This window comes from Leopardus geoffroyi, chromosome A3 (genome assembly GCF_018350155.1).
Source record: "Leopardus geoffroyi isolate Oge1 chromosome A3, O.geoffroyi_Oge1_pat1.0, whole genome shotgun sequence".
Classification (NCBI taxonomy): Eukaryota; Metazoa; Chordata; class Mammalia; order Carnivora; family Felidae; genus Leopardus; species Leopardus geoffroyi.
In genome coordinates, this window is record NC_059336.1 from 26931011 (window position 1) to 27074370 (window position 143360).

The window sequence follows — 143360 nt, forward strand, 5'->3', positions numbered from 1 at the left end:
GCACAGGACTGTCTGAAGGCATAATAACAAACATGAGTGCCTTCCAGAGTGGTTCCTGGGAGGCAGTTAACAAAATATGGAAGGACAGAAAAAAGTTACAAAGCCTTTTCCTCTAAGAACAGAGCCTGTGCTTTTCAAAGTTCCAAAGTTCCTGGACCTTCTTCCTCTCAAAGTACTCATTTCCCCAGTAAGGTGTGACCTCCAAAGGGGCTTGACAGAATTAAAAACATCCAGTGACAAAATCAGGGAAGGGAAGACAAACATATTTATTCTACTCCAGTTTATTGGAGGACTTCAAACGTGTCCTGCACAGCACTCCCTGCTATTATCAGCACTGATGAGGGAAGAACGTGCCTTAACAGCAGTCCTGTCCCAAAGCTTGCCGATGGCTGCCACGAGGTTCCCTGTCAGTCCATGCAGTCTTCTTCATGGTTGTGTTATTGAGGCTTCTACCCTCGTAGTGACGGGTTCTGTAACACTAGATTCATTTTGTGCAGAGAAGAGGAAAGAACCTGATATACTCATTGTTCCTCAGGTAAGCCATGACTTAAATCCTACCTTAATATTTAACTATCTTTATTTTCTGATTAAAATAGAAAAAAGGGGGAGGGGGGCAAAGAAGCAATAGAAATTATACTGTGCTGATACAGAGACTTTAAAGTCTAGTCAGAGTTAAGACTCCTATTAAAGGTCTACTGATGGTTCACAGGTAATAACTACATGGGGTCAGAGCGTGACATACATGAGTTGAGTCTCATTATTAGTTTCAATAATGTAGGAAAACAATTCTCAACAAAACTGGAGTCCACACTTGTCAGGTATGCTCTGTTTGGTATGGGCAGGTAAAAGTCTGGAGAAATGGATTCTCTTCATGCCCTGTGGCAAGGAAAGAAGGCTCCTGGTTTGATGAAAAGAGCAGCTTCTGTTCCCAGGTGGTGTCTGCAGCTCACAGCTGAAGTTAGCAGTGGAATCGAGTGGAGAACTTGGGAGAAACGGGCACAGTCAGAGGCTGGTCACTTGACTTTACTTCCACACCCTGGTACTTGCGTATTGGATTTGCCTTGTGCACCTGCAGAGTGAGGAAAGATAAAGTTACCAGTGATAAGGATGTTACAGAACTATGCTTATAGTTGTTTTTATTTTTCCTTCTTGAGAAAATGCTTGTATAATCTTACAGATGCAAGTCAAAGAGGGGAAAAAAGAAGGCAACACAGCATAATGGAAAAGCACATGTGCTTTGGAGCCCAAGCAAGTTTTGTTCAGGTCCTGCTGGGTCTCTCAGCTTGCACTAAAGAATATCAAGTCTATCTCCAGCTCGGTTGTCTATTACTCAGGTGTTAACAGGGCTGCACACAATTGCAGCAGAGAAGAGATACCTGTTAAGAACCTGCCAGGGTACAATCTTAAGCTTACTCAGTCTTAATATTCACCAAAACCATGGACAAAAAACAAACAAACCAATAACCAGGAAGCGTTGCTGGGAGAAGGCCATCTCCCCTCCTGGGTAGTCTAAAATCAATCCTGAATTAAGTCAGGTTAGTCGAGAGAACATTGACTGAACTGTGCTTTAGGATGCTGACATCAGCCTATACTGAGAATCGCTGTAACACCTCTATGATAGGCATAAACACAAGAGGCAGTACCAAGTGTTGAGAAAAAAACCAAAGAACTGGAAAAAAGGGCTGGTTTTGTGTGTATTTCTAGAGCAGGGACTGTATGGTTTTTCATCCAATCAGCAAATGGCAGCTTAAATTTTGCCACAGAGCTGGTCCCTTTAATAACTTGTCCCTAGAGACTTCCTGAAGCCAAAGTCCTCTCTGCCAACAGTTGTATCAGCAGCTGGCCTAGCATTTTTAGGCAAAACCTCAACAACTTATATATTTCTATATTCTTCCTTTTATTAATCATATGAAGTTCCATCTGAAACTCTTCTTCCTCATTAATGCAGTGAATGCCGCTTGCTGCCCCTCCTAGTGAAAAAGTCCTGTGAATTAAGCTTTCTTTCTGAATAACTTAATATTTAAATCATTATGTTAGTGTTAGCATGGAGGGTCACATGGACCAACATGTGCTATGACCCCAAGGAATTTGAGTCCAGTATTAATTGGAAAATGAAAATACAGTTGCCACATTATTCCCGTCCTTCCCTACCTATGTATTCTTGTCTAATTATAAAACCACATTGATTTTCTTAAGTCTAAAGGGAATAATAAAAATAAATAAATAAACAGTCCTAGAAATGCATCACTGTGCATGTTACACTACACGATATCCTCCTTAGGAAGACACTTGGAGGAAATTCTGTCTGAATTCAGTATCAAGAATAAATGTATTTTTTTTAACAACTAGCACATTATATCTCATGAACAGTGAGTTTTGTAACCAACAAGTTGGTTCCTAAAAAGGGCCAAAATTATGGCTCAAACTTCGATATATGGATCACAATGTGCACACCTTTAGCACTATTCACATCACAACTTAGTCACCATTCTTGGTTTGTGTGATTTCCTGCTTTCACTCTTCTTTTATGTGTCCTTGTAGGCCACCCTAGATTCTTCCTGGAACAAGGCAAGGTACAGATAACACAAAACAGAGACAACTGTGGGTCAGTGAGTGCTCGTGCTGCTCAATTACCAGTTCTTTCCGTAGCCTGGCCAGCTCCTCCCTCTGCTGCTCTTCCTCCTGGTGCCTGGCTTCCTCCAACTGCTGGACTTTCTGAGCTTCTACCTCAGCCATTCTCTTCTCCAGCTCCTGCCGCTCCTTGGCTCTCTTCTCGGTGGCCAGCTGAAAAGGTTCCTGAACTAGAGAACCAGAAAGGCCCTCTGAGTACAGAAACAGAGAGAATATTGGTGCACAAGCAGAACCTGCATAAACTTAGCCTGCAAGGACACAGCAAGTGGTACTGACATGCAAGGCAACAGAAAGGCTAAGCTCAAGGGAAGCCCTGTTAGCAGGAAGGTGGAGTAAACCACATATAAAAAGTCCTAGAATCTGGAAAAAAGTCCTAACAGTTGGAAAACCTCTTGGAAACCACCTATTAGGAGAAAAGCAAGACTTATACAGATGAAACAGCTTGCTCAAAACTATATAGCGATTCTGAGACAGATGTAGGAGGAGAATCCAATTTTCTGACACCCTACCCAGTGCAAAGGAATTAAATGTTTTATATCTAAGGCTTGCTTCATGGTGAACTCCAGAAAGAAATCCTGGACCTTCCTCCCTCACTTACGACTCTTTGGATGAGTAAAACCTATTGTAAAACAGTAGAGCTGCTGTTGAAAATGCCAGCTGCCTCTTCCCAGGCTCTTGTTCTATGAATTTGACCCCAATACATTCTGCAAACTCAACACAGCTGATGTGTTCAACAAAGACAAAAAAACGACTCTAAAAGGAGAACAACTAGATCCTCTACTAGGCAAAGGCTTCTGGTTGACACAGCTGATACTGACATAACTGAATCCCAACATCCTCCCTGGGAAGTCTGACAATTCTACCCCGATCCCCCAAGAGTACATATACTACTACCAGCAATGGATTTCTTCTCTTTCTTGGGAACAAAGGGCTCCTGGGAGATGACGGTGTTTGGACGAGCCTTGAAGCATGCTGCTTCTTTCTGCTGTTTCAGTTCTTCCTCCAGCTACAAGAAACAGAGTCTATTAGATAAGCAACAACACAACTCTCCATGACTACCTCCTCAATGATTCAAGCATTAATGTTTCTAAACTGCTTCATCTAAATGAAGATAGCAGATGGCTTCATCCAAACCCGTTAAAACCCTCTTTATAGGGGTGCCTGGGTGGCTCAGTCAGTTGAGTGTCTCTTGATTTCGGCTCAGGTTATGATCTCACACTTCGTGAGATCAAGCCCTGTGTTGCGTTCTGCACTGGCAATGCGGAGCCCGCTTGGGATTCTCGCTCTCCCTCTCAAAATAAATAAATAAACTTTAAAAACCAAAAACAACCCTTTACAATGAGTTGATCAGACTAACAACCTCTGAATCCAATGAGAACTACAAAGTATCTTTAAGGTACTTTTAAGGCCTATCTAAACATCACAAAAATAAACATGTAGATATTATATACCCTTGGATGTGATCACCTATAAAGTATTCTTCCTTTCAACCCCCCAAAGAATCTAACTAGAATTTAATCAAGCCTCTAGATCTAACTACTCATTTATAGGAAATACAGAAGAGGTGACTGTCCGGCTAGCTCAGTCGGTAGAGCATGAGACTCTTAATCTCAGAAGAGGGGCACTTGCGTGGCTCAGTCAGTTGAGTATCTGGCTCTTGATATCAGCTGAGGTCATGATCTCACAGTTCGTGGGATCGAGCCCTGAGTCAGGCTCTGCACTGACAGTATGGAGCCTACTTGGGATTCTCTCTCCCTCTCTGCCCCTACTCCCCCCCACAACATAAATAAACTAAACAACAACAACAACAAAAGAAACATAGAAGATACAGGAACGTATTAAAGACCACCATGGGAATGCAATGACCAAAATCTGGATTGTGGAAAACTTATAAGACAAATCCAGTTTATTCCACAAGTAATATATAAGTAGAGAAGCCTATAGAGAAAAAGGGATTTAGAGATTCATCAAACAAATCCATTATGTAGACCTTATTTGGACCCTGATATGAACAATTCGACTGTCTAAAACAATTATGAGAGATGTGGGGTTATAAGAACACTATTTGTCACTATTAAGGGATTACTGTTAATCTTTTTAAAAATATACTTATGTTTGTAAAGATACACACTGAAGTATATTTACTTGCTGTTTGTGAATGAAATGCGGTGATACCTAGAATTGGCTTCAAATTAATCTTTTGTTGGTAGAAATACCCAGTGTAGAGGTAAGTAGGTAGAAATATAGATGAAATAAGATTTTCCATGTTTTGATCATTATAGAACCACACGACAGGTTCATGGAAGATCATTATGCTATTCTCTCTACTTCTGTGTATGTCTGAAAAACTTAAAAAAAAATTTTTTTTTTTATTATAGTAAATGCCACACACAGACATTTTGTGTCGTGGTCCTTGAAAGAGAGATTCACTACTACTTCCAAAACAACAGTCCTAAGTTTTCCTAGGGAACAACACCGACAAGGGACGTATGTGCAGTCATATAAGCAATCACATCTCTTGAGCTTCAAGAGGGGTGACTTCCTAAAAAGATTAGCCCAGGGATCCTTTTGGACAGAGTCCAGGATAAATCATGATATAAAAACAGTGACAAACTTAGGGATTCAGGGAATTGTTTTCTAATAGGGCAGCAATAGATCCCAATTATAACAGCCAACAATCAATTAATTGTTTTTAATCACCTGCCATCTACAAAGAGCAAATAGCACACTATGTTGAGGAAACAGCATATCATATTAAGGATCTATTTTCACCATACCAATTCTTATCAAAGCACCAACAGAAAGGAGTGAACAAGTAGTGAACAAGTCTAATAGATGGAATAGAGGAGATCTTAAAGAAACTCCTGATGCAAAAAAAGCCTGACGGTTCTCACATTCTCCAGATGATCACTTGGAGCAGAGATCAGCAAACTTCAGCCTACAGGCTAAATCTAGTTTGTAACCGCTTTTTGTACAGCCCTTGAGCTAAGACTGGTTTTTACATTTTCAGAGGGTTGAGACAGACAGACAGACAGACACACACACACACACACACACACACACACACACACCATATGCAACCTACAACATCTAAAATATTCACTATCCGAATTTGGGGCACTTGGGTGGCTCAGCTGGTTCAAAGTCCAACTTTGGCTCAGGGAATGATCTCACGGTTCATGGGTTCAAGCCCTGCACCAGGTTCTGTGCTGACAGCTCAGACCCTAGAGCCTGCTTTGGATTCTGTGTCTCCCTCTCTTTCTGCCCCTCTGTCTCTCGCACTCTATCTCTCTCTCACTCTCAAATATAAAGACACATTAAAAAAAAATAATAATAATACTAAAAATAAAAAAGTATTTACTATCTGGTCTTTTACAGTAAAAGGCTACTGACCGCTGATTTAGAGTGAGAGCCCCTGAAATAATTCAGGATGTTAGCTCCCAAAGAAATTTCAATGTAGTGGGTCTATGTATTCTAACCAACCAACAACGAAGCAATGAACATTTTGGCTGCTCTTCCCATCCCCCACCTGGTGCTTCCAAGTCTGTGCCTTCAGAGCACCTCTTCTGTCAGTCTCCAAGCAGAAAGGCTCAATCTGAGTTGTGTTCTTCACCTTCTTCTCTGGCAGGTTAATAGTGTCAAAATGAGGCAAAGGAAGTGCTTTGAACTTGGGCACCTAATAGAAAGGAAAACATAAGATTTAAAATCCTAAGGTCTCTCTAGCTAGAAAGCAAGAACTGCTCCAGAATATTTGAATGAATCTGAAAAATAGGAAAGGACGGTTTTCAAAGCAGTATGGTATGAACAGCAGAAAGAGTAATGGGCTCAAAAGAGCCCATTAGGGCTCTAGGTTATTCTAGAATAACCTAGGAGAATCTAGGTTATTCTCCTAATATTCTCCCAATAACTGGTAGCACAATCATGGGCAAATCACTTAATCTCCTTGTGGCAGAAGGGTTATTAAAAACTTGCCCTATTTATACTTCATAAGGTTCTTAGAGGGATCAAAGGAAGTCAGTGATTTTGTAGTTAAAAGTGCAACATAAAAGATTATCTTTGACAGATGAAAGGAGAGTATTATGTTACTTGCAGAAAACGGAAACACCTACCTCCCCTTTCTGCAGTTCTTTTATTTTCTTCTCCTTCTGTAACTGACGTTCTTTGTCTCGAGAATCAAAAGAGAAAGGGCATATTTCCACAGTTCTTGCTTCTGGGATTTGGGGCTTAAAAGGTACCCCATAATGTGGCACAGGTTGAGCTCTTATCACCACCGGCTCCTCCTCTTCCTAAGGGAAAAACTAGTTTAGACACAAGCTCTCTCTCACCTCCTCAGAATACAGAGTCAGAAAACACTACATGAGAGAAGAGGCATTAATTAAGGCAAGTCACTCAACCCCCTAGGTTACCTCACTTCTTTTTTTTCTTCCTTTTTTTTTTTTTTTTTTTTAACATTTATTTATTTTTGAGAGACAGAGAGAGGCAGAGCATGAGCAGGGAGGGGGAGAGAGAGAGAGAGAGACAGAATCCAAAGGAGGCTCCAGGCTCTGAGCTGTTTGTTAGCACAGAGCCCGACACAGGGCCCAAACTCACGAACCGCAAGACCATGACCTGAGCCGAAGTCGGACACTCAACCGAATGAGCCACCCAGTTGCCCCACCTCGCTTCCTTTTCTATCAAAGAGGGATAATACCTAAGTTACCTACCACTTCTCAGGGGTGAGACCGGTGTGGAAACATTTGATGAAGGACTAACACAATTACTACTCTTAAAGGATCTCACGTTTTTACAAAGGAAGGTTGTAAAAATGAAATGAGATCAAACAGCGTGAACAAAATGGAGAACAGAAGAGAGGTACTAACCAAGCATATACCTTGGCCTCTTCTTTGACCCAGCCTCCAGACTCCACTAAAACATGTGACTGGGAGTTAATGGTTGCCAAACCCAGAATAGGACCAAGTAAGTTGTTTGGGTTCAAGCTGGTAACATAAGATTACTGTGTATTTTAGTTTCAAATGAACCTATAAAAAGGCTTATGCTTGAGATCTGCTATAAAATTACCCTAACTCTGGATATTTATAGATAAAATGGGAGATGTAACAAGAAACTAGCCTGATCAATGACAGTTCACGTATTCCAATTTCATGAACCATCATCACCACACAGTAAGTAACCTTAACAACCCTTGGGTTGGTGGAGATTGGATAGGGCGGATGTAACTGCTTAGTGTGAATTTTAAAAGTCCCTCGCTGAATGGTGACAATAGCTCAGGCAAAATAAAATACAAGGCTTGGCAAATTTTGATTCAAGTTATGACAGGCTGATTTTCAATGCTACAGAAAAGGACAAGCCTCCAATAAGTTGCAACCAGTTACTACTGAAAGCCAGAAGATTCATACCCTTACCAACTACTTTGCTCTAGAGGGGGAGCAAAAAAGATGATCTGCCACTGTTAAAGACAACTCCAGATAAGAGTGACTGCCTTTGAATTCTATTAAGTTTAAGAAAGAGGAATGCTTAGATGGATGGTGCAGAAGGAAGAAAAACCCTCCATCCCAGGAGTCACCTCATCTTCTTTGGTGGGCATTCGGATCCTGTTCTTCAATGCAAAGGCTGGTGACTTGGGGACAGTGATTGGAAGTACTTTCTTTTCAGGAACACCCTGCAAGGAGTAAGCAATTCAATTAGACATCCCAGAATAATATCTACTAGGCTGTGTGAGAAGATTAAATCCCTTTCTTAAAGGGGAATTCATAGACCAGGAATCAAACAAAGGCTAGTATGATGTTGCTGTCTACCCAAGTAAGACAAAAGCATACTGGAACACAGTGGCACTCCAAAGGTGGCCTAAAATAATATTAAAAACATATTATATGTTATATAAAAAATATAATAACAATAAAAAAAATTTTTTTCCTTTTTGAATTGCAGTAAAGCCACACAAAAGTATATCATACAGCCATGAAAAAGAAATAAATCTGTTTCTGACATATTACAGTGTTCATAATGTTGAGAAGAGAGGAGGGACAGGTTGCTGAAATAGAGAATATTATTTTTTTTAATATATTATTTTTTCTTTTAAAAATATATATAAGTTAAGCATAAAAAACAAAATCTGGGAAGAACAACTGTTAACTCACACATCTCTTTGAGAGTGGATTAAGAGAGGCAATGAATTTTCTATATTGCATAATTCTTTTTTTTAAATCTTTATTTATTTTCAAGACAGAGAGACAGAGCATGAGCAGAGGAGCAACAGAGAGAGAGGGAGACACAGAATCTGAAGCAGACTCCAAGCTCTGAGCTGTCAGCACAGAGCCCAACACAGGACTGGAACTCACGGACTGCAAGATCATGACCTGAGCTGAAATCGGACGCTAAACCGACTATAAACCCCAATATTCCGTAATTCTAATATATTCAACTACTTTGAGGATTTTTCCCTTCAAGATTCCAAAACACTGCCAACATTTCAAGTCTTTGCACACTGAATTATATGTACCACACTTTGCACATCATTCAAAACTAACATGTTTTAGAAAGTTGTTTCATAAGCATTTTCTAATTCTCACAGAATTTATACTCTATCGCAAATCTGGCAATTAATCCTAACTACAAAATGGTATCTCTTGGTCTTTTTAATGTTTATTATTTTTTGAGAGAAAGAGAGAGAGAGAAAGCGAGTGCATGAGTGGGGAAGGGGCAGAGAGAAATCGGGACAGAGGATTTCTCCAAGCTGCAGAGAGCCAATGTGGGTCTCAAACTCATGAATCTTAATATCATGACCCACGCTTCTCTCTTGGTCTTTTTTTTAATGAAGTTGTCTTTTAATGAAGACCAGATCAATTGAAAAAATAATCAAGGGGTGCCTGGGTAGCTCAACTGGTTAAGTGTCTGACTCTTGATTTTGGCTCAGGTTATGATCTCACGGTTGTGGGACTGAGCTCCATGTCAGGCTCTGCACTGAGCATGATGCCTATTTGGGATTCTCTCTCTCTCTCTGCACACACCCTCACCCCCTACCCGCTGCTCACATGTGCCCATGTGTGCGCACTCTCTCTCTCTCAAAATAAACTTTAACAAAAAGAAAAAGCAAAACCATATTCTTTAAAAAAAAAAAAAAAAGATCAAAACTGCAGCATTATATACAATAGCCAAACCATGGAAGCAGCCCAAGTGTCCACTGATAGTTAAATGGATAAAAAAGATGTGGCACACACACACAAATATTACTCAGCCATAAAAAAGAATGATATCTTGCCATTTCCAACAACATGTATGGAGCTAGAGAGTATAACGCTAAGTGAAATAAGTCAGTCAGAGAAAGACAGATACCATATGATTTCACTCACATGTAGAATTTAAAAAATAAAACAAACAAGCAAAGGAAAAAAAAGAGAGAGAGGGACAAACCAAGAAAAAGACTTAACTATAGAGAACACACTGATGGTTACCAGAGGGAAAGAAAGTGGGGGAATGGGGGCTAAAGAGTACACTTACAATGATGAAAAAATGAAATGATTAAAAAAAATCAAAACCCTAAGCCATCCTCAATCACTCCTTGTGACATTCACATGTGTATGTTGCCCACCCCCACCCCCCGCCCTCTACTCTGCTTCCTCTCCACCAGCCACACCACCTACTGCCTGTGCCACCCTACTAGCCTTGTAAGTCTTTCACCTTCTCATCTCACTCCTCTAATCCATCTTCTATATACAGTCAGAATTATTTGTCTAAGACACATTGGATCAAGTAACTTCCTGACTTAAATTTCTTTAATGGCTCCTATGCTGCCTATAACAGTATAACAAGTTCCTTGCCATGAAGTACAAGGCGCTTCACAATATGGTTGCTCTGACTCCCCAGCCTTATCTCTCACCCTTCCCTACAGATTGCCCTCCAACCACTACGGGCGATTGCCAAAATGTTAATGCTGGTTCTCTCAACACCTTTGTGTTCTCTCTGAAATGCCCCAACTGCTTGGAAACACCTAAGCTTTCTTTTCAAGCCTCCATGGAAGCACCTCCTCTTTTATAAAGGCTTTCAATTGATCTCTCCACTCCCAGAACCTATGAACTGACCTCTCTCTTTCCCTGTGTATGGTTCTATGACAATACACACGAAACTTCATAGCACTTGTGTGTTTAGATGTTCATCTGCTAGCCTTTGAGAGTGGGGACTATTATGCCATCAATCTCTAGTACCTAACAAAGATCATAGCAAATATAAAGCAGTCAGTAAATGTTGAATAAATACAGTAAAAATGAAAACGGAATTTATACCTTGGACTCTACAACTCTTGGACTCAAAAAAATAAAATAAAATAAAATGAAACTCTTGGACTCTAATTTATAACTTGGGAAAGAGACTTCTTCTTAATCTCAACAATGCTGTAACTGCTCAAACCATGTTTGGAATGTCTTTCTTAGAATGGCCTTCACAGTCAGTTTTTAGGCAATGCGAGGTATACACCCAATCTTTTAAGCAAAACTTTCCACTCTATTATCTTGGACTATTCAGTTTTAGTTCCAAATTATTTAATACGCTCCTAAAAGCAAATTAATCTTTAAAATAAAAACACCTGCCATTGCTAAAGAGATCCAAAAGACTATGAGCCACAAGCTTCAAGCTTTCCCAAAAAAGCTTTGCACAGTATCAATCACTGGAAAGAATGTATACCCTGCCAAGGTGACTATTGTAAAGAGAATGCTCATTCTGCTGTGGAAGTTCTGTTTTCTAAAGAAAGCCGGGATCACTAGCACAGTGAAATCTCATTTAGCAGAACTTGTAATCATAGTGACAAAAGTCTGCGAAATGGGTTTTCAAATAATGCTTACTGTAAAACAACAGCAAAAGCCTATTGTTCTATACTGCCCTGGACAGGTGGCCACCAGCCTCTCTTACTTGAGCACACCCAGGGTATGTGGGAGCGGGAAGAATGTGAAGGAAGGAGCCAGAGGTTGGTTCTAGCCCAGTTCTGATTCCAACTGCATAACCCGGGGCACACGAGATAGCCTTCTAGGCCTTGGGTTGCTTTTTTTTTCTTTTCATAACATAAAGTAATAGAAATAAATACCTGAGAATTCATTTAGTTCTAAAATAATCCCTACAGGAGTACTGATGCATAGGGGCACTTGTACCCCAATGTTTATAGCAGCACTCTCAACAATAGCCAAATTGTGGAAAGAGCCTAAATGTCCATCAACTGATGAATGGATAAAGAAATTGTGGTTTATATACACAATGGAATACTATGTGGCAATGAGAAAGAATGAAATCTGGCCCTTTGTAGCAACGTGGATGGAACTGGAGAGTGTGATGCTAAGTGACATAAGCCATACAGAGAAAGACAGATACCATATGGTTTCACTCTTATGTGGATCTTGAGAAACTTAACAGAAACCCATGGGGGAGGGGAAGGAAAAAAAAAAAAAAAGAGGTTAGAGTGGGAGAGAGCCAAAGCATAAGAGACTATTAAAAACTGAGAACAAACTGAGGGTTGATGGGGGGTGGGTGATGGGTATTGAGGAGGGCACCTTTTGGGATGAGCACTGGGTGTTGCATGGAAACCAATTTGACAATAAATTTCATATACTGAAAAATAAATAAATAAATAAAATAAAATAATCCCTTTTTTCCTTCCCCCCACCCTTTCCATCCACCCAGCAGAGATGTGCATTTTATTTTCTTTTTAAAATTTTTTTAACATTTATTTATTATTGAGAGACAGAGAGGCACAGAGCATGAGCAGGGGAGGGGTAGAGAGAGGGGGAGACACAGAATCCGAAGCAGGCTCCAGGCTCTGAGCTGTCAGCACAGGGGCTCGAACTCACAAACTGCGAGATCATGACCTGAGCCGAAGTTGGTCGCTTAACCAACTGAGCCACCCAGGTGCCCCCAAAGATGTGCATTTTAAAAGAAGAGCAATGGAAATCTCTAACAAATAAGCTTCGAAAGAGGTATTTATGAGTGGGCTCAATCCTCATTAATTGGGGGAGAGGAAAGGGTGATTTGTGGATATCAACTGTGCAGCAAATACCCACCCACACCCCATCTCTACTGCAATCAATGCCAACCAACTGGGGGCTCAATCAGAAATAAACATATATTGGGTTTCTAAAAACAACAGTCATCTTACTGTGCTATTTAAAAAAAATTTTTTTAATGTTTATTTATTTTGAGAGAAAGGGAGAGAGAGAATGCATGCAAGCATGGGAGAGGCAGAGAGACAGGGAGAGAGAGAATCCCAAGCAGGTTCTGTGCTGTTAGCACAGAGCCCGATGCAGGGCTCAAACTCACAAAGCATGAGATCATGACCTGAGCCAAAATCAAGAGTCAGAGGCTTAACTGACTGAGCCACCCAGGCACCCCTTGTTTTACTATTTTAAGTTTTCCTAGTTGTAAGCTCCTTGAAGGCAGGGATGTCCTCATTTACATCCCTTTGCATTCTCCACAGTACCTACGAGAAGTAGTAATTGTTCGATGAACATATGTTGATTGAACTGTGAAAGCTTTGAGGATGTGTGCTCTGTTTTTCCCATCTTTGAATTCCCAGAATATAGACTGGTGCATTTCAGCTCTTACTCTTACTCAGTTATCCAACATTGGATGCTATGTGCAGGGGATACAAAAATGAACAAGACAGACATACAGTCCCTGTTCTCAGGGAGCTCACGTTCTCATGGAGGAAAGAGACAATGAAAAAGTAACAAATCAGGTATTCCCTGATTTTCACAAGTGCTCTGAGGAAATCTGGCAGAATGTGGAGCTAAAGGATAACAGGAGAAGCTCCTAACAGGAAGCTCTGGGAAGGTACTGTAAAGTGGTATGTGTTAGAAGTACGCAATGTGAGTAGGCAGAAGGCGCATTTAGGAAAAGCAGCCCAGGATAGGGGAGCAGGTATTAGGGGTGAGCACTTCTCCCTATGGCAGGATATGGCCCCAAATGCCCTGCCACAAGAGCAGTTAGGAAATTACTATGAAGCAATATTATCTCAGGGAGTATGGTGGGGGGGGGGGGGGGGTAAAAAAAAAAAAAAAGCCTGCTGGTCTCCCCAAGTCATCCCTAAAATATCACTGCTAAAATTATTCCCTGGCCTCACCGACACCACATCCACCTCTGTGGTGCCCCGGTTCCCCACTAGATGTCGGCACCAAGTTCACATTTCACACCCTTGAGCTCAAGGTTTTCATCACTCCACCTCTGCCCCAAGAGCCCTTTTTTCATCTCTGCCTCACAGCCCACTGCTGCCCAAGCCCATCTCTCATCAGCCCCACTGTCTCCTTGCCACCTATCAACCACAAGTTTAAGAGCACAAGAAACACCATAAGGACACACAAAAAGAGCTTCAGCACTAGAGGGGCAAGGATGAAGAACAGTGGTGAACAGACCAGATGAATTTGGGCTCTGGGAAGCAGGCTCTTCTGTTCTGAGAGTCCAGAAGTAGAAGTTAAGGGACCTAATCTCATTTCTACCAGCAACTTTTAAAAATGATCCTATGGGCAAGCTACATTCCCCTTTCAAAGCCTCTCTTTGTAAAAAATGAAGAGGGTGAAAGAATACACCTAATGTTTCCTATGCTTTGCTTCTCTAGAAACCAAGAGTTGAAGTGCAATCACTGGAACTTTTAGAAGGGAGAGTTGCAAATGGCCAGTATCAAACTCAAAAACTGAGTTTGCCAAAATAAATGATGGTAAGTTAGCACTGTGCGGTAGAATAAGAAAGTATTCAAGGAGATGGCGGGTTCAGATCCTGGCTCTGCATACTAGATACCTCCTATTGTCTCTTCCTCATCTGAAAAACAGGAATAAAGATAAAACCTGACTCTTAAGAATTGTTGCAAGAAGACAACAATCTACACAAAACTCTCGGCATGAGGAGAGCATGTGAGAAAATGACAGTTATTACTATTAACAACATAACTGCTTACTGTGTGTCAGACACTAATTTCTCACTGGGGCTCTCTCTAATCTATGCTGCACATAACAAATCAAAACTCCAGGGGTGGGGCCCAGGAATCTGTTTATGTAATAAGATCCCTAGAGGATTCTGAGAACCAGCTGGATTTGGCAAACACTTCCCTGGAGCGTACCACATCAATTCAGTTGCATCTTACTTACCTAGTGCTTTGCTGATAATGTTTATCCAGAATTCTCAACAAGGCATAAACTAGTACAAGGCTACTCTAAGATCTCACTTAACTAAATCTTACCGAACTCTAGGCACCCTTCCCCACATACAAGTTCACCCTAGCATGTCCAAAGTACAACAAACTGCCAGCCCAATTTCCTAAATCAGGGTTTCTAAAATCAAAGTTCAGGTAAGACAGATATCATGGAAGAGGATGTTAAGTGGGATGCAGACTATTTTTTTTTTTTAATAGTCACATATTTCCCAAGACCTTTCTATTTAAAAAGGTACCTTCTATTTTAATACAAGAGTACAGACCCTGAAACCATATACCTAGAATCTATCCAGCTCTGCCACTGGCTAGTTAGTGATCTTGGGAAAGTTATTTAACTATTATATTTCCTAACTATAAAACAGACTGATAATAGGACCTAGAGTGTTTACCTCAAGAGTTATTATGAGAATTAAGTTACTATATAAATTGTGAGAATTAAGTAAGTTATTATATAAATTGAGGAGCGCAGAATAAAACTTGGCACATAATAAGCTTCATATATTAGCTGTTAGTATTATTATTCATGGCAAAAGTACTGGTTTTCCATTTACACAATGATTTATATGCTCCCTTTAAAATTACTTTAGGGGCGTCTGGGTAGCTCAGTCGGTTAAGTATCTGACTCTTGATTTCAGCTCAGGTCATGATCTCATGGTCCGTGAGATTGAGCCCTGGTCGATCTGCTGACAGCACAGAGCCTGCTTGGGATTTTCTCTCTCTCCAAAACAAATAAACATTGAAAAAAAAATAAAATTACTTTAAAAATTAGTCAATTTTGGGGCACCTGGGTGGCGCAGTCGGTTAAGCGTCCGACTTCAGCCAGGTCACGATCTCGCGGTCCGTGAGTTCGAGCCCCACGTCGGGCTATGGGCTGATGGCTCAGAGCCTGGAGCCTGTTTCCGATTCTGTGTCTCCCTCTCTCTCTGCCCCTCCCCCGTTCATGCTCTCTCTCTGTCCCAAAAATAAATAAACGTTGAAAAAAAAAAATTAAAAAAAAATAAAAATTAAAAAAAAATTAGTCAATTTTAAGAATATATAAAGTCAATACTGGTAATATGAGATACAAGGATATAGTAAAAATCAAAAGGGTAAAAGTGAATTAAATAAAAACCAAAGCTTTGTAGCAGGGGGGAAAGCCAGGAGCTTAGAGAAAAAGATGTTACTAAAAGCAAGGTACTAAATGCATGTTACAAAAGCCTTGAAGAAGTAACTTCTCTTCTCTGGGCCTTGATTTTCTAGTGTGTAAAATGAAAACATTGAACCCTTCTGCTAGGCTCTAGGATTCTGAAGTTTGCATATAACCTACATTTCCCTTGTTACATTCACAGCATTTTCCTCAGTGGGTAATGACAAAGGGCAAATGACAGCATAGGACTTGGAGAATGATCACTTGTGTGGGAAGAGGTTTCTTAGAAGTTTGTGCAACAGAGTTTGGCCTATAGTACTTGTGCATCAAGGAAAGAAAAGGAAAAAGCATTGTGAATAGAAAAAAGGTCTCATATGCAGTAAGCCATAAAGGTGGGAAGAGGGGAAGAACTATTTCTAAGCATTACTGTGCTTTCTTAAAGCCTGGAAAATATAACTTTGGATTGCTTCTGACTTAGTGCTAAGAAAATAGAATAAACAGAAGTGCCTGGCTAGCTCAGTCAGAGCATCATGTGACTCTTGATCTTGGGGTTGTGCGTTTAAGCACTATGATGGGTGTAGAGATTACTAAGAAATAAAATCTTAAAAAAAAAAAAACAACAAAACTAAATACACAGACCAAGGTAATAATATATTTTGATGCAGTTTCACTTAAAACCATGGTGACTCAAAAGGGCAAGCAAAAAGAAAGAAAACAGAAAAAGAGAGTTCTTAGTACCTTGATATGTCAGTCCAATACAGGAAGAAGGTGTTTCCCTACCTGCACAGAAATATATCTAAAAACCATCTTTGCACTTATGTAGATGAACCCTATTATTGATTCTTTGTGGCATCTCTTCCTAATTGTATGTTTTCCCTAAATTCCTGACTATATGCCCACCATCACATTATAACCCACTTCTCTAATCTCATTTCCAGTTGCTCCTCTTGATATACTGTACTTCTTTTCTGTAGCTTAAATGAGCCACCCACCTGCTTCCCAGTAGCTACCCTGTGTTTTCTACCTTTAGGCTTTTACGTTACTTCCACTGCCTGGAATGCTCTGCCAGTCCATTTCACTTGTATTTCTACGAGTCCAAAATCTACCATACAATGGAGAGGCAATATAACGAAGTATTAAGATCATGAACTCTGGAGCAGAGTGCCTGAGTTCTTATCTTTGCTCCACCATTCACTAGCTGAATGGCCTAGGAATGCCACTTAACCTCTCTGTGCCTCAACTGCCTCATCTGAAACCAGTGATAATTACAGTAAATCACCTGAAGGCATTGTGGTTAAAATGAATGGGTTAAGGGGCGCCTGGGTGGCGCAGTTGGTTAAGCGTCCGACTTCAGCCAGGTCACGATCTCGCGGTCCGTGAGTTCGAGCCCTGCGTCGGGCTCTGGGCTGATGGCTCAAAGCCTGGAGCCTGTTTCCGATTCTGTGTCTCCCTCTCTCTCTGCCCCTCCCCCGTTCATGCTCTGTCTCTCTCTGTCCCAAAAATAAATAAACGTTGAAAAAAAAAAAATTAAAATGAATGGGTTAATACACAGAAGGGGCTTAGAGGAGCGTTTAGCACATAGTGAAAGCGTCAGCTATTATGATAGTGACAACACATGATGAGGACGATGTGAAGACTCAGGTCATATGCTCTGTCCTCCACAGAGCATTCCCTGAACCTCCTGTCTGGAAGAAATCATTATCTCCTTTGAGTTCCTACAGTACTATTAACTGTTACCGCTCTTAGAATACTTCTAATTTTATATTATTTATACATGTTGTCTCCCTTACTTGACTTTAAGTTTCCTGAGAGCAAAATCCACCTCTGACTTGTCTCTTATCACCTACAGTTCCTAATGCAATGCCCTGATCATAGTATCTACTCAAACATTTGTGAACAGGGAGATATTTGGTCATGAGAAGGATATTTCTGCCAGCATACAGGGCCTTAACCATTCTTACCACAACATCTTCCAAGATTTTAGTAGGGCAAGGTCTAGAATGAAATTCAAAGTGTTCATCCTCAGATTTCTTCTTGGACTCCCGCTCCTGGATTCTTTTCTCAATTTCCAAATCAAAGCCAATAGGCTGAGTGGGTGGCTTCACAGGTGGTTTCTTGGGCAAGATGGGCCCACCTTCAAGAATTCTGGGATCAAGTTCCCGTGCTTTGAATTTGTATCTGTAAGATAAGAGTTTAAATGACACCACAAAAAAATTTTTTTAATAAAATAAAAATTACACAAACAACAAAGCAGGTCTAAAACAGAAAAATAATTATTATGATTACCCAAGCACAGCAAAATTTTGACTCATTCCATAGCCATTGTCTCTACCTCCAGAACAAAGAATAAAGGAGCCAGTCCTAACACTCCTACCACTTTAAAGACTGGGATTTCTCTTCCCAGAGGAAGCTGCCCCTCCTCAAAAGAAGTACAAAAAGGAATGAAAGAAGGATACAGGAGACAAACTCCAGTGCTAACCACACTTTGTTCCAGTTTCCTCCACCAATAATAGCTGTAATGAGCCCTTGGGTAGCCATAAAGGGTGGGATCTACCTCAACTAAGTTCAGAGGACACTCCTTAGTTGGAATCCTGAGTAAGTTTGCCTGCCCCCTTCGTTTTTACCACTTTATATTCCAGGATATCTGCATATTCCCACTTCTCTCTCTCTGTCTCTTTTTTTTTAATATTTTATTTTTAAGTAAACTCTACATCCAGCATGGGACTCATACAACCCTGTGATCAAAAGTCCCATCCTATGGGGCGCCTGGGTGGTGCAGTCGGTTAGGTGTCCGACTTCAGCCAGGTCACGATCTCGCGGTCCGTGAGTTCGAGCCCCGCATCAGGCTCTGGGCGGATGGCTCAGAGCCTGGAGCCTGTTTCCGATTCTGTGTCTCCCTCTCTCTCTGCCCCTCCCCCGTTCATGCTCTGTCTCTCTCTGTCCCAAAAATAAATAAACGTTGAAAAGTCCCATCCTCTACCAACTAAGCCAGCCAGGTGCCTCCCCCCCCCCCCACCCTTCTAATTTTTTAATCACAGAGGCAGGGGCACAGACTACAGAGCCTATAACTCAAATGCCATAAATTCCCATGACAAGAAAAACAGCAACTATCCCCATTATAGAACTGAAAAGAAAGCAGCCAAGGGCGCCTGGGTGGCTCAATCGGTTAAGCGTCTCTTAGTTTTGGCTCAGGTCATGATTTCATGGTTGGTGAGTTCAAGCCCCACATCAGGCTCTGCACTGACAGCATGGAGCCTGTTTGGGATTCTCTCCCTCCCTCTCTCTCTCTGGCCCTCCCCTACTTGGACTCTCTCTCTCTCAAAATAAATAAATAAAACTAAAAAAAACCCCAAAACGTACATATATATGTACATATATACGCACATATATATGATTGAAAAGAAAGCAGGCAGATTCTTGGAACTCTTCCTCAAAGCCAGTTGGACTTACTGTTGCAGTTTCTCAAGCTCCTCAGCCTCCTGATCCGCTGCACTTTTGCAGGTCACTGGCCTTGTGCGCTGTTTGGTTTGCAGCACAGGAGTCTGTGGGTCTCTGGATATCTTGACCACAGCAGACTTGGAGGGTAACAGAGCTGTAAACCAAGATCACAGACATTCACCTAGCTCCCAAGACTCCCAGCACACTATAGGTGCTGACTCAGCTAGGCAGCCCAGAGATGACAAATCAGAGGGGCTGCCCTCCACACTCAGCTCAGCTCACGTCAGTCAACCTGACAAACATGCAGCCCCTTCTTCCCTGTCACTCTTTACTGAGGGGTATGATGAAGGTAGTCTTTGGTTAAACTCTACTATCATCTTCTGAACTTAAAATCCATTTGTGTCTGATGGATTCCTTATCACTGCACAGGCATGTACTGCCTTTCTATTCACAATGCCAACTATTTTGCTTATTACTGACACATAAGACTTTTGTTTATTCCAGCTTTAAAATAAGGCCTTTCTAAAGATCAAGTAATGACTCCCAATTTTGTGAATTTCCTAAATGCGTCTACATCAAAACATCACGACCTGTTCAAAGAAAGTCAAATAGAGAAAGTAAAAAGACTACGTCAAAGCATCGATCTTAAGACCATCACTACCATTCATAGACAATATTGATTACCTGACCAGAGGCAACCTTGTCAATTTTCATAATTACGTAGAATGAGTCCTCTAATTTAGATCTGGCCACATAACAGCAGGAGATACAAACCAAATCTATTAATTTTAGAAATAAGTCAGCCTTCCAACCAACGGAATGGGAAAAGATATTTGCAAATGACATATCTATCGGACAAAGGGCTAGTATCCAAAATCTATAAAGAGCTCACCAAACTCCACACCCAAAAAACAAATAACCCAGTGAAGAAATGGGCAGAAAACATGAATAGACACTTCTCTAAAGAAGACATCCGGATGGCCAACAGGCACATGAAAAGATGTTCAGTGTCGCTCCTTATCAGGGAAATACAAATCAAAACCACACTCAGATATCACCTCACGCCAGTCAGAGTGGCCAAAATGAACAAATCAGGAGACTATAGATGCTGGAGAGGATGTGGAGAAACGGGAACCCTCTTGCGCTGTTGGTGGGAATGCAAACTGGTGCAGCCACTCTGGAAAACAGTTTGGAGGTTCCTCAGAAAATTAAAAATAGACCTACCCTATGACCCAGCAATAGCAATAGCACTGCTAGGAATTTACCCAAGGGATACAGGAGTACTGATGCATAGGGGCACTTGTACCCCAATGTTTATAGCAGCACTCTCAACAATAGCCAAATTGTGGAAAGAGCCTAAATGTCCATCAACTGATGAATGGATAAAGAAATTGTGGTTTATATACACAATGGAGTACTACATGGCAATGAGAAAGAACAAAATATGGCCCTTTGTAGCAACGTGGATGGAACTGGAGAGTGTGATGCTAAGTGAAATAAGCCATACAGAGAAAGACAGATACCTATGTTTTCACTCTTATGTGGATCCTGAGAAACTTAACAGAAACCCATGGGGGAGGGGAAGGAAAAAAAAAAAAAAGAGGTTAGAGGGGGAGATAGCCAAAGCATAAGAGACTCTTAAAAACTGAGAACAAACTGAGGGTTGATGGGGGGTGGGAGGAAGGGGAGGGTGGGTGATGGGTATTGAGGAGGGCACCTTTTGGGATGAGCACTGGGTGTTGTATGGAAACCAATTTGACAATAAATTTCATATATTGAAAAAAAAAAAAGTCAGCCTTCAAGTATACATATAACAATTATTTATAACTACATAAAGTTTTAAATAATCATTGCAGAAAATACACCATCCACAAAAATAAACTCAAAATAGATTAAGGACCTAAATGTGAGATCTGAAATCATAAAAGTCCTAGAAAAGAGCACAAACAGTAATTTCTCTGACATTGGCCGCAGCAACATTTTTCTAAATATGCCTGCCAAGGCAAGGGAAATACAAGCAAAAATAAACTACTGGGACTACGTCAAAGTAAAAAGCTTTTGCATAGCAAAGGAAACAACAAAACTAAAAGACAACCTATGAAGGGGAAAAGATACTTGCAAACAACATATCCAATTAAGGGTTAGTATCCAAAATACATAAAGAACTTATACAACTCAACACCAACACCAAAAAAACACACAAAACAAACAAACCCACAAAAACCCAATCATCTAAAAATGGGCAAAAGACATGAGCAGACATTTCTCCACAAAAGACATACAGATGGCCAAGGGACACATGAAAAGATGTTCATCACTCATCATCAGGAAAACGCAAATCAAAAAACTACAATGAGAGATCACCTTACACCTGTCAGAATGGCTAAATCAAAAACATAAGAAACACAAGTGTTAGCAAGGATGTGGAGAAAAAGGAACCCTCGTGCACTGTTGGTAGGAATGCAAACTAATAGAGCCACTGTGGAAAACAGTACAGAGGGTCATCAAAAAATTAAAAATAGAACTACCATGTGATCCAGTAATTCCACTACTGGGTATTTACCCAAAGAATACAAAAACACTAATTTGAAAAGATATATGCACCCCTATGTTTAATGTAGCATTATTTACAATACCAAATTATGGAAGCAGCCCAAGGTGTCCACTGACAGATGAATGGATATATATATATAACAGAATATTACTCAGCCATAAAAAAGAATGAAATCTTGCCATTTGCAACAACATGGTTGGATCTAGAGAATATAATGCTAAATGAAATAAATCAAAGACAAATACCATTTGATTTCACTCATATATGGAATTAAAAAAAATAAAACAAAGGAAAAAAGAGACAAACCAAAAAACAGATTCTTAACTATAGAGAAAAAAAAATGATGGTTACCTGGGGGGAGGTGGGTGGGAAATGCGTGAAATAGGTGAAGGGAGTTGAGAGTATACTTATCATGATGAGCACTGAAGAATGTATAGAATTGCTGAATCACTATAACTGAAACTAATACAACACCATATGTTAACCATACTGGAATTAAAAAAATTTTTTTTAATTGCAGGAAATAATTTTTTTTCTATTTGCCAGGACCAAGATTCTTAAAGCAGGGCATATCAGACTCTAGAAGTCATATATTATTTGGAAAGTCATGTTTAATATTTAAATTTCCATTAGGATAAAAAAAAGACATTTCACTATTTTTGTAATCTAAAATTTGACAAATGACCCCTGGAATATAATAACAATATTAATGTTCTACTTAAAGAAGCTTGCCTGGCTGCACTAAACAATGCCAATGCAAGGGCAGAAAACACTGAGACCTTCAAAGGCAAAACAACAAAATCCTGCTTTATCCAGAATGCTAGTCCTACATTCTAGACAACTATTTAACATGACTTCCATTTCTCAAACTTCTCTACTTTCCTTCTTGCAGTAATTATTTTCATAAAGACAAAAGCTAAGAGATTAGAATCCTCTCATGTGTTCATCCCAAACCTACAAACCCTCTGGCATTTGCACCCATTCTTCTCTCTTCTACCCTCCCTTCAAAGAACAAGCACTCCACCTGAGCAAAGTATCCCTCTTCCACCTGCTGGCACAGGGTCAATCACTGGTTATCTCCTTTCTGCTCTGGTTCTTCAACTTTTTTCACTGCCAGGGACTTCTCAGCTTACAGACATGCTCTACCTATCTCCCACATCTCTTCACTCTTGTGTGTCCCTCTACATTCGTTACACTTACCATAATCTATAGTGCTCTGTTTCTCTCACTGAATTAGAAACTTAATGTTGAGCAGCACCAAGTCCATTTTGTTCACTGCTATAACTCCTACACTTCTATACCTGGTTTATAGTGGTGAAATTTGTTGAATGGTTGAACAAAAAGCACACAACCCTGAATGAATGGAATGCTTCCATTTTCTATAGTTAAGTAGCTGCACCAATACACCCTGACAAGTGGCAAAGGTATAATACCTGGCCAATTATTGACCAGGAGGATCAAGGTGGTTGATGTATATAAGTAGACAGATAGCCAGAGCAGGGAGTACAAAGATGCTCAACTGTGCGCTTATCTGCACGTAGGCATATGCCATACTTTAGTTCAAAAGCTAGGATTTCAACTAAAGGCAAATTTATGTAAGCAAATGAAATCCTAGGGGAGGCTCCAACCAGCTATAATGTTGATATGAAACTTACTATCATCCTTCTTGCTCCTCAAGTGATATCTGTTAGGGGTTCGTTTATGAAAGGCTTCAACCTGCTGTGCGAGGGGCACGTACGTAGAAGTTGTTTCATCAAATGTTCTTTTCTTTCCTTGGGACAGGTTGAATGGCTTAATAATGGTGCACCCCTTAGTCACTCGAGCCTGTAAAGAAAGTTGGTCCTCAAATGAAGTGTTTTGGAAGAGCTCAGATCTACCATAAGCCGCATATTCAACACAGAGGATCAAAAGAAAAAAGGACTGTGGTAAAGTCAAGATTATTATGGGGCGCCTGGGTGGCTCAGTCGGTTAAGTGTCCGACTTCAGCTCAGGTCGTGATCTCCCAGTTCATGAGTTCAAGCCCCACATCGGGCTCTGTGCTGACAGCTCAGAGCCTGAAGCCTGCTTTGGATTCTGTGTCTCCCTCTCTCTGCTCCGCCCCTGCTCATGCTCTCTCGCTCTCTCTCTCAGAAATAAAGAAATGTTAAAAAAAATTTGTTTTTTTTTTTTAAATAAAAAGTCAAGATTATTATTCCTAAATTTGTCAGTCCTTGAGCAAAGGTTAAAACTAGTCTGTTCCCACCTTTTAAAAAAGGGAGAAAGGGGCTGGGGGGGGGCGCCTGGGGAGCTTAGCTGGTTAAGTGTCCAACTCTTGATTTCAGCTCAGGTCATATCTCACAGTTTGTGGGTTTGAGCCATGTGGCTCAAAGCCACGTTCATGGGTTCTGCGCTGACAGCATGAGCCTGCTTAGGATTCTCTGTCTCCCTCTCTTTCTTCCCCTCTCCTGCTGAAGCACCTGTGCATGCTCACTCTCTTCTCTCAAAAATAAACATTAAAAAGAAGGGAGAAAGGATCTAGGGCTTAACAAATTATCTGTTCTGTAATAGTTAATAAGGTGATTTTTTTTCTCCAAGCATGTCAGTGTTTTGAAGCCAGCAAGAACAAGTTTTCTGAAAATCAGAAGGGAAAAAAAGCTGCAAAGGTATTCCCCTCACCCTTAATCCCATTAAGAAAAAATTGATTTGGGTTCTGGGTCTGGATCAGGTCAGGCAACTGCCTGAATCAGAATCTCTGCAGACATCCTCCCCAAAACTGAGTGATGAAGGAGTCTAGTCCTTGGATGATTAACTTTCATAAAATTAGTCTCTGATTAGAAACAAAACTCCTTAAGGACCTACATCTCAAAGGAAGAAGCACAACACCAGGGTTTAAGACTGCAAAGGACTGACTTCAACAAGTAATGATGCTTACTGCAAATGCAAGAAGAAATTCTTAGTATTAGAATTTTTAGGGATGCCTGGGTGGCGCAGTCAGTTAAGTGTCCATCTCTTGATCTTGGCTTAGGTCATGATCTCTCAGTTCATGAGTTCAAGCCCCGCATCCCCACATCAGTTCCTGTACTGATGGGGCAGAGCCTGCTTGGGATTCTGTCTCTCCTTCTCTTTGCCTCTCCCCTGCTTGTGTGCCCTCTCTCTCTCTCAAATAAATAAAACTTACAAAAAATATTTTTTAGAATTTTTAAGTAGGATTCTTATCATTTTGTTAGATTTGAATGGTCTGCCCCAACCCCATTTCTTCCATAAGCCCTGTCATATATTGCACAAAACTTTGTAAACACAAGATTTTTTCAAGACTTTTGTAAGAGCACAAGCTGTAGCAAGCTGGCACCTATAATTTGCCACACAGAATTCTAAGTGCTTTATGTACATTCTTTTTCTATTTTTATTATTTTTTTTATGTTTATTTTTGAGAGAGGCACAGAGTATGAGCAGGGGAGGGGCAGAGAGAGGGAGACACAGAATTTGAAACAGGCTACAGCTCTGATCTGTCAGCACAGAGCCTGACGCAGTCTCAAACTCACAAACCGTGAGATCATGACCTGAGCTGAAGTCAGATGCTTAACCACCCATGCACTCCGCTTTCTTTCTTTCTTTTTTTTTAAGTTTATTTAACTATTTTGAGAGACAGAGAGAGAAAGTGCATGTGTGCACAAGTGGGGAAGGGGCAGAGAGAGAGAGGGAGAAAGAGCATCTCAAGCAGGTTCCGCACTGTCAGGCAGAGCTTGGTGAGGGGTTCAATCTCACAAATGTGAGATCATGACCTGTTCCAAGATCAAGAGTCAGATGCTTAAATGACTGAGTTACCAGGAGCTCCATACGTACATCCTTAATTCAGTTTTCACAGCAACTTAAGATGCTTCCCAGAGAGGCCGCATGACTTCTCCAAGATCACATAGCTAATGGGGCAAAGTGAGGGTTTAGAGCTACCTTAACTCAAAAACACGCTTCTCTCAATTATAGTGACCACAAGTACTGCACCCGAAATCCTCCCTGAATTAGTAACAAGAATATCCATTTAGCCCATCAACTTACAGGAGACGGAGGATGCTTTCGCAGTTCAGATGTAAAATTCACTTCCTTATATTCCTCCTGGTTCTTAGGATGTTGTTTGATTCGCTCGTCTGTGCGGAAGTGAAAGTCAACTGATTTGGTTACCTGGCTCACTGATTTCTTCACAGGTTGCCCTGAGTAAGAAGCAGAGTAAAACACACAGGTAACACTAAGAATAGAGAATATCAGTAAATCCCCTTTATCCAGTCCTTTTGATATTTCTATCATCATGGATCTTAATATTGTTCACTCTCTACACATAGCCCCAAATTTGAATCAGTGCTCAAGGACACTACTTACTATATGTACCTTATTCATTGAGCACTACCTGTGTGAGGACCTTTGGTGAGAGGCAAACTGCAAAGAGGTACAACAGGGGAGAAGAATCCCATCTCCTAGGTGTAGTTATAGCTCTGGACACACAGTAATTGGAATACTTTTGACAAGAAAGGCTATGAATTGTCTTAAAAAGCACACTTAACATGTCTATGAAGGAAATCCTATAAACTCCAGGGGTGCTTTTTCAACTCAGTATTCAGGGCTTTATAGCTTTGACTCCACCAATAATAACTCTATGTACGCCAGAGCAAAGCAGAACTCTGACCCTTTCGCTCCCTCAGTCCTACTTGTCCTCTGTAGCTACAAGTGGATTCGCTCAGCTGTCTTTTCCTCTAAAATTAAAATGGGAAAACAATAAAAAACTGGCATGCCCAATGGCTTTATCTTCTGTCTCAATCGTAATTCCTTCTTTTTCTAATACAAAGAAAAAGAATTAGAAAGGAAAAGGAGAGAGGAATCAGTTATCCTTGAAGAAATGAGGGAAGTTTTCATGGAAAAGGGCCTCAAAAGATGGGTGTGAGTTCTACAGTTAGAGACAGGGAGCAACAGTGTGCTCTAAGAAAGGTCTGGTGTATATATATAATATCCCCCCATTTTTTTTTTTTTAAGTAACCTCTATGCCCAATATGGGGGCTTGAACTCACGATCCTGAGACCAAGAGTCACATGCTCTGTCAACTGAGCCAGCCAGGCGCCCTAGTCTGGTGTATATAAAACGTTCTAGGAAACAATCATTGGGATATAAAATATCCATGTCCAGCTTTCTAACAAACATACCTTTTTCTACTGGCTACTAACCAATAAAGACTTTTATCCTTTAGAGACTTCAAAAACCCTACCAAGATTATGGGAAGGACCCCTCAAAAATCAGAATCAACCAGAGCCAAGCTGACCTAATCCTGCAAGAGCAAGTTTCTTGAATTCTTCATTCTTTTTCCGCATCTCCATAACCTCCTGTTGCATTTTCATTCTCTTCTCCAACTCTTGCTCCTCAGTACTTTTTAGAATCTTTTGCCTAAAGGGAAAATCAGTAAAGGAGGTAAGAGAGGAGAGAAGAAAGAGGCTCCTGATTCAAAACAGTCTAAAGGTATTACAGACAAGATTTTTAACCTGTGATAAAATAATCATCAAAGCCAAAAAGGATTATCTGATAAATCGATACTGACTTAATTATGTAACAGTATGAAAAAAAACAAAAAAAAAAACAAAAAAACCAAGATGCACAAGTTATAACGATATTGAAAATTTTTCAAAAAGAAAGCTAAAATTGACTATAGAAGATATTAACAAAAGACATAAATTTGACTATACAATGATCAGCTTTTAGGCCACAAGAAAAAGTAGGATTAAAATACCAGTAGAATGGGGAAAATATTTGCAAGAAATATGACAAGAGACTAACATATGTAAAATATACACTGTGATGGAGAAGAGAGACTTAGGAGTGAAACCAGCTAGATTTCAAATCCCAACCATGTCATTTCATTTTCTACCTATGTGCTCTTGAGAAAAATATTTAATCCCTCTGAGACTCAGTTTTCTCCACTGTAAAATGAGGAATATATTCATCCCCACAGAATATTTGGTGACTATTAAATCGGGTGTTTCCCAAGTACCTGACGCATAGCAAAAGTTCAATTTAGAGTAATCATTCTTAACAATGAGACTATCAGTAATACCACATACAGATAAACAGAAAAGGAAATAGACAATCCACCCAAGAGGAAATATGGAAAAGATGTTCACAATAACAGTAATATAATCCTATCAGCAATCAAATAAAAATTAAAATAAGTTGATGCCATCAACATTTTATCAAGTAAACTTAAACAATTTTAAATGCAAAAAACAAATTCAATGTGGACAGGGTACACGGAAATAAAAATATTCATTCAAAGCTGATGGTATTGTAAATTCATACATTTATTTCAGAAATAAAATTGGCAATATAGGTAGCCATAAAACTAGGCTTGGTCAAGGAATTTCTCTTTCCTCAGCCTGAAGAAACTACTCAAAGAAAAGTCCCTACCAATAAAGATGTTCGCGATTATTTCTAATAGTGAAAAATTGGTAACTACATTTTCAACAGGAAATGGTAAATATAATTTGATAGAGTATTTGCTATTAAAAAAGGATAAATGGGAAGATTTTATAGTATAGTATAGAAAAAGAAAAAAGAAATAGTCTTGTGGCAAGCAAAGAAAACAAATCCCAAAGGTTACTTATACACAGATTGTAAAAATACATTTTTTACTTGCGTAAAGACCTGAAGGGAGCTTGGTAAAATAGAAACTGTTCAATTCAGGTAGTAAGGACCTTTTTACTAACTTTTTCCTTTTATATTCCTTTTAATTTGCTTTAATAGTATATTTTCCTCAATGTTTAAGACTTGAGCATCCCCCAAGACATAAAACAATTCACCTCACCATAGTTACAGCTTTATTAGTTTCCCAAGCTCCATGTGCTCCACACTACAGATGTGCCTGCTTATAATTTTACTCTATTGACTCTAAAGTTTAAATTCAGGAAAGAAACATACCTCACAGGTGGTATACAAGACACAGTATGTCGGCCCTTGGCTTTCTCTGGGGAAGACTCATGTTTTTCAGAGGTATCTTGATGGGCACTGCTTTCTTCCTCTTCCTCTGGCTTCTTTTTTTTGTTAGAACTTGAGTTCAAAAGAACAAAAAATAAATATTCTCAATTCCCTAAAGCATACACTGCTGTACTCTCCTCCCCAAATCTATCACATAAGGCTTACATTTTCTCTTTCATTCGGACAACAAGCACGTCTCAATCGCAAGATTCTTTCAATAGTATGTACCAATGGATAAAATGGGTAAACTCTGAGAACACCAACAGAAGTCAAGGTAAGAGTTGTCTGATGATGGTTCAGGAGGGTGGGGAGAGATTCCAACTGCTTATCATAAAATGCACAAACGGCAGATAGCTAGCTGCCTTCCCAATATCTATTCCACTTTCTTTCTTATCAATAGAATTCTAATTTTGTTTGGGGTGGCAATGTACAAAGGCTGTACTTGTTTTGAGAGCTTCTCTTGTACTAGGGAGAATTCAAGCGACACAGTAGGGCAACTGAGGTATAACCAAGGTTTCTGAAAAATTTTCACTTTTGTGATATGGGTGCTGCTCCTCTTCATCATACTCTCCTTCTTCTCTTAAACATGGATGTGATACCTAGATATATAGCAACTATCTTGTGACAATGAGGCAACAAGCACAAGGAAGAAGCTAAGAAACACAGAGCTGCCATCTTGAGTAACAAGTATGAAAAAAAAGCTAACAATGCCCTGGCACTGTTCAGTCACTGAACCAAAGCCAACAGCAAACTTCTGTGAAGCAAATAAATCACTATTCTTTAAACCACTCGAGGTGAATAGGCTATTTCTTATAGCAAAATACATTCCTAACTGATAAAAATAAGAACAAGCACCATATATTCTGTTTCCCGTTAACCACAGAAGCAAACAGGAGTAAAACCTATGCCAACCGACAGAAGCTGTGGCTACTTACACTTTCATTTTTTTGGAGGGTGGAATTTCATTGATGATTAGAGGAGTAGCACATCTCTTAGCTTTCATTTTTACATGATGTTTTTCTTTCTGTTCCAAATCCTTCTGAGCAGAGAGTCTAGTAGATCGCCTATGGTACCGGAATTGACACACTTTATCCAAAATGAATGTATCTACTTACAGATATGCAATTGTGCCGCAGAAATGTGAAAGTATGTCAAACTGCCAATGGCTACAAAGAGTTTTGTGGTATTATTTCCACTCTAAAAACTTTTTACCTTACTGATAGCTTTTGAACCTCATCATAAAATGTTGGTACTTAAATGCAATGGATTTTTTTTCTTTTAAGACACAGGCAATAACCTAATACAACTCCCTCCTTTTAAATGTAAAAGTCAATAAAGATCAGGTGACTTGACCCTGTTACATAGCAAATTGCTATCAGACTTGAAATTTGAGATCAGATCTCCTGGTAACTGAGGTGTTTATTTTCTCCTTTTAGTCACGCCCCCGTTTTTGGTAAAATATTTAACACATACCAAAATGTGCACAAAACAAAAATTAAGTTAAATGATTACAAAGTAAAGACTCATGAAATCACCACCCAGGCTAAGAAGTAGAACACTGGCAGGGGTGCCTGGGTGGCTCAGTTGGTCAAGCGTCCAGCTTTGGGTCAGGTCATGATCTCATAGTTCGTGATTTTGAGCCCCATGTCGGGCTCTGTGCTGACAGCTCAGAGCCTGGAGTCCGCTTCAGATTCTGTGTCTCTCTCTCTCTACCCCTCCCCGACTTGTGCTGTCTCTCAAAAGCAATAAACATTAAAAAAAAATTAAAAAAAAAACCCACAAAACCTTCAGGTAATATAATCAGACTACTGCAAGTATTGTTTTTCTGTCTTATTTCACTCAACATTATATTTGTGAGATTCAGCCACATTGAGTCATGTAGCTTTAATTCACTGATTTTTAATGCTGTATAACAGTCACTGTAGGAATGTACCACTATTTACCCAGTCCACTGCACAGGTGCACATGTTGCTGGTGGGTGTAGGCTTTAAGACCGTTTGTTAGGTCATAGGACGCTGGTTATATCAATTAAAAGTTGTTTCCAAAGTGCTTGTACCAATCTATGCTTACTTACACTGGCGAGTTGATATTATAGTCTGCATTGCTCTACACCCTCCTGAACACTTGGTACTGTCAGATGTTTTAATTTAGCCGGTATGCAGTAAAACCTTGCTGTGGTTTTAATTTGCTTTTCTGATTCCCAGTGAGATAGAGCAACTTTTCACATGTTCACTGGCCATTTAGTTATCCTATTTGATAAAGTACTAGTTCAAGTCTCTTGTTTGTTTTCCATTGGGTTGTCAATCCTTTCCTGAGTGATTAGTAAGAATTCCTTATATACTATGAACATAAGCCCTCTGTAGGTTTTATGTGTCACAAATATCTTTTCCCACTTTGGGGGTTGGCTTTTTACTCTCTTTATGGTACCATTTGACTAGATAAATGTCTCAAATACATCAATACCCCTCCCCATTATGGTGAGTGCTTTTCTGTGTGTATACTATTTAAAAAAAAAAAATCCTTCCCTGTTCCAAGGTCATGAAGATATTCTCCAATATTTCATTATATGAGCTTTAGCATTCACATTTAGATCTACAATTCCACCCAGAATTGACTATTTTAGGGGCCCCTGCTGGTTCAGTCAGAGGAGCACATGACTCTTGATCTTGGGGTTGTGGGTTTGAGCCCCAACACTGGATGTAAAGAAAAAAAGAATTGACTGTTTTATATGCAAAGGGGGACCAAGTTTCATTCTGTTCTATCTGGATATCCACTAGCAAAGCATTGTTTTTTAAAGGGTTGGGTGGGGGGGAGCACTGTTTCCCCACAGGTCTACAGTAACACCATTGTCATATATCATGCCCATAGATGGGTGCATGAATTTCTATTTGATTTCACTGATCTCATTAATCCTTGGATAATACCATAAAACTTGAATTACTGCAGCTTCATAATAATATGTCTTGCTATCAACTAGCACTTTGAAAGTATCTGGCTATTCTCAGACCTTTGCATTTCTGAATAAATTTTAGCGTCAGTTTATCAATGTCCACAGTGAAAACCACTAGGATTTTAATGAATATTACATTGAATCTATAGATCAGTTAGGGAGAACTAATATCTTTTTAATACTGATCCCCCAATCCATAAATATGGTATGTCCTACAATTTATTTAGATCTTGTTTAATTTCTCTCAACACGTTTTTTTATAAAAGTCCTAAACACTGTAAAGACTTATTACATTTTCAGGCTTTCATGCTACTGCACAGAGTACCAATTTTTAAGTCTTTATTACAGAGAATTTCAAGCATATTTTTAAAATAAGGAGAGGGGTGCCTGGGTGGCTTAGTTGGTTAAATGTCCAACTCCTGATTTCAAGCTCAGGTCATGATCTCACAGTTGTGGGATTGGGCCCCATGTCGGGATGTGCACTGAAAGTGTGGAGCCTGCTTGGGATCCTCTCTCTCCCTCTTTCTCTGCCTCTCTCCCATGCACATGTGCTTTCTTTCTCTCTCTCTCTCTAAATACTAAAAAACTAAAAGTGAGAATAAAATGGACTAGTGAGTACTCATCATTCAGTTTCAGAAATTATCAACTCACAGTCAATTCCAATCATGTATCAATTTTCCTTCCATCCATCCTACTGGATTTCGAAACGAATCCTAACTAAATGTCTACCTTTCATCTACAAATATTTCATATTAATCTCTAAAAGAAAGTACTCATAAAAAAATCACATGGAGTAATGAAGAGCAAATTTACTGAATTAAGGAATGAAGAAATGAATGTATTGAATGAGTAATGAAGAGTGCATATTACAAAATGTAGACAAGATACAATAATACAACCATTTGAAGGCACTGGAAAGTGACCAAAAAGCAGGCAGAAAACAGAGGCACATTTATCCATGAAAAACAACTGCAAAGGGTAAAAATTATGAGTTGGTAGCTTTTTTGCCTGAGGTACTCGCCAAATGTAGCAGCTCTAACAGCAGAAAATTCCAGTCTCACTGGCTAGAGATAATAGAAGATAAAAATTCAAGGCCAGTATAACACCTAGAAATTTAGAAGAAAATCCTGAAAGTGAAAGAGCCACAGAAAAAATGTCACTCAAAATCTGAGCAAAACCTCTGCACAAATTCCTGCCTAACTGCTAAACCATGTATGTTTAGAGGACACCCATGGAGCCCAGCAAAAAGGCAAGCAGAAACTGGTGAGGTGTCCATCCTTAAAAAATAAAACCACACCACGTAAGACTGGTGTTTGCTGCTTTTTTTTTTTATAAACGTAACCCCCACTGTACATATAGTAAGATGGCACAAAACTAACATCTTACTTGCTTGAGGTGTCAATAGACAAACATTGGAGCTGGCAGAAATTTAGAGACAAGACCTCAGAAACAAGAGAACCACAGAGAGGATGAACACTTAAACTCTACTCAAAGTCTTGGCTGACTTCTAACTTTCACAGGTCTGGGGGAGACCGCAGGGAACCAGACTAAAAAAGCGGCCAGCTATGTATGCAAATATATGAATGGCCAATAATCACATGAAAATATGGATCAACGTTATTAGTCATCAGAAAAATGCAAATTAAAACCAATGAAATATCATTAAAAAGACGGACAATACCAAATGTTGGCTAGGATACGGAGCAACTGAAACTCTCATATACTGCCAGTGGGAATGTAAATGGTACAGTCACTTTGGAAAACTTTCTGGCGTTTCTTATAAACATACATTTAACACTATGACCCAGCTATTGCAGTCCTAAGTATCTACTCAAGAGAAACTTATGTCCTCAAAACTACTCAGAGCAGCTCTATATAGCCCCCAAATGGAAACAACCCAAATGCCCATCATCTGGTGGATGGATAAATAAATTGTGGCATATCCATTCAACAGAACTTACTATCGGCAATAAGAAGGAACAAATTACTGGGGTGCCTGGGTGGCTCAGTCAGTTAAGCATCTGACTTCGGCTCAGGTCATGATCTCACGCTTCATGGATTCGAGCCACACATCAGGCTCTGTGCTAACAGCTCGGAGCCTGGAGCCTGCTTCGGGTTCTGCGTCTCCCTTTCTCTCTGCCCTTCCCCCGCTCACTGTCTGTCTCTCTGTCTCTCTCAAAAGTAAATTTAGAAATTAAAAAAAAAAAAAAAAAAAAAAAAGGAACAAACTACTAACATGAAAGGACATGGATGAATCTCAAAAGCACACGCTAAGTGAAAAGAAGTCAGATATAAAAGAGTACCATAAATTTCATTTATAAAAACATCTAGAATGGAAAAAAATAATCTACAGTGACAGGAATTAGAACAGTTTTGCCTCTGGGTAGGAGGTGAGAGAGTGAGAAGGTAGAAAAAGCAGTAAGAATTAACTATAAAGGGTTAGGATGAGAGAACTTTTGAGGTGATGAAAATGTACTATATATGTTGATTGTGGTGTTATGGTTGCATGGTGGTATGTATTTATCAAAACTAATCAGATCGTACGGCCAAGATCTGTACATTTTACTATATGCAAATTATTACCCAGTAAAGTTAGTTAACTTTTACCTTTTTTAAAAAAATTTTTAGGGGCACCTGGGTGGCTCAGTCAGTTAAGCATCCGACTTCGGCTCAGGTCATGATCTCTCAGTCTGTGAGTTTGAGCCTCGTGTCGGGCTCTGTGCTGACAGCTCAGAGCCTGGAGCCTGCTTCGGATTCTGTGTCTCCCTCTCTCTCTGACCCTCCCCCGTTCATGCTGTCTCTCCCTGTCTCAAAAATAAATAAATATTAAAAAAATTTTTTTTTTTAATGTTTATCTATTTGAGAGAGAGAGAGAGAGAGAGAGCACGAGTGGGAGAGGGACAGTGAGAGAGGGAGACACAGAATCCGAAGCAGGCTCCAGGCTCTGAGCTGTCAGCACAGAGCCTGACACGGGGCTCAAACTCATTAACCGTGAGATCATGACCTGAGCTGAAGTCAGAAGTTCAACAGACTGAGCCACCCAGGCACCCCAAAACTAGTTAATTTTTAAAAACGGGACAGGGAATCATACAAATTAGAAAGGAAGAAGGCAAAACACATGAACACATGACCATTTTGGACATTATTTAAATTCAGCAATGATGTTATGAAGTCAAGAGAAGAACTGCTGGGTGTCTTTAGGGAGAAATGACTAAGGGATGAGATGCCAAAAATTAAAACATGTATTTATGGTAAAGCAACACCTCCATGGAAAAATTATTATTACACACTAAGGCCTTATTGACTCTTAACTATTCTGTGTCAAAGAAGTTTTGGACATGTTTTAGCCTATCCATTGAGACCATGTGAAAATAAAATAAAATGGAATTTGTATGACTATCTACACCTTCCTATTCCATCTGCCATTCCTTTCTCGATTAGGTAACTCTGGACTCAGATAAATCTGAGATCTGAGATTAATGGCACTAATGTTTTACTTACTATGCATTTTCATAATGCAATATCATTTACAAAGTTGGCCCTTTCTTACAAGGAGCCTGGAGGATATGATTATTCTCAGTAAACTGAAGTTTTGAGTGGTAGAAGTACCTGCCTTAAAAATAAAACAAAAAACCATTCAGGTCTCTAATAGTAGCTGGCTTCCTCTCACACCATCATTTCCAAAAGGCATTCAGCATTCAATCAGGATGAAAGACAATTTTAGCAATCATATACATATACAGAAGAGAGAAGCGAAGACACTAACAGTTTCCGGGATTCTGAAGCAATCTATAGAAATCTGTAGGCCTCAATTTACAATCTAAACATGGAACAGAAACCATAGAATCAAACAGTAGCAATCTCTTAAGACTCTTGTGATATATGCCTAGCTCACTGAAATTTCATAGAATTCTTTTTATTAAAATGGGCTTCTTTACCAAAAAAGTTTAGGATAAGCTTGTATGATACCAATCTCAAAACGTAATACCTTTATACCAGCATGAGGCTTTGCAAATGGTAGTTTTATCACTTCTGAATATAAAATAATATTATCTGTTATCCCTCTTCCTTGAGGATATTCTAGGTAACATCAAAGTATAAAGCAATAAACGGTCTTACAATTTAAACTTTATGAGTGGATGGTAATTATTAGATGTTGAAAGTTTAAAACAAAAAAAACCTAACCTGAATATTCTTCTGATTAGTGCCATCTGAAGGCAACTAATACTGACAGCTCCCAAACATGGTATTTTTGTTATCAAAAAAAAAAAGATACTGACGCAAATACAACATTCAAAGACATTAACTGTTTTAAGTTCACCAGTGCCAAGATTGCAGCTTAACCCACCCATCTATTCATTCATCAAGCATTTAAATATTCAGTTTCTGCTCCTGCCAGACACTGTTAGGCACAGTAAGGATACATAATGCTTGCCCTTATGAAGTTTACTTTTTTTTTTCAACGTTTATTTATTTTTGGGACAGAGAGAGACAGAGCATGAATGGGGGAGGAGCAGAGAGAGAGGGAGACACAGAATCGGAAACAGGCTCCAGGCTCTGAGCCATCAGCCCAGAGCCCGACGCGGGGCTCGAACTCACGGACCGCGAGATCGTGACCTGGCTGAAGTCGGACGCTTAACCGACTGCGCCACCCAGGCGCCCCGAAGTTTACTTATAATATATAAATAGGAAAAAAAAAAAAGTCTGTCATATATCCACACAAATAAAGCGCAATCCATATTGATAGTGCAAATAGCAAGGGTTCTGGAACCAGTAAACTTTAAGCAACTTAGTACCTCTAAGTCCTTATCAATAAGTTAAGCATATTACCTACAATTCATAAATGTTATGAAGATTAAATGAGGTAAAATAAAGAGCCTAATATAGGATGAGACACATAGTAGGTACCCTGACAGTAACTATTCTGTGAACATTATTAACATAAAAACCACTTTGGAGCCCTAAAACAGTCTTACCTCTGTGGCTGTGCTGGAGTATTTCTTGAGGTGTTTCCCTTGACTTCCAGGGAAGAAGCAGCATTTGATGGAATGGAATGTTCCACCAAATTTTCTTTTTCTGCCTCTTTGTAGTAAGTGTTGTCAACTGTGGAAGAGCAAAAACTAGTCAGCACTCAAATTCCAAGGAAGTAAGCTAGATATGAGAGACACATCTATATGTATGTGCATGTGTGTGTGTGTGTATGACAACATAGAATTCTAGACTTAAAATTATGTGTGTGTGTGTGTGTGTGTGTGTGTGTGTGTGTGTGTGTATAAAGCCCCTCTAAGCAGTGGAACCTTTAGTTCCAGTGAAATCTTATACAGAAGATAAATTTATAAAATCTACTTTGCTTGAAGCAGAAACAAAGTATCCAGGGCCTATCTGCCAGCCTAAGTCATCACCTCAGAAAAAAGTATCTCTGCCTTTTAATGCTGATATAATCATATTATTAGGCATTATGGGTATAACCATTGGTTTTTCTCTCCTCCACAAATTAAAAACAGTTAAGAGTTTAAAAATACAGCATTTGGGAAAAGGGAATCTAAGGGTGGAAAGGGGAAGGAGATATTTTATCATAACGTATTCTGATGTTACCATGGCCATCATGAAACAGAAACAAAAAAGTACTATAAGAATAAGGAGACAAGAATAATCAAAAAAAGTCTTCATGGAAGAAATAGCATTTTCTGGTATAGCTTATGAACTTATGAACTGAGAGCCTTGACAAAAGACAAAAAATTCAACCAGATAACAGGGAAGAAAAGTCAGGCTATGAAAACACATTTCATGCATTATTTATTCCAGAGAACAATCATTTGGCTCATCGCCTAAAGAAATTTTTTCCTAGAGGGGAGAAAAAGAAACAAAAAAATGATAATATATTGTGTCAAGGCTATAACAGAGGCACTTACCCCATTTAAAATCAGAGAGGATTAAATTTTAAAAATTTAATATAAAAAATTTAACATAAAAAATTTTATAGGGGTGCCTGGCTGGTTCAGTAGGTACAGCATGTGATTCTTCATCTCAAAGTTGTAGGTTTGAGTCCCATGTTGAGTGTAGACATGACTTAAAAATAAAATCTTAAAATAGAATAAAAAAATTTATATTCTCCCTACAAAAAAATGTTCTTAAGGGGCGCCTGGGTGGCGCAGTCGGTTAAGCGTCCGACTTCACCCAGGTCACGATCTCGCGGTCCGTGAGTTTGAGCCCCGCGTCGGGCTCTGGGCTGATGGCTCAGAGCCTGGAGCCTGTTTCCGATTCCGTGTCTCCCTCTCTCTCTGCCCCTCCCCCCTTCATGCTCTGTCTCTCTCTGTCCCAAAAATAAATAAACGTTGAAAAAAAAATTAAAAAAAAAAAAAAATGTTCTTAAAATATCAACACACCATGCTAACACTAATCAAAAGAAAGCTGGGATGGCTATATTAGTATCAGACAAAGCAGATTTCAGAGCAAAGAATACCAGAGATAAAGACAATCATTTCAAAATGATAAAATGGTCAATTCTTCAAGATGTGGTAACAACTGAAATATTTACGTACCTAATAACAGAGTTTTAAAATACAAAAAGCAAAAAGTACAAGGAAAAATAGGCAAATCCATAAATATAGTCTGAAATTTCAATCTCTCTCTTCTAATTTATGGAACAAGTTGACAGAAAAATGGTAAGAATATAGTAGTCTTAATATATGAGCAAATGTGCATGGCTGTATTCCAATAAAACTTCATTAACAAAAATATGTTGCAGTACACTCATCAAGAAAACGTAACAGTTACAAACATACATACATACGTGGTATGCGTATATATAGATATACACACACACATACATACGTGATGACAAAGCCCCAAATACATGAAGGAAAAACTGACAAAATTAAAGGGAAAAACAGTTCAACAATAATAGTTGAAGATTTCAATATCCATTTTCAATAATGGATAGTACACTTAGAAGATCACTAGGAAACAGAAGACTTGAGCAACATCAACCAACTTGACCCAACTGACATTCATGTAACTCTCCACCCAATGACAGCAGAATATACATTCTTTTGAAGTGCACACAGAACATTTACCAAGACACACCATATTCTGGGCCATGAAACAAGTCTCAATACAAAAAGATCAAGTCACACAAATATATTCTTTAACCAAATGGAATTAAATCCCTCGAGAAATCAGTAACAGATTTCTGGAACTGCCACCCCCTGCCACATGTATTTGGAAATTAAATACACACTTCTAAATAACACTTGGTGGGGCGCCTGGGTGGCGCAGTCGGTTAAGCGTCCGACTTCAGCCAGGTCACGATCTCGCGGTCCGTGAGTTCGAGCCCCGCGTCGGGCTCTGGGCTGATGGCTCGGAGCCTGGAGCCTGTTTCCGATTCTGTGTCTCCCTCTCTCTCTGCCCCTCCCCCCGTTCATGCTCTGTCTCTCTCTCTGTCCCAAAAATAAATAAACGTTGAAAAAAAAAAAAAAATTAAAAAAAAAAATAAATAAATAAATAACACTTGGGTAACTTGGAACTAGTAGATAAATCCTGGAGATTACAGTCAACAATAATAGTCATAGAGATTATAGTCAATACTGTATTATAAACTTCAAAGTTGCTAAGAGACAAGATCCTCATTATTCTCACAATGAGAGAAAAGAAATAATTATGTGATATGATAGAGGTGTCAGTCACATTGCAATATATAAACATATCAAATCAACACCTTAAACTTATACAATGTTGTATGTCAATTATACCTCAATTAAAAAAAAAAACACATGGATCAAGAAGATAGCAATAAAGAAATTAAAAGTATTTTGAATGGAATGAAAATGAATACAGAGCACACCAAAATTGTGGGATGCCACTAAAGCAGTACTTAGGGGGAAATTTATAGAAGAAAGATTTCCAATCAATGACTTCAGCTGCCATCTAAGAAACTAAAAAAAAAAAAAAAAAAAAAAAAAAAAAAAAAAAAAAAAAAAAAGAGCATATTGAACTCAAAGTAAGTAGAAGAAGGGAACTAATAGATCAGAATGAAAATCAATGAAATAGAAAAAGCAATAGAAAAACAACAACAACAACAACGAAACCAAAAGTTGGTTCTTTCAGAAAATCAGTAACACTAATAAATCTCTAGCCAGGCTGATTAGGAAAACAGAGACAAATTACCAAGATCAGGAATAAAAGAGGTGATACCACACAGAATCTGTAAATATTAAAAGGATAATAAGGGAACATTATGAACATTCAACAACTTAGATGAAATGTACAAATTATTTTAGATACAAGCTACCAACACTCACTCAAGATGAGAGTGTTAAAGAATTTGAATTTGTAGTTAAAAACCTTTCTACAGGGGCGCCTGGGTGGCTCAGTTGGTTAAGCGTCCGACTTCGGCTCAGGTCATGATCTTGTGGTCTGTGGGTTCGAGCCCCGCGTCGGGCTCTGTGCTGACAGCTCAGAGCCTGGAGCTTGTTTCATTCAGATTCTGTGTCTCCCTCTTTCTCTGACCCTCCCCTGTTCATGCTCTCTCTCTCTCTCTCTTTCTCTGTCTCAAAAATAAATAAATGCTGGGGTGCCTGGGTAGCTTGGTCGGTTAAGTATCCGACTTCGGCTCAGGTCATGATCTCACGGTCAGTGAGTTCGAGCCCTGCGTCGGGCTCTGTGCTGACAGCTCGGAGCCTGGAGCCTGTTTCAGATTCTGTGTCTCCCTCTCTCTCTGCCCCTCCCCTGTTCATGCTCTGTGTCTCGCTGTCTCAAAAATAAATAAACGTTAAAAAAAAAAATTTTTTTTTTTTAAATAAATAAATGTTAAAAAAAAAAATTAAAAAAAAAAAACAAACAAAAACCTTTGTACAAAGAAAAGTCCAGACCCAGATGGCTTTAATGGTGACTTCTACCAAACATTTAAGTAAGACCTAATATTAATTCTACACAAATTCCTCAAAAAAAAAAAAAAAAAAAAAAAGAAGAGAAGGGAATATTTAGAGTAAGGTATTTATCAAAACAAGCAAAGGTATCACAAAGAAAACTACAGACCAATATACCTCATGAAAAATATATACAGAAATTCTCAACAAAAATGTAGCAAACAACCTAAAAATGCATACAAAGAAAAAATACCATCATGACCAATTGGGGTTCATCCCAGAAATGCAAGGTTGGCTTAACGTTGGAAAATCAGTGTAATTCAACACAGTAACAGACCAAAAAAAGAAAAATGATCATATCATCATCTCAATATAAGCATAAAAGGCATTTGACAAAATCTCACATCCATTCCAAATAAAAAATTATCAGCAAATAGGAATAGATGGGAATTTCCTCAGCCTGATCAAGGATATTTATGAAAAAACTACAGTTAACATCATATTTAATGGTAAAAGCCTGAACGCACAGGAATAAGACAAGCATGTCTACCTTTTCCACTCCTATCCAACATCCTACTAAAGGTCCTAGCCAGTACAGTATGCAAGAAAAAGAAATAAAAGGCATATTTGCAGATGATATGATCATCTATGTAAAAATCTGATGGAATCTATTAAAAAAAAACTACTAAAACTAGTGAGTTTAGAAGGTCGCAGGATAAAAGATTAATATGTAAAAATCAATTATTTTTTTTTGTATTAGCAACACAAAAGAAAATTGAAATTAAAATAGAGGTATGAAAAGTGCTTTGAGAACACAATAAGAGGAATCAGAGAAAAAAGTGTATTTGAGCTGGACCTCGAATGATGAATAGGAACTTTTCAATTACATTAGGAATTGAATGCAGAGGGAACAACACTCATAAGACAGGTGAAAATATGTAATATGAAAGAACACAGACTCTGAGGGGCCTAAGGGGCATGCACGTAAGCAATGTGCATGGTTTTTGCCACATGACAGATCCAACAGAAGTTTCTTGCTTTGGGGCACACTGTTGACAAAATAGTCTTCAACTGAAAGTGGTCCAGACAAATTAGGTAACAGTACATACTCTTTCAATTCAAGAAGAGCACAAAGACCACCAAGGCAACAGAAAATCTGCCATGCCTAATGAACTAATGTAATTTACCTGAGGATGCAGCACTGAGGCCACAGGCATTCCAAGCATGGCAAGTGAAACATGCCATACAGTTCTAACCCCTTCTGCAATTAAGACGATGGATGCAAAAGTTCAGGGTCCCTGCCCTAATCCCAAATTCAATAGATATCATCTGTACTCATGAGTTAATTATTTGAAAGTCATCCTAGCAGCTTAGACTTTGTAAACTACAAAAGTTTGCTAGAAATACAGCTATTTCCTGGTATGACTCCTCTACTTAACGGTCTAATTGGAGCCAGTTTCGGATTCATCCATTAAGAGTAATTTTCAAATGTTCTAAATTGATTGTGGTATTGGTTGTACAACTACTCTATGACTGTACTGTGAAAAACACTGATGGAGAGCCTGAGTGGCTCAGTTGGTTAGGTGTCTGACTTTGGCTCAGGTCATGATCTCTCTTTCGTGGGTTTGAGCCCTGCATCAGGCTCTGTGCTCAGAGCCCGAAGCCCGCTTTGGATTCTGTGTCTCCCTCTCTCTCTCTGCTCCTCCCCTGCTTGCGCTCTGTCTCTCTCTGTCTCTCAAAAAATAAAACATTAGGGGCGCCTGGGTGGCGCAGTCGGTTAAGCGTCCGACTTCAGCCAGGTCACGATCTTGCGGTCCGTGAGTTCGAGCCCCGCGTCAGGCTCTGGGCTGATGGCTCAGAGCCTGGAGCCTGTTTCCGATTCTGTGTCTCCCTCTCTCTCTGCCCCTCCCCCGTTCATGCTCTGTCTCTCTGTCCCAAAAATAAATAAACGTTGAAAAAAAAAATTAAAAAAAAAAATAATAATAAAAAAAATAAAACATTAGAAAAAAAAATTTTTTTAAGACTGAAATGTACACTTTGGATGATTTGTTCATGTGAATCATATCTAAATATGGCTGTTACTTCAAAAAAGTAATTTTTAAGGATTTACGATCTCTTAAAAATGCTTCTTTTGTTCTGATCAAATAGAAGATATTCTGCAGACTTAGTAACCACCAGTTTAAATGCCAATTATCTTTTAGAATCAGATACATGACTCAAAGAATTCTTGTGCAATGACAAGCAGTACATTCTTCTCTCCTATTGCTTTGTTTCCCAGCCAGACTCAGGTTATGTTATGTTAAATCTTGTCATAAAAAGAAAAGAGTTTTGTATCTGGCAGTAAAAGTCTATGTTAGCTTAAGTTCCAAGAAATTTAAAAAAAAAAAAAAAAGTGTAGTACATCATTAGTGTCACATTCACCATAAAGTGAAACTGGCCCATTTCACCAATAATAAACCAAAGGATACAACATTTACGTAATTCCCCCAGATCCCTCAGGCCCATAACACACTGTTCCACCATTCTACCAAAGAGCTTTTTCCTAAGATGTTCTTTCTTACCCGGTCTTAAAGGTGTGACAATAGCTTGCTGAGGATTAGGCTTCCTCAGAGGGGTTTTGCCCTGAAAAAGCCCTCCTATGCCATTCTTCCCAGGAAACTTGTTCTCCAAATTGGCTTTCTCTTCTGTGAAAAAAAGAGCATCATTTAAACAATCAGCAAGGAAGCAAAATAAATCAGTCCTATGCACTTGTAAACGGGGCCTAAAGCCCCTACTAGTACGCTTCCAGCACATTTGGCAAGTACAAAGTTCTTGTGATCAAAATGAAATGAGTACACATTATACGTCAGAGATAGAGACTATAAAAACTATCACTGTAACACTGGCAACACTGAACAATGTATTACAGAAAAGGAGAAGTGCAGACTCTGCATTGTGAATAGCTACTTATCTTTGTTTGATACACATTTAGGACCATATAAGCATGAACTGGCCTAACCTACCACCTAAATACATCACGTTCCTCTTAAAGAAAACTGTAGCTATTAAGATCTGCAGGGCTTACAAGAGACATCTTATGGTCTATTTGAGTTGAGGTTCTCTTTCAACTGGTTGGTAAGAAGTGGGTGTGTGAGGATGGAACAGAGCTAGGCTCTCCCAAGGGATTTTACCTTAGGTTCTCCTGTGCCCAAAAGTGAGGGCAAAGCAGTGAAACATCTGTTCTACCAACTGCCTACCAACAAACAGAAGCTTCAGGAATGTGGTGAGCTCCAGCAATAACACTGTGCATGTACAGAGTGCAACTGTATAAAAAGATATGATTATTTGGAAGAGAATTAGAAAATAATGTATTAGAACTAAGGTGGTTTTGAAAGAATGGTAGGATTAATTTTTTTCTTCGACATTGTATTTACCAGTTTCGCTGTACAAATATTTTCTATCTTGTTTTTAAAGAAACTTAGAAAAAAAGATAGACAACCCAGGGTTGTCTTCCTCAAGGTTTCAGTAATGCAAGGACGTGGAAAGATCCTTATAGGGCAGCTGGTCCTCTTCACCTTTCCTCCACACCACTTCCAACAGACCCCTTCTCCAATGGATACCATTAAAGGCCTTTTGCAAGAGAAGGGCATGTGCCACCACACGTGGACACTGTATTGTAAGTGATAAGTGCAGCTGAAATGGACTCCTTTTTTTTCTCCCATCACATTTTTTTTTTTTTTAAATACAGAAGATAAGTATATGAGAAAGAATAAAATGAAGGGACCCTAGCAACTACTAGCCTGACATATCACTGGTCTCACCATGTTATCCCAAAATACTATAAAAACATAACCACATCCTTATTTATTATTGGCCTGGTGTCAGGGTTTGCATCAAATCATATGACTCAACACCAGGCAATCCCATTTCTGTTTGGGGATTGGGTTCTGAGTAGCATAATCCCTCCAGCTAAAAATGAATCAGTGAGGGGAAGCAATAGGGCAGTAACTGTAGTTATAAAAAAGCAACACAAGAATGCCTGTGATGTTAGAACTGTTCAGTATCTTGACAGTGGGAGTAGATACACAAACCTACACAAGTGATAAAATTGCATAGAACTTACTACAGAAATGAGTATGAGTACAAGTGAAACTGGGGAAATCTGAGTAAGATGGGTAGACTGTATCAATATCAGTGTCCTAACTGTAATACTAGATTCTATGCCCAATGACAGTAGAGCAAGTTTTTATGTGGCTGCTATCACTACAGACATGTTTTGAATCTTAGAGTTTCACTCAACTTTGTTTCATCTGGATTTTTCCATATATCCCTAATGCTTAAATATTTACTATTCCTGACTGCAAAATAACACTGATAGCCCACTCCTAAGACACTGGACATTTCAATTATTTCTATCATATCATAAATGATAAAATATCTTGGTGTAGAAAATAATTCATATTTTAGTTATTTTCTTGAAATTCCTACTATTTTTTTGAAAGGTACTCAGAACAAAGCGAGCTACTAACCCCCTTAAAATGGCCTGAAAAAGCAGACACTTACCAAACCAAGAATCTATGTTTTGGGTATCTTCCTCATCATCCAAAGAGGTAAAATTGATGAAGTCCGTGGGAGCATCATAGGAATAAGAAGTTTTAACTTGTGACATTGTCCCCTGCCTTGGCACAGAAGAGCAGGTTTTTCCCAGTACTCACTCTTCTCAACAGATCACCTTCTAATGAAAAGAAATGGTTCAGAAACTTGGTTGTGCATTAATCTAAGGTACTGATTCCCCAGCAATTACTTTGATTTTACTACCACATTTGCAATTCTGAAAATAACCTGGACAAGACACCTTATTTTTCAAACCAAACTAAAAGTTAACTTTTCTTTCTCAAAGATTTTTTTTTTTAAGCAATCTCTACACCCAACATGAGGCTCAAACTCACAACCCCAAGATCAAGAGTTTCATGCTCCACTGGCTAAGCCAGCCAGGTGCCCCAAAGTTAACTTTTCTCTTTTGGTAACTTGAAGATATTCCTGAAGATAAATGTGTTGGAATTAGCAGGAGGCAAAGTTTGATGAGTGCCTACAACATGCCAGGCAAAGTACCATACTAGGTGTTTGACATTCATTATTTTATTTTCCCTCAACCTACCATTTTTTCACTTCTAGCCTCTCCCACATCCCACTACTCTTTCTCTGCCCTGAATAACCCAATTTCTGAAACACACCATTAAATTTTACACCTACTAACTAAAATCTTACTCATTATTCAAAGTCCAATTCAATCCTCTACAAACTTTCCCAATTTCTACCTATCATACTAATTGCTACCTCTCCAAGGCCATAATGCTTTGTTTACCATTCAATGTTATATTAGTTAACTATGCAAATGCCTCTCCTAGTAGACCGTAAATTCCTGAAGACAAGGACGGATTTTATTCACTTGTGTATACCTCAACCATCAAGGTTCTCAGAACGGTATCTTATACCTAGTAAAAACTTAGTACGTTTTGCCAACTACAGGTTTTCTTTCCTTGGAAATATTTTCATAGGCACCTGGGTGGCTCAGTCAGTTAAGTGTCTGACTTCGGCTCAGGTCACGGTCCCTTGGTTTGTGAGTTCAAGCCCCACGTCGGGCTCTGTGCTGAGAGCTCAGAGCCTGGAGCCCGCTTCAGATTGTGTCTCCCTCTCTCTCTGCCCCTCCCCTGCTCACACTCTGTCTCTGTCTCAAAAATAAACAAACATTAAAAAAATTGAAAAAAAAAAAAAGAAAGAAATACATAAAAGGAGGCACCTAGCTGGCTCAGTCAGTAGAGCATGCCACTCTTGACCTCAGGATTGTAGGTTTGAGCCCTATGCTGGGTAGAGAGATTGCTAAAAATAAAATCTTAAAAAAAAAAAAAAAACACACACATAAAAGGCGCGACATGTAAATTAGGTCAAAGAAACAAGTCAAAGGTATGGGCCCATCCCTGCTCCGGTGTACAAAGTTTTACATTCTCCCGTAGAAACCTGTGTAGGTTTAAAGTCAGCCCCCACTCTAGCCATTTACGGTTAAGAAAATATCTGGAAGTAGTTTCAAAAACAGTCTGAAGGACACACTCACTGGCAAATAATTTCCCTATGAAATCCAATGAGCCATTTGTCTTCATCCAGGGAACAACATGTACTTTAAAGTATTCTGTATCTTGGAAGAGAAGTAGATACCACTAATTACTTGCATACACATTTATTAAGTACCTTTAAGCCTTTATTTTATTATAAAAATTCATGCTCATTAAAGAAATCATAAAAAAAGCTCCTATAAAAAAATAATAATCTACAATACCACACTATTCCAGTCTGTCTCCCTCTCTCTCTCTCTCATTTTTTCTCTATATACACACATATATTTGAAATCTGCTTCACATATTGTGAGCATTTTCCATGTCAATATATATGTAGATATTTCATCAACTGACAGCTATACTATAATTTACATATCCCCTATTTTTAGGCATTTTCCAATATTTTCACTTTAAAGATACTACTAGAAGAATATCCTTGTAGTTCAATTTCTGTACACATCCTTAAGTATGCCCTTAAGATATATTCCTTTTTTTTTTTTTAATGTTTATTCATTTTTGAGAGAGACAGAACATGACTGGGGGAGGGGCAGAGAGAGAGGGAGACACAGAATCCCAAGCAGGCTCCAGGCTTCAAGCTGTCAGCACAGAGCCCAATGCGGAGCTCGAGCCCATGAACCATGAGATCATGACCTGAGCTGAAGTTGGACGCTCAACCAACTGAGCCACCCAGGAGCCCCTACCCTTAAGAGAAATTCTTAGAAATGGACTTGCTGACTCTTGATACAAACTGTAAAACCGTTCCTAAAAAGGAACTTATATCACCAGAGGTATGCCAGTTCCCCACAATGTCACCAATTCTGGGCACTAATAACCCTCAGCACTCATTGTCTTTATAGTATACAACTATACCTATGCTCTGAGATAAATCATAAGAGTAGTTACACCCAACTTCATTGCTCAGTGGTTTGGCCAGTATTTCGTTAGCTTCTCTCAGTGGATTGGGGTAATTCAGAAGGTACTTGAGTGCCTGAGAAACATTTATTCTAATAATTATTTGGTTTACATAGTGACATCAATCCATACACCAGAGAACTTCATCTTTCCATGGTCTCTCCTATGAACTCAATGCAGCCAGAACTCCAGATACCTTTATAACAATGCCCCAGTTGAGGTACTTAGTGTAGAAACATGATTATTTTGGAATCAGAAGGAATCTTAATAACTTTTGCAGTTTATAGATAAGGATTAATTACAGCAAAAAAGGCTCTTCCAAGATCAACACAACAATAATACTAATGATCATGGTAAAAACAGTTACCAAAAGTACTTATACGTGCCAGGTGCCATGAAGTAGTAAATACATAGTATTTCAAATACTCTCCAACAATCCCGTAAAGCAGCAATTATTATTCCCATTCTAGAAGAGGAAGCTGAAGAGAGAATGATGTGCCCAGTATCATACAATTATGTAAAGGCAGAACTAGATCCAAAACTGAGGCTCCTAACATCAACACAATGTTCTTTCCACATTGTTCTGCCCTCTCACCCTATGAATTAAAGAGGCATATTAACATAGTTATGGCCTCTATTTGCATAGAAAAGAGTACTGCGTATCCAAGTAAATCCATTCTCCATAGTCTTTTGCCCTGAATAGAGGAGTCTTTATTATTCTCATTTTAAAGTTTTCACTCTCTATGTCTACCTTCATTAATCAATTTAACTCACTAAGTTATTTGTTAGCAGTCCACTCTTATACACTCACTAGGGGCCTTAAATATGGGCTTAATGATATCGGAGCTCCTTTCTCATTAATACTCAAGTTGAGACTATGTCTTACACAAAAAGTAGAAGATCTAGTCTCAGACACAAAGGAATTTAAAATCTAGATAGGAGCTAAGGTTCTGGCGCACTCAAAAAATAAGATAGTATACAATATTTAAATTATAAACTCTAAATATAAAGAGAATTAGAAATTGGGGCGCCTGGGTGGCTCAGTCGGTTAAGCAGCCGACTTCGGCTCAGGTCATGATCTCGTGGTCCGTGAGTTCAAGCCCCGCGTCGGGCTCTGTGCTGACACCTCGGAGCCTGGAGCCTGTTTCAGATTCTGTGTCTTCCTCTCTCTGACCCTCCACCGTTCATGCTCTGTCTCTCTCTGTCTCAAAAATAAATAAACGTTAAAAAAAAATTAAAAAAAAAAAAAAAGAGAATTAGAAATTAATATCACTTAAGTCAAACTGATTAAATATGTTTCACTGAACATCATCAAAATAGTAGGAAGCACACCATAACAAAAGTCACCTTAAGCTTAGTGTAGCCAGAACAGTTCTGGCCAATGAGAATGAAGTAGGAATCTGCTGAGGGATTTACAGGAAAACTTACTTTCCTGATATAGCCACAGCCCTTGTTCTTGCCCTTTCCCTTCAACCCTTCTTGCCTTAAAGGCAAATGTAATAGCTAGAGATAGAGCAGCTATCGCGTATACAAGTGGATGGCCAAAAAAGTAACACTGGCCCTGATATTGCTGAGCTACTGACCATTGATCAAATATCAGCAACCATCTACCTCCAGACAATACTCTTTTTGAATAAGCCATTAGAATCACATTTTCTGTCACTTATAGCCCAAAACAATCCCAACAAAGAAGTCCAGAATTCTAGACCTGTCTCTGGCATTTACTACATGTGTAGAACAACAGGAGAGGCACTGTATCTTTCTGCCTACTTACTTCCCATAAACATGAGAAGGCACTTCAAGTACTATACAATGCACTACTATAAGATATCACTGCCTCTCCTCCCCTTGACCATATCTATATTCAAAGGACCCTCACTGAAAGATTCCCCAGTGACTGACAGTGGTTAAAATTCCCCTGTTGCAAGGAAGTTTTCCTGTTCTTGTGAACAAACATGCTGGAAGACATGGGAAAATCTTGGATTCCCATGATCTTAATGCCTAACCCAGGTCACTGGGAACACTTCCCAGGCAGGAATGCAATGAAGACAACTAAAGCTGGGGGAGGGAAGAGGCAGGAATGTAATATGCAACAACCCCACTTAGCTTCCTAAAAACCATGATTCCACCAAAGCATGCCACTGAAAAAACCACCTGGAAAGTATTCAGATATAACCCCTCACATTCTTTTTTCTTTTTTAAATTATGGAGCTACATGGCTACCCTCTTTGGAGAGCAAGTGCATGTTTTTGATAGGTCTTGCCAAGTGTAAAACTTTATCTTACAGATATGTACTTATGCATACGTAAGTATAAGAAAGTGCACGATAGCATTGTTCATAAAAGCCAAAAAACTAAAAACAAAAATTCCACCAATAGAAGACTGTTTGAATAAATTAGGGTACAATCGTATAATAAAATATTAGAGAATTTAATATTAGATAACTTTGCATATGTGGTAGTATGTACACAATGAGCTCCAAGGGCTATTAGGTGAGAAAAGTAAAATGTAGAAGTGCATACTCTCATTCATGTTAAAAAGAAGGAAAGGGGTAATATATACTCATGTATACTTTTGTACATACATAGATTATTGTGGAAGGAGACACAGAAGTGTTAACAGTATTTGGGTCTGGGAAGAAAGCTAGGAGTTCTGAGTCAGGGGAAGACTTTTCACTATATGAACTCTTTGAATACATCTTATTGTATAAATGAATATCTTTTCACTTTAAAGAACTGGTTAAGCAGTACTTATTTCCCCCTAAAGTGGCATTTACAGTCCATAAGTCACTGCACTTTCTGGGATTTTTATTAAGTACACTTGGTAATCCAGCAATAATTGTTAAATCTATTGATTTTTGGAAATAAAGTTTCCCATTTACAGGGTCTGAAATTGGCTACTAACTTCACTTATCCAAATCTTACACATTATTTCTTTTTTTAATGTTTATTTATAAAAACAAAATGCTCCTGAGTATTGACTTAATAAAAAGTACACAAACTTGTGGGGCACTTGGGTGGCTCAGTCAGTTAAGCTTCCAACTTTGACTCATGATCTTGAGGTTCACGAGTTCAAGCCCAGCATCAGGTGGCACTGTGCTTACAGCTCAGAGCCTGGAGCTTGCTTCAGATTCTGTCTCCCTCTCTCTCTGCCCCTCCCTGCTCACGCTCTGTCTCTCTCTCTCTCTCAAAAATAAACATTAAAAAAAATTTTTTTTTTAAGTATACAAACTTGAAAAAAAAAGTTAAAAATAATAGCTAATGGGGCACCTGAGTAGCTCAGTTAGTTGAGCATCTATCCGACTCTTGATTTCAGATCAGGTCATGATCACAGTTGTGGGATCAAGTCCTGTGTCTGGGTCCTGGACCGAGCATGGAGCCTACTTAAGATTGATTCTGTCTCTCTCTCTTCTCTCTCCCTCTACTGCTCATGCTCTCTCTCTCTCTCTCTCTCTGTCAAAATAAACTTAAAAATAAAATAGCGATTGGGGCGCCTGGGTGGCTCAGTCGGTTAAGCGGCCGACTTTGGCTCAGGTCATGATCTCACGGTCCGTGAGTTCGAGCCCCACGTTGGGCTCTGTGCTGACAGTGCAGAGCCTGGAGCCTGTTTCAGATTCTGTGTCTCCCTCTCTCTGACCCTTCCCTGTTCATGCTCTGTCTCTCCCTCTCTCAAAAATAAATAAAACGTTAAAAAAAAAATTATAAAAAAAATAAATAATAGCTATTAATTACTGAGTACTTATGACATGCCAGACACTCCTGGCGATGTTTTACATGTATTAATTAACTCACTAAATCCTCACAAAAATCCTACGAAGTAGGTACTATTATTGTCTTCATTTTATAGACAAGGAAACTGAGGCAAGGAGAGATTTACTACTTACTCATGATCACACAGTTAAGAAATAGCAGAGCCAGCATCTGCATTCAAGTAGGCCCTAAAGGATGTGTCCTTATCCACTAACCTCTCTTTTTTACTTAATTTTTTTTTCAGTAATCTCTATGCCCAATGTAGGGCATGACCCCAAGATCAAGAGTTGTGTGCTCTACTGACTGAGCCAGACAGGTGCCTCTTTGTGTGAGTGTGAGTATATATTTTTATTTATTTATTTATTTATTCCCTCTCATATTTATTTTAAAAAATAGAGATTTATGTAGATCAATGTGAAATGTCAAGGCACAAAGGATAAAACCATTTATAGATAATAACTTCCAAATACTATTTACTATAGGCCAACCACTTTATTAGGCACTTTACATAAATCATCTCATTTGGGGCACCTGGCTGGCTCAGTGGGAGGAACACAGGACTTTTGATCTCAGGGTCATGAGTTCGAGCCCTACAGGGGGTGTGCAGATTACTTAAATAAATAAAAATTTACAAATAAATACATTTTTAAAATTAAGAAACCATCACATTTAAAGTACATTAAAAATATACAAGGTAGATATCATCATCACCTTTTTACAAATAAGGAAACAGGCCCAGAGTAATTAAGCCACTCCACGATCACCAACTAGTATGTAGCAGTGTTAAGTTTTAAGACCAGGTCTGTGGGATTCCAAAATCTCAGGTCGCTATAATGTACAGGTGTTTCCTATAAATATTCCTTCAAAGATGAGGTAGATAACCAAATCATACTGTCAGTCAAATGCAAAAATTAACTCTGCTTTACACAAAATTAAGCATCCTGAGAAGCTGTTCATAAAAGAACACTGCTAAATTAAAAACCCTATTCTAAATACACTGGATAGGGAGTCTGGGTGGCTCAGTTGGTTAATTGTCCAACTTTGGCTCAGGTCATGATCTCATGGTTCATGGGTTCAAGGCTGGCGTCGGGCTCTGGGCTGACAGCTCAGAGCCTGGAGCCTGCTTCGGATCCTGTATCTCCCTCACTCTCTGCCCCTCCCCTGCTTGTGTGCTTGCTCACACTCTCAAAAATAAACATTAAAAAAATTATAAATAAATACATACATACACCAGGAAAGCTCTGAGCTAAATCATCCCATAAAGTAAATCACCACCTCTTAATTTCTCTTTTATTAGTTTGTACTCTTGCATATAAAGTTTTTGCTATTTATAAGATGGAAGTTAGTCTGAACCTCTCAGTGGATATTATAGAGTAAAAGAGACCATAAGTACAGTATTTAAGCATCAGAAGGAGAAATGTCTTCTGAGGTCTAGGAGTGCATTTGATTGATGGGGGGTCAAAAGGCAAGGGGCTCAAACCTGAATATGCTTAATCTTTATTTAGGTGAAATTTTACTTTTTTTTTTTTTTTTTTTTTACTTTTTTTTTTTCAACGTTTATTTATTTTTAGGGCAGAGAGAGACAGAGCATGAACGGGGGAGGAGCAGAGAGAGAGGGAGACACAGAATTGGATACAGGCTCCAGGCTCTGAGCCATCAGTCCAGAGCCCGACGCGGGGCTCGAACTCACGGACCGCGAGACCGTGACCTGGCTGAAGTCGGACGCTTAACCGACTGCGCCACCCAGGCGCCCCATATTTAGGTGAAATTTTAAAACTGAAATATTATTTTTCTAACATGACCATTTTTTAAAAAAGCTTTTTGGGATGCTTGGGTGGCTCAATCAGTTAAGCATCCAACTCTTGATCTCAGTTCAGGTCATGATCTTGCAGATCATGAGCATGAGCCCCACAATAGGTGAAGCCTGCTTGGGATTTCCTCTCTTCCTCTCTGCCCCTCCCCTGCTTGTGCACACTCTCTCTCTCTCTCTGTCAAAATAAATAAATTAAAAAAAAAAAAAAAAAGAGGCTTCTTTTAAAAGCTATTTTTGGTCCAGTATGGCCAACTCAGGAGACCATTCCCACCTCCCCAACTCCCCCAAAAAGGGGAAAAAGTAAGCAAAACACAAATCCATTGAGAAGTCTGACTCTCTTCAATAAAAGGTGATAGCACAAGTACATGAACAAAGCCAAAAGTAACTACTCGGCTATGCCGGTTTTACCACACTGCTTCTCCCATAAATAATAAAATTAAGATGTAAAACCTTCAAAAATTAAAAAGCACAAGGCCTAGTGGGAAATGGAACAGGCCAGAGTCTGGGCCAACTGTTTAAATGAAAGAGACCTAGGCATGATGGGAACTGGATGCCTTCCTGCACCCCTTTATCAAGATTGAATTTCTGTCAACAGGTCTCACTGAAGAAAAAAAAAAAAAAGAAAGAAAGAAAAAAGGCACATGCGTCAACCACATTCTCCCAAACAAATCAGACTGCCAAGGAAGAGAATCAGCTTCACATTTCAAAATTATCTGAATCTACCACAGCTCTAGATTCCTGCAAAACTAGAAACCATCTGAGTGAATAGCTCTTTCAGACCAATAATCCTACAACAGAACTGAGGAAAAAGCCTCTCCCATATTATGAACCACTTAGCTTCCTTTTAGAACCGCCTATTAAGTGCCATCATCATATCACATAGCTCATTTTTGTTTCCAAAAAACAAAGACTAAAAGCATATATAGAATCTCTTCCCTTAAGAAACTCACATTTGAGTGGAAAATACAGACAATTGTGATACAGGGTGATCCGTGATATAACAGAAGAAAACCAAAGGCACTATGGAAGTGCAGAGAAGGGGAACAGGAGGGTCAGAGAAGGGTACCTGGTGGAAGTGATGCATAAAAGATACAAACAGCGGTGAGCATAGCATAACCTACAGAGATGTTGAATCACTATGCTGTACACCTGAAACTCATGTAGCATTGTGTGTCAACTATACTCAAATCAAAATTTTAAAAAGAAAGAAAGAAAGAAAGAAAGAAAGAAAGAAAGAAAGAAAGAAAGAAAAAGAAATGCACAAAGAACAGCAACAACAAGATAACGAGATACAGACAGGCCTACAGAGTTCTACAAGGATGAATACTGACTTTTTCTAAGGTAAGAGATAAATGGAAAAGGGAAACAAATGAGGGAAAAGCACACAACTGAGGAAGATTGCAAAAGAAGCAATGTAATTTGTTTCCACATTCGCCTGAAATTAACCTCGATCATGTCCTGTCCCTCTTCACTCTCAAACCAAAAATAACTAGCCTTGACAAGCTCTATAAATCAAAAAGCACAGGTTCAGGGGAGGTGGGGGAAAACTGCAAAAGGGTAAGTTCTAAGGAAAGCTGGAACAGTGGACTGGCAGCTCCTAAACAAAACAAAGACTTTGGTGTGACAGATGCTCTCAAGCACTTTACTATTCAGTTTGGGAGCTGCATCTTAACCTATTCCTATTGGAAGAAAAATCATGACTTAAACAACTGGTAACATAGTAAACAAAGTAAGTCAAGACTTCATTAGAAGTGTAGTTAGTAAATGGTCCCATCCCAAATGGTGCCATTCCCCCAGGGACACCCTCTCCTACTTTCACAAGGGAAAAGAGATCCTGTTACCTAACCACAAGTTAAATAGAGTTGAGTTATTTTCATCTTACCTACATTTTTTTTTTTTTTTTTTTGTACATAAGGGATTAGCAGGAGTCAGTAAATGGCAACATAATCCAGCATGTCATTTTAACTGTTAATCAAAGTCACAAACTAAGTCTGAAGGAAGTAAATGGACTTTGTGTTTCCACATTTATGTTTGCTAACTTCTACGTTGAAATTGGATCTGTTTACCGAAACAGATCCATGAAGCTTCCAAAATTGGGTCAATTTAAAATCCAATGACAATCCCTCACTGTCTAAGCACTCAGAAGTCAGCACAGGACACATGGACACTTGTTGTAATTCATCACTGTCCAGAAACCTCAAGCAAATGTAGTTTTTTTTATCGACTCTCCCCCAAACTTGTGAGTTATGGATTACAAACTCAGTTCTGCTTTATTTAATTTATCCACAGAACTTTATAAACCCTAATCTACTCTTATACAATAGGACCTTGATAAAAATCAATGATGCCATTTACCAAATAATGGCAATATTATTACCAAATAATAACGCAGATCTCTGTAGAATACTAAAAGGAAATCTTTGTAGAATATCCAAGTATTCTGCTGTTCCAACACAAGAAGCTGAAAGAGTTTTGTAAGGGTTGACAGTGGGGCTACAGGAGGTTACAATCCTAGTCAAACCTCAATCACTCAGTCTTGTAAAGATTTACATCCTTCAAAGGGTATCTTTCTTGGGATGTAGATACACATGTACCTAAGAACCTCAAAAACTGATTACCTATTAGATGCCAGGAAGTGAGACAGACAGTGACAGAAGATTTTTAACTATAAATATTTTTATATTATTTTTATTTTTGTGCCACGTGAATGTATTACATAGTTTAAAAATATAAATTTGTGCCTGTGTGAATATACACTACTAAGTGGGTATGTTTATCAGCACAATTCTCCCATGAGGCAATTGGTATTATGTACCAAAGTCTTGAAAATATGCATTCTTTTCACCAAGGATTTCACTGCATAAAATACTATGGTAGAACCATCTAATGGACTACCATGTAGCCATTAAAATTATGTTGTAGCGGGGCACCTGGGTGGTGCAGTTGGTTAAGCGTCCGACTTCAGCCAGGTCACGATCTCGCGGTCCGTGAGTTCGAGCCCCGTGTCAGGCTCTGGGCTGATGGCTCAGAGCCTGGAGCCTGTTTCCGATTCTGTGTCTCCCTCTCTCTCTGCCCCTCCCCCGTTCATGCTCTGTCTCTCTCTGTCCCAAAAATAAATAAACGTTGAAAAAAAATTAAAAAAAAAAAAAATTATGTTGTAGCAAATTTTATTGACATGAAAAAATGTTCATAACCTAATCAGGTTGAAAAAAAATAATGAAAGATTTTAGTGTATGACTTTTTAAAACCAAATACAGGCACAGAAAAAAAATTGGAAAGAAATCTATCAAATGTTAGCAATAGTTTATCTAAGAGGTAGAATAGTGAATCATATTTACTTCTTTTGCTTTTCCATATTAAATAAATTTTCTGGGGTGCCTGGGTAGCTCAGTCAGTTAAGCATTCGACTCTTGATTTCAGCTCAGGTCATGATCTCATGGTTTGTGGGCTCAAACCCTGGGTCGGGCTCTGTGCCAACAGTGTGGAGCTTGCTTGGGAGTCTCTCTCTCCCTCTCTGTCTCTACCCCTCCCCAACTTGCACTCGCTCTAAGTAAATAAACTTAGAAAAAATAATTTTTCCCCAAATATGTTACTTTTTAAGATACATTAAACACCTTTAAAATATTTTTTTAACGTTTACTCATTTTTGAGAGAGAGAGAGAGAGACCAAGCAGGGGAGGAGCAGAGAGAGGGAGACAGAACCAAAGCAGGTTCCAGGCTCTGAGCTGTCAACACAGAGCCCAAACAGGGCTGGAACCCACAAACCATGAGATCATGACTTAAGCCAAAATCGGACGCTTAACCGACTGAGCCAACCAGGCACCCCTAAAGTTAAACACTTTAAAACAATTTTTTTTAATATTTATTTTCTGAGAGAGAGAGAGAGAGAGAGAGAGAGAGAGAGAATGTAAGGGGGGAGGGGCAGAGAGAGATGGAGACATAGAATCTGAAGCAGACTCCAGGCGCTGAGCTGTCAGCTCAGAGCCCAATGTGGGGCTCGAACCCACGAGCTGTGAGATCATGACCTGAGCTGAAGTTGAACGCTTAGCTGACTGAGCCACCCAGGCGCCCTTTTGATGCTAATATATTAATGTTCCTCTTATTCCTTTTTAATGTAACTCACTGTAGACTCAGCTTTACTTGTGGTTTAATCCATCAGTCAGTCCACCTGCCTATAGACTTGACTCAGAGTTGCAACGTACTCTTTCACCTCTCTTCTGAAGTCCTGAAGTCTAGCAAGTACTTGTTATCAAGAACCTGGAAGAAACAGAAAGGTGATATAACAGGTTCATGATCTCTGCAGTAAAGACAGTTAACAGAGAATAGGAAGGGGCTGCATAACACCAGAGATAGCCAGCCACTCTCCAAACCAAAGAGTGCTTCTGAGAGCTAAGTTCTAAATAGCATAAATCTACCCCAAATGCCAAACTTCTTAACTTGTCATTTCAGCTTAAATTTTAGTATACATTTGCCATCTTCTGGTGTCTTTGACATTATATATTCCCACTTTAAAACTACCTTTCCAAATCTTGCAATTTAGGAACACTGACACCAAGGAGTAATAGAGTGCATTTCTTTTCTTTTTTTTTTTTTTTAATTTTTTTTTTTTTTTAACATTTATTTTATTTTTGGGAACAAGAGAGACGGAGCATGAACGGGGGAGGGGCAGAGAGAGAGGGAGACACAGAATCGGAAACAGGCTCCAGGCTCTGAGCCATCAGCCCAGAGCCCGACGCGGGGCTCGAACTCACGGACCGCGAGATCGTGACCTGGCTGAAGTCGGACGCTTAACCGACTGCGCCACCCAGGCGCCCCTAGAGTGCATTTCTATTCAAACCTCAGGACAAATAGTAGGCACACTTATAATAAGTAAGCACACTTATAAAGTAGGCACTTATAAGTAGGCACACTTATAAAAAAACTTTTACTACCTTTTTCTATTTAAATGAGTAGATATAGTATTTTTTATATATTTCCAAAGTAAGCTCCTTTCTCACTAATCTTTAATTGCTCCCCAATCAAGTTTCTCTGTGCAAACAAACCCAGAACCCCTCCCAGTTATCTATACTTTTTGCACCAAGTACCTTAAAACCTCTGAGCTCTATGTCTGTCTCAAATACAGATCTATTTACAGAACTGAATGGGTTGTTCAGTCTCCCTGTAGTCAATTAATTCTGTTTCCTAACTTTACTCATTGCAAAGACAATTCAGTTTGCCAAAGGGCATTTAGGTCTCTCCTCTTCCTTCCTTCACCAGCAATTCAAAAAGGATTAGGGAAAAGACCCAGGAGAGGCTGAAAGGAAAAAATATATAGGGGACATAGAAGAACTCATCATCTCCTGGCACCTAAACAAAAAATGAAGGACTTTCTCACCTAATCCTGTCTCCCGGAGAAGCTTAATTGCAAATGCAGGATAAGTCAACTTTATTAACCTTGGAACACACAGACTTAAGCATCATTTAAATAATTTTAAAATTTAAACAAATTGACCGACCTAGCTGAAGTCATCCAGTTTTTCATATCTGCAGTTGTGTAGTCAATTTAGATAATGCCCTCTTGCCTATCCAATACAGCAGATATTAAGTGGGCAACTTCTGTGCACCAAGAGTGTTCTAGTTCTTGTCTAACCACACTCTGCTTACCAAGAGCCAGTATGTGTCCCCTCTGCTTCACAAAGACACGCCTTGCTTGTCTTAAGCCTCACTGATCTCCCTCACCTCTACATTGCCAGGGCGCCTACAATACATAACACTAGAGGACTCCAATTCGGTCGTGTCTTGTTCAGATTGTCACTTGTCATTCTGAATCAGTCCTTTGTCCTCAAACATACCAGAAAACCCACAAGAACATCATACATCTAAATACCCGTAGTATCTAATACCAATCTGAGCACACAGTACACCCTCAAAAAGTCAATTAATTAGCTAAGTGAGCTGGGAGCAACAATAACTTTTATCCCAAGAGTGGCAACTTAACGCTGAGCTAACACACCACACCAACAGTGTTACTCCAAAACAACCAAGGCTGATCTAGGGGTGGCTGGACAGGGGTTATGATATGATACACTGACGACACAACAGAAGAATATCCTTATCATAGTAGTAAATAATTCAAATTCTGACATCCGATGAGTGAGACAAATACAAAGAAAGGTCATAGGATGTCAAGACAAGGTAAAACGGAATGAACCTGGGAGTACATAAAGCAATGACCTCAGAGCAAGATCAGGAGAGCGATGGACGCTGTCTGGTCCTAAGCAAGACTGATTGGGGAAAGTCCTGGGTACTTAACTACTAGAAAACTGTATGAGACAAAGAAACCATACATCAAAAAAAAGGGGGGGGGGTACTTTTTATAGTCTGGCTCACACTTTTCCTTTCCTCTCCAACCTATAAACGTTCTAGGATAGAAAATTAGAAAGGAAAGAATACCTAGTTATTCGTTACAAAGGGGGAGGGCTAAGCATATACAGATAAAACAGGATGAATTTTAAACCCCAAACAAAAAGACAACTCCAACTGCAATTAACCTGTCCCGCAATTCTCACACCGTATCTATTACCTTTCTTTCTTACACAATAGTTTTTAAATGCAGTTGCCTGTGCCGACATCAGTTTTCCTCCACCGAAGCCACACTCCTTGAGGGCGGGGCTACTGTTGCACCCATTTCTTGAAATCTGGGCCTGTTTCCTCCTCTATAAAGTGGGGGTTACGAAGAGCGCCTGCTTCATCGGCTTGGTGCGAAAATTGAACGAGAAAACGCACGCAGAGTGCTCACTCCAGCGAATGCTTATTTCATCCCTTCGTGGTAACAATGGTCGTTACCGTTATTAGCCTACAACCTCCCACCAACCCTCCTTCCCCCTATTTCCCACGGCCGGCCTCCGTCTCTACCTCGAGACGCAGCCCGCCAGCCTCGGTCCGGCCACACTTCACGGGAAAATCCTGTCACCAAGAAAGCGGTGGTCCGAAGTCTAGCTCCCTCTCGGCCCGGTCAAGACGGAGCCCACACACACACACACCACCGCCGCCGCCTGTGAAGCCCGGGCCAAGACGCTCGGGCCGCACTACGGGCTTAGAGGCGAGCGACCTCCAGCCGTTCGAGAACCAGGCAGAGCAGCAGACAGCAGCAGAGAAAGCAGCCCCGCACCCCTAGCTGCTCCCCGTTTCTCCCCAAGGCTCCCCTCACCTCAGCTCTGACAACCGAGCGTCCGGAACACCCGCCGCGGGCCTCATTCAGTACCGTTGAAAATTTGAACCCAGGCTCTCTAGTCGAATGCACCAATCAGAGTGCCAGGAATGGGCAGTCTTAGCCTCCCGATTGGCCCAGCAGTGCGCCAGGACGCCGGAAGTCATGATGAGGGACAAGCAAACAACCGGCCCGGGAGCCTCCTGGGAAATGTAGTCTCAAGCAACTGAGCGAGCCCCGTGGAACAACTCTAATAAGGAAATTACTACAAAGCCCAGAATGCTCGACTACAAATTATTCGGGAGAGGTGGTACCAACTGAGGAGATGAGGAGTCGCTACAGGTAACAGAACGGCGCGCACCTGGACCTCCCCAAAACTTTAACCGAAGAAAAATATTTATTATTCTCCCTATAGTGGTGTACGGTGCCTTGAATGTTCATAGAAATTCTCTTCGTTCTAACATAGAGTCCCCTGTGTACAACATAGACTCGCCCTCAGCTTCTCTGCCAAGGAGAGGAGTCTCTCAAAGTCTTCATTAAGTCCAGGGCCTGACATTACTGGCTTAAACTCGCCGTTTATAATTGCTTGGTCCTTCCTTTTTAATTCCATTTACGTCCCTTGCTTTGTCATCCTGGTATTATAAAAGAGAAAACAAAGGCTCAGGGAAGTTGAGTGAATGTGTCTAAAATCAATAAATGGAGAAGGTGGAATTTGAATTAAGGACATCTGGTCCTAAAGATCATCAATAATCAGTTAGAAAATAATAGCAGCGAAAAGGGGGAAGATCGCTGTAATAAAAACTACAGCATTTAAGAAAAGATACCTAAGACCTTTATCTGAAAATTAAAACCTGTAAAGCTTGGTTGAATAACTATAAAAATAAGTAAAAAATTTTATACTTTGTTAGTGGGTGGGGAGGTCCAATACTGTAAAGCTTTAATTTTCCAAATGAAGGGTTCAAGGCAATTCCGATGAAATTTCCAATATAAAACGTTTTGTCATGGAACTTGCCAAGTTGATTCTAAAATTCATATTGAATAGGGGCACCAGGGTGGCCCAGCCGGTTAAGCATCTGACTTCGGCTCAGGTCATGATCTCACAGTTTGTGAGTTTGAGCTCCGCGTCTGGCTCTGTGCTGACAGCTCAGAGCCTGGAGCCTGCTTTGGATTCTGTGTCTCCCTCTCTCTCTGTTCCTCCCCTGCTCGTGCTTTATCTCCCTCTGTCTCTCAATAATAAATAAACATTAAAAAATTTTTTTAATTCTGTTTGACAAAAGGAAAACAAACAAGAAAGACTCAGTGAAATATTTCTAACACATAGTACAAAGAATTAGAACCCAATATATAAATAAAAAAATCTCCTATGAATCAGTGAGAAAAGGACCAAAACTCAACAGGAAAAAAAAAAAAAAAAAAATGAGGAAGATGGGCAGTTCTTGGAAGAAGAAACAAAATTGGCCATTAAAGACAATGCAAAGGGACACTCCCTCTGTTTGGTAGATGGGATGCTGCCAGATTCATGAACCCCTTAATAAAGCCAGTTGGACCTTCAAATTAAAAAAGAAAAGAAAAGACATGCAAAGGTGTTTGGCCTCAACTAGTAATACTGAAATTTAAAATAAATTTAAATTTAGTTTAAGCAAGAAGGTACCATTTTTCACCCATATCAAACATGTATGCCCTGTGACCTAGGACTTCTATTTCTAGGTTTAGTTCCAAGAGATATTCATCTACTTTCACATAGAGGTACAGAGGCACGGTTACTACAGCATGAATTGAGCACCTACCATGTGTCAGTCACTGTACTAAATGTGAGGATAGAGTAGTGAAAAGACAGACAAAATCTCTGTCCTTGGGAACCTGACATTCCACTAGAGAAGATAGACTCTAAACAAGGTAAATAAATGATGTAGTATATTAGGAGGTGGTAAATGCAAAATCATTTGCTTTCCAGGCCCCAAGGGGCAGATAACAATGACAGGAGGAAGGCAGGGGCTGGACAGAGACAAAGGAAGGACAGGGTCTGCCTACACTGTGGCTGCCCACTTTCAGCAGACACATCGATCACCCAGCTACTAGGGACCTGCAGGGCCATGGAGTAGCCAGGCCCAGGCTGGGGTGGAGGTAAAGGTAGCTCGCTTTACATTAGGAGAGCAGGGGCAGCAGACCTGTGCTGGGTCCAGGGCGTACTAGACAGAAGGTGCTCAGTAGGTGAGTGAGTGAATGAGCAGTGCCTCGGGCCAGGATGTGTGTGAGAACTTCCCAAGTCGTTCCAAGGGGTGAGCCTGACCCAAGGGATTCATCTCCTGTCATTCCTTCTGCATTGATGACATTCTAGACGGAGTCTCAAGTTCCCATTCTTCATGAATGGCAGACTGTGAGGTCTGAAATCACCAAAGCAGCATTTTAGAGCTGAAAGGGCAGACACATCTGGTCCAGTCTACCCATAATTTCACTATCACTGTTTTGGCCTCCATGTGAAGCAGTGTTGTAATTTTAAGTAGGGTAGTTCAGGGACATTTGGACAAAGACTTGCAGAAGGTGAAGAGTGAGCCATCCAGATAGCTGAAGGAAGAGCATAGCAGGCGTGTTTTAGAAATAGCTAGGAAGTCAGGGTGGCTGAATCAACTGGACAAGGAGGAGAATGTCAGGAGATATTCTGGCAGACCAACTGGGCTATTGTGAAGACTTTGATCTTTACTCTGAATGAGGTGGGAGGCCTGGGAGGGTTTTGAGCATTGGTTAGCTCTCTGCTTTTAATGGGATAATTCTGGCTACTGTGCTGAAAACAGAGGGAAGGAGAACAGGAATGGAAAAAGGGAAATCAATTAGTAGGCTACTGCATTGTAGTTGTGAGAAATTGGAAACCACCTAAATGTCCGTAAGTAGGAAGGCATTTTAATGAACTGGGTATAACATGGGCTACTAAGCATCAGTTCAAAAAGAGTTCAATTGATCCGGACTGACAGGGAAGTATTTTTGAGACACATTTTTGGTTAAAAAACAAATTGCTGATTGATATGAATTCATTCTGAAGCCATTATGGTTTTGTTACATTTATTTTTTTAAGTAAACTCTATCCCCAACGTGGAGCTTCAATTCATTACCCAAGATCAAGAGTCGCATGCTCCACAGATTGAGCCGGCCAGGCCCCCCTGAAACCATTATGTTTTTTAAAAATATGCAAATACAGAGAACAAACTAGGGGTTGTTAGAGGGGAGGTAGGTGGGGGGGATGGGCTAAGTGGGTGATGGGCACTAAGGAGGGCACTTGTTGGGAGGAGCACTGGGTATTCTATATAAGTGATGAATCACTGGGTTTTACTCCTGAAACCAATACTACACTGTATGTTAACTAACTTGAATTTGAATTAAAAAAAAATATGCAAAACAATGCTGTACTTTTTCTGTGGGTGTGTATAAATAATGACCTCTAGCACTTACCTGGCACTTACCATATACCAGGCACTGTTTGAAGTACTTTATACTTATTAACTTATTTCATCCTAATAATAACTCTATGAGGTAGGTAATGTCCTCATTTTCACCTTATAGATTGAGGAAATTGAGGCTCAGAGAGGGTAGACAGCTTCTCTAAGGTCACACGATTTGAATGTGACAGGCCAGAATTTGAACACAAGAAGTCCAACTCCAGAGGCCAAACCCTTAACCGTTGCCCTACATTGCCTCTTCTAAACACAGATGTATGGGCCGCCTGGGTGGCTCAGTTGGTTGGGCATCTAACTATAGCTCAGGTCATAATCTTGCAGTTTGTGAGTTTGAGCCCCACATAGGACTCTCTCTGCTGTTAGCACAGAGCCTGCTTCGGGTCCTCTGTCCCCCCCCCCGCCCCTCCCCTGCTTGCCCCCCCTCAAAAATAAATAAAAATTTAAAAAATTAAACACAGTTGTATATATGACAGAAAGGTATGAAAGAATTCACAACAAACTGACAAATGTGGGAACTTCAGAGGGAAGGAATTAAACTGGATTGTGGACAGAAAGGATAGATTATGTGGGTTTTATCTTTGCTTTAGAAAAGAATGTGGCCATGTATTATTTGTGTGATTTGAATTTATTGTTTTTTATAATGGAAGTATGGTAGGGGAGAGAAGTCTGCGAAGGAGAGAGGAGGAGGAGGAGCCAGTGGGGTGGAAAGTTACTCAGACTCTTCAAACTCTCATTTTTTGAAAGTGAGAGAGAAGAAAAGAACCAACTTCTACCCTTGCCCCTCCCAAATCTGCTCCTTCATTCTGTGCCATTAGATGTCAGTCCCTCCGACATCTAACCAGTGGTCACCAAACCAAAAATCTGTACTTGCCTTCCAGCTTGATGGAGTCCTCCTACTTCGTGGAGAATAGACACCAGCCAGTCATTGGCTATGGGTGGTGACTAACTCTCAAATACCTCCAGGCAGAGTGGCTACAGTCACCCAAGAACACTTGCCTGGAGAAAGTTGCAAATGTGAGCCATTGGTGACAGCCATCCAAAGGATCCCTGAGAAGGGGGCACCACTCTGTCTTCCATAGTTCCCATCCACCCAAGCAAAGGGAGCTCTACAGGTGTTTCCTGGTCTTTTTCTTCATGGCTGATGTGGAATTCCTCTTCGGGAAGGATTATAGAGATCTTAGGAATCTGTGATTAAAAACAACAGACTATAGGAAACAACCCAAATGTCCACCAACTGATGAATGGATCCATAAGGGGTGGTAAATCCATGTAAAGGAGTAGTATTTTTTAACAAAATCAATTGTACTGATACATACTACAACACAGATGAACTTGAAACATACAAGTAAAAGGAGCCAGACTCAAAAGGACAAATCGGTATGACTCCATTTATAAGAAATTTCCTGAAGAAGCAAATCCATAAAGACAGAAGGTAGATTGATGGTTGCTAGTCCTGGGGTGGGGGGGAGGGAATGACCGCTGATGCAAGGGTTTCTTTTCAATAAGCTCATGTAAAATCAGTGGTAGCCAGGCCCAAGTGGGGCCTTTGTCTTTTGGGAAGAGGAAAGAGAGAGAACCCCTTGAAATTCCATCCTCTTCATTTGTAGTGGCCACTGGCTTGGTCCGTAGGCCAGATACTTCAGTATGTGAGATCTTTTCTGTTTAAATAGGATTTTAAATTACAAAAAAAAAAAAAAAAAAATGCTTATGACAGAGTGGAAGGTATATATAAGGTGCTGTATATCCATGACTTCACTTAATCTTTGCAACAACCTTGCCAGGTAGGTGCAATTATATCCAATTTCCAGATGGAAAAAACGGAGGCTCAAGAGAGGTGACCATGAATGGCCCAAGGCCACATACCAGAGTTAAGATTTGCAGTGAGATCCATCTGGGTTCATAAACATACATGAAGTAAAAGTGAAAAAGCCCTATGCCTCTTACCACACCCCATCACCAATCCCTCTCCCTCAGTTAAAAAATTAGTGTTAAAAGATGAGTATGTATCTTTCAGAGATCTTTTCATAAATATAGCAAATCCTCATATCTATATCCTTACATGCTCATATTTATGTATTTTTATATGTTTAATTTCTCATTAAAAAAAAATTTTTTTCCACGTTTTTATTTATTTTTGGGACAGAGAGAGACAGAGCATGAACGGGGAGGGGCAGAGAGAGAGGGAGACACAGAATCGGAAACAGGCTCCAGGCTCTGAGCCATCAGCCTGACACGGGGCTCAAACTCACGGACCGCGAGATCGTGACCTGGCTGAAGTCAGACGCTTAACCGACTGCGCCACCCAGGCGCCCCTAATTTCTCATTTTAAAAGTAATGCTTTCTTACTTGTAATATATTTCCTTCCAGTCTTTTTTTTAGTTTAGTTTTTTAAGATTTTGTTAAAAAATTTAGTTATTCTGAGAGAGAAACAGAGCATGCAAGCAGGGGAGGGGCAGAGAGAGAAGGAGAGAGAATCCCAGCACACAGCTTGAAGCAGGGTTCTATCTCACAAACCATGAGATCATGACCTGAGCAGAAATCAAGAGTCAAACTGACTGAGCCACCCAGATGCCGCATCCTTCCAGTATTTTTAAAATTGATTGTATGAGATATTGAGTAGATACAAATACAAATATATGTATGTATAAAAAATGAGACAACAAATTCTGAATATGTATGTACAATTCAATTGAGTAAGAACATTTCCATTATCTTTCAAACTTTGAATTGTATCTGATTCCCCAGTTCATCCTGAGCCCACCCCTGTTAATGTGCAATGGCTATCTTGAATTTTGTGTTTCTTATTCCTTTACATTTTTTAATAATTTTACCACATAGGTATATATCCCTGTATTAGTTATCTATAGCTACAGTGCAGCTTAAAATTACAAATACTATCTTTATACAGTTTCTTAGGGTCAGAAATTCAGCTTAACAGAGTGGTTCTGGCTCAGGGTCTCAGATGAGGTTGTAGTCAAGCTGTTGGCTATAATCACCTGGAGGCTGGGGCAGGAGGAGTTTCACATGACTGTTGGCAGAAGGTTTCAGTTCCTCACCACACACGGGCCTCTCTGTACGGCTGCTCACAACATGGCAGCTGGTTACCCCCAGAGTGCATGATGAGAGAGAGAAAGAGATAACCTAGTCTTGGAAGTGACATACCATCACCTCAGCCATTTGCCATCAGTAACATAGAACAGCTCTGATATATTGTGGGAGGGGACTACACAAGGACGTGAATACCAGGAGGGAGGGATCTTTGGGGGCCATCTTGGATGAGGCTGGCTACCACAAATCCTCCGTAGTATGTAGATTAGTTTTTCCTGTTTTCAAACTATGTATAAATGGAATCACACTTCATTATTCTCTTACAATTTTTTTCATGCAACATGTTTCTAAGATTCTTTCATGCTGTATGTAACTAAATCCACTTATTTTCTGATTGTATCATATTACTATGTATAAATATACTACTATTTGTTAAACCATTTTGCTATAATGGACACTTGAGTAGTTCCAAATTTTTGCCATTATAAGTAGTACTGCTATAAATATTCTTTTAAATTTTTTTAAAAAATTATCTCTACACCCAACGTGGGGCTCAAACTCACGACCCTGTGATCGAGTCACATGCTCCTCTAACTGAGCCAGCCAGGTATTCCAGATGCTATGAATATTCTTATACTTGAATCAGTACATGTGCAAGGGTTATTTTAGAGCACATATCAAAGAATAGAATTGCTGGGCATCATCAATTCTACTAGGTAGTAATCCATTTTTTTCCCCAAAGTTGTTCCATATTCTTGGAACCACACTTGATTTTATTGGATTTTCTCATTTTTGCCAGTCTGGTGGGTGTGAAATGGTGTCTCACTGAGGTCTTAGTTTTCATTTTCCTTGATAACTAGTGAGGTTGAGCATCTTTTCAGATTTATTGACCACTCTGTTCCATTTCTCTTTCGCATCTGTGTAAGGATTTTGTCTTTATCACATTGATTTTCTAGCCTTTCTCCTATGCATGGTATTTAGAGATGAGATTGTATCACATATCTAATTTTGTGTACTTTAAAAAAAATTTTTTTTTTTAATGTTTTATTTATTTTTGAGATAGAGAGGGCACAACCAGGGGAGGGACAGAGAGAGAAGGGGACAGAAGATCTGAAGCAGACTCTGTGCTGAGAGCAGCAAGCCCCATGCGGGGCTCAAACTCACAAACTGCAAGATTATGACCTGAGCTGAAGTTGGATGTTCAACTGACTGAGCCATCCAAGAGCCCCTAATTTTGTATACTTTTCACTTAACATTACACCACAAGCATTACCTCATCATCTAAATCTCAGCAAACATGTTTTTAAAAACATGTTTTCCAGGGAGCCTTGATGGCTTAGTGGCTTAAGTGTCTGACTTTGGCTCAGGTTATGATCTCATAGTTTGTGGGTTCAAGCCCTGCGTGCAGCTGTGTGCCGACAGCTCAGAGCCTGAAGCCTGCTAAGGGTTCTGTGTCTCCCTCTCTCTCTGCCCCTCCCCTGCTCGCACTCTGTTTTTCTCTCTCTCTCAAAAATAAATAAACATTTAAAAAATTAAAAAATTAATCATTAAAAAAACAGTGTTTTCCAATTAAAACAATGTAGTCATGTTAGATAACACAGAAAAGTATTTAAAAAAAAGAGAGAATCACCCATAATTTGACTACTCAACAATAACTACCTTTTGAACTCTGGTATAATTCCTTCTACTACATCTTGCATGTAACATATATTTTTATAAATCACAATTTTTGTAATTTTTAAGTGTTATGTTTGGAGACTTTTCCCACTATATTAAATATACCTCAGTTAACAATCTTAATGTGGGAATTTAACCCATGCAAACCGTCACCCTATTTATTGCCCTTCTTAGTTTTAATGTTTCTTTCTGGTGTTATAAATAACCTTGCACAAACATCTCTGTGGATAAATCTTTGGATGCATTTCACTTCTTAAATTCAATTCCAATCAAAGATCATTTCTCAATGATCTTCCCAGACTGATGTTTAAGGCTTTTGGTAAATATTGCAAAATTCCCTTCCCAAAAGGCTCTATCCATCTTTCCAAAATATAAATCTCTTCACGTCCTTTCCTGGCTGGCTCCTCCAGTGTCTATGCAGTGTCCTGAACACGCATTTACACATTTACATTCAGTCTCTGCTACCACCACTCCCTTCTCAGCCGTCCCAATTTATTTCTAGAACACACCATTGACTCTCAGGTTAGACCTCCATGCCTTTGCTCAGGCAGTGCCTGCTGCCTAAAATGCCCCTTACCTCCCTTCTCTTCCAGGCAAAATCCTTTTCTCCTTTTAAGGACCAGTTCAATAAAGCCCATGTCTCTGGGCTGGGTTGATCTGCCCTCTGCTGGACCCCCAAAGCACATCATAGACTTCCATGATGATAATTTTCATATTGACACTGGAGGTTTCAAAAAGGAAAGCAGATCACATCCTGCCCCAGTTTAAAACTCTCCCATTGAACACAATAGAAAGTTCAGAAATTGGCCCCATACACTTGGGAATGTAGATTATGATAATACAGACATATCAAATGAGTTGGGAAAAGATGATAGTCATGGGGTAACTGGGTAGTTATTTGGAAAAAAAAAAATTGTGGATTCCTGCCTCACAGCCTATATACCAAAGTGACTTTATGATGGCACAGGATTGAAATATAAAATATGAAGCCAGGTGAAAGCTAGATGAGTACAGAGAATTTTTTTTTTCTAATATTGAATTGAAGAAAGTCTTCCTAAGAATGACATAGAACCTGGAAGCCACAAAGGAAAAGACTGATACATTAAAATACATACGAAGTAAAAGTTTGTCCATGGTAATAAATAAACTGGAAAAATATTTACAGCTTAGATGTAGAAAAAAAAGGATAAAAATTCCTATAAATCAATGACACAAAGCTCAATGGAAAGACCAACTGAAAAAAAGGGCAAATGAAATGAATAGAGAATTCACCACAACAAACTCCCCCCAGAAGACTCATCAATACGAAGAATTGCTCGACTTCACTCTTGGTGAAAAAATAAAAAGAAGAAAGAAAAATAAAAGTGCCTCTTCGTTTTTATCTATCTCAGTGGCAACACACTGCAGTTCAGGATGTGAGGACAAGGCACTCTCATATTTCACTGACAGGAGAGGACAAACTGGTACAACTGATGGGAGAGGACTTTGCCAATATCCATTATAACAAAACAAAAACAAGTTCGTGTACTCACTTACTGGCATTCTACTTCCAGGAATGTACCTAACATAAACTCCCACATACGCAAAATAACGAATGGATGAGTTATAGTATTGTTTGTAGTAAGAAAGGAATGGAAACTACCCAAATGTACCCAAAGAGAATATTAGGCAAGTAAATTAAGGCAGGTGTTTATATAAAGTTGTGTGTTAATTTTAAAAATTGAGGCAGGGGCGCCTGGGTGGCTCAGTCGGTTAAGCTGCCGGCTTCGGCTCAGGTCATGATCTCGTGATCCGTGAGTTCGAGCCCCACGTCGGGCTCTGTGCTGACAGCTCGGAGCCTGGAGCCTGTTTCAGATTCTGTGTCTCCCTCTCTCTGACCCTCCCCTGTTCATGCTCTGTCTCTCCCTGCCTCAAAAATAAATAAAATGTTAAATTTTTTTTTTTTTTTAAATCGAGGCAGACCAAAAATGTAGAGCTCAGCCAGAAGAGCAAGATGTAGAAGTGTCTATAGCAAGCTAGCATTTGTGTAAAAAATCTGTACACATAATTTGCTTGTGAATACAGTGACCATCTCTGAAAGACTACAGAAGAAAGTGATTGATGTGGGGGGAACTGTGGATTGGAAAGCAGACGTGGGAAGAGGACTTACTTTTCTCATTCTATGCTCTCTGTATATTTTTATTTTTTAAAAGTAGTTTTTTTTAGTTTATTTATTTATTTTGAGAGAGAGAGAGAGAGGGAGGGGCAGTGAGAGAGAGAGAGAGACAGAGGGAGAGAGAGAGAATCCCAAGCAGGCTCTGCGCTGTCAGCGCCGAGCCTGATGTGGGGCTTGATCCCACAAACCATGAGGTCATGACCTGAGCCGAAATGAAGAGTTGGTTGCTTAACCAACTCAGCCACCCAGGAGCCCTTTGTATATTTCTAATATTCAGTGTTCCCGTATACCTATTTTTAATTAATTAATTTAACATAAAACACCTCTCAATGTTTAGACTCAAGTCTAACTCACTTCTATGGTCAACTTTCCAACCTCCTGCCATGCCACATTTCCCCTCCCTCAACTTGCTTCTCCAGTTTCTGGAACATGTCAACATCTTCCTGTTCTGAAGAACATTCTGCATTAAGCTGTTCCCTCTACCGAGGTTGCTGTTCTCTAGTTTCTCACCATGGGTCAGCATTTTCTTATATTTTAAGTCTTGGGTTCTAGGTCTCTTTTCCAAGATGCCACCCCTGGCCATCCCACATAAGCAATTGTTGAACAAATCCCTCCCTCACTGGGCTGGCAGGGCAGGGTTTACATCCCTGGGTACCCAGTCTAAAGCAGCACACTCCCTTCACTCTATGACAATAACCTGATTTACTTCTTTCATAGCACTAGTCACTATTTGAAATTTCCTTGTTTGTGTATTTTCTTAGTTGTTTACTGTCTCCAGCTCAAGGGTTTAAGTCTTCATGAAAGCGGGGATCATGTCTTGTCTTGTTTCTATCTTCAGCAACCCAAATAATAAACATTTGTTGAATACATTTATGCAGCATATACTATGGACCACACACTGTGCTACAGATTTTACAAACAACAACTCTTCCAATCCTCACAATAACTCAGTGAGGGAGGTTGTGTTTTCACCTATTTTACAGTTAAGGAAATTGAGGCACAGAGCAGTTGAATAACTTCCCCAGCTGACAGAGTTGGAATCCCAGACACAACGTTCTTAGTTATAACGCGACGCTTTTTAGATATATAAACACAGATAGAGGACACTGACTAAATGAACGCACCGAAATGTGAATATAAACGTTGACTTTTTTTTTTTTTTGCGTCTCCATATTCCCCAGATCTGCCGCAAGGGGGCGCTCCCTCCCAGGTGTTGACGCCAGTCCTCAAGGCGCGCACTCCCTTTGCGTCTCGGGCTCGCGCGCGCTGCCGCGGCACCGGAAGTGACTGAGCTTGCAAGTTCCCCCGGTCTCTTCAGGGGAAACTGAGGCCGGCTCGTTCGGAAGAGACAGCACGAGCCGTCAGCCAGGTAGGCCGGCCCGGGTCCGCAGCGCGGAACTTGGCTACGAAGAGCCCTCGCGTCTGGAAACTACCTGGCCGATGAAGGGGGGACGTGGCCCCCCACGGCTCGCGGGGCTCGCAGGTGAGAGCACCGCCTCCCCTGTGCGTGGCAGGCGCTGCGCCCAATGGGAGCCCTCGCCGTCCCGCTTCCGTGCCGACTGGACTTATGGATTGGCTACGCCGGGGCGGACCGCCGGGGGCGAGACCCCTCCTTCTTGAAAGGTCTAGGGGGCGCCCCTGAGGGAGAGCGGTTGCCTGGCAACGGGGCGGTGGCCCGGCGGGTACCCGGCCTAGCGCGCGGGAGAAGCCACCAGGCCGCAGCCCACCCGCCCCGGGCTCCGGAGAGGTGCAGCCCCCGGCCCCCAAGGCCTCCCGGGGCGCCAGGAAGCCACCTTGGGCCTGTCCTCAGGAAAACGTGGTCTCAGCTGGGCGGGGGGTCGGGGGGAGACGTTCGAGCAGGCCTCAGGCCCTCTCCCTGACCTGAGGAGAGGCCCGGAGCCTCACCCTCACCCCCTCTTTGTGCAGGGCGCCGGCGGCCATTGTGTCCGTGCGGGGAATGGAGGACCCGGCAATCCCCCACCACCGCCGCTACATCCAGGGCCTTTGGGGAATTCAAAGAAAATCGGCGGTGTTTCTGGGGGGTCCCCGGCCGTCAGCCTCCCGGAAAGGCCCGGGGATGGCCTTTCCGAAGTCAGACCGCAGATCCGAGGCAGTTTCCCCCTCCTTCTGTCCCTTCTCGAAACCTTGAACCCCATTGAGAAGTACCTTCAGGGTTTTGGAAGCCTTACCCCGGGCTGGTACTTAAATAGAAACGACAACAACAACAAAAAACCTAAACCCCACACCAGCCACCTCCGGGAGAGTTCTCCTGGCTCCCAGTAGGAGGCGGAGAGCCAAGGGGCGTGCAAGAGCGAGGGGGCTGGGCTCTCGGGTGGCAGGAGGCCGCTGCCGAGTGGCCGCCCTCGATCCGGGCGATGGAGGAGGAAGCAAGCGAGGGGGCCGGTTCCTGAGCTTCGTAATTCCTGTATCGCCTTCTGGGCTCCCAGCCTGCCGGGTCGCATGATCCCTCCGGCCAGAGCTCCTTTTTTTGCCAGCCGCCGTGAGGCCGGCTGAGTTGCCGGCATCCCGGCTGCCACCTCTTCTCCCGACCTATGTTACAAAAGATCTTCCGGGGGTTGCACCTGCCTGCGGTCGCCTGAGACGGATTTGAATGTAGGTGGTGCGGGGGTGGGGATGGGGGGCAGACTGCCCGTGCGGGTGACTTTCTGAGGAAGGCATTTCGGAGAAAAAGGGGTGGCTGGAGTAAAAAAAAAAAAAAAGCCTGTGTGATGATTCAGAAAGAGCCCACTGGTGCTTTCAATTTGACTTCATTGAAGTCTCCTGGAAGCTAGACCCAGACCTTCCTAAGAGCCACAAAGAAACCAGTTCTGGTACCTCCAGGGGGAATGGGATATTGTAGGGTAAATGGCATGCATATTAATTTTTTTTTTTTCCTGAAGCTCTTTCTCTTCCATCAGAACCTTATCTTGGCTTTGGATCTCAGAAGAGAACCACCAAGCAGAGTCCAGACTCAGTGAGTGAGCAGGTGTTTTGGACAATGGACTGGTCGAGCCCATCCCTATTATAAAAATGTCTCAGAGCAACCGGGAGCTGGTGGTTGACTTTCTCTCCTACAAGCTTTCCCAGAAAGGATACAGCTGGAGTCAGTTTAGTGATGTGGAAGAGAACAGAACTGAGGCCCCAGAAGGGACTGAATCAGAGATGGAGACCCCCAGTGCCATCAATGGCAACCCATCCTGGCACTTGGCGGACAGCCCTGCGGTGAATGGAGCCACTGGCCACAGCAGCAGCTTGGATGCCCGGGAGGTGATCCCCATGGCAGCGGTGAAGCAGGCGCTGAGGGAGGCCGGGGATGAGTTTGAACTGAGGTACCGGCGGGCATTCAGCGACCTGACATCCCAGCTTCACATCACCCCAGGGACAGCATATCAGAGCTTTGAGCAGGTAGTGAACGAACTCTTCCGGGATGGGGTGAACTGGGGTCGCATTGTGGCCTTTTTCTCCTTCGGTGGGGCACTGTGCGTGGAAAGCGTAGACAAGGAGATGCAGGTATTGGTGAGTCGGATCGCAACTTGGATGGCCACTTACCTGAACGACCACCTAGAGCCTTGGATCCAGGAGAACGGCGGCTGGGTAAGGACCACGCCCCTTGTGTGTCTCTTTCTCTTGGCTTCTGGTCAGAGATCCCTAACAGCCTCTCCCCTGCTTCTCCATACTGTTGTGCCGGGTGATTATTGGAGGTATTGTTTGTTAAGGATTTGTGACCGGCCTCCTTGCACCACAAGAGGTTAGCTGTTCTCAAATACAGATGACCTAGATCTTGAAGGACCAGGCAGCTTTCATTCCGGTCACCCTCACGGCCCCGCTCTTTCATACTTGTGTTCCAGTTTCCCAGCGGAAGAAAACAACCTGTGTGTTTATTTGGCCCCAAATCTTTGCGAGTGGGAAGTGAGTCCAGTCAGTGCTCCCCTCACCACAGAAAGGGCTGCTGAGTGTAATGCCTGTGAGCCCCTCCATTCTTACTCCCCCCGGGATGTCAGTCCTGTCCTGGGCTTCCCTCCCACAACTCAAGTTCCCCTTTATTTCAGAGTTTGCATACATGTTCCTCTCCTCTCAGAACAGGGCACGGCCAGGCAGAAGTTCCCACTGGCTTGGATGGCTGAGGATGGTCAGATTCTAGGGCAATGTAAGCTGTGCCAGTGGGCTGGCCGTGTTTGCGCTGCTCCCCTATGTTCCTTTGCTCCCAAGTATGTAACTTTCTGCATGGCTGGCCTGTTTGCCGAGCTCTTGCTGTGTCACGCATTAAGCCCGGGGACTTTGCACCTCGCTGCCTGGGGTCGGTTGGGGAGCTCCAGCTGTTCTGCCTGTTGCTTTCCGGCCAGGGCCCTGGGGCCTCTTCATGGAGCACTGTGTGCTGGCAAAGCGAGAACCCGGTCTTTGGGACATTGAGATTCAGAGACAGACTTCGGGAACAGACTGACCTAGGCTTCAGTGCCAGCCCGGTCACTTAACCAGCTGTGTGACCTTGGACAGGCCAGTTTACCTTGAGCCTCGGTTTCTTCCACTAAAAAAACGTGGCAAGCCCTCTTTGCCTTGTAGGATATTGTAAATCTCGGAGCTAATGTGCGCAGTGACTGGCACCAGCAAGTTTCCATAGTAGTAGTTGTTACTGGTTCCAGACGCACTTTCTAGGCCCAGGAGTCATGCCTCATTCCTTTCTTAGGGAGGAAGAATTCTCTTGCCCATCACCAAATTAGGAGGAGACAGTGGTGAGAGGTTCTTTACCAATGGTCATTATAGGCAGTTTTTGCTCTTCCACAGTGAGATGGGTCCTAATTTCCTTGCTTCTGTCCCTGCGTAGGGGAGGTGCAGGGCTTATGAGAGGTATTTGGTCCCCTCAGAATACCCAGAAAATTGAGCAGTCTTTGGGAAATAAGTCATCTATTGAAGGAGCTGAGGTGGAAGGGGCCTTGCACCGGGGACTCTGGAATGTCAAGAATGCAAATTATCCATAGGCTGGGCCTAGGGCGTGGCACTTCAGTTTACCTCTGAGCAAGAGACCTCCTAGTTTGCCCTGGAACCCTTCCCCCGTCTTATTTCCCATTTCTTTGCAACTTCATTAACTCTTCCTGCTGCTAGTTCTTGTAAAATACAAAGGGGTCAAGTCTGTAGAGGTCAGATGACTGGGGTGGGGTTGGGGAGGTAAAGGTGGAGAGCTCTCCAGCTAAGGCCGACCAGACTTGAAAGCCATTCTGTAAATGAACTCCCTGGGGGGATAAATGATTAAATAGTTCCTGTTGGTTTGTGTGATGACCTCGCCGTTCCCTCCTGCTTTGATTCTCTTTGGGGGCAAATATTTGTTCAGCTGATTCCAGGAGGGATGGGATTCCAGCGCTTTAGACACACCCTCTGAGGCATCTCCTGGTAGACTTGGGCCTTATGCCCACCTTGCCCAACTATTGTCTTTGGACAGTGGTGCTAATACCAGGTGGGTTGTTGCCAGCTATTAACAAAAGACAGTCTGGGAGAGGAGCCTGTTCCGTCGGCCAGCCTCTGCAGAGGGCTACGTGGATCAGAGAATTGCCAGTCGCCCAGTATTGTACGTAGAAAGAGGTTTTAGACACAGCAGCATAGGGTGAGTTCATCAGATCGCCCCTGGATTGAAATTCCATGTTCTGTCTCTTTGCTCAAGGATTTTCAGAGCCCGTTAGACAACATACCATATGTTACTTCCTCTTGGTGAACAGAGGGGTTGTGTGCAGAAGAGCAAGTTATGTCAGCACCATTTCTCGGCACACATGCTCCCTGAGGCCAGGGCATAAAGAACATTTGGCTGGGGATCCTTTGGATAGAAGCTACCCACCCATCCTGTTTGAGCTGCACAGACTGGCTGCTGCAGTGGCATCTCAAAACCTTCCTGGAGGCTGTGGTGGATCCACGAGTGTAGGACTTGTGGGCCATTATCACCTTGGGGTATGCTCTAAATTTAGCATCCCTACCGGAAAGGGGAAGGAAATGAACCTTTATGGAGTACATCTTATGTATGAGGCATTGTGTTGGGTCTTTTATTTATGCAACCAAAATTTATTGAGCATCTACCATGAGGCAGGCACTGTGCTGGCCATAAGCTGCACGTGGTATCTTCCCTCGTGGAAATGACATGCTATTTCATAGAACCCACACAATAACTTTCCAAGGTAGGGGGGTTTATTCCCAGTTGACATGTGAAACTCCTGATAGCTAAATGACTGGCTCCAGGTATCCCTCAACCAGTTAAGTGACTGAGTGAGAGTTTATACCTAGGTCAGCTTGACTCCAAAGCTTGAAGTCTTTTCCATCCCATATCAGGTTGTCCTGGGAGTAACAAAGTGACCCAGACATGCTGGCACAGAAAGCCAGAGATGCAGTAAGGCCAAACAAAACATGCCTGTGGAGGTACTCACTCTGGTCTGTGATGCTGGCATTGTGCAGGTAGAACAGTGCCTTTGTTGGCCATAGCAGGTCCCAGGTAGTCTGATTCTGGCACTGGTAAAACTCAAGTGGGCATTAAAGGTTTTGCCTAGCCAGAGTGACCTTCTTGTTAGTTTTTTCATGGTTAAACCCTCTCAGGCTTAGATAAGAATCATGTGCATGTGGGGAGAAGGTGGCCTGCTTCAGATCTGTCTACTTAATTGTGGGTGGGTTCCAAGGACTGGAATTTCAGTCACAGCCACACCACGGCCTTACTGGAGTCACATGGCAAGATGCTGAACCTGTTTGTCTCTGTTGCCCATCCATCTCTCTCACCTGTAAAATAGAATAATGATAGCCACCTGCCATAGCTTGACTCTAGTAAAGGATCTAGAACAAAAGCCCTTCCTGGGCTTTAATTGTAGGGTGGAAGAAGCACCTCTTTAATGAGTGGGCTCTCTTCCTCAGAAAACTGAACTTTGGCCTCAGAGTTTCTCAAGAAACAAAGCCAGCTCCTGAGATAATCATCTAGATTGGAATATGATGTGACCTTCTCTGTAGGAACAGAGTGTTTCTGGGGCTTTCAATGGGAATGTGGACAGCTTTAGGGTGAGGACCCAGGTAGACTAGGCCATTTTGGGATCGCTGTGCCTGGGAAACCCCTAAGCCTGATGGAAATACCATTGCTGAGAGCAATGAACAGTGTGTGGGGAGAGGAAGCGTAATTTGGCCTTTCCCAGGTTGCATGGCTCTGTGGTCTTCTAGTTTCTATCGGTTTCTTCTTGCCTATTCTGGCTTCTTTGGCATGGGTATATGCTTAGCTGAAGCACCTCAGTGACCTTTGCAGATCTCAGCAGCTGTTGGCAGTTCTGCGGTTTTCTTGGGGAAACCCCATTAGAAACCCCAAACGTGGAAATTTTTAGTAATCTCATTCAGGTCCCAAAGTGAGGTAGAAATGCCTCAGGGACTCCACCTCAAAACACCCAGTTCTCCTGGATGTACATTTGACATTGCTTTTAAAATTCTGTCACCATCACAGAATTTTCCAGACTTCCTGGGACTAATTTCCCCAGTGGCCCCATGGAGCCCTTCAGCCTCTGCTAGAAAATTACCCAGGTGTTTTTTCAGGGGGTCTTGACAGAACCCAGAAGATTTTCTTTTCTTTTGTGTGGACAGTCACCACATTTGTTTGGGCTGCAGGAAGCAGCGGTTGTCAGCTGTCCTTTCCCCAGCAGGTATCTGTCCTGAGACCGATGGACTTCAGCAATTTTGAGTACCCACAGCCTTCCATCATGGGGCTTTCTTTCAGCAACCATGGTCTTGTCCGGGTTTAGCCTGGATAGATTTAGGGGTAATTCCCAGTGAGCTGCTCTTCGACAGAAGCATAATCTCCTACTACCTTAATTAGCAGGGCCCTGTCCCCACCCCCAACCTCCAACCTAATTCCAGAGTCCTCCCTCGGGACTCCCTCTTTTTTCTTTGAAGGAGTCACTCTGCTCCTGGAGCCACTTCTCTTCTGTCCCTGTAGCCGACAGTCTGTCTTCCCCGTTCCCAGTTGGCAGACCTGAGTCAGACAATTCCACTGGGTCTTTTTGTTTAGCCTGGGGAAGAGAAGACTCAGGAGAATATGATCACCAGTTTCAAATATCTGGGAAGAGGGCCTAAGCCTTTTTTTATTGGTAAAATACCCAGCAGAACTCGAATAAATGAGAGAAAAAAACAGTGGTAGTATTAAATGAGTGTAAAGAAGACATTTCTAACACGATCATATCTCTGCCGGATTTAGGGGTTTTCCTGAAGGTCAAGTCTGTATCTTGCCCAGAGGCCTTGGGCATAGCAGGCACCTAATGAAAGAGATGCCCACTAAATTTCTGAAGAAACACAGCTATCAAACCAGAAACCAGAATAATAGTAATGGAAACTCCTTTACCTGATGGTTCAGTCATTGATTCAAACAGTGTTTATTGAGCTTCTATGCACAGGCTGTCCTAGGTACTAGGGGTACTGCCTTAAGTAAAATGAAGTTTTGCCCTTGTGATGCTCACATTCTAGTGGGGAGAGACGGACAACAAACATGTAGTTATGCGTATATAACATATCAAGTGAGAGTAAGCGCTGTGAAGAAAATAAAGCAGGTTGAAGTATAGGGCATGCCTAGCAAGGGAGGTGGGGCTGCAGTTTTAAGAGTGGTTAGGGAAGGCCTCAGCAAAAAGTAATATTTGAGCCCAAACCTGAAGAATGTGGCAGGAGAAGAACTAGCAAGAGGGAGAGTGATTGGGATTGAAGGGGGAGAGGTGGCCAAAAGCCAGATTGCACAGGGCATTACAGGCCACGATGAGGACTTGGCTGTAGTTGAATGAGTGAGAGACCAGAAAAAAGTTTGGAGCATGGGTAAAGTGATCTGAATTCTGCAAGGGCTGCAGCCAGGAACCCTGTGATGAGGTTGGTGCAACTGCCAGGTTAGAAAGAATAGTGGTTTGGATCAGGAGACGGAAGTGCGAGTTGTAAGAAGGGACTAAGAGCATATGGCCAAGCTTGCACATGGCATGTTGATGGAGGCCACATTTTTTAACCACTAGGAGGTCATGAAATCGAGGCTAAATAAGCTAGATGTTCTTCAGCGATAGTTCTGTCCAAATGTGGTATCCTGAATGGTTGTCCTCCATTCTAGCAATATTTCTGTTTGAAATGTTGTCTGGGCCTAGGTCCTAGCTCACCCACATCTAGCTGTGTGACCTTGGGCAAGCTTCTTGAATTCTCTGAACCTTGGGGCAGATGATATCTGCTTCATCAGGTCATGACAAAGACCTTATGAGGCACGCCCAAGATGTGTAGAGCCTGGCACATGTTGTTAGCATAATTCCTATCATTTTTACCCCAGAACTCAAGTCAGAAACCCATTCAGCATGGATTCTCCTTTTTTGGGCTCCATGCCCCTCCAGCACATCCTCAGGGCAGGGTCCTAGCAGTGTTTTTGTCATGGCAGGAGTCCATGGTGTTTCTGTGCTGTGGTGGTACAAGCACTGGTCATAGAGTCAGGATCCTTGTTCTGTCATTCTGCTCTGACTCACTGTCTTACCTTGGCCAACTCACTTCACCCCCAGGCTCCAGTTTCCCCCAAATCTGTAGGACAGAGGGTTGAAGTGGACAGTCTAGGTAGGAATCTGGTTGTCACTGGCCTTAAGCCTTGTGGCCAATTCCACCATTAAGGCATATTAATTACATTTGAGGATGGCTCTTTCCTATCAACAGCTACAGCACTTGAGCTATAAAAATTAAGTAATTCCAGTGTCAATACAGGGTACTTTCTCACTGACCCCACAGTAATAATCTACATTTATGTAGCACTTTGCAACTTCCAAAGCGCTTTCATATCCACCTTGCCTTTTTGATGCATATAGCCACGCAGCAGGGTGAGCCGAAGGGAAATCAGGCTGAGAGAGGTGAAATGGCTTGCCCAAGGTTACACATCGGGAGGAAGAGGCAGGGTTTGGATTTGTGGATCACTTGACCACCTACTTGCTGTGTGACCGTGGACAAGTCTTTTAACTTGTAAATAGCCGCAATGATAGTGCCTTGTTCTGAAGACTCAGTGAGTTAATCTACTTCTTAATGTTCTCAGAGTAGTGACTATCAGTATCAGCAGCAAACAGCAGCCACATCCTAGGGCTCCTTCTGGCTTCCCGTTTATTACATATTGATTTTTGCAAATAGTGTTTTTGCAGAAAGAAACTGCCTCTGGGACCTTCTGGTACTTGGTTTCATCCCTGATGAGACTCTCAGGCCAAGCTGGAGCCTTACAGCTAGCTCCAAGCTACAAGGCTTTTTGGGCAGACTCCAGAGCTCCCCTCGGAACTAGAGGTTTTTCTCTCGCTCTTCAGGAAATGCCATTGCAATGACTTCCATGGACTGCTTCCTGTCCCAGCCCTGCAGCCGATTCCTGCTGGTGAGAGTGTAGAAACTGGAAAGTAATGTCCCTAAAGACTCCCCCCTCCCCACAAACTACTTTTTTTGGACGTGTCCCTCCCTTTCCTCTTGTCAGTTACTTTCTTTGCTCCCTCCCCCTTCACCCTTCACCTAGCTTCTCTCCCCAGCCCTTGGTCAACCCTTTAAGATTTGAAAATGCATTTCCAGTTAGTTCTGTCAGAACAGTTCTGTTCTGGGGGCCGGCCAGAACTCCATCTCTCTCCCAGGCTCCATCACTCAGTAGCAGTTTCAGTCTGGGACTCCCCCTAGAGGGACATTAAGCCTGTCACTTGCAGTGCCTTGTGTCATCCATTAACCCTGAGTTTCCCCTGAGATCCCTACCCCCCCCCCCCCCCCCTGCTCCATCCCCCTGCACAGGATGGAGACTCCTAAGAGAGATCTTAGAGGTTTGGCACATATAAATCCTGCCTCTTGGAGACTGATGACGGAGGATGGAGTGAAGTGGAATCAGCCCCTCCCCCCTTCACCTTTCAAGAGGAAGCTAGAAGGTTGAAAACCTTGTTGGACAATCATCTGAGGAATGGGAGCTAGCTTGGGAGGGGATTGGAACGCACTCAACTATGCCTCAGATCCTTTGTTCCGCTCTTGAAAGGGAAACATTCCCCTCCCTCCTCCCTGGCCACACACACGTGCCTTTGTTCCCCCCGTCAGGCCAGGCGGAGCCAGGAACACAGTGTCCCTTCCAAGGAGCCTGACTTGTCTCCCCAGAGGCTGGCTTCCTGGTCAGCAGGATTGAGATTTTTGCTCAGGAACCCTCCCCCCCCCCCCCCCCCCCCCCCCCCCCCCCCGCCCCCCAGCCTCCTGTCCTTTCCTTGGAAGAGTCTTTCTCTCAGCAGCTGAAAACTTGACTACAGAGCTGTCCAGGGACTTCCCTGGAATTATTCCATGGGATGCCCACATCCCAGGATTAAACAGTCCCTCCCTCTTATTCCACTTGGTGATTAATATTATTGTTAACATTACTATTAATAGCACCTAACATTTATCAAGTGCTTACTCTATGCCAGGCATTGTTCAGAGTGCTTTATATGTATTTATTTATTCCATTCGTCTAGCTGCACTTTAAAGTTGGTACTGTTATTAACCCCATTTTACAAATGAGGAAACTGAGGTACAGAGAAGTTAAGCAACTTACGCAAGGTAGCACAGGTAGAGGTAGTAAGTGGCAAAGCCTGGGAGAGTAGTTTCCAAGCTCCCACTTTTAAGTACTCGGCCCCTGCCCCCCATTGTACCAGTGTTTAGATGATGGTGGGTATTTATCCAGTGCCACTTACGTGACAGGCCTTTTACCAACATCATCTCTTTGTTACTGTCCTGACAACTTTACCATTATAGGACACTGAGATTTGGAGGGTTTACTTAGCAGGAGGCAGAGTCAGGATTTGAAACCAAGACCATCTTACTCCAAACCCTGTGTTCTTTTTCTCTACCCTTCTTAAAAGCCCTACAAGGTTATCTTCATTCTATGGTTGGGAAAAACTGAGGCTCGGAGAAAAGTGACATGCTCTAGGCCTCATAAGCTAATACCAGGGCGACCTGGGCTTCAAACTCGAGGTGACACTTTTAACACTTTACTGCCTTAGTAGTCTGTAGCGTGATGATAGTAGCTTTTATATGCGTGTGAACGCTGTGTAATTTACCAGCCTCCTTTGTATACATCATTTCACAGCGAGGTAGGTGAGGTGGGTATGTTTAGACCCATTTCAGGAAGGAAACTAAGGCAAGGACTCTTGTCCCACAGTAAATGGCAGAGTCAGTCTTACAAGTCTTTTTCTGGCTTTTAAGGCCTGAATGTCATATATAATGTCTGCCTTCCCTACGGCTGTTCATTGCTTGGAGCTGTCCTTAGAGTTTTATTTCATTTGTTAAAGCAGCAAGTACTGATGAATGTTTTACATGTGCTAAGTGCTGGGGATACTGTGGGTACTGGGGTGAGTAGACCTGGGTCCCGTCCCTCAGTGGTCTGTTTCCGTGCCCCACACCTGGGGCCTTGCTAGTATCCTTCTGCCATCTGAGTCAGGCTATATGTATCACCCGTCTACCCCCTCTATTGCCAGACACACCAGGCAAGGTTCATTATAGTTAGTGTGTACTGATCACCTTCCACACACCCATAGATAAAACTCCGGACTCAGACTTGAAGCTTAGCTTGATTTCTTGCTCTACTACATAAGTACTAGGCATATCAGTTTCAAGTTCTCACCCTTAAACCTGAGAGAATACCAACTCATCAGAGTAAGGGAGGCTTAAGCAAGAAAGTGAAATTTAAAAGTGCTTTTTAATAATAATAACAGATACTGTGTGTTGAGTGTTTGCTCTGTGCCAAGTGCTACATTTATGCCCTTGATGTTAATCATCTTGTTTGGTCCTCACAACTGTGTCAAGACAGAGAATCCAGAGCTTCAAGAGGCTCTATAGGGGCGCCTGGGTGGCTCAGTCAGTTAAGTGTCTGACTTCAGCTTAGGTCACGATCTCACAGTTCTTGGGTTCGAGCCCCGCGTCGGGCTCTGCTGACAGCTCAGAGCCTAGAGCCCGCTTCAGATTCTGTGTCTCCCCCTCTCTCTGCCCCTCCCCAGCTAGCACTCTGTCTCTGTCTCTCAAAAAAGAAAATAAAAATGTTGAAAAATAATAGTAATTAAAAAAAAAAAAAGAGGCTGTATAATATGTCCACACTAACATACCTTACAGGAGGCAGATCTGGGTCTCGCACTCAGATGTATCTGGTGCCAAAGCCTACCCTCAAGCCACTGCGTCATTGCTTCTTTGCAGGTCTGGACTGGCTTATTTTACCCTGAGTTCCTGGCACAGGGCCTGAGGTTGGGTAAGGGCTTGGCCAGCATCTGCTCAATGAACATGAGGTTATTATTAGATGCAGGTTAGATGACAAAAATGTCTCTGTCCCTAAGGAAGCAAACTCATTTGCAGCAGGAGGAATAGACCCGAAACACTTGGTGAATGGCTCCAGGCAAACTGTGCCAAATCTGTGGTGTCGTTTCCAGAAGCAGAAGAGGACAGACCCACTGGCTGCATCCCACAGATGCCCTGGAACTCTGCCAAACCAGGCCACTTCCACCATCAGCTATTCAATTGATGACTCGGTCCAGAGGCCTCCACTCCCAGGCTGCATCATCAATATGCGCCTTCTCCCTTGCCAACTGCACTGCCAACCCAGACCCTCTCCTGCGCCAATAGTGGAAAGTGTCAGGAGGGGAAAGATCACCAAAGGCTTGAATAATAGCCTTCTCAGCAGTGTGGCTTTGTGCAATGCAATGCACACTGAATCCTCAGTTTCCCCATCTGTAAAGTGAAGATAAGAGTCATCCCTTAATGAAGATAATAGTAGTAATGTCTTTCTCATGGAATTGCTTTTTCTTCAGCCTGTATCACTCTTCTCCTAGATCTGATCAGGGCTGTCATCTTACCATTTAAGTCTCGACTGAAATTATCACCTCTGGAGAAGCCACCCATGTTTACATGTTTACCGTCTGTCTCCTCCAGTAAAATCTAAGTCCCCTGGAGTGTAGGAGTTTTGTCTCCTTTTTTCCTTCATCCCCAGCGTCTAGCAGAGTGCTTGGTGTGGAGACACTCAGCAAATATTTGTTAAATGAGTGAGTGACCCTGTAGCCCACCTAGCACAGTGCCTGATGCAGTATACTCAGTCAATGTTAGGCATCATTATTACCTGTTAGGAAGATGTGGACCATGAAGGCTTTCAGTAGTTGGAAGGAATGTGCAAGGGCAGCCTTGGTAGGTAAGAACCACTCAGGCAGATCTGGAGGGTAGAAAGTGATGCGTTTGGGAGGTAGCAAGAGGGCAGACTGGCTGAAGAGGGTCTGGGTTGTGAGTAAAGCTGGTCAGGGAAAAGGGAGCAGTGACTGATGGCAGAAGTCTCTGGGCAGAGGGATAGGGATGGTTGACAGTACAGGTGGGCCCAGTGGGGAGAGGCCCAATACCAGAGGGATGCAGCCAGGTCTCCAGTGATGCCTGGGAAAGAGAATCTCTTGCCAGCTGGGACACAGCAGGGAAAACTGCAGGGAGATAAAAGCCAGAGGCACCTGTGACCTGTGGATCAGGTAGGCTGCCCGGGTTGTTATTTTGGGGCTCTGGGGCAGGTGCAGATTCAAAGGCTTGATTGAAGCCTTTTGGCAACTCTTGTCTCAGTAGGGTAAACATCACCTGTCTCCTGCCACCTGTGGCAACAATGCCAGGAAGGTACCCTAGGAAGGCCCAAAGGGGCCCAACTTTTTTGCTGCCCTCATGGAGCAAGAAATACCCACCATGACAGGCCACTCCTTCCCTGTCGTACAACCCCCTTTCTGAAGGTCTCAGGTGGCAATAAGATACCTCCTGCCCAAGAGGCCTCCATGGTTCTGGCCCATGGAAGGCAGGGGCAGGGCTTTGGGAGCCGTTGACAGCTGGGCCCAGCTGGGGGAAGGGATCAGTTTGGGAGCAGGTGCAGATTTCAGGGAGGGCGGGGCCTGAAGGGAAGTAGGGATCTTGGTAGACTACAAAATTGCCCTCCCCATCCCCCAGCCACAGCTGGCTTCTCTAGGAACCTGATGACCTAGTTACAATGCTTAGAAATTGTTAGCTTAGCTTGCAATTTAGGGCTGTACCAGTCTCTCCTTTCTGAGGCTTCTTAGGTCCAAAAGGTGCCCTGGCATTCCCCCAAGGGGGTTCCGTGTGAAGGATATGCACTGTATCACATGTACGGGCTTCTTGTCCAAGAAAGGAAAGAACCAATCAGGTTTCTCCCTTCTTCCTTGATGTGCCCTCCACCCACCCAAGGGAGAAAAGACTCCCCTACCCCCACCCATGCCCACTTCTTTCTCTCTCTGGGGGGTTGATGGGTGGCAAACAAAGGTCACAAACTTCTTACCTGGAGGTTCTGTAGAGAGGGAGACTCCTATTCCCCTAGAGATAGCTTGAGCACACCTAACCATTTCCTCCTTACCTTCTCATCTGTGTGATGTTAAGGCTGGATGGAAGGGGGTGAAGAAGAATCTTTTGGGGGCTCTGGAGGCTCCAGCCCTGCCAGTCAGTAGCTGCTCCTGGTGTTCCTGGTGTCTGCCTCTCCATGGCCTCCTTCAGACAAATTTCATCACTGTTAAGAGGCACAAAATTTGGCAAACCAGTACTGGAGCCTACTTGCCCTATAGTTATCCTTGGACAAATTACTTATCTCCCCTAGCCTTAGTTTCCTCATTTATAAGAAGGAGGTAATAATATATAGTGCTTTTCTTGAAAGACTCTTGGGAGCATGAAAATAACTGGTAAGATACATGGAACACTTAGCGTGGGGGCTGGCATATAGTAAATATACTAAGTATGACAGCTACTATTACTGCTATTATTATCAGAGTGTCTTCACAGGTGGTCAAGTTGCTGTGGTCACTATGGGCGCTACTCTCCAAGAGAAAACTTTTAGGTTGAGAGAGTATGTGGATATCCTTTGAACCAAGAGCTTGGAGATTTTAAGATCCTGAAGCTGAGGCCAGTGGTCTATAACCTTGTCCTCCACCTCCTCCACAAGTGCCCCAAGTCATGCTCTGTTCACAGTAATCGTGGCTGACCTGGCATTTGGCAATAGGGCGTATTTGATCTTTGCTGAGTACCTCCAGGAAGGCAGGGCCCTCCTCCTCTGCTTTATTTACCGCTGTGTCCCTAGAACCTGCCACAGAACCTGGAACATAGAAAGCACTCAATCATTATTTGTTGACTGAGTGGAAGGCTTAGTGAGTTGAATATTTAAAGTATATAGAAGTTGGGGCGCCTGGCTGGCTCCATCTGGAGCGTGTGACTCTTGATCTTGAGGTTATAAGTTTGAGCCCCACGTTGGGTGTAGATAGTACTTAAAAATAAAATATTTTAAATAAAATAAAAATAGAAGTACAGAGAAGCACACCTAGCGCATAGTAGGTGTGTGACGTGTGTTTGAACGATTAAACAAAGTGTTGTGAGGCCTCTGAGTTTTTCCAGGATGGCTCCACTCCTCGTTTGCTGTGTGGCCATAAGCCTCTTGCCCAAGCTCTGCCTGTTGCCTCATCTGTTGCAGAAAGATAACACCCGCCTTGCCTCCCTCGTGGGCTAGCTGTGAGGCCCAGGGAGATGATAGATGAAAAAGCACTTTGAGAACTATAAATATTTGGTCTTGTTGCTGTTCCTTGACGAGGTCACAACCATAGCTGTGTCATTCATTCATTCGTTCGTTCGTTCATTCAACCAACAAGCATGTTTTGAGTAGAAGCAATAGCTGGCTCACTTATCTGGCTTCACGAATTTGGACAAGTTACTTTACTTCTTTAAGTCTGAACGTCCATAAAATGGAAACAATACTCTTTTCACAGGATTGTTGGGAGGAAGCCGAAAGCAAGGCCCCCTGAACTTATCGAGGCTGAAAACTGTCTCTCTCGCTGTCATCAACTATGATGAGGCCTAGCACTTGGTGGCTGAGGGTTTAGTGACATTAAGCCATTACTGCCTTCTGTAGTCAAATTACCAGACAAGGCCAGAACTCTTGAGTGTGACTCAAATGGGAAGTAGAAATGAGTGTTCCCTCCTAACCCCAGGATGTCCTCGCCTGCCTAGGCTGGACTGCTGAGTGGGAGATCTGACCCAGCCAGGATCAGTACTGCTTAAACATAAAACCATGAGGCACAGTGGGCCTCACCCCACGCTCACCTCTGATTCAGAACAAGAACATCCCACCCCTTGTTCTACCCACTTCTCCGTCTGCTACTCAGCCAGAAAAATTTCCCTTTGTTCACAGCACCCACATTCATATGAAACCCTAGGGGTTACCATATCAAGGAAATCTTCAGGGAGTCCTCAGAAACAGCCCTTTGGGGCAGGGTCTAGTGAGGGAGCCCAAGTCTAAGTTCAGGGTCTCCTGGGACTGGGTCAAGCAGCAGGTGCAGGCATGAGGCCCCAGGCTGGTGGCTGAGTGACGAAACTGAGAGATGTATAGGGCCAGACAAGAAGCCAACCTAGAGGAAACTGCCTGCCTGTCCATGCAGGTGTGTGGGCACCTGGGGGCAGTTTCTGGTTTGAGTTAGTGGTGGAAGTTGGCTTTCGAAATCAGTACTCCAAACCTCAGTGAGGGAAGCCCATGGAGCTCCAGGGCAAAGCCTGCAGTCGGCACCCAGTCTGGGCTATAGAGTCCGACACGGCTGAATTTGAATCCAGGCTCCATCACGTACCAGCTGCTTGTCCTTGGGCACATTCCTCCCCTTCTCTGAGCCTCTGAAAAGTGGAAATAAAATAATACCTGTCTCAGTTTTTCATAAGGATGAAATGAGATCATACATGTCAAGCTCAACACAGATGTTAGAGTAATTTTAACAATAGTATTTTTTGTGCAGTTCCACTTAAGTGTTCATATGTATTAATTCTCTGAATTCTCAAAACAGTAGCACTGAGGTAGGTACTCTTACTATTCTCATTTTACAGAGGAGAAAAGTGAGGCATAGGGAAGTTTAAGGAATTTGCCCAAAGACACAGCTACTAAGTGGTGGAGTCATGGGTTGAACCCAAGCCTGCTGGCTCCAAAGCCCACGTGTTCTACCTCTGGATAAGGAGGGCCCAGTAAATGTTGCTGCTGTTACTCTTGTATCCTACATTGTAGCCGTCTGTGGTTTTGGCCTATCTGCTGAATTCTGAGCTCAGTGAAGGCAAGAAACCCATCTTAATCACCTTCCATCCCCAAAGACCAACATAGTACTCATAGTACTCATTAATATGTGCTTAATGGCTGAGAATATTCCCCATCTTCATTAATCAATCAGTAGCTCTTTATCGACCATTTCCTGTAGGCTAGATTTGAACTAAATCCTGGGAGGAATGCAAAGTACAACTGTGTCTCTGTAAACGGAAGATTGGGTGTGTGTATGGTTGAGGGGGAGAGGGGGAAGCATTCCAGAGCACTGTGTCATTGGCAGAAACTTCCACACAGGAGGCAAAAACAATACAGGTGGCTTGGGGATGTTTTGCAAGCTGGGATTCCCACCCCTCCCTGACTGGGCCACTCCCTCCATCTTCTGCAGAACAAGGTGGCACAGATTCCCTACTACTGCCCTAGGCAGAAACCGCTCCTTCTCTTTGCACTCCTTCTCTTTGCGCCCTCTCCAGTGAGGAGGGTGCATCTTTCTTGCTCATGCAGCTAGTTCATGGGAGCCTAGAATGACAGGGAAAGAATCAGAAGTTTGGAGCTGGGAAGGGACCTTAAAAAAAACACTACTGCCAAACCAGGTTGGGGGGGCGGGGAGGGAGGGGGGCAGGGTGGCTCAGTTGATTAAGTGTCTGGCTCTTGGTTTCAGCTCAGGTCTGATCTCACAGTTTGTGAGTTCGAGTGGAATCTGCCTCTGCACTGACCGGGAGGAGCCTGCTTGGGATTCTCTCTCTTTCTCTGCTCCTCCCCCACTGGTGTGTGTTTGTGTGTGTGCATGTGTGTGCGCGTGCGTGTCCACACTCTTTCCCTTTCAAAATAAATAAATAAACTGAAAAAAAATTTTAAAAACCAGGTCCAGATCTTACCACATTCTTGCTTGTCAACCTCTACCCACTTAGAATAAAACCCAGGGTCCTTACCAAGTCTGCTAAGACTTGCATGATCTGGTCCTGGCTGCCTCTCCCATCCTCCATCCATTCCTCCACTCCCTCTCTGTACCCTGACCACAGAGGCTTCTTCTGTTCCTTGTTCCCGTCACACTTGTCCCTGCCTTCGGGCCTTTGTAGTTGCTGTTTCCGCTACCTAGAGTGCTCTGCCCTGGTGTGTGCCTTGCTGGTTCTTTCCATTGACTCAGCTCCCAGGTCACCTCCTCTAAGAGGTTCTCTTTGACCTTTTGTCTAAAGTAGCTGAGCTACTTTGTTTAGTCTTTTACCTGCTACATTATCTAGTCTTTTACCTGCTTGTATTTTTTGTCATAGCACTGATCTCTGACATTTTCCTTTTGTGTGTTTACTTGGTTTTTGTTTCTTCCACTGGAATACAAGTGTCATGATTATAAGGACTTTGGTTTGTTCATTATTTTATCTGTAGTTCCTAAAACTCTAAAACTGTTCCTTGCAGGTAGTAAACATTCAGTGAATGATTTTGGAACAAATGACTAATGACTGAGCAAATGAACAAACTTGAGATGTTGTTTTCATTTTACACATGAGAAAACTGAGGCCCAGAGAAGTGAAGCCAATAAGAATTGAGAGTGTTGTTTCAGCTCATCTTTTGAATGCTAAGTGCCAAGCACTGTGTTTAGTGATTTACTTGCATTATCTTTGTTGCTTCTCTTTAATTGTTATAATGAGTTGTTTGGAACATCATTTTTTGTACACCATTATAGCATTTACAAGAAAACTAGAGGAGCGGCTTGGTCGATTGAGCATTTGACTCTTGATTTCAGCTCAGGTCATGATCCCAGGGTTGTGGGATCAAGCTCCATGTTGGGCTCCTCACTGAGTGTGGAGCCTGCTTAAGAGTCTCTCTCAGGGCATCTGGGTGGTTCAGTCGGTTAAGCTTCCAACTTCGGCTCAGGTCATCATCTCAGTTTGTGAGTTTGAGCCCCGTGTTGAGCTCTGTGCTGATAGCTCAGAGCCTGGAGTCTGCTTTGGATTCTGTGTCTCCCTCTCTCTCTCTCTGCTCTTCCCCTGCTAATGCTCTGTGTCTCTCTCTCTCTTTCAAAAATAAACATTAAAAAAAATTTTTTTAATAAAAAAAAAAAAGATTCTCTTTCTCTCTCTCTCTCTCTCTCTCTCCTGCCCCTCTCTCCCACTACTGCTCTTTTTCTTTCTTTCTTTCTCTCTCTCTCTCTCTCAAAAAAAAAAAAAGGGAAAAAAAACCTAGACTCTTATTTTTTTTATTGGAACCCCATTCTGTTTTACAAAGAGCTGGAGGCAACTTAGGAAAATTCATGTAACTAGAAGGATTTAGCTAGAGATGTCAGGTGAAAGAAAAGTATGGGTAAGAAAACAAGAGCCAGAACTAAAATAGGGTCCACAGAAATGGATACTTGAGTCTCTTTGAACTGAGCAGTTTTTCTACTGTTGTTATGATTACTAAATTATGCCCAGATTCTTGAAAATGTTTTTTTTATTTTTTAATCCAATCACCAGGCACTTAGCTGGCTCAGTCGGTGGAGCATGCAACTCTTGATCTTGGGGTTACGAGTCTGATCCCCACATTGGGCATGGAGCCTACTTTAAAAATAAAATCCCAGGGGCTCCTGGGTGGCTCAGTTGGTTGAGAGTCCGGCTTTGGCTGAGGTCATGATCTCGCAGTCTGTGAGTTCAAGCCCCACATCGGGCTCTGTGCTGACAGCTCAGAGCCTGGAGCCTGCTTCAGATTCTGTGTCCCTGTCTCTTTGCCCCTCCCACACTCATGATCTGTCTCTGTCTGTCTCAGAAATAAATAAACATTAAAAAAAAAATTATAAATAAATAAAATAAAATCCTCTCATACACTTGACCTTGAGATTGTCCCGACTGCATATAATAGTCCAGGATTTGTTGGCTTCCTCACCACCTCATCAGCTGGACTCCTGGACTAAGGCAGCATGATCTCTTCCTTCTCATTTACCAAAAGAGCCAGTCCAGCAGGGAGGAGCCTGGCCTTTGCCTCAACCCCAACTTTGTCTCAAAGAGAGCCTTTTCCCTAAAAGATTAATTGAGATATCACCCAATTGAAGACCCAGTTCTTAAGACACTTTGAACCAAATTAAAGAGGGAAGACATCACATGAAAAGAGATGTTGTGAAAGCTACCAGTAAATGCTAAATGCCAAGTAAAAGAAGCACATCACAGCAGAGGGGCCATTAAAGCTGGAGCTTACCATAGAGAGGGAGAACTGGTGCTCCCAGCAGGGGGTCACGTGAGCTAAGATGTGCCAACTGGGATGGACTCTTGAGAAGAGACCCATGAGCAGCAGTAGTCCAGTTGGGAGTATGTGTGGACTGGCCCCTCTCTTACTAGTTGATAAAACCAGAAAGGTCAGTTGGAGACAAATTTGTGGAAGCCTCAAGTGCCAAGAAAAGATTCCGAGGCCCTCCTCGGCAGCCCTGGTATCCCAATAGATGAGTCATTGCCAGGCATAGATGCCCATCCTGGCTGCCTATCAGTCCACTGATTCCCAGGTAGCAGTGCCAGCATCTGAAATGGGAGCCAGGACCTTGAACGGACAGTGAACAGAAGAGTAAGTGTGGGGCATTTGTCAGGTGAGACTCTGACCGTCCTGGGTGCATTCCTTCATTTTGGTGATTCAGCAAATGTTCATTGGGCACCATTTACATGCCAAGCTTTGTGCTAAGTGCTGGGGGTGCTGTGATGAGCAAGACAGTCAAGGACGCTGCTGTCACAGAACTCTTATATTAGTGGGGAAGACAGCTAGCCTGTAAAATAAAATGATTTCAAATAGAAGGTTAAACAATGTAAAGAAAATGAAACTGAGTAATGGAGTATCTAGGGAAGCAACTTTATGCAGGGAGATCAAGGAAAGCCTCTTTAAGGAGGTGACAGTTGACCCGAGTTAACCTAAGTAAGGGGAAAGAGCCAGCCTGGGAAGATTTGAAGCAAAGATTTTGCAAACAGAAAAGCAAGGCAGGGGTGCACTTGGCTCATCCAAGCTTTGGGCCAGTGCAGATACTCAGCTCTGACAGCGGCGTGCCCAGTCTGGGCCTTTGTTTCCTTTTGAAATGTTGTAGATGAAGATGTTCTTCACACCTCCCTCACAGACATCCAAGGGGAATAAGGGTGACTGCCATTTATCGAGCACCTGTCGATAGCCGTGTTGGGTACTCTGTGCATTTTCTCATTTAATTCTGCCACCCAGCCTGTGTGGTACATGGTCTGTTGGCCCCAGTTTCTCTTCCAGTGAGGAAACTGAGGTCTGGAATGGTAACGTTCCACGCCTAGGATCCTGCAGCTTGTACACAGTAGAACCTGGATTCAGATCCAGATTGGTGTGGCTCTAAAACCAGAATTCTTTCCGTTGCCCCACCTTTGGAATGAATGAAGCATTGTTAGTTCAGGATGTGCAGAAAGCCACTTAGCAAAAACAGCGTAGAGGAAGAAGCTTGGGATAAGGGTCTTGAATGATACCTACTATCCTTGCCAACTGAGAGGACTCTTTTTGCTCATCTTGAGGAGGATGCCTCTGGAGCCTGGGGTTACTGTTGGCCTTTGCCAGAGGCATGTTCGGACTTAACCAGCTGAGTATCCCCCAGTTTCCTGCTTTTACCATCTCAGCTGCTGGTCAGGAGGTTTGGGAAGGTGACATCATCTAGCTGAATCAGCTGCTGCTTCTAGACACTTTAACGGGAACCGAAAGTCATTGCTCCTTCCTTTCTGCTCTGCAAGTCTCTTCAGAATGAGGCTGGGGTACAGGTATTCCACCTGTCTGCAGGGGGTTGGGTGGAACAGTGCTCCCACTTTTAGAGAGCTGGAAGGTTCATTTTCTTGGAGAAAGCTGTCCTCAAGGCTTCCCAAGCTAAAGGATCAGTGTTCTTGGGAAATAGAAGGATTCACAGGAGGGTGAATGTTTGTAGTACCTCTATTATTTATTTATTTATTTATTTATTTATTTATTTATTTCTGTGTCGGTGTGGAATTTTTTTCTAATTTTAATTCTTTTTTTTTTTTTTTTTTTTTGAGAGCAAGAGAAAGCATGTGTGGGAACGGGAGGGGCAGAGGGAGAGAGTGAGAATCTTAAGCAGACTCCACACCCAGTGTGGAGCCCAAACAGGGCTCAGTCTCGCAACTCTAAGATCATGACCTGAGCCAGAAGCAAGAGTCGGATGCTGGGGTGCCTGGGTGGCTCAGTTGGTTAAGCGTCTGACTTCAGCTCAGGTCATGATCTCACAGTTCGTGAGTTCGAGCCCTGCGTCGGGCTCTGGGCTGACAGCTCAGAGCCTGGAGCCTGCTACAGATTCTATGTCTCCCTCTCTCTCTGCCTCTCCCATGCTCATTGTCTGTCTCTCAATAATAAATAAATGTTGGGAGGAAAAAAAAACATGCTTAACCACTGAGCCACCCAGGTGCCCCTCTTCCACCTTCCCTGAGCCCTGTGACCTCGGCAAGAACTCCGGACCCTTCTGATCTCTTTCACCTAAGTCCAAGGTCCAGGCCCAGCACTGTAGGATGGGCAAACAAAATGTTATTTGTGGACTTCAGCCTTCTGGCATTTAGAGTCTGGTCAAGGGGACAAAAACCTTAGATTTCAGAGCAAGGCAGCCGCCACACTAAGATCTGTTGAAATACCTGCCTTCGCCTCTTGACCCAGTGGTCATAACATAAAGGAGAAAGATAAGTGAAATACATTTAAGAAAGGAAAACAATCAAAAGAAAGTAATAAAAAGATGGCTCAGTGCCAGGTAAGTAGGACAACAGATGGCTTCTTTGTGCTGTGACTTTGCCTCTCTCAGCCTCACTGTTTTCACATATAAAATGGATTTCACCAGGGTTTTGGCTCCTTGGGTCATTAGAATATTACATAACACATGGAAAGCATTCAGCAGTGCACCCGGCACCCAGGGAGTATTCATTAAATGGTAGCCCTTTAGATAGGTTCTCAAAAGAGAGCCAGCCCATTGGGTTAAGGTCAGGGAAAAGGTGGGCTTAGAACTGGACTTTGGAGCTTGGATACACTTGTGGATGGATGCTGATCATCTGCTGTGTAGTCTTTGACAGTTGACTTTTTACCTCTCAGAGCCTCTGTTTTCTCTGTAAAACATGGGTCCTGTTAGAACTCACTTCACAGGGCTATTGAAGGGGTTATTAAAGTGCTATATTAATGGGGCACCTGGGTGGCTCAGTCGGTTGAGCGTCTGACTTCGGCTCAGATCATGATCTTGCAGTTTGTGAGTTCCATCCCTGGGTTAGGCTCTGTGCTGACAGCTCAGAGCCTGGAGCCTGCTTCGGATTCTGTGTCTCCTTCTCTCTCTGCCCATCCCCCGCTTGTGCTCTCTCTCTGTCTCTCAAAAATAAATAAATAAATGTAAAAAAAATTTTTTTTTAAGTGCTATATTAATAGTGGAAACCACTGACTAGAGTCCCTTTCCAGTATGTGCTATTGCTGTTTCTTAATTTGGCAGGGGAACTAGCCTGGGTAAAGACTAGAAATGGGATGTGGGAAGGCCCAGCTATTGCTCATTCCCTCTCTCACCTGGGTAACTGGATCAGCTGTCTCTCTGCTTCTGCCCTTGCCTGCCCCCCCCAATCTGATATCTATATAGCAACCAGTGATCTTTTTTTTTTTTTTTAATGTTTATTTCAGAGAGAGAGAGAATGCGCACACGCAAGTGGGGAAGGGGCAGAGAGAGAGGGAGACGCAGAATCCAAAGCAAGCTTTATTTAGGCTCTGAGCTGTCAGCACAGAGCCAGATGTGGGGCTTGAACTCACAAACCATAAGATCATGACCTGAGCCGAAGTCAGACGCTCAACCGACTGAGCCACCCAGGCTCCCCACAACCAGTGATCTTTCTAAAATAGAAATCAGGTCCTGTCGTTCTTCACTTCAAGACCCTCCAGTGACTCATCATTCGTGAGAGTAAAAACTGAAGTGTATACAGTGCAGGAACAGATGGAGGACAGTCCCCCAGAAATAAGTGGCCTAGGCTTATTCCTTCTCTGAAGCAGCCCTGCCCCTGTGTCCCTGTGTGTGTGCGTGTGTGCAGGCACAAGTGAATGACACAGTGATGATGCTATGCACCCAGGACATTTCATAATAGGGCAGGACATTGACCACTGCCTTGGGACTCTTGAAGGTCATCAGGGCTGAGAAAGCTAAGGGCACTCCTCCCCTCTGAATCTGAGTCATTTCCTGAGAGATGTTGGTCATTCATTCATTTGTTCATTAACAAGTATTTGCTGAATGCCTGCCATGCATTAGGCACTGAGCTATAGGTTCAGTACACAGAGTGAACAAACCAAAGCCTCTGTTTTCACTGTACAAGCAACGGCAGAAGCAAGAGACTAATAAGAAATTGGGCAGGTGAGCATGGACAGCAGCAAGAGACCAGTAAGAAGCTGGCTGGGTGACAGTGGGAGTTTGTATCAGGAGGGTGTGGCAAAAGTAGTGAGTAGGGAAGTCAGAGCTTCAGTATAATTTGAAGGTCGGGCCAACTGGGTTTGTTGATGATCGGATAAGAGGTGTGAGAGAGGAGTCCCAGGTTTTTGGCCTGAGCAACTGGAAGGAGCTTGCTGCCATTTAATGAGAAGGGGAAGATGTCATGGCCAGTGGAGTTAGACTGCCTGCATTCAAGTCCTAGGTTGCTTGCTGTTTGACTTTTGGCAAGTGTTTGACTTCACCAAGCCTCAGTTTCCTCAAATGTAAACCTGTTTCGGCTTTAGGCAGTTGGATGCTGCGAAAACTTCATGTTTCTGAAGGGTTTAGGACAGTGCTGGCATACACTAAGTCCTCAGTAAGATTTAGCTCTGATTATTATTATTGTGCAGGGCAGGGAATCCCGTGACCGAGCAGGCAGCAGGTCCCACCCCACCTCCGCCACCCCCTCAAGGAGCCCACCCTCCAAGAGGCAGCTCAGACACCATCTGTCCAGCAGAGAAAAGCCACAGGGAGACAGCTTTCAGGGGGCATTAGATAGATGAGCCCTTCCCAAGAAACTTAATCTCATTCTCAGCAGGTGCTAATCCCAGCAGCCTCCCTTGGTATCTGAGCCCAGCCCACCCAGTTCCTTTTCCACCCCCACCGTGAGTCCCAGACCCTCTTCCCCTTCTCACCAGCCCCAACTGCCACCAACACACTTCCTTACCAGATGGAGAGGCTCCACTAGGAGGAAACTGCCATCTATCTGACTGAACCGAGTCCCTGACATGTATCAGGTCACCAAGGGCTTCAGGTGCCACCTGTCCAGAGCCCCATCCGCCTCCCTCCCCAGGTGCCAGTTCCTGGGCGTGGTGCTTGATCCAGGCGGATTCAGCCTGGAGCCAGCTGGAGCCAGGGACTCCCATTGTGCCCCAGCTGCTGCCTGCCCTCCTACCCACAGGCCAAGAAATAGGCTTAACCCTTTGGACACCACACGTGTAGTGAGAATTAGTGGTTGCAGTTCTGACTGAGAATTGCATTATTTTCCAGCACACCATTTTTCTTTGTTTAAGAAAGTTATTGTAAATACAACAGTGTATGTAATGTGTATATAAGGTTTCAAGAATAGGAAAAATGATCACCTGTAAACTCATCACCCAGTTTAAGAACTCAAACATTGGGGCACCTGTGTGGCTCTGTCGGTTAAGCATCTCCTGATTGTGGCTCAGGTCATGATCTCATGGTTCTTGAGTTCGAGCCCTGTGTCGGACTCTGCACTCACAGTGCAGAGTCTGCTTGGGATTCTCTCTCTCTCTGCTCCTCCCCCCCCTCACATGCACGTGCTGTCTCTCTCTCAAAAAAATAAACTTAAAAATTTTTTAAATATTTTTAAATAATGGAAAAAAAGAACTCAAACATTCATGAACACCTTGGAGCTCTCTTGTGTTGCTGTCTCTAGTCACAGCCATCTCCCCCCATTCTCCTGAGAGTTGTATTTACCATTCCCTTGCGTTAAAAAAAAAAAAAAAAAAAAAACAGTTTTACTATATAGAGAGTATTTTGCATGCTATTAAGTTTCATTTAAACATACTATGTGTGTATTCATCTGTAGTTCGCTTTTTTTTATTCAACGTTGTGAGATCCATCAGTGTTAAGTGTACAGCTGCAGTTGGTTCACTTTCATATCCCCTTGTATGATTATGTGTCTGTGTATCCATTCTACTGTCAGTGGTTATTTGGGCTGTTCCCTTGTTTTCGCTATTTCAAATGTGGTTTTGAATGCCCTGTGTATGTCTCCTCCACATGCACATGTTCTCCAGTGCGGTGGTTCAGAGACTAGACTGCCCATCAGAATCACCTGGAGGCCTTGTTAAAACACAAGTTGCTGGGCCCCCCCCTACCCCCCCCCATCCCCCTAGTGTTTGGTTCCGTGAGTCTGGGTTGGGATCCTGGACCACACTTTGAGAATCATTGCTGTAGGGAATGCACCCAGCAGTGGAATTGCTTGATGGAAGGTCATGCCCGGATTGCTTTCCTAGCTCTGTGTTGGTGAGAGTTTACGCTGCCACCAGCAGCATGTGAGTTTCCATTGCTTTACATCTTTGTTAATACTTGATATGGTCAGACTTTAAAATTTTTGTAGAGCTGGTGGGTATGAGATGGTATCTTGTGGTTTTAATTTGCATTTCTCAGATTACAAGTGGGGTGGAGAAGCTTTCCTTACTTCTATTGACCATTCATGTTTCCTTTTTTTGTATAATACCTGCTTAAGTCCTTGCTCTGTTTCTTTTGATTGGCTTTTTTAGGGATTTGTAGGAACTCTCTATATTCTAAATACTAATCTTTTGCCTACATGTGTAGGCTCTCAGTTTATAGTTTGTCTTTTCAGTTTCTATATGTGTCTTTTGATTATTAGACTTTCTTAATTTAATGCAGCTTAGTCTTCTATGATTTATACTTTTATGTTTTGTTGAAGAAATCTTCCCTTAACCTGCAGTCCTAAAGACATGTGCTTATATTTTCTTCTAAAAGTTTTAAAGTTTTGCTTTTCACATTTAAGTCCTTAATAGATCTAGAATTGACTCTTTTGTCACCTTAAAGTTTTTGCTGGCGGGATACCTTTATTTCTGTGGGTTTTAAACGTCTACAGATCTGAATTATTTATAACTTGAGTTGTACCTGGAGCTTATTATGTACACTGCATTAAAATTTCATATTGAACAAAGGTGCCCTCTTTGGAAAAGAGTTTTGATCACATTTAAAGCCCTTCCAAGATTTTTTTGATTTTTCAGATCTTAGATATAATGGTATTGTGTTTTGTTTTTTTTTCTTTTTAATATTCCTTCTTTTTTAGAAATACATACTGACCTATGTCTGGACTTTGCTACAAAATAATACCAGGGTGAAAGAGAGTGTTTGGGAGCAGATGAAATCACATTGGTATTGAGTTGATCATTGTTGAAGCTGAGTGAGTGATGGGTACATGGTGTCTACTTTTGTACGTGTATAAATATTCTCATAATGAAATATCCAAGGACTATTTTCAGAGTTACTTATGGAGTAAAGCATCTTTTCTTATACTTTATCAGCCATTTGTATTTCTTCCAGAGCCAGTTGGGTCTCCCATATACTACCAGGAGTCCCCAGTAGTGTTCTCAGCAGGAAAGCAGGAGATTAGTTGTTAAGAAAAACAGGAGGGACTGGGAATAAAGGTGGGATGCACCAAGAGCCTGACCACCCCCACTCCCTCCAGGACTAGTTTCCCTCCCTTCCTTTTTTTCTTCCAGAGCTATTAGGGATAATTTTTATTTTAACCAGAGCCTTCTTTCCCTGTTATTCTACCTGGATAGCCTTAACCCGGGGGATAAAGGAGCATCCTCACAGATGCTGGTCCTCCCCCATCTTAACAGGACCCTGAGACAAAGGGTCAGAGATGGTGGCAACCCTAGTGCAGTTAATCACATAGTAGCAATGCTGTTTTGGCATCCTAGGATGCAAATACCTGAGTTGTCATTTTTCTTCTCATAGTGTAATAACTGGCCAAAGCGTCAGTCTCTGGGGAGCCCCAAATGCATGTCGTGGGAGAATCAAATTTTTTCTCTCCCACTCTTTAATTTTGATGTATTTTCTTGGAATGGGTAATATATTCAAGTGTTTCAAAATTCAAAAGGAACAAATGCCTCCCTCCCACCCCTGTCTCCTAGCTGCCCAGTTCCCTTGCTAGAATAGACTCCGTAGACACAAGCAAATGCCCATATGTTTCACCCAGTTTTTATACAGATAGTCGTGTGCTATGCACACGGTACCTTGATTTTCTCACTTAGCAGTGTCTCAGAGGTCATTCCATATCAGTCTATCGAGAGCTTTCTCATTCTTTTTAATAGCTGCATAGTATTCTGTACATGATACTATCTTCAACTTTATTTATTTAATGTTTATTTATTTTTGAGAGAGCAAATCCATGCACTTGAGCACGGGAGGTTCGGAGGGGGGTGGGCAGCAGATCCTCACTGACAGCAGCAAGCACAATGAGGGGGTCGAACTCATGAACCTTAGAGATGATGACCTGAGCCAAAGTCAGTGGCTCAACTGACTGAGCCACACAGGTGCCCCTCTACTCTATTTAACTAGTTCCCATTAGTGGGCACTTTTTTGCAGTCTCTTGCAGTTATAATAGCGATACTCAGTGAATAGCCCTGTCATATTTGTCATTTGGCCCATCCATGTATGAATATGGGGTTATCTGTGGGGGATAAATTCCTAAGAAGTGGAATTGCAAGGTCAAAGGATAGGTGCACCTATGATTTGATAGATATTGCCAACGTGGGAATATGGCAGTGGTGCCAGTTTACAGGAGCATCTTTTCTCTGTGCACCCCTTCCACTGAGGCTGGGTTTGATTCAGCACGTTTATTGAGTGCGTTACAGTGCTGGGTCCTGGATACAAAGATAACACTTTCATGTATCAAGTAAAATGGTTACTATGTGTCAAGCACAGGCAAATACAGCCACAAGGAAGCCAACAAGGAAGGTTTTTAAATGAGAAAACTAAATAAAGCTCAGAAAGGTTAAATAATGTGCCATGGTCACTGGCCCAAGCTAGTAAGTAGCAGAGCAGAGTTTAACCCCAGGTTTAAATCCTCTAACACCTATGCTCTTAAAGAACACCCTTGACTGCCTCTCAGGAGGAATAACATACGGTCTTAGAGTCTAACACAGGTGAGAAATTGGGCTCAGAGAGAATAACTGGCCAAAAGAACGCACAGCCAGGAAACTATGGAGTCCCCAAGGGGGAACCCCCATATGTCCATTTGAGGCCTATGGTCTGTCTGTACTGAGCTGCCTCCCTTCCTTCCATGGAAAGAATGTCCAGTCTCATTAGGATTCCATGAAGAGAACGTTCTCCATCCAGTTGCTATAGAGAGCCATAAATCACCGGTTCTCTATGTGCATGTGTTGACCATTAGAGGTACCTATAGACAAAATCCATCTATGATTAATATACTAATGACAATATAGTTGCTGCTGTTTATTGAGTACCTATTGTGTGTAATATGCTATATAAAAGGTACCCTGTGTTGTATTTTTAACTCTCACAATAATCTTGCTTGGGAAACATTATTGTCCCCATTGTCCAGATTGGAAAACTGAGAATAAGACAAGTTAAGTAATAATCCCAAGGTCAAATGCTATTAAGAACAGAATGCAAATCCAATCCGTTAGACTCACAATCACTCATGTCCATGGTCTTCCCTTGGCTCTCTCTTCCTCTTCCACTTGTCCATATCATTTGGTGCTCTCTCGGGAGGGTGAGTCTGGCTCACACTGAATGCTTTAGAGAAGAGGGCCCTTTAGCTTCCATTCACCCTCTCCCCCCCACCCAACTCCTACCCCAGTATAGGGTACTTAGCATAGGGTAGCCAAAGAGCAGGCCGCCACGTGATGCCTGAGGTTTGATGATGCCCCCCCCCCCCGCCCCCCGATACTGGCTTAGAAAGGACCCATCTCCCAATTGTGTAGCAGGTGTTCTTTGAACACCTGTCATGTACTGCTCCAGTGAGAGAGAAGTATAAAGTACAGGCCTAGTTCTCAATAACTTAAATCATAAGACTGCAAATACCAAAGTAAATGGAACAGACTAAAAGGATCAGAAGGGTTCACAGGAAAGAGGAAGCATAACATAATTATAATAATAGCAAACAGTCATGGAAGACTATCGGGGGTAGGGCTTCTGCCCATTTTATAAACACTCAGAGTTTGAGTGATAAGCCCAGAGTCACACAGCAAATAAGTGTCAGAGCTAGGACTCTGAACCCTCCACGGCCTCCCGAGGGGAGGGCATTGTGGGCTCTGTGCTGGGTGGCCAGGTAATGGGAGTCTGGAAGGATGGGCCTGATGTGGATGAGAAGGGAGGTCAAGATGGAGGATGAAGGCTGAGAAATAGGGCTGTTATATTCCTAAGATATTGTGGCTTGCACTTTAAGCTCTCCTTTTGAATGTGGGGAAACCCAGGCTGGGGTCATAAAGTAACGGCGCAGGATCATTAACTAAGGTTTGTCTAGTGTTTCTTTGTGTCCATACATTATCTCATTGAGCCTCTCTCTGACTGTGCTAGGAAGCAGAGAAGGTCTTACCATGGAGAGAACTGGGGTCTTCTGACTTTAAATCCCAAGTCCTTTCCACCATCCATGCCACCTCCACATTTCTATAGTGAGAGAACATAGCCTCAGCAATCAGACACACCTACCTCCTCCATTCTGTCTCTAGGATCCTAAGGTTTGCAAATTGGGGCAATTCCAAGTAAAGAACAAGCCCCGAGGGAGGCAGGCAGATGGCTAAGGGATGAATGACACAAGGGAGACACAATAATGCTAAAGTTCTTGTAGTGCTTTTTCTCAGTGCACTTGCAAGTATTTGGTTTACATATGAAGAAAGTGAAGTGACTTGCCCAAGATCACAGTGAGTTAATGAAAGGCAACCTGGGGATTAGAACTCAGGTCTCTTGTCTCCTAGGAGAGCTTTTCCCTTATGCGACACCGACACCGCACCTCTGAGGGGGGCCACGGGGAAGGCCTAGGAATAGAATCATGGCCTTGAAACTACTAGAGCCAGAGAGATCATCTGGTCTATTGTCTACACTTGATAGATGACAGAAGTGAGGCCCAGGGTGCTCAGTTGACATGTCTGCAGCCAGATGGAACCACCGCAGAGCAGGAGTAAACCCATGTGTCCTGACTCTAAAGTCCCAGGCCCGTTTTACATTACCATGCAAAACTTCCAAATTGCTTCTTTTCTGTGCAGATCGAAAAGCTTCCCTCCAATGCCAATAATTGACAGTTGGAACAACTGTTTAGATTGGGGAGTTCTTTTCCAAATAGAATCTCATTCCCTCTCTCTATCTGTGTCTCTCTTTCTCTCAATTCTTAGGGTAATATACTAGAATAGGAGGGGAAAAAAGCTTCAGTGGAAGATTTGGTAGAAAAAAGATGAACATTTGATAGAGTCTCCGAAATCTAGGGAGGTCCTCAAAGCCAGGAAATAATTTAGAGGCCAGCCCCATCATCTTTCCCAGCCAGCTTACCACTTGCCCTGCCCTCCTCACAACAGGCCTTCAGAAGGCCCAGCCTTCCCTTGGCAGCTGCATCTGGTGAACACCAACGGAAATCCCTGGTATTTTTCTTTGCATGCAACCAACCATGGAGATGTAGGTCAAGCATTGCTGGCCTGGCAGTTACAACAGCAATAGCTTTGCTCCCTGCAGCTGCAGCCATGTTTGCTAAGCCCCATGAGGATGGGAAAAGGATGTTCCCCTCCACACAGATAGTGAATCCTCAAGGACCTGTGTGGGTGGAGCCGGCTGGGACTTAGGAGGGTGCTGGAGAAGACCATCTGGAATGTGGGGACTAGGAGGGTAGCTCTCTGTCTCTTTCCCCCTGAACGTCTGCTGTGTGTGCCTAGTGACAGGATTGGCAGTGCCTCTTCTCCACTCAGCTTATCATCAGGGATAGAGGAGGCTGGGAAGGTCCCATCCAACTCCCTGAGCTCAGCTGGGCCCCAGGCCTGCACCTGAACCCCCACGCCTGTCTGGTGTTTACAGGATTGAAGCTGCCACCCTTTGGGACCCAGCCTGTTTTCATTTCTTGCTCTCAGCTGTCTGGTCTCCATGGACCTCACCTACAGGTTTGTGCGTGCCCGTCCCCCACAATGCAGCCCCATGAGATTGCTGTAGCCTGGCACACTTCTCTTTGGTCTTTGTTCTCTCCAGCAGAGCCTCCAGTTCTGTGCCTGGTCCAGAGGATAACTTTTCCGGCCCCTCACAAAGGCTCTGTTGCTTCAACCTAGCTGTACCTTTCCCAAGACTCAGTTGCTTTGTGTACATTCTGGGGGGGGTGGGGCTGTGGTTTTAAGGCACTAAGGGGTTTACCTGTGTGGTTCTTCTGGACTGATCTCCAACTGGCTGGCTGCTTCTGTCCTGAGCTTTCTCCTGCTCTGGACCTCCTGTGTCTCTTTTGTAAAGGTGTGAGCCCAAGATCGATAGATACATGTATCACTGACCTTCAAGGTAACTTATAGGTGATAAGCAAATGGACATTCTTTTAATAATGTTTTTATTTTATGTTGATTTCCAGTGCGGCAAATGATATTGGTGTTCTAGTTATAGTAGTAATAACTTAAGTTGCCTTTTCATTTCGTTTATTCACTTAGCAGATATTTACTGAGTATCTATTCTGTGCCAAGCACCATTCTAGCTACTGGGAATATCTGCCTTCACGGAGTTTATATTCTAAAAAGATAGAGAGGTGGTAGGGAATGGAGGGTGGCGAGGCAGCATTTGGGGTTTGGGGGGTTGTTTGGTTTGTTTTTTTTTTTTTTTCTTTGGTTTCTGTTTCTTTTAAATAAAGAGGGATTGGGAAGGACTTTTCTGAGGAGGAGACACATGGACAGAGATCTACATGATTTGAGGGAATAAACCATGTATCGATCTGTGATACATTGAATTGCTTTCAGTCTGTGGTAAGAACATTCCAGACAGAGGGAACAAGTACAGAGGCCCCAAGTTGAGAAGGGTGTGCTTGGCGTGTTTGAGGAAGAGCAGAGGAGGTAAGTGTGGCTAGAACGGAGTGAGCAGAGGTAGAAGGTAATGGTTTGTGTGAGCCACCACGGGACACTCTGGCTCCTCCTCTAGGTGACATGGGAAGGCAGTGGAGTGTTTTGACCAGACAGACTGTGGACGCTCTGGTAAAGGACCATAGCCAGGGGGTAAGAAGCTGGGAGACCAGTAAGGAGGTTGTTACAACAGTACAGGCAGAAAGTGGTGTTGGTCTGGACCAAATGACAGTGGTGGAGTTAATGAGAAGTGGTAGGATTCTGGATAAATTCTGAATATAGTTTCAAAGGAATTTGCTGACAGATCAGTACTAGGGAGGATATTTAGGAATGACTCCAAGGTGTCCCACGCTTCAGCACCTGGAAGAGTGAAACAGCTACCGTTTACTAAAAAGGAGAAAGATTGCAGGGGCGCCTGGCTGGCTCAGTTGGTGGAGCATGCAGCTCTTGATCTCAGGACTGTGAGTTTGGGCCCCACGTTGGGTGTAGAGATGACTTAAAAAAAATCTTTTTAAAAAATAAGTAATAAGTAAATAAATAAAAAGGGAAAAGATTACAGAAAGAACGGCTTTTTGGGGGGGAAGAGTAGGGATTGAGAGTTTTCAATACATTTATTTAAAGTTTTTAAAAGTGAGTCAATTGATAGGAATGTCAATAATAACAATGATACACGGAGAAGGCCAAAACAGTAATGGCGAAATTGTGGGTAGACTGGACCAGATGTGTCTGCCCTTTCAGCTCTAAAATGCTGCTTTGGTGATTTCAGACCTCACGGTCTGCCATTCATGAAGAATGGGAACTTGAGACTCCGTCTAGAATGTCATCAATGCAGAAGGAATGACAGGAGATGAATCCCTTGGGTCAGGCTCACCCCTTGGAACGACTTGGGAAGTTCTCACACACATCCTGGCCCGAGGCACTGCTCATTCACTCACTCACCTACTGAGCACCTTCTGTCTAGTACGCCCTGGACCCAGCACAGGTCTGCTGCCCCTGCTCTCCTAATGTAAAGCGAGCTACCTTTACCTCCACCCCAGCCTGGGCCTGGCTACTCCATGGCCCTGCAGGTCCCTAGTAGCTGGGTGATTGATGTGTCTGCTGAAAGTGGGCGGCCACAGTGTAGGCAGACCCTGTCCTTCCTTTGTCTCTGTCCAGCCCCTGCCTTCCTCCTGTCATTGCCATCCAGCCCTCAGGGCCTGGAGAGCAAACTGCTTTGCCTCCATGAGAGCAGAAATGATTTTGTCTCTTTCTTCATCCCGTAGGGTTCCCAGAGTTATCAAACTGGAAAAATATCCTCAAAGGCCTCTTTCCCTGCCTGTTGTAGGTGAGAAACAAGGCCAGAGAGACTAGCAACTTCCCTAGCCCACAAAATCCATCAGCAAATCCTTTCAGCTCTACTTTGTTGGGTTTTTTTTTTTGTTTTGTTTTTTTTAGTTTGTTGTTGTTGTTTTTTAAGTAAGCTCTACATCCAGTTGGGGCTTGAACTCATGACCTTGAGATCAAGAGTCGCATGCTCTACCAACTAAGCCAGCCAAGTGCCCATCAGTTCTACTTTTAAAAATAAACTCTGAATCTGACTGCTTCTCACCGGCTTCCCTGGCACCATCCTGGCCAAACCACTATCATATTTCTCTTGGATGACTACATCACCTTCTCACCAGACCTCTTGCTTCCACCCTTCCCCCTGGAGGTCTTTACCCAGCAGCCAGAGGGACTCCATTAAAACCAAAGTTAGGTTGTGTCCCTGCAGTGTTCCCTTGTCACTGAAAGGACAAGACCACGTTCTTGAATTGCATTCAAGGCCCTGCACAGTCTGACCCTTGCCTACTGCCAGACACCATTGTTACCATTCTCCCTCATTCATTTTCCTTTAGCCATACTGGTGTCTCCTGTTTAAGAGTGCCCAGGTATGTTCCTGCCTCAGGGCCTTTGCGTTTGCTGTTCCCATTGCTTTCCTCACATCCTTGTGATGCCTGTACCCTCACTTCATTCAGGGCTCTGATCAACTGTTACCTCCTCAAGAAGCTTTCCCTGACTATGGGTTCTAATTCTCCTGTCTTCCATGTTTCTGTCTAACCCTTTTTTCTCATTTATTTTTCTTCTTAGCACTTGCTACCATCTGACACATTTATTTATTGCCTGTCTCTTCCCATTAAATTGTAAACTCACGCAGGTAGGAATTTTCATCTGATTTAGTCACTGCTTTATCCCCAGTACTTAGCATAGTGCCTGGCATTTAGTGGGCACTTAATAAAGATTTATGGAGTGAATGAATGTCCAGAGCCAGCAGGACAGCTTGTCTGGTCCTTCCTGCAACCTCACAGCTCAACCCACAAAGGGGTCATGATCTGTCTTAGAAAACTCAGATAAGGGGCGCCTGGATGGCTTAGTTGGTTAAGAGGCCGATTCTTGATTTCGACTCAGGTTAGGATCTCAAGCCCTGCATCGGGCTCTGTGGGCTCTGCACTCAGAGTGTGGAGTCTGCTTCAGATCCTCTGTCTCCCGCTCTCTGCCCCTCCCCTGTTCATGGTCGTGCTCGCGCACTCTCCCTCCCTCTCCCTCCCTCTCTCTCTCTCTCTCTGTCTTTCTCTCAAAAAAAATAAACGTTAAAAAAGAAAAGAAAACTCATATAAGAGTGCTGCCAGAGCTACTTGGCATCACTTTTGTTTCCAAGATAGTGGCCAGATAAAGGGAGGGACTGGCCTTGCAGGGGATGGGTTGATGGTTGGGGGGGGGGGGGGGCGGGGGCTCAAAGCAGCCACAGCACACCTCTCCCTTTCCCATCCACGAGGCACCAGGGAGCATGCCACTTCTCTTCCGTGTCCTCAAAATAATTTCTGATTCATATGGCCTAAGAGTAGCAGATCTTCACTAAATAGCAGGCAGCTATGTGGGGTTAAAGAGGGAAGGAAGGAAGAGCTTAGTAACATCCCCGTGCATCTGCCCCATTGCACTCGCAAATTTAATATGCCCTGGAGTCAGACCCCCTCGTTCAGCAGCTGGTGATCTCAGACAAAGCCTTGTCACCTCTCCGAGTCTTAGCTGCTTCGTTAGTAAAATAAGGACAACACCTACTTTGCAAGATTTTGAGAATTCAGGCAGAAACTCGGTAAATATTAGCTGTTTTTGTGTATTTGTTTGTAGCCGTAAATAATGAGATGGACCATGAGAAACACAAATGAGGCCCCTCTTTTAAAACAGCTAACTTTCATTGAGTTCTATGGACCATTTACTTCTTGCTGCCAAGCCTGTGATGTTAAGTACAGTGCTCTCAGGGAGGAACCCTGGTTTGGGAAGGTAATGGGTCTTGCCTTAGGTCCCGCAAGTAGGCAGTCATAGAGCTGAAGCCAAAACCCACACTGTCCAACTCCAAGGGTCAGGAGGCCTTGCAGGGGAGTCCCTTTACCTCCTCTGGGTCTCAGTCTTCCATCTGTTTAGGGAGGGAGTTGAAGTATACAGCTCTGTAAGCCACAGATCATGACACATGAATTCTTGAGTGATCCACATGTCACATCAGGTGGGACAGCAAGTTGCTTTGGGGCCTCCTGGTGGTGGTGCTCTTCTGCAGTTTATGGGTGCTCTGGGTGTTGACTGTGAACAGTAAACGTCCTGGTGGCCCCCACCCCGTGTCACCCCGCTGCAGAGGCAGTAGTCCGGCTCTCCTGGCACTATTTCAGGCATCTTGCTATTCTGTACCTTGAGGCAACCCATGGACTGGGGTGAGAATGAACTGAGGAGAAGACCAGAAGGAACCAGAATGTAGGAAATGCAACTCAGCGGGAGCCTTCAGCTCTGAGTTTTTGGTTTCAAGCAGTGTATATGTGAGCATTCATATGTATAGGGGGGAGGGAAGGGTGTTGCTGGGATTTCTCCCATCCTCAAATCCTCCGGAGCTGTTGGCCTTCTGCTGTGGAATTCCAAACATTTCCGATCAGATAAAGGTGGCTGAAAATACCCTGACTTGTTTGGACTAGTCAGAGGTAGTGCTAGGGTGAAGAAAGAGGTTGAGGCCACAGGGACAAAGCCCGGCAAGATCTGGCCTCTCTGAGGAGCTTGCCCTGGGTCACAGATGTGCCCATTGCCCTTTTCCCCTAGAATCCTACAGGTTAGAGGGCAAGACTCAGCAGGCTCTGAGGTGGAGGAAGATCAGACTCCTTTATGGCAACAAGTCCTTCTACTCCAGAATGTTGCCTCTCACCTTCCACGCTAATTATTGGGTCGTCTGAATACCCGTCAGAGAGAACTCAGGTAGTTACTAATCCATCCGTGTGTGAGCTACTTTCATCCTCTTCATGCTGTAGCACCAGTAGGAGCCCTTGAGGATGACCCCCCCCTTCATTTTACAGATGGGGAAAGTCCCAGACTTTCCCAGTATCCCAGACAGGGGAAGAGACTCAACCCAAGTGAGCCATAGATAGAGCTGGAACACAAAACCCACATCTACTGACTCTTGGCCTGGTGTCTCTTCACAGCACACAGTGTTGATAGCACCAGACAAGGTAGTGGGGATAGCTTTGGGTGGAAATAAGAGAGGGGTGGCTGCTTTGGACCGTGGAGTACTTTGAGGCATAGATCCCAGAAGAAGGAGTTTTAGGGAAAGGGTTGGCCCCAGAGACCAAGCCCCTATTCTTTGTAGGTTGCTAACCCCGGTCCCTCCTGCCTGTTGCCTCAACACAATTCAGATGATGTCTTTTCCAGAACCTTCCCATAAACTTCCATCATCCTTCCTGAGCCTGGAAGAACTTGGTTGTCTAGGGAGTTCTGGTCACCCTGCCCAATCACCTGGTGTCTCGGGGCTTCCTTCTTGTTTCACCAGGCAGTGAGGATGGGGATAAAGAGAGAGGGAGCTGGCCTTTTCTTCCCTACCCTCTTCACTGTCCACCAGTCAGCCATACTCCTCAGCACCTTCTCTGGGACCAGGCTGGGCTAGGCCTGAAAGAGCTCATGGTAAAAAATGAACAGCTCAAAGCAAAATAAGTCAGTCAGAGAGAGACAAATACCGTATGATTTCACTCATATGTGGAATTTAAGAAACAAACAATCAGAGGGGAAAAAGAGGCAAACCAAGAATCAGACTCTTAACTATAGAGAACACACTGATGGTTGGGGGTGGGGGGATGGGGGAACTGGGTAATGGGGGTTAAGGAGTGCACTTGTTGTAATGAGCGCTGGGTATTGTATATAGGCGTTGAATCACTAAATTGTATAGCTGAAACTAATATTGCACTGTAAACTAACTGGAATTTAAATTAAAAAATGAACAGCAAAACAAATTGGTAAGAGAGCTGAAGGAGACTTAGAGTCAGAAAGCAGGAGGCCTCCTTGAAGAAGGAACCTGTAGGTGAAGACTTAAGAGATAGGTAGGAGAGACCTTGGCAGAGAGACCAGCATAGGCACAGGTCCTGAGGCTGAAGAGAACATGGTATGTGAAGAATGAAGCAGCCTAGCCCTGGACAAAGCTGAGGAAATCCTGCAGGGTCTTGCAGACCACAGAGAAGGCTCTAACACTCAAGCTGAGCCCTGGTCTAATAATAAGACCAGTAGTAATAGCCAACATGTACTCAAAGTTTGCTCTGCACCATGCAGAATTCTAAGAGCCATATGTGTATTACTGTTAAATCTTCACAGTGTTCTTGTGAAATAAGCACATCTTTAATCTCCATTTTATAGACAATGTCCAAAGCTAACACCTCTCAAGTCTAATTGCAAGACTTAGTGGGTAAGGTGCTGGCAGCCCAACTTGGTAGAGAAATAGAAGAAATAGAAATAGAGCCTTGGCCTCATCCAGATAGCACTGCCACTTTACCAATGAGGAAATTCTACTCACAGAGGAGCACAACCTGGTCCAGGACCCAGAACAAGGCCAGCAAAGCTTCCTCTGCCAGCCCCTGGTGATTTCTTGGGCAGCCCTCGGGACAGAGCTAGAGGAGAGAGGACCATATCTGATGCCAGCCAGTGGGGGGAGATAGAGGAAAAGAGGCAAAGAGAGCTTTCCAAAAGTGAAGTGCTCCATGAGTATATAAGCAGAGATGCCCTAGAGATGACTGCGAACTCCCACGAGGATGGGCCATCGGGAGTGAAACACACCTACCACATGACCTTGATGTTCCACCTTTCTGAACCTGTCTGGGAAATCAGGATGTTAGGGATGAGCTTCAGCATCACATGAGAGGTTGGGTAGGTATGTTATGAGGTCACTTTTGAGTCTCCGACTCTTTTTCAAGGGTGAACCTTATCTCCCAGGACACTGGAAGAAGAATGAAAAGCTATAGCCATCCACTCATGAGACAGTAGGGGGTTAGCAGGGGTGGGATGAGAGACAGCAAAGTGAGGGAGGTCTTGGATTTCCAGGGAACGAATGCATATGAACATGCAGCAGCCTCCCAGGAGCCATTCAGTGCTTGGGCTCTAGAGCCAGACTGCCGCATACAAGCCCTAACTCTGCCATATGAGCCGTACGTCCTTGGCAGGGTCCCTTGACCTCTGAGCCCATTTCCTCATCTGTAACATGGAAAGTAACAATAGCACTTCATGGGGTTATTGCTAGGATTAAGTGAATTCATATACATGATGAAGCTCTTAGCACCATGCCTGGTACACAGTAAGTTCTCAGTAAATATCAGTCATCCCAGGGAAGGAGGTTGTAAGCCTCTAAATGAGCATCTGTGCCCGCAGTAAACGTCTCTGCCTCTAAGACTAGCATCCTGGTTCTGAGCTGAGGAGGTGGAGAGCCCACGCTTGCACTGCTAGGCCCGATAGCTTTCTCAATTCCCCAGCGGAGGTGTTATCTCCTCCCGGCACAACCACTTCCTTTTCTGAGAAATGAGCACATCTGTCAGGCTTAGCTTCTGAGAACTAATGGTGAGGGAGGAGGCGGGGGAGGAGAGGCTGGCAGCTGACAGGGGCAGAACTGGAGAAAGATTAACGTGAAGTTTGCTGCAAGGATGCCTCCAGATATTCCCTGAAGCCCAGATGGCTTGAGCCCCCTCTCCCCCCCCCCCCATGACACACTGTTGTGCCAGTAACACCGAGGTCACCTTGCTTTTTAGTAAGTGCTAAGTGCTTTCTTCCCCTGATCTCACCACCACTGTCTTGGGAGGTCAAAACAGGAGAAACTGAGGCTCTGAAGTACAGAGGTTTGCTATGGTGCCCACAACTGGGCTGGCTAGACTGGGGTCACCCTAGCATAATCTGGTCACCCGTCTCTGCCTCTGCCCTGAGCTGCCTCTCTGAATTGCCCACTCCCAGTAGAGGAGAAAGGGCGTGTTTCTTTCACATTGCTGACCCCAACGGCTCCCCCGGGAAAGCCAAGGGAAGTGGATTCCAACCACAAACCTCACTTCTTCCGAGTCTCCGCCTGCAACTCCCTGCCAAGAGAGTGATAAGGCCTCTCCTTTTGCCCCATCCCCCCTTCCTGCCATCTCCCTGGGATCTCCTAACAAGGCCTCATTTATCTATTCAGCAGGCATGTATCAGCCTCTCCTTCAGGGAAACTGAGGCTAGCAGCAGAAAGTGACTCTGCAAGGGATCCCTGGCCTGCCCATGCTGGGCCGTGATGAGGCCAAGGGAAGGTACAGTGCTGATGTCTCTGGTACTTTCTCTGGGCTGCTAGGAGCCCCTTCCTCTTCTCCACCTACCTCTTTCCCAAAATAACCAAGCAGGAAGGAAGTGGTGGGCCTGGGCCTTCCAGAGTCACCCTAGAGGAAGGAAGGGCCCGTCTGGCACAAGCACTTGTTCCCCACTGAAGCCAGGACGGAAGGGTTTCACTTTCCCTCCTGGTCTTCGTCACATCCTTTTCCTGTGGCACCCAGTTCCCCTCAGCTGGCTGGGGGCCAGAGCTCATTCATTCAGCTGGTGGCCTCGGGCAACCTTCCCCCTCCGAGAGGGACCCAGGACTATAGCCCTGGCCCAGAAATGGGGTTGCTGCTGCACATGCTGGAACTTGCAACCAACTTCCCCACATACCCACTTTGGGCAGGTCTCTCGGTGTCTCTGAGCCTCAGTTTACCTGGGTGTAGATTGAGGTCCTCCTTCAGTAATACAAGTGCATGCACCTGGACCATGATGGGGCTTGAAAAGTATTGTCCTTTTGAAAGTAAGCATAGTCTTGTATGGAGGTTGGGAGCAAAGATACTGGAGCCAGACTGCTAGTGCAGGCAACCCAGCCACTGTGTGACCTTGGGCAAGTCACAGATCATCTGAGGGCCCCAGGGCCATCAGCTGTATGATGAATTAACAACAGTACCCACTGCCTGACAGTGTGGGGACAATTCAGTGAACTGATCCACAAAAAGGATCAGGAGGAGTGCCTTCTTGCAGGGTAAGTGCTCAGGAATCCTCTCCCACCACTGCCACTGTGTAGGTCAGGTTCTCTGTGGGCAGGGGCAGCAGGGACTGAAGAAGGCAGAATCAGATATCGGAATGAGCAAGAGGCCAGAACTCTGACAAGTCCCAGGTGAACTCTGAAGCCTCCATTTTCACATCCGTAGATGTGGCTATTGATAAATAGTACGAGGATTAAACAAAAGTAATCATTTGTTCATCTAATGATGTGTACCTCATGTGTATATATATGTGTGTATATATATAATCTATGTGTATATATACAATAGATTCATTTAGAATGGCACCTGCTGTGTTCCAGGTACAGCATCAGGTTCTAGAGGTACAAGGGATAAAACCACACACAATCTAGTGGAGGAGACAGGACAAAACATAGTCACTCAACTGTATGTGATTGTGCATGTAATCAGGGATTATGCCCCAGTCTGGGTGAAGTGCTTTAGCTCAGTGCCTGGTACAGCTAACATTCAAATGTGTAATAAAGGTCAGCTGCCATATTAGCAGTTGTTATTATTTTATTGTTATTTAACAAGTGAGGACTGGGCTGCTCAAAGTCACACCGCTGTGAAGAAGGATGGAAACGTGGGAGGGGAGAGAGAAGGGTGGGCATCAGAGGATTGATCAGTCTCAGGTGGGTGCTGCACTTCAGCCCCTGGCAGGGTGGATGGGTCGCTGCCTGAGGGGCATTGTGCCAGCCTTTTTCCTCACTTCACCAGGGTTGCAGATGGCTGCAAGGTAACCTGCATTGTTCAGTTGGCCTCTGGGCAGAGATCTAGCTTTAGTCCGTCTGTGCCTGTCTGGATGGGCCTGGCTTCAGACATATGTCAGATTTGAGCCCGCTGACTGAGGGGGGAACTGACACACAAATGGGGCTCAGCCTAGGGACACCTTGCCTTTCATTCTTGCCTCAGGGCCTTTGCACTTGTTGCTTCTGCTGAAACAGGCTCTTTATTTACCCCAGGTTTTCTATCCTCTCTTGGCTACTTCCACCTTGCCATTCAGCTCTCAGCTCAAACCTCACTTCCCCAGGGAGACCTTCTCTGACCACTCCACCTATATCAGTCCCCCAGCTATTCTCTGTCACCACCCCATGACTTACTATCTTCAAAACCCCATCATCTCTGAAATTGTCTTGCTTCTTACCCTGTCTGCTTTCCACCAGGACAGTGTTTCTCAACCTTTTTTCCTATTGCCTTCCCGTGACATTTGAATACCACACCTGTACTCCGTATCTCTTTATGTGCTGTGGCCCCGTGGAAAGCCACAAACCACTGTAATATCCAAGAATTTTTTGCTTCGCCCCACTGGGAGTGATAGCCCTCCCGTTGAGAACACACAGACTAGAACAGAAGCTCCATAAAAGCAGAGATCTTCTTTGTCTTGTTCACTGCTGTGTCTCCGGTACTGGGCTTGGAGCATGGTTAGCACACAAGAAATAGTTACGGTGTGGGGCGCCTGGCTGGCTCAGTGGGTAGAGAGAGCATGCACTCTTGATCTCAGGATCGGGAGTTCAAGACCCACATTGAGTGTAGAGCTTACTTTAAAAAAAAAAAAAAGAAAGGGGCGCCTGGGTGGCTCAGTTGGTTAAGCGTCCGACTTCGGCTCAGGTCATGATCTCGCGGTCCATGAGTTTGAGCCCCGTGTCAGGCTCTGTGCTGACAGCTCGGGGCCTGGAGCCTGCTTCGGATTCTGTGTCTCCCTCTCTCTCTGACCCTCCCCCACTCGTGTTCTGTCTCTCTCTCTGTCTCAAAAATAAATAAACGTTAAAAAAAAAATTAAAAAAAAAAAGAAAGACATATTTATGGTGTAAATGAAAGTCCAAAAACCCTGGAAGCACAAAGGAGACCTTTGTCATGGAGTCTCGTCAGCTGAGTAGCGGTTGGCTAACTGAGGAAGATGATACGGGGAGGGTGACCAGTTAAGAGGACACACAGGGGTGAAAAGCACCCTGGAGTATGTTGGGTGGAGCCCTTCCATGTATGTGGCCAGGACTGTTGGAGGCAGGATCTTGAAAGTGGTCCCAGCTTCGGCTTCTCCTGGGGACCCTGGTTCTTGGCTCACTGCTCTAAAGGGCCCTGATGCCAAGTCGGGAGACACCAGTTCCTAGTCCAGGCTCTACCACAAACTAGCCATGTGAAACTATAGAATGGGCAGGTGCATTGGTCTTACTAACTTGTGGGGGATCTGGCTGGCGGGGGAGTCCATGATCCTCCCATGGAAGTCATTAGCCATTGCCTATCCCCGGTGGCCCTGAAAACTCCTTTACGAATCCCATGGCAGCGGTCACAGCTACAAAGAGAAAACTTCCCCCATGTTTCTGTCACCTCAGCTGAGAATGCAGACAGCCTCATGCCCGGGTCTCTTGAAAGCCTCTGTGACATCAGAGACTTCCCTGCCACTCACCCTTGCATCTCACCCTCCTGCCCACCATGCCAGCTCTGGCTGAAACTAGTGGGAGCCATTGAGGAGCACCGGGGCTTATCTCTGCTTTTCCAGAACCAGGCTGCTCTGCAATGCTGCTTGTTTATCCAGGGCAACCGCCCACTGAGAAAATGGCTGTGTTTGTTTCCAAGTGTGTCGTGTGAACCTTGAGCTAAATATACCCACACCACTGTCTCCCCAGCACCCGCCCTGCAATGGCACACCCCATTTTGCTCATGCTCTGTCTGCAAAAGCAGTCCCCAGAATCCGTGGCCCCTGGAAATCCTACTCCCCCTCCTCAGGAGAAGGAGCTCCTAATGAAGGTTGTCCTGGCCAGGAATGCATGAGTCGGGGGGTTGGGCAGGTCAGAGTCTTGTTCTCTATGGCACCGAAACGAGAATGTTCCCTCCACCCTGGAATGACTGTTCCTGGACAGTGAGTGCTTTGTGCCCTTGCAGGGACAGGGCCTGTTTACTCCAACCCAGCCCCAGAGAGGAAAGTTTCCCGTGGCTGCCAGCCCTCTACTTTAGGAAAGTTCCCATCGAGAGAGCCAGGCCTCTCCCACTTTGGCTGCAACCCCAGTGTCCCTGGTTTCTTAAGAGACATTGGGCCCCTTGGGAGAGCCAGTTCCTTCTGGCCTTGGCCTCACTTCTCCCATGCCCCCGATAGCCCAGTAGTCTTCCCCCATCACAGATCCATCTTTTTTTGTCACTCCACTTGGGCCTACTTCACTTAGGACACTTAGGACCAGAAAAATTACAACTCCTGTAAGAATTTCTTTGTCCGCCAACACCCATGAGGCTAGCCGGGATGAGGGGGGAGAGACGGAAGCATATCCACACGACGATGCCTGGGCAGCGACAAGGCCAGAGAATTAGGAGGCTGGCTGCTGCCACACCACTGCCCTTCTCTCTCCAGACCCAGGGCTCCTCCTCAACTCCACCCCCTCTTTCTAGAATCCCATTTTAGCGCTACTGACAGGATACATCATCCCAGCCCCCCACATAGGGAAGTGTCCTGCTATAGCCATGCTTCCTTTGGAGCTGAGTGTGCCTGCGTCCTGATCCTGGCTCTGCCACCTGTTAGCCGGCTGACCCGAGGCAAGGTCTTCCCTCTCCAGTGTGAAATGGGGCTCAAATCTAGCTGATGAAGGTGAAATGGGTAACTACGTGGCACTTAGTAGACTTGTAGTACCTTCATTCTACTCATGTGTTTATTGAGCACCAACACGTGCCAGACACTGTTCCAGACACTGGGTATATAGAGACAAGACAGGGGCTCTGCCCTCGTCAAGCCACACCTAGTGCAAGAGATGAAACAAAGTGTTGAATCTGTTCATTATGCACCGTTATGAGAAGTGCTGGGGAGAAAAATAAAACAGGGTAAGAGGACAGGTAGAGAGGAGGATGGGTACCATTTTAGACGAGGTGGCCAAGGCAGGCCTCTCTGAGGAGATGACATTTGAGCAGAGTCGGCAGTGAAATGAGGGAGTGAGGTGGGTGGTGATCTGGGGTCAAGTGCTCCAGGCAGTGAGAACAGCAAGCTCCCAAGCAGATGTTGGAGGAAAAGCAAGGAGACCCGTGTGGCGAGTGTGCAGCAGGGAGGGAGGAGCAGGTTCCGCGAGACCTCGCTGGCCGTGGTGAGGAGTGAGGGCTTTATTCCAGGTGTGATAGGAAGCCTTGTGAAGGCTGAGAGCTTGGGATGAGATGGGAAGGAGTGACATGGCCTGAATGGAGGGACTTTTTCTAGTGGTTTTCCCCCCATACATCGTAAACTATCTGGTAGGGGCTGCAGCTTCGGTGTCTCTGCTGTTTCCCTGATGGCTTAATAAACACTCAGGAGTCTTTGAGTCATCTTGGCAGTTTGGTGCACAGGGCACTCTGCTAGGTACCAGGATGTGAGCAAAAATGACACTGGCTTTCTAAGTGCAAGGGAAAGCTGTTGGAGGACTTTAAACCCAGGCATGCCGTGATCTGATCTATGTTTTTAAAAATCCTCTGTGTGGAGCATGGACTGAGGGGGCTTGTCAAGACCAGAAGGAAGGCCAGGCACACATCACAGTGAGCAAACTGGCCTGGTGGAACTTGGAACCAACTGGTCTGAGGGAGCAGCCACCACTCGGCCAGTTGGGACCAGGTGGGAATGAGGGCCCACCTTCTTGGTGGAGAGGAGGAACATGGGCCCTGGGACCAGCAGGTGATCCATTCACACTCTAGACACACACCTCCCTACGCCCAGAGGCTCCTGGTCTGTAAATGGGAAGAGAGGGTCTGTACTGCAGCATTGTTGGGAGGATTAGAGGACAAATAGGGAGCAAAGCCGACTCACTAAAGGGTACTGCAAACCCCCTCTCCCTGCCCCACAGGCTGGCTCCGCCCTGGGCTGGGTAATTTAACCCACAGCCCTACCTTCCCCATATCATGTGCTTCCCTCCTGACTGGCCTCAGGGCTGAAGGCTGTTGCTCACCTCCTCCTGGGCCCAGAGTCACGCCCCCTGGGGGCAGGCCGAAAGACATGGACAGGGCCTCCTAGATCCTGTCCCAGTCCTGCATCATCATTGCTGCCCCTCTACTCTGCCCCACTCTGTCTACCCATCACTCATCCTGGCCAGAGGCTCCCTCCAGAGGGAGAAGGAGCCTTTGGCTCATAATCCCCAGACTTGACCTGCCCCTGAATCACTGGGAATTTAGCCCCATCTCCTCTCCCTCCCTGTCCCCTCCCTCTGTCACAGCAGTGGGAAGGCTACTCACAGACTCAACTCCATGCTCCTCCTCTGCTTCCAGACCACACATGAGCCAGCTCTCGCTCACCACTTTACCCTCTTCTCCCCTGTCCCCTTCTTTCCTGCCCTCTGCTCCAGCCACCTAGCCTCCTGTCACCTCCCTGCCCCTGCCTATCTCTTTCCCGCAGGTTCTCCAGTACCACTTTTTAGCCAGCTCACCTTGGACAAAGCTCCTTCCCAGCTTTGCACCTGTTATCTCAACAGTAATGTGTGTTGGTCATCCCCAGCTGGGCATCAGGAAGAAGGGCCGCCTTTAACCCTGTGTCTGGCGCAGAGGAGGCACGGATGGCTATAGTTTTTCCAATCACCATTACAGCAGATGGCCCCCTTCTCCTACCCCCCATGTTACTGTCAAAGGACTCAAATAGCACCTTCTCTTCTTCTCCCTGCAGGACACTTTTGTGGAACTCTACGGGAACAATGCAGCGGCCGAGAGCCGGAAGGGCCAGGAGCGCTTCAACCGCTGGTTCCTGACAGGCATGACTGTGGCTGGCGTGGTTCTGCTGGGCTCACTCTTCAGTCGGAAATGACCAGACACTGACCACCCACTTACCCTCCCTGCCCTACCCTGCCCCCACCACATCCCTTTATCCAGCAACCATTGCCACCAGGAGAACCACTACATGCAGCCTGTGGCCACCTACCCATCACAGGGTTGGGCCTAGACCTGGTCCCCTGCAATTAGTTTTCTAGAAATCTACCATGCTTCTGTGAAAGCCGCCTTCCCCACACCTCTGTTCTCCTGGCCTCAGAACCCACAGAGTTTCCCCAAAATCTGCCCCATGGAAGCTGGCAGGTGTGGGGGGTGTATGTGGTTGGGGCTGGAGGGCCCTGCCTGTTTGGTGGAACCCCCCAACCCCTTAGCCTCCCTGAGAATGCTTTCTTGCCAGGGAGCTGGAAAGTTTTCTGACCCTTTTCCCCAGGAGAGACTAGATTGCCTTCGTTTTGATGTTTGTGGCCTCAGAATTGATCATTCCCTATCCCTTCCAGGATCTAGGTCCCCTTCCTATCATCCCCACCTTCCCAAGAGCCACTTAGGGGCCACTTTTGACTAATTAGGGATTCAAGCTGCTTGGGATAAAGAAACAAGGACCAGGACCTCCTCTCCACCTCTGGCCTGGCCAAAGTCCCTGACCCCAATCCCAGTGTCCTCCAGAGGCCTCTGGCTAGAGGCCAGCCCCACCCAGGGTGGGGGGCTGTAGCTGCAGGAAGCACCCCATGCCAAAGCTAGGGTGGCCCTTGCAGTTTAGCACCACCCTAGTTCCTTTCCCCTTCCTTTCCCTTGGCTCCCATGACCATTACTAAGGGACCAACTGGGCCCGAGGCAGGTGCCCCAGAGCTGTTTATGGCCTCAGCTGCCTCACTTCCTGCGAGATCAGCCTGTGGCATCTTTGCCTTGGGCTACTGCCCACAGAGTTCAGGGGTTTCGGGGCCTCGGCCCAGACGTGAAGGGGAGCTACAGGGAGCAGCTGTGGGAGCCCTAGAGTCTTCCCTACCTCAGGCAGGAAGGGCAGGAAGGAGACCCTGATGCACGAGGTGTAGGTGGGGGTGGCTGGAAGGGCCAGTCCTACCTGGTCAAACAGGTGTGTGCCCCACCCCCATTCAGCCTGGGTCACCAGGCTGCCAAGGTCAGAGTGGCCTGGCCAGGAGTCCTTCAGGCCTCCCTCTACTCCACCCATGGCCTGTCTCATCCCCAGGGGTCCCGGCCTACCCCTAGCCATCCCGGGCTCTCTGCTGTACATATTCGAGACTAGTTTTTATTCCTTGTGAAGATGATATACTATTTTTGTTAAGCGTGTCTGTATTTATGTGTGAGGAGCTGCTGGCTTGCTGTGCGTGTGCACGTGGAGAGCTGGTGCCCGGAGACTGAACGGCCTGATGCTCCCTCCCCTGCCCTGGTCTGGGGAAGCCAGCTGGGGGTCCTGGCTCCTTAGGGGCAACTGTCCCCCCCCCCCCCCACTCAGCCCCCACCCCACACTTGTTCCAGCTCTTTGAAATAGTCTGTGTGAAGGTGAAAGTGCAGTTCAGTAATAAACTGTGTTGACTCAGTGAGCAAAGGACCTGGGCTCTTGTGTGCCCCGGGCTGGGGAAGGAGGGGCTGTGCGGCTGGCTGCTGGGCAGGGGTGCTGCAGGGGAGCTCCCTCTGGGCCTGAATCTCTCCACCTGCCATTGATGGGGTTTTTATTGAGTGCCTGCTGTGTGCCGAGCCACTGGGGCTGTGCGTGAACAGGATGGACACAGTCCCTGCCCCCAGGAACTGACATTCTAGGGGAAGAAACAGCCGCTTGGCAAGTATTTACTGAGGCCTGCCTGGCACAGGCACAGTCCTAGAGCCCTGGGGATTCTGCAGTGAACAAGGCCCTTCCTTTATGGAACTCCCATTCTTGGGAAAACAGACAAATGCAAGGATGGGTCTGGCTGCTGGAGGGCAAAGGTGGAATCTGGGTGACCATGAGGAAGAATGGCAAGACTAATGAAGGACCTAGTGGGGAAGGAGGTAGGAAGGAGTCAGACTTGAGGTAACATTTTAATGGCAGATCCCACAGGATTTACTGATGGATTAGAAATCGGTCAAGAAAGAGGAATCAAGGGTGATTGGGGAGTTTTTGGAATGGTGACACCATTATAATTACAAAAGTGAAGCACATTTCTGAGGCCAGTGCAACTTAAGAGGCTCATAGTGAGTGCCCCAACAGTATTTAATGTGGAGCCTGAGCTTGCCTGGGAGTCAGGAGTCAGGGAAGACTCCCTAGAAGATGTGGTAATGAGATCTAGGGCTGGAAGAATGTAGGAGTTAACTAAAAGAATGGGGGAAGCAAGAAGAGTGGTCCTGGTGAAGAAGAAGCAAGTGCACAGGGTGAATAAGTTTTCTTCAGGCTGAAAGAAAATGGGTGTGTCGAGTTGAGAAGGCCTCCTGGGTCAAGGTGATGCCAGAGCGGTGGGATGAGGGGGCTGAACTTGATCCTGAGGGCAGTGAGAGCCAGAGGGAAGTTGTCAGGGAATGATATGCCCCCGTAGGGCCCCAAAACACCCTCTGGCAGCTGTGTGGAGAAGGTTCTGGAGGGGAGCAGAGTAGAAACCTGGAGACCAGTGAAGGAGCCATGGTTTGATTAAGGTTCTGGTTCTCAGGGTGGGCAAGTCAGGTGTGTTTCCTGGGTCACCCTTCCTGGGCTTGTGACTTTGGGCAAGCTACCTACCTTCTCTGTGCTCCAACTTGCACCTCCGTAAATGGGATTGATGGCAGTACCCATCTCACACGACTGTGGTCCAGCTTGAATGAAATAACCCAAAAGAGCTTGGGGGAGGCTGGTTGAGGGAGTGGGGAGGGTGCGGCAGCGATGACCCCACCATGGGGCGGGCTTCCTATACAGTTCCACCTGTAGCAGCCGAGGTCCCGAAAGGGTCTGGGAAAACGTGGACTCTATGGGCGGGCGCTCCAGCCGGGGACGGAGCTGGAGGCGGGAACCTGCCTCGGACGCTCCGCCCCTCACGCCTTCAGGAGCAGGCTTGGCTGCCCCCTGGTGGTCGAGGCTGGTGAGACCTGAAGCCACGCCCACTGCCTCTGCCCTTCCGTAGCGCCCATGACCTCCGTCTCCCACCTGGCCAGCTTTCCCTGGTGTCCTCCGTCCTCCATCCGGCTCACCAGAAGGACCTCTACACTTCCAATCGTTGGGTATTAGATTCAGAGCTTGCCACTGCTGTCCCTGTGCTCAGGGTCATCATTCTCTTTAGTTCAACACCAAAGTCTCCAGCGTTTCCCCCACCCCTATCCCCACAATGTGCCCCTTGCCCCTGCTCTTTTACCTTAGCCACTCAGGCCCCTCTTCAGATTTTTGATCCTTCTGGAAACATCTTTTCACATACAGACAAATACATGGATATAAATATACTTTTATCCTCCCTGCCTTTTTTTTACACAAATGGTAACAGACCTACACTGCCTTGCATTTTCTCCCTAAGTAATGTCTTATACACGTTTACATACTCATACAGGAATCCCCGTGTACTCATCATACAGGTTCAACAGTTACAATACTCATGACAGCTTCATGATTTATTCTAGCTGTGTAGTATTTTAACCAGACCTCTATCTAACTCAGTGATTTCCAACTTTATACATGCTATGGCATGTGCATAAAATACTGGAATTGCACACTGAGGAAAAGTTGGAAGGAGTTTCAGACTGTCCACGTGGGTCCGGGGAAGGGGACGGAATTCATTTCTATATACTATATTTATAATGAGAAAAATGAAATATATTTCATAATGAACTTTGAAACAGCAATATACCTATTTTAAAATTTATTTCTTAAGAGACACAAATATTTTATATGAGCTTTTATAATCAAAATGGTTCACACAATTTCCAATCAAGGCTTATTAATGATGATCCCTTCAAATTCTTGGTAGTTGACATCAACAAGAGACTTCATAGCTGCAAGTAGGTGCTAAAAGAAAAAATTTAACCATCCCAAAGCTTACAATTGAAATTATATTTAAACATTCCAACAGCTCTTCCCTTTATTTAATTGACAAATATAATATATTCAAGTGGATTTCAAATCCAAATGAACTTTTTCATTTCAGGTATTTAAAAAAAATTTTTTTTTAACATTTTATTTATTTTTGAGACAGGGAGAGACAGAGCATGAACGGGGGAGGGTCAGAGAGAGAGGGAGACACAGAATCCAAAACAGGCTCCAGGCTCTGAGCTGTCAGCACAGAGCCCGACGCGGGGCTCAAACTCATGGACCTCGAGATCGTGACCTGAGCCGAAGCTGGCCGCTTAACCAACTGAGCCACCCAGGTGCTCCTCATTCAGGTATTTTAAAGTAATGATGAGTTCCAGAACACAGGAAATGACATAAAGCCTTTTTTTTTTTTTTTTTTTTTTTGAGAAGATTGTGACTTATTAGCACTAGGCAAGGCTGCACAGCACACAGGAAGAGAGGAAAGGAGGCAGGGAAAGAGAGAGAAAGGAAGGAAAGAAGGCAGGGACAGACTTTGTGGTAAAACCATTTAAATTTCATAAGAACTCATGGGCTGTTTGCACGGAATTGTTCAAGCTAAGTGTTCATGTATGAGCCCTCAGGAATGGGGCAGTTTCAGTAATTTAGGAGGGAATTAATACTTCATATGACCAGAATTCTAACATTAGAGCATGGATATTTATCAAAAATCAAGTAAGACAGGGACACCTGGGTGACTTAGTTGGTTAAACGTCTGAGTCTTGATTTTAGCTCAGGTCACGATCTCATGGTCCAGTTCGTGGGATTGAGCCCTGTGTTGGGCTCAGAGTTGACAGTACAGAGCCTGCTTGGGATTCTCTCTGTTCCTTTCTCTGCGCCTCCCCCACTTGCTCTTTCTGTCTCTCAAAATAAACATTTGAAAAAATCAAATAAGACAAATTTATCGGGATGATATTTGCCAATCTTAAAATTTGAGGAAGTCATTCTTAAAACATCGATACTTAAAAGTATCAAGGTGTCTGGCTGGCTCTTGATCTTGATCTCGGGGTTGTGAGTTCAAGCCCCACATTGGGTGTAGAAATTAAAGATAAAATATTAAAAAAACAAAACACTGAGGTACCATGAATATAAGCATAAGAAAGAAAAAGTTCTGAAAATAAAATAAAAAGGAATATAAACAATGCAGTGGCTAGCCAACAAGATAGTTTGTAAATTTGCTGCTGAGTGGGGAAATGACCAGTGCCTAGTCAGGAAGGCTTGGCTCAAATTGCACTGATGTAAAAAACAGTGCCCCCTACCCCGCCCCTGCAAAGCAGAACAACTGTTCAGTGCCCCCCACCCCGCCCCCTGCAAAACAAAACAAAACAAAACACCTGTTCGCTGTCCTAATTGCCTTGTAAAAATAATAGCAATAAATAAAAATAATGATAAAGCCCTTATTTACAAACTATTTATGTGGCAGGACATCTCTCTGCAGCTGGTTGACCATCCCTTCTAGGCACATTAGTCTCACCTGGACTTCATGCCAAGCTCCTGGGGCACCTGGAAAACAAATTTCTCCGGTGGCTCCACAGACTTTGTGTGAAGGTCCTTGTGGAGGATGGGTGGCCACGTGCCCCGTGGCTGATCCCTGCAGTAGACATCCAGGAAGAAAGAGCCCAACCTTCGCCATGCTCAACGCATCCTGGTGGAGTGGTGAGGGCCAGAGGAGACACAGGCTGTGTAGCAGTTAGGAGCAGGGCTCTGAAACCATACTTCCTAGGATAGCCCGGTGCCCTTAACCTCCCTGTGCCTCAGTTTCTTCACCTGTAAAATGGAGATGATAATAATGGGTGGTTATGCAGATTTAGTGCAGGTTTTATGCTTGTGAAGTGCTTAAGAATGGCATCTGGCACCATAAATGTACGTGCTTTTAGGCTAAGCTGTCACACCACCCCCTTCCATCATCCCCTACCACTGCTCCAAGGACCCCTGAGGGGACTAGTCTTGGGACTCCAACTGCCCAAGCTCTGTGTCTTCTTATGGCTATCCACTAAACGCGAAGTCTAAAGTAAGGATTCAGGTGTAAGCAGTTTAAGTGGTGATCCTAGGACAGCAGGGACAGTGAGGCAGGGCAGGCCAACACAGGGTACAATGGCACATAAATTGCCACTTGAGACAATGGGGCTCTTTTCCAGGGCATCCTTTGAAAAACTTGTAGAACGTTCTAGGGACAAGAACCTCAGTGTACTCATTGAACGACTCCCATCCCTCATTGGCTGAGGGCTGCTCCTGTGTATTTCTCCCCAGCACTTGGCACTTCCTGCCTGCCCCAGGCTTGGGCCCGGCATCAACCTATGGTCAGAAGGACAAGGCAAGGCGCCCGTTCCTTGAATGAGAACTGTCCACCAAAGTTACACATGACTTCTGAGGACGGGCTTAAGGGCACATGGCCGGGGCAAAAACATGTCTGCCACAGCTCACGAAACTATGTAGCACACCAGCTGGGAAACTCTCCTGGAGGGAGGAACAATTTGGTAGTTCTCAACTCTTGCTAATCCAAACAGTACTGCAATCAACAGCCTGGTGTATCCGTCATTTTGTACATACACATGTACACCCACGGGATATTCATAGAAGTAGAATCACTGGGCCAAAGGATATACGCATGTGTTATTTTGATGGAGACAGCCAAAGCTGTCATCCCGTGGAACTGCGTGTCCCCTGCACCCTTGCCAACATCCGCGTGAACACTCTTTGATCTTTTGTCAATCTGGCTGAGGAAAAAAAAAATAGTACCCTATACTTTAAAATTTCATTTTCAAAACTCTAATTGAGGTTGGCGTCTTTTAATAATTTGAAAGCCATCTGTGTCCCTGATAAGTTAATGAATCCACACAATGACCGGCAGGGGCTGCAAATGGCACCCAAGGACGCTGCCATCGTGCGCCTCCTGGTCAGAGAACACAGCACGCCCCTGAAATGTTCTTGTCAAAAGTCGGCTCTGCGTGGGACCAAAGCTTCTAAACGTAACCACCATGGATGGAAAATACAGGGGCACAAGAAGTGCTACACGGAACACAATCCGTAAAATGCAGCCTGGCAGAAACTCCTCCGGACAAGTGACCCTGCTTCTATCTATACTCGCACTTTTAGGAAAATGAAGCAGATCTGCTTTTTCCTTTTTCACCTAATGAAGCTAAAAACCCTGGACATTGCATATAAAACAAGCATATGAAAAGTGAAGAGAAGGCAGACAGGCCAGGGACCTCAGGACCCCAGGAATGACCCAGTGGCAAGTCCTATGGGTTTTCTTTTTGCCTCAGAGATCCCAGACTTGGAGCCAAAGAAGCTGGAGCTGGCTTTTTTGGCTACCCAAAAAAAAGCCAATGGGCACAGAAAAGACAACACAGCCCCAACAAAAGCCTACTTTGTCTAGTCAAGGGATTAGGAAAGGAACAAGCCAGCAGGGTAGAACATTTCTAGACAGGAAGAGCTCCACTCCAGCCAAACACCATGGGAAAAACAGTGGCCTTATCCACATCAGCGAAGGCCAAGTGGGGATTTGGTGACTCCGTCCAACCTCATGAGTCAAGGTGCCCAGACACTCCCACCAGTGTGGGATGTCGTAAGGCCAAGGGAGCCAGGACTTTCATGTCTGCTGGCCAGTAACGAGCCCTCCTCGCCTGCCTCCTCCTTCCCACACGTCGATGCAGACACACTGGGAGCCCACGATTCCACCCCCACCTGGCAACAACGAAAGTGGGTAAAGGGATGTGAAGAGGGTAAAGTTCCTACACTTCACTCAAATTGCAAAATGAGGGCGCCGGTAGACTGTGTTATGTGCACGTGATGTTATACCTACGGCAACCACCATCACAGTTTGTGGGTTCGAGACCTGCGTCTGGCAGGCTCCGCTCTCCCTCTCTCTCTCTGCTCTTCCCCTGCTCACGCTGTCTCCAAAGTAAGTAAATAAACTTAAAAAAAAACAAAACAAAACAAAAAACCTCACTTCAAATGTATAGGCAGATGGAGGAAAAAAGGATAAAAAAGATCACGCAAGCAGCAAAAACTGATGGAAAAGAGAAACAGACAAATCCACAATTAACAATACACTTCTCTCAACAACTGACAGAACGACCAGACAGAAAATCACCAACAATATAGAAGAACTCTCTACAGCACCATCAACAATGGAATCCAGTTGACATTCAGAGAACGTGGCATTCAACAGCAGAATACTCACTCTTTCCAAGTGCCCGCTGAATATAGCTCAGTATAGACCATATTCTGGACATAAAACAAAAAACAAACCCCAACAAATTTAAAAGAATGGGAATCACACGATGTGTTCTCTGACCTCAGGAGACTCAAACTGGAAATTAACAACAGCAAGATGAGACGAAATCTCCAAACACTCAGAAAGCTAAACAACGCATTTCTAAATCATGCACGAGTCAAAGAAGAAGACTCTAGGGAAATTTAAAAAATACATTGAATTGAATGAGATGAGCTCATGACATATCAAAACTTGCAGGACACGGCAAGAGCAGTGCTGAGAGGGAAGTGTGTACCAGAAATGCACACATCAGAACAGAGAAAAAGTCGGGGCGCCTGGGTGGCTCAGTCGGTTGAGCGTCCAACTTCGGCTCGGGTCATGATCTCACGGTTCGTGAGTTCGAACCCCGCGTCGGGCTCTGTGCTGACAGCTCGGAGCCTGAAGCCTGCTTCACATTCTGTGTCTCCCTCTCTTTCTGTGCCACAACCCCCCCCCCGCCCCCGCCCGCTCATGCTCTGTCTCTCTGTCAAAAATAAATAAACATTAAAAAAAATTTTTTTTAAAGAACAGAGAAAAAGTCTCAGTTCAACAATCTAAGCTCCCACCTCAAGAAACTAGAAAAAGAGCCAAGTAAACTCAAAGCAAGAAGGAGGAAGGAAATGATAAAGGGTACAAATCAGTGAAATTTGAAGACATATAAAGAAATAAAGAACTCTGATAAAGGTAACTACATAGATATAAAAGAAGCATTATTATATTTTGGGGTTATAACTTTCTTTGTCTCCTACATGATTTAAAATGCAAAGGGATAGGGGTGCCTGGGTGCCTCAGTCAGGAAAGCGTCCAAGTCTTGATTTCAGCTCAGGTCATGATCTCATGGTTCGCAAGTTCAAACCCCACGTCAGGCTTTGTGCTGGCAGTTCGGAGCCTGCTTGGGATTGTCTCTCTCTGCCCCTCCCCTCTCTCTCTCTCTCTCTCTCTAAATAAATCAACTTTTAAAAAATTATTTTAAAAAGGGTGTATTTTAAAAACAAGAAACACAAATGGATAAAAAAAAGGGGGGGGCATCTGGCTGGCTCAGTAGGAGGAGCAGATAACTCTTGATCTCAGGGCTGTGAGTTCAAACCCCATGCTGGGTATAGAGATTACTTAAATAAATAAATATTTAAAAAATAACATACAAATGCCTAAAAACTTAGAACTCTATGTTAATGGGCACGCAATGTATAAAGATACAATTTGTGACAAAATAATAGAAAAATATTAGAATGATAGAATAATTAGAATAACGGAAAGGGGGAGCATGGAGCGGTTTTTATATGCTGCTCAAATTAAATGGGTATCAATGCGAGATTGTTCTGAATTTCCTATGTTAATTGAAATCCCCATGGTGACGGTGAAGAGAATATTTTAAAAATATACACAAAAGGAAATGAGAAGAAATCGACAATGTAAGCATCACTAGAAACCAACCAGCCCTACCAGACATCTATAGAACACCCCACCCAACAACAGCAGAATACATATTCTTCCATACACGTGAAAATGTGCTTCAGGGTAGGCTGTGTGTTCAAGCACAAAACAAGTATCAATAAACGTATTTTATTTTTTTATGTTTATTTTATTTACTTATTTGAATGTTTATTTTATTTTTGAGACAGAGAGACAGAGTGCAAGTGGGGGAGGGGCAGAAGGAGAGGGAGACACAGAATCTGAAGCAGGCTCCAGGCTCCAGGCTCCAGGCTCCAAGCCGTCAGCACAGAGCCCGACGCGGGGCTCGAACTCACAAACCGTGAGATCATGACTTGAGCCGAAGTCAGACGCTCAACCGACTGAGCCACACAGGCGCCCCAATGTTTATTTTTGAGAAAGAGAGCATGAGCGGGGAGGGACAGAGAGAGAGAGAGACAGAGGGAGACACAGAATCCAAAACAGGCTCCAGGCTCTGACCTGTCAGCACAGAGCCTGATGTGGGGCCCAAACTCGGGAATGGCAAGATCATGATCTGAGCTGAAGTCGGATGCTCAACTGAGGTGCCCCAATATTTTTTAATTTGAGAGAGAGAGTGAATCTGAAGCAGAATCCACACTCACTGCAAAGCCCAGAGCAGGGCTCAATCCCATGCCCTTGGGATCTTGACCTGGGCCAAAATCAAGAGTCGGATGCTCAACTGACTGAGCCATCCAGGTGCTTTTTTTTTTTTTTTAAGTAGGCTCCACACCCAACATGGGTCTTGAACTCACAATCCTGAGATCAAGACCTGAGCTGAGATCAACCAACTTAGCCACCCCAACACCCCAGGTTTGTTTTGTTTTTTTTTTTTTTTTACATTTACTTATTTATTTTGAGAGAGACAGACAGAGAATCTGCACTGACAGTGTGGAGCCCGACTCGGGGCTTGAACTCACAAACCGTGAGATGATGTCCCGAGCCGAGCCAAAGTCAAGAGTATGACATTTAACTGACTGAGCCCCCCAGGCACCCCCCAGGTGTTTTTTTTTTTTTTAACATATTAAGGAAATCAGCCCTCTGTCTCTCATACAGATAAATACTTGTTAATTCCTTATCTGTCTTTGCAGTCTCTCTCTTTCTTTGTTTTTACTGATAATTTTACTATTACAGGACATTTTGACCTCATGGTTGTGTTTATCCCAAGACTATTTTGACTATGAGTTTTGACTCCAAATATTTTTATCAGAATTACACTAATTCTAATACATCAAGAAAGGGCTTTTTTTTTTTTTTTTTTTAAGAGAGAGCTTTCTTGAGCAAGCTGCCTGAAGTCAATTTTATTCCTCAATCAGTTATTTTATGACAAAAGTCAAATTCTTTCCAATGTTTGCCATTTTAAATTTAATTTTACAAAATTATTTTTTTCATTGCAATCAACTTGACCTTGTGGAGTAAATGCTGCCAACAAGATGTGATTCTCCCCTCAGTCATTTTTACCCACATTTCATTCCTTTTTTTTTTTTTTTTAACTTTTTTTAACATTTGTTCATTTTTGAGAGACAAAGAGAGACAGAGCACAAGTGGGGCTGGGGCAGAGAGAGAGACACACACAGAATCCAAAGCAGGCTCCAAGCTCTGAGCTGTCAGAACAGAGCCCGATGCGGGGCTCGAACTCATGCACCATGAGATCATGACCTGAGCTGAAGTCGGGTGCTTAACCAACTGAGCCACTCAGGCGCCCCATCCACATCTGATTTCAAGGGTTTTCTGCCATTATGCATTGTCTGCTAGTATCCATTATTTCTATTTGGTCCGATTTAAAAAAAAAATTTTTTTTAATGTTTTATTTTATTATTTGAGAGACAGAGAAAGACAGAGCATGAGCAGGGAGGGGCAGAGAGAGAGAGAGAGAGGGAGACACAGAATCTGAAGCAGGCTGCAGGCTCTGAGCCGTCAGCACAGAGCCCGATGCGGGGCTTGAACCCACGAACCGTGAGATCATGACCTGATCCGAAGTTGGACGCTCAGCCCACTGAGCCACCCAGGCGCCCCTCGCCAGAATTCTCAGGTCTAAATTTGACAATCTAAATGTCAAAATGTTGCTGTTTGAAGTTTTGTTGACATCCAAGTTACTGTGGGTCAGTTTTAGCTTTTTTTTTTTTTTTTTTAATTTTTTTTTTTTAACGTTTATTTATTTTTGAGACAGAGAGAGACAAAGCATGAACAGGGGAGGGCCAGAGAGAGGGAGACACAGAATCTGAAACAGGCTCCAGGCTCTGAGCTGTCAGCACAGAGCCCGATGCGGGGCTCGAACTCACGGACCGGCGAGATCATGACCTGGGCCGAAGTCGGCCACTTAACCGACTGAGCCACCCAGGCGCCCCAGTTTTAGCTTTTATCAACATGATTGTGTGTTGGTTACTTCTCCCCATCTGTGAGAGGGGGTGGTATTTGCTCACAGTTTCCCTCCACCCCACGCTCGCCACGTGTACTCCGACGGAGGCTATTTCTCTGCCCGTTGATGTTGGGCTTGGCTGTGGGTGGCAGACTATATTGTCCAAAGGTGGCCACAACCATATTTCCCATCTCACGTGCATCTTGCATCTTACACTGTGACCATGGGGTAGGGAAGTCTATGTCCGCTCCCTCTTGAACGCGGGTGGAGCTTTGTGAGTGCCTTGACCAACAGGGTTCGGCAGAAGTGATGCTATGTGTCTTCCGAGGCTAGATCGTGAGAGTGCAATACCCTTTCTTCTTGTTCTCTTGGAGTGCTCTCTTGGGACCCGCCCACCAGGCTCTGAGGGAGCCCAAACTAGCCCACACAGAGAGACCACCCGGGCATGCCACAAAAGAAGGATGTCCGGTTGACAGAGCAGGCCTGCTCGGCCAGCTGACAGCCAGCGTCAACCACCAGAGTGAACACACCTCCAGAACATTCTGGCCACTGCCTCTGGAGTGTTCCCAGCCGAGACCTCAAACATTCTAGAACAGAAGCAAACAGTAACCGCTGTGCCCTGCCTGAATTCCTGACCCACAGAATTGGCGAGCAGAATAAAATGGCTGCTTTGTGCCACTACGTTTTGGGGTGGTTTGGAAGGTAGCAACGGTAACCGGAACACCAGAGGACTTGCTTGGACCAGTGGAAGGTGGTGCTGATTCTGTGGAGCCCGGGCTTTAAGAGCATCACGTGTCCCTAACCATCCCCCTGCCCCCTCGGCAGTCTCTGACTTCTGCCAAGAGACAAAAATGCCCTCAGTGCCCGCAGCTCCCAGAACAAGGAGACACATGGAATCACTTTGAACCCAACTCTTGTGGGTTGAGTCATGTCTCCTCTGAATTCGTTATGTTGAAGCCCTAACTTCAGAATGTGAGGGTATTTGGAGATAGGAATTTTAAAGAGGTAACGAAGTTAAAATGAGGTCATTAGGAAAGGCCTTAACCCAAGCTGACGGGCGTGTCTGTAAGCAGAGGAAATCTGGACATACAAAGAGACACCAGGGACGTGCACGCAGAAAGGAAAGAACATGTGAGGACGTAGCAGGAAGGTGGCTTTGCAAGCCAAAGAGAGACGCAACAGGAGAGACCAATCCTGCCAACACCTTGGACTTGGAGCCTCCGGAACTGTGAGAAAATACAGTTTTCTGTTGTTTAAGCCACTCAGTCTGTAGTATTTTGTCACGGCAGCCTGTGATGTTGTGATCTATACTAAGAAATCTACCTATTTGGCTCCTGGCACAGAGCTTCTGAAACCCTTGGAATTTCCTGAAGTGGCGAGAGCCACAAAGGTGTCTCTTGTTATGTCAATGATGTGATTTTTTTTTTTTTTTTTTTTTTTGGACCCCATCTTGGGACGGGTTGCCCAGAGAACAAACCACATGATTAGAGGGTTGGACTTTCAGTTCCCACACACCCCGCCCCCAACCCCATCCCACTCCTGGGGAGGGAGAGGGGCCCCCCCCGGAGGTTGAATCAATCCCCAATGGCCAATGATTTCATCGATCATGGCTATGTAATGAAGCCTCCATAAACCCCCAGAAGGACAGGGTTCGGAGAGCTGCTGGACTGGTGAGCACGTGGAGATGTGATAACAGCAATGCCCGGACAGGACATGGCAGCTCTATGCCTTTCCCCATGCTCTCTTCCATCTGGCTCTTCCTGAGTTATGTCCTTTTATAAGAAACTGGTAATCCAGTGAGTAAGTGGGTTTCCCGAGTTCCGTGAGGTGTGCTGGTAAATTAATCAAACTCAAGGAGGGGGTCGTGGGATCCTCCGACTTACAGCCAGTCCGTCAAAAGTGCAGGTAACGGGGTGCCTGGGTGGCGCAGTCGGTTAAGCGTCTGACTTCAGCCAGGTCACGATCTCGCGGTCGTGAGTTCGAGCCCCGCATCAGGCTCTGGGCTGATGGCTCAGAGCCTGGAGCCTGTTTCCGATTCTGTGTCTCCTTCTCTCTCTGCCCCTCCCCCGTTCATGCTCTGTCTCTCTCTGTCCCAAAAATAAATAAACGTTGAAAAAAAAAATTTAAAAAAAAAAAGTGCAGGTAACAACCTGGGCTTGGCCTTGGGGGGGGGGGGTCTTAAAGTAGGGGGCGGGGCAGTCTCGCAGGACCGAACCCTTAACCTGTGGAAGCTGACGCTATTTCCAAATACACAGTGTCCGAATTGAGTTGAATTTTCATACACCCACCTGGCGTCCAGGGAATTGTTTAGTGGGTCCAGGAACCTAAAAGACGCCCCAGAAAACCAAAGTACTAACCCGCAGTCCGGAACTAAACCTGGCTGATCCCGGCAGAGCCTCAGCCAACCCACAAGCCCATGAAAGTAGAAATAAATGCTCAACGTTGTGAGTCACCAAGTTTTGGGGGTTGTTACACAGCATTACTGCAGGCGAAAAAACTGACGAGTTTAACATCTGATTTGTTTGCCTTGGCCGAGGGGCTGGGTCAGAACAATGAGGTCAAAATGTACTGCTGACCATTTCTGTAGCTAACACCCCATGAGCCTCCAGCTGGCTGTGTCCGTATCAGTCCTGCCCAGCTGGCTGGGGGATCTGGAGGGCAGGGCTCCTGTCGGCTCTGTCTCTGGATCCCTAGCATCGCTCATGCTAAGGCAGTGGCTAATACAATGGGTCTCTCATACCACGCAGAGCCCAGGACCAGGCAGTTGCCTTTCAGATAAAAACCAAATCGATGTGCAAGACTCCCCATACTCCATCTTCCCCTGCTTTCCCCCACATGTGTCTCTTCGGTAGGGGCAGCAGGGCCTACAAAGCCCTGTGTGAGTCTCCTACTCCCCCACCCGTCCCAGTCCAGATCTTCCTTCTCTTCTGTGTGATAGCCCAACGGGCTTCCTTTATTTCCTCTATCATGCCGTGGTCCTCACTACCACAGGGCCTTTGCACACGCTTTTCTCTGCCTAGAATGCTGTTCTACCACCCCTGTTACCTAGTTACGAGTCACCTTCCATATCTCAAGTCTGAGGACACTTCCTCAGGGAAGCCGCCTCCGACTTCTCTAGATGAGTGCAGTTTCCCTCTGTTGGTCAGTTCAACCAGGTCCCGCCTCTTCTTAGCATTCATTTGCACTATAACTTATTAAAGTGGCCGTCTGGCTAATGTCTGTCTCCCCATTGCAGCATGTCAGATTCATAAGGACCCGGAATTCATGACACTTGAATGAGGTCTCATTCGCTCTGTACCCCCCTGGCACACAGTGGATGCAAATAACTATTTGGTGATTGAATAAATATTGTTGCCCCGACTGCCCTGTTAAATGCCTCCGATGGCATCGAGGGTGTCCATGGAGACGTGCTGTTCGGGTCTCTCTTTGAGAGAACCTGCTGTAAGGTGGGTGGTATGACCACTTCCTGCCACTGCTCTTTCAGAAGTGCTGCAGTGCTGGCACGCTGAGGCTACTGTCCCCCGGGGCTGCTCCCTGCTGAGGACGGAGCACAGGGGTGTTATTAGGGAGGAGTCCCTTTCGGCCAACACAGGACTCCCCTAATGGATATTTTTTGCTCTGGGGCTCCCCACTGGCCTGGCCGAGACTGTCACAAAGATGCTGCGCGGCTATCGACCTCTCGCTTCCCGGCTCCAAATTCACCCTTCAGTACCTGCTCTGCCATAATGATCTGGACTCGGCATTTCCTCCTTTACAGTGAGACGCTAAGCTTTTTGCCAGGAGAGGGTGCCGGAGGGGATATTTCAGGAGGAAAGGCTTCTCTTTCTGGCTCTGGGATGTGTGTGTGTGTGTGTGTGTGTGTGTGTGCGCGTGCGCGTGTGTGCGCGCGCGCGCACGTGCACGGCCGTGTGATTAGTCAGCAGTGTGTGAGGATGCCCGGCGATGATCTGCCACAGCCATGAGCTCAGTGTTCACAGTCTCTCAGCACCTTGCAGCCCTCGGGCCTAAGGACCATCTTCTTGCAACGCTCCTAATGCAGATACCACACGCTCCAAGCCTCACATCTGCAAAGGTGCCCCAATCCCACCTGCCCACCGGCCTCGGCTCCCTCGGGCCTCTGAGGGTTGCTTCTTGCCCGCCCGCTGACTACGGACCAGCTCTCGTCCGGGTGACCCAGCAAAGTTCCTTGCGCTGCCGTGGGCTTCAACCACACCTGCTCCGATGAGGTCTAAACCCCAGCTTGGGGAAGGCACTCCACTTCCAAGTTCAACCCTCCCTGGGTGCTCTCCGTAGGATAGCTGTCACTGCTCTCTTTACATCTTTGTAGAGTCTCTCGCTTGCTTATGCTGACGACTTCCTATTAAACAGCGCCGTTTACGTTCCTGTGTGGTTTCCGACTCAGATGGAGACAGCACGGTAGAGTCTGAGGCTCTCCCTCCCCTGCCCTCCTTCCTCCCTCCCCTCCTCCCACAGAGCTCAGACCTGCACCACTGCGCCGCTGTCTGAGGGTTCTCGACATCTGCTCCCGCTCCCTCTCCCTCTCTTCTCTATCCTTCACAGACATCAGCCCCTTAACTCTCCACGTTTAATTCCTTCTTGGCATTTGCTTCTCGGAGGTCTTCACACTTAGAATAAAACCGCACGGGGGCGCCTGGCTGGCTTCCCCCAGGCAAGTCAGTAGAGCATATGACTTGATCTCAGGGTCGTGAGTTCAAGCCCCACGGTGGGCACGGAGAAATAAATAAATAAATAAATAAATAAATAAGACTAAAACCCCGTGAGGCCCCGTACAATCTGCTCTCTGCCCCAAGCCCAACCCTATTCCCCAGCACACACCTTCTTGCTATTCTCCAAGTCATTCCGCTAAAGCCCCTGTGGCCTCTGTGAGGTCCCCCACACGGACCAGAATCCCACCTCGGAGTCTTTGCCCTTGCTCTTCTGTCTTTTTATTTTATTTTTTTAAGATTTTATTTTGGGGGCTTTTGGGCGGCTCAGTTGGTTAAGCGTCCAGCTTCGGCTCAGGTCACGATCTCACAGTTCGTGGGTTCGAGCCCCGTGTCGGGCTCTGTGCTGACAGCTCACAGCCTGGAGCCTGTTTCAGATTCTGCGTCTCCCCCTCTCTGCCCCTCCCCCACTCACGCTCTGTCTCTCTCTCTCTCTCTCTCTCTCAGAAATAAACAAACGTTAAAAAAATTTTTTTTAAGATTTTAAGTGATCTCTACACCCAATGTGGGGCTCAAACTCACACCCCCGAGATCAAGAGTCGCACGCTCCACTGACTGAGCCAGTCAAGCGCCCCACTTTTCTGCCTTTGATACAAGGTTTGTTCCCTCATGTCATTCAGACCTCTTCTCAGATGCCACCTCCTCTAAAAGGCCTCCACCTACCACCTCCAGTCTCCTTTGAACTCTGTCCCTTTACCCTACTCTGTTTTGTTTCTTCATTTCTGCATAACATACTGTATGTTATACTTACACATTCATTTTTGTGTCTCCCAATGCTGCCACTATGCGGCCAGAGACTTCGTCTTATGCGCTGTTGGGCCCCCATGGCCTGGGTTAATACCTGGTACACAGTAGGTGCTCAATAAATATTTGTTAATTGACTGAATAAAGGAGTGTGTTTGCCTTTGCTCAAGCCACTCCCTCCACCTGGAAAACCTTCCCTTCCCCTTCCTCCCTTTCCTAACGCCACATACCTGTTAAGACTAAGCCCTAGTCCCTACTCTTCCATGAAGCCCTCCCTGACTACCTGGGCTCTGGGCCCCCGGAAGGCGGCTTATTCCTGTCCTTCCCTCACTACACTGCTTGATTTTAGATGTAATGAAGGGTTTGTGGCAAGTAAAGAGGTGGAGCTTGAAGGCAGAAGAGAACAGGCCAGCTTTATTGGGATTAAGAGGAGGAAAGGGCCGTCCACAGGCCCTGGGCCAGGGTGGAGCTGCAGGGACAGCAGCCAGGATGCCATGTCACTTCTTCCACTCCTTCTTCTCATAGTCCCACCGGGAGGCCAGCCCTTGCACGGGGTTGCCCTTCATGTCCAGGATGCGCTGGAGCTGCTGGGCCTTCCACTCATCCGTCAGGGTGACGGGCTTCTTAGGGAACACTGCGGGGAAGGCACGGGTGAGGACAAAGGCATTTTAGATGCCTCGAGGTGTGCATCAGGGAAGGTCTGGGGGCAGAGCTCCCTACACAGCTCATACCTTACTTCCTGGTCCATTTGTCCCTGAGGCTGACGCGGCCTGCCTGAGTCACTGGTACTTTCTACCCCAGTGTGTGGTAAAGAAGGAAAATATCTTTATGGGTACCTGTTAGCCCCAAACACTGGGCTAGGATAAATTTTTTCCCAAAGGCTCTCTCATTTCATCCTCAAGCAAAGCGGGAATTCACATCACACTCTCGCAGAAGAAGAAAGAAGGTGAGGCCATCAGAGGTGAGGTTAGCTGGCACAGAGACGGCCAGCTCTTCCCCAACATCCCCTCCCTTCTTCCAGAGTAGTGCCTCTCCAACCTGAGTGGGCAGCAGAATCACTCTGGAGAGCTTGTTAAAACACAGATTGCTGGGCTCCACCCTCAAAGTGTCTGACTTGGTAGATCCAGACCGGGGCTGAGAATGTGCATTTCTAAAAGTTCCCAAGTGATGGTGTTGGTCCAGGGTCTCACACTCTGAGAATCACTCTTCAGTAGTAATAGACAGCTGGGCATGTGACGGCCTCTCTGAAAACTACATTTCCCAGCTTCCCTTGTGGCTAGACCCAGTCATGTGATCACTTCTAGCCAACGGGTGGTGAGCAGAAGTGGCGTGCGCAACTTCTGGACCTTAAAGAGGTCTCTCTTCTCTCTTCTTGGGTGGAATGTAGGCTTTAATGGCTGGAGCTGGGGCAGCCACCTTATCAAGAAGAAAGCTTCACGTTAAGGATGGCAGAGCAGTATGACAGAAGGAGCCTGACGCTGCAGTCTCGATACTCCCCCAGGCCTTTTTTGTGAGAGAGGAACAAAACCTGTATCTTGTTTAAGCTCTTGTATGTTGGTGACTCTTTGTTACAGAAAAATCCATGGCTAATAACAGCAGTCAGTAACATTACCATTCATGACTATGTGCCAGACGCTGGCTTTCGGCTCTCTCATTAAATCCTCACAAACCCTGTGATGTGGGCACTGTTATTTTCATTTTACAGACAAGGGAATTGAGGTCCAGACAGGCAGAGCCCCTACATCCCAACCGAGGCAGCCGTGCTCTGCCCTTCACCCTACACCTCTTTGGGGGACTTTTCAAAACTCTTCAGACGAGTTGCCTTATAAGAGCTTGGCTGGTGGCTCTGACCACAAGGGCGTGGCCCCGGGCGGTAGCGAGGGGGGGGGTTGTTGCCACTCACCATAGATCCGCTGCCACCAAATCATCAGAGCTGTGAATCCAAAAAAGAAGAAGACACAGCCCATCACTGTCTTCCACTCATTGGAGCGACGGTTCATCTCCGCGAAGGTCTCATGGAACTGGAGCCGGTACACTGGAGGCAGATGAGGGGTGAGGAGGTAGGGGTCTCGGGCGCATGGATTCCGAGGACCCTGGACCAAGTCTTGGCCTCAGGGATTCCCAGCCTCCCCGTCCCTGAAGCAGGTGTTGTCCATTCAGCAAATTCTTACTGAACATCGACCGTATGCAAAGCGTGGCCAGAAGCAGGCTCCAAATATGAGTCCTTCGGGGCACCTCTGGTGGGCAGGACTTGGGATTGCACATCCCTCCTGTTTCCCGGGGTCAGGCCCCTGCTCTCCCACCCACCTGCCTCTCTGCTCCTTCCCCCCACACCACTCAGCGATGCCCACACTTTCCTGCTCCTACATCCCTCCCCATGCTATTCCCACTACCAGGCAGCACCCTCGTCCTTATCATTCAAGGCCAGCCAGAATGTGCCCTCCTCTGAAAGGCCCGCCAGGATTCCATGTCTCTCTCCTTCCGGTCCTCACAACCCCTTGGACACACACCTTGCCCTAGCCGCAAAATTCATATTACGGTTATCTGGGTTTGTGTCCGTTCCCCCACTGGCCTGAGAGCACCCTGAGGGCAGGAACCATCTGGGTGATTCACTCCTGTATCCCCAGCATCACCTCGCATCTGACTGTGCACAAATAGTTGAATGAATAAGAGAATAGATGAACAAAGGGATAAACTTCACCCCTCAGGTATGAGTTCAGGCGTTCAGGGGTTTCTGGCTGTCTTGAGTGGGGGCCCTTCTTTTCAAAGTCATCCCCCCCCCAGCCCGCTCTCTCCAGCCAGCCCCCCCCCCTCCCCCTGATACCTACAGGCCACCTTCTCGTCATGGGTCAGCTGGGTCCAGCTGCCCTTCTCTTTCTCCTTCAGGGCCCGCTGCTCAGCGTTGAGCTCTGTGCAGAAGGGCTCATCGGGCATGGGGTAGGAGCGCTGGGCATGGTAGTTAGTGTAGGGGGGCATCTTCTCCTTGCTGTGGGCTGCAGGTACAACAGAAGAGCTACATTCAGGCTGCACCTGGGACATCCCAGCTCTAACCATAATATTAAAAAAGAGGGCTGCACCGGGGCGTCTGGGTGGCTCAGTTGGTTAAGCATCCCACTTCGGCTCAGGTCATGATCTCATGGCTCGCCAGTTCGAGCCCCGCATCGGGCTTTCCGCGGTCGCCACGGAGCCTGCTTCGGCTCCTCTGTTTCCACCCCTGCCCCCTCTCTGCCCCTCCCCTGCTTGCTCTCCCTCTCTCTCAAAAATAAACAAACATTTGGGGCGCCTGGGTGGCGCAGTCGGTTAGGCGTCCGACTTCAGCCAGGTCACGATCTCGCGGTCCGGGAGTTCGAGCCCCGCGTCGGGCTCTGGGCTGATGGCTCAGAGCCTGGAGCCTGTTTCCGATTCTGTGTCTCCCTCTCTCTCTGCCCCTTCCCCGTTCATGCTCTGTCTCTCTCTGTCCCAAAAATAAATAAACGTTGAAAAAAAAATTTTTTTTAAATAAACAAACATTAAAAAAAAAAAAAAGAAGGCTGCATTTATTGAGCACTTACTGTGTGCCAGGAGCCACTCTAAGGCCTTCAGGTGAATTGACTCATTTACTCCGCGTCACTCTGAGCCAGGCGAGACTGTTATCTGTCTACTTTACAGACAGAGAAACTGAACAGCTAAGTGACTTGCTGTAACTCACAGAGCGAAAAGGAGCAAGGCAGCCCCTCTGGGTTCAAACCTTGTGCTCTCTGGGAAGAGGTGAGGTGAGGAGGGCATGGCAGGCAAAGGCAACGGTGGGACGAAGGCTGAGTGAGATGAGCCTGACGTGGCGGAGGTACACCTGCTCTGCAAACTGTAAAGCGCCAGCTGCGTGCCTTTGACCACCGGTCAAGGGCACGGCTTTGCAGTCAGCTGCGTTTGAACTCCAGTTCCACCCACCCCAGCTCCAGCGAGCCCCTTGACCTCACTGTGCTTCAGTGTCCTCATCTGGAAAGCGGGGACAGTAAGCTCCCGCCGCACGCTGTCGTGGGCAGCCTCAAGATAATATACTTGAAAGGGTTAGCGCGCGCCTAGCAGCAGACGCTCGGTCAATTCCACTGCTAGAGGGCCGTTTTACGACTGGCTTCCTTCCTAGAAGCTTTCCCTGGTGGCTAAGCGTCAAGGGCTCCGTGTGGGTGTCCAGGGTGTCCAGAGCAAGGCTGGGCACCAGGAGGGTCTCGATCAAGCTTCTGTTTATTGTCACCAGAGGTGCCCACATGGAGGGCATTGGTACCACCTTGCCAGGACAGTACTGGAACTGCTTTGGGCTCTTTTAATACCTAGGCCTCCGGGCCTCAGTTTGTTCATCTGAAAAATGGAGATAACAGCCCAGCATCCACCTCACATGGTTGTTATGAAGACTGAGTGTTTTAGTCTGTGTGAAATGTTGATCACAGCTTGGGGCACATAGTAAGGGCTCAGTGAACGTTATCCGTTATTCTCCGGAGGGTCAGGAAGGCCCTTCTGCTATGTGGCTGAAGTCTCTCCTGCTTTAGGCCTCTTTTTTCTGAATAGGGTCTGGAAAGGAGGTCCAAGGTCCCATCAGCACACTCCACCTCAGGACACAAAGGCCCTAGGAGCCCAAGGTGTGGGGGTCAGGCCCCGAGGAAGCTTGGGGTGGAAGGGGACCCTGTCAAATGTGAGCTCCAGATCCTGGAGGCATGTGGCCCAGGCCCAAGGGGTGGGATTGTGGAAAACAGTCTTGGGCAGACCCAGGGCAGCTGGCAAGCAGGAGCCCACCCCTAGCCTTGGAGTTGGACAGGGGTGGGGTGTGTGGGTCTTACCAGCGCTTCCCGGGCTGTGCATCTGCCGCATCCTGGGTCCTCCTTTCCTCAGCACCAAGCTCCAGACAGCTCTGAAGAACATCTGTGTGTGTGTGTGTGTGTGTGTGTGTGTGTGTGTGAGTCCTGCCCCACATTGCCCTCTGCCCCTACCCTCAGGGCCCAGATACAGAAACCCTTTTTCACAGGTGGTGGTGGGGTCCGCCTGTGGATTTCAAGGTCACCCTCATGCCTCTGACCCTTCTACTTTTGTCTGCGATCCTGGTGAGGGGAGATGGGGGTCCCAGACACTGGAGCCCCCCTCGGGAGACCTCAGTGAACCATCTGAGAAGTGGGAGGAGGCCTAACTCCCGGAGGCAGGGTCCCAGTGGTTTGGCGCTGTGGGCCAGGGTTCTGGTCCCAGCTCCAGCTCAGCCAGGCCAAGTTGGGAAACCTCCCTGGGCTGTTTGCTCTCCCTCCCTGAGGAAACTGGGTGGGAGTCCAGGTAGGGAGGGAGCAGGGCCTGGGGCTACCTCTCTTCCTCACAGGGCCATCTGCCAAGGTCTCTGCACAGACGGTCTGGCCCCCACCCCTTCCTCCCTAATTGGCTGCCTACATGCTCACAAAGCCTGCTCTGCGGTGGATCTGGTGGGGGAAGGGGACAGGCTGAGCCCAAGCCCCCACCCCCCAGGGAAGTCTCAGAGTCTGGCTCCCATGGGGGTGGGGAGGGGCTTTAGAGGAGGACAAGGACCAAAGTGGGTCAGAGGGAGGAAGAGGAGCACACGTTTTGGGGAGAGGAAGGGGGTATCTCACTTCTGGAAAGAAAAAGTACCCCCCCCCCCCCGCTCCGCTTCCCGCATCTGGGGAGAGAGAGGGGCACCCAATAGAGAGAAGGAGGGGGTGTACCATGTGTGGTGAGAGGGGGCCCCCACATCTGGGAAGGAAGGGCTCCTGTCTGTAAGTGGGGAGCCCCACATTTGAAGAGAGGGAGGAGTCATCTACATTTGGGGAAAGAAATGGCACCCCACATTCGGAGAGAGGGTAATTCCCAAGGAGTCCTCAACTCTCAGCTGCCAGGACCCGCCCCCCCTCCCCCAACCATCCCCCGCTCCTGAGCCTACTCGATGGCAGGGACCACACGGATCCTCACCGGTGGCGAAAGCAGGGGTCCAAGCCGCCGCATCCCTCACCCGCCAGCCTTGGGCAGCCAGGCTCTCCCACCCACTCACTCACCTCCCTGCTCAGCGCAGCGAGTTAGGTCAGCCCAGCAAGTAACGGAGAATGGGCGGCAGAGGGACCAGAGCGCGGGCGCCCGCCCCCAGGCCCGCCCTACAGCCTTTCCCAAGGCCAACCCCTGCGTGGGAACGTCCTGCCTCAGCGGGGCGTGGGAGCGCCCAGCCCGCGTCCCTGGAGACACCCGGGCCCCCCAGCCCGGGGAGGGGGGCTGCAGAGTGAGTCCCCGCCTCAATTTCCCCGCCCCCGGGGGTCCTGCCTCCGGAGACCCACAGCTGACAGCGCCCAGGACCCAGCTGGCGGGGTGTCCCGGGCCGGCCCAGCCCTCTGACTCTGGTAGTCCCAGGAGCTGAATCACCCTCCCTCCACACCTTTGCTCATTGCCTTCTTTGCACTTGGAATGCTCTCTTAGTGACTTTGCCGAGACCCAGTCTTGCCAACTTTCCAACCCAGGCTCAATGCTTCCTGCTCCAGCAAGCCCACAAACATCTAGAGTCTGGGAGCTGGTCTGTGGTGTACCTACCACCCTGTTCCCATGCCACCAGATACCCTGTGGGGGTGAATAAAAGCCTCCCTCTGGTGCTCAAATCTTAGCTGCGTGGCCCTTAACAAGTGGCCTAACCTCTTAGGCCTCCTAGGACGAACCTCTGAGTTCCTGTCTTATGTTCTAGAAAAGGGAGCTAATGATAGTACCTACCTGACATGGCTGTTGTAAAGGTTAGATAAGTCAACTGAAAAGCATCAGGTACATTTACTCAAGAATTATTTATTAAGGGGGAGCCTGGGTGGCTCAGTTGATCAAGCGTCCAACTTTGGCTCAGGTCATGATCTCAGGGGTTGTTGAGTTCTAGTTCCAGGTTGGGCTCTGCCCTGACAGCTCTGGGCCTGCTTCGGATTCTGTGTC

General features: G+C 44.4%; 3 protein-coding genes across 27 annotated transcripts; 1 reads left to right on the forward strand and 2 right to left on the reverse strand.

Moving 5' to 3' along the window:
• Nucleotides 1-247: 247 nt before the first annotated feature.
• Nucleotides 248-60607, reverse strand: TPX2 (TPX2 microtubule nucleation factor). Of its 15 annotated transcripts, none has more exons than XM_045444952.1 (18): nt 60487-60565; nt 57421-57554; nt 45274-45442; nt 43293-43415; nt 36841-36967; nt 29850-29978; nt 28858-28986; nt 27212-27333; nt 25963-26114; nt 23586-23754; nt 19389-19530; nt 17900-18116; nt 8195-8290; nt 6741-6917; nt 6161-6307; nt 3526-3637; nt 2635-2801; nt 248-1069 (listed from the first exon to the last, which is right to left on the reverse strand). In XM_045444952.1, the coding sequence occupies exons 3-18, from the start codon at nt 45377-45379 to the stop codon at nt 959-961; spliced, it is 2226 nt and encodes a 741-aa protein (XP_045300908.1). In that variant the 5' UTR covers nt 45380-45442; nt 57421-57554; nt 60487-60565; the 3' UTR covers nt 248-958. The 15 variants fall into 15 exon arrangements, with proteins under 15 accessions (XP_045300908.1, XP_045300901.1, XP_045300906.1 ...); XM_045444945.1 differs by having other exon boundaries at nt 2635-2822; nt 60487-60564; XM_045444950.1 differs by having other exon boundaries at nt 45274-45445; nt 60487-60564.
• An 11460-nt stretch (nt 60608-72067) lies between these two features.
• BCL2L1 (BCL2 like 1) lies at nt 72068-120446 on the forward strand. Of its 6 annotated transcripts, none has more exons than XM_045444961.1 (3): nt 72068-72184; nt 73716-74409; nt 118787-120446. In XM_045444961.1, exons 2-3 carry the CDS (start codon nt 73846-73848, stop codon nt 118922-118924), a joined length of 702 nt encoding a protein of 233 aa, XP_045300917.1. In that variant the 5' UTR covers nt 72068-72184; nt 73716-73845; the 3' UTR covers nt 118925-120446. The 6 variants fall into 6 exon arrangements, with proteins under 6 accessions (XP_045300917.1, XP_045300916.1, XP_045300919.1 ...); XM_045444960.1 differs by having other exon boundaries at nt 72074-72298; XM_045444963.1 differs by having other exon boundaries at nt 72074-72184; nt 73734-74409.
• A 16377-nt stretch (nt 120447-136823) lies between these two features.
• Nucleotides 136824-142677, reverse strand: LOC123580338. Of its 6 annotated transcripts, none has more exons than XM_045444970.1 (6): nt 142374-142498; nt 141248-141329; nt 139988-140073; nt 139265-139429; nt 138340-138471; nt 136824-137070 (listed from the first exon to the last, which is right to left on the reverse strand). In XM_045444970.1, the coding sequence occupies exons 4-6, from the start codon at nt 139410-139412 to the stop codon at nt 136934-136936; spliced, it is 417 nt and encodes a 138-aa protein (XP_045300926.1). In that variant the 5' UTR covers nt 139413-139429; nt 139988-140073; nt 141248-141329; nt 142374-142498; the 3' UTR covers nt 136824-136933. The 6 variants fall into 6 exon arrangements, with proteins under 6 accessions (XP_045300926.1, XP_045300924.1, XP_045300925.1 ...); XM_045444968.1 differs by having other exon boundaries at nt 139988-140076; XM_045444969.1 differs by having other exon boundaries at nt 139988-140076; nt 142457-142472.
• Nucleotides 142678-143360: the final 683 nt, after the last annotated feature.

Excerpts from the sequence above, each read along its gene's own strand:
- TPX2 (XM_045444944.1), bottom strand. The coding sequence starts at position 45,379 with ATGTCACAAGTTAAAACTTCTTATTCCTATGATGCTCCCACGGACTTC. Across the intron at positions 19,531-23,585 it reads GAGGAGCAAGAAGGATGATA|CTCTGTTACCCTCCAAGTCT; the intron begins GTAAGTTTCATA and ends CTTGGTTTACAG. Across the intron at positions 18,117-19,388 it reads GAGCTTGAGAAACTGCAACA|ATACAAATTCAAAGCACGGG; the intron begins GTAAGTCCAACT and ends CTTATCTTACAG.
- BCL2L1 (XM_045444961.1), top strand. The coding sequence starts at position 73,846 with ATGTCTCAGAGCAACCGGGAGCTGGTGGTTGACTTTCTCTCCTACAAG. Across the intron at positions 74,410-118,786 it reads TCCAGGAGAACGGCGGCTGG|GACACTTTTGTGGAACTCTA; the intron begins GTAAGGACCACG and ends TTCTCCCTGCAG.
- LOC123580338 (XM_045444964.1), bottom strand. The coding sequence starts at position 142,406 with ATGCGGCGGCTTGGACCCCTGCTTTCGCCACCG. Across the intron at positions 141,330-142,373 it reads GACCCCTGCTTTCGCCACCG|ATGTTCTTCAGAGCTGTCTG; the intron begins GTGAGGATCCGT and ends ACACACACACAG. Across the intron at positions 138,472-139,264 it reads CCATGACGAGAAGGTGGCCT|TGTACCGGCTCCAGTTCCAT; the intron begins GTAGGTATCAGG and ends ATCTGCCTCCAG.